Here is a 144,179-nt window from a genome sequence, read left to right as displayed (position 1 = left end):
CCCAAACAAGATAACTCAAACCACAGATGACTAAGATTGATATTCATGCATCTACTTATTTATCTCAGATAGAGATAGCCCCAGAAGTATAATGAAAAAAGATTTTTTTTTAAAAAAAAAGGAGGAAAAAAGTTAAGATAATTTTATTTTTCCAAAATATAACTGGATAAGATTAAAAAAATAACAACAGTGAGAAAATTTTCAGAGTAGAAACATATTTTGTGAAATAGATGTGACATGAGTGTTCGGATTAAAACTGTTCACCATGAACCTTGAAAGTTCATGAAGTAACATTAATATTAGATTTTTGGACAATAAAATTGTATCAGAACAGCAGAAATTTAAAAAAAAATTCCTTAAGAATCTGAGAAAGTGGGAAGTCAAAAAGCAAGAGAAAGACAAGAGAGAGCATGAGGGGTAGGAAGGGAGAGAGGAAAAGAGAAGGAGTAAAGCAGAAGGAAATGAAAAAGAGGGAAAAGAGAAGGTGGAAAAAGAAGTGAGAGAAAAATGGTTCATTTAACCAGAATCCAAATCTCCTTTACCATTATTGAAAGACATTAGGCAATATAAAAGAAAAAAGAATCAAGATACAGGTGTGTATTATTTTATTTATAAAGAACTGGTAGATAGCAGAAAAAAAGCTAGAAGAGAGAGCAGTGCTTATTTGACCTAGACAGGACTTAGGGGTAGAGAAGAACAAAGCAACAACAATAACAAAAAACTTTATATTTTACTTTTGTTTCCTATAAATTATTTGACTTCTAAAATTGGAAATACTAGATAAAAACCATGTATGGTATGGCAATTCTTAGTAGAAAGAGGAAAAGAAATGAAGTACCTACATGAAATAAATTCTGAACTGGGTGACAGAAAGCATCAGAGTAATTCAAGTATAAACACATGGATGTGATCACAGCAATTCTCAGAGAAAAACTTGCAAGCTTAGGAAAAATAGAAAGTAGAAAAGGACCATGTTAGGCATTTTTGTTCTCATAGATAAAGACCTTGAAGACAACAAGCAGGAGGTGTGTGATAGTGTCTGTGGGAAAAGTTGGCAGGGTGACGCACAGGGTTGATACATTATGACTTTCCTGAACCTCTCATTTTCTTTAGTTGTACAAAAGGCATTTTAATACATGCATGTTTAATACTAACATGTTTAATACTAAACATGTTAGTGCATGAGTGTAATGCATCTTGACCCATTTGTCTTCTTTTATTGTTCCTTGCAGTCTCTACCAACTTCACTCAATTTTATTAGCTCCATTTTTACATTAGATATTATATCTTCATTCTCTCACCATTTCTTCATTTATCTATGCACCTCCTCTTGCCATCAGTCCTCCATCCCAGCATCCCAGTTTCCTGGTATTCAATTTGTTAGATTGTAATTTAGTTGTTCAAAGGAGTTCCACCATTGGAATTCTCCTTTGCATATACTATGCATTAGTTAATATATCTGCATATTATATATATGCATATGTTTTCTGTATGCATATGTTTATTCATACATTAGATATTTCCACATATGAAAGAAAATACATGCCATTTGTAGAAAGATATTAATTTTAAAAAGGAAAAGAAATGAAACAAAAAGAAAAGGCGTTATCCCTGAAATGAGAACTATATCCACTGTCCTTTTCAGATCAAGACAATTGTTAAGGACTCAGCTTTGGGATGGTCATCACAATTTTATACGATTGCATTTGGAGGCAAAAGGCTCCCCCCCCCAAAAAAAAAAAAACACACACACAAAGGAAGAGGGAAACCTTAACAAGGAAGCCCTCTATCTTTCAATAGCATATTTGTGCTAAGCCCCTAAGACACTTCACATACACATACTACATTTTATATGTATGTCAAAGCAACAGAATTAAATATAGTTACACATATGCGTATGCCCCAAAAAGTTATCGATTTCTACAAGATGTCACAGCTTCACTCAGCATGTGCCAACCTAACAGAACTTTATGAGATTTCTAAGGTACTACTAGCAATGCAAAATTAAACTACACTAACATAATTCCAGAGTCACAGATCAGATAAGAGCAGTGTTTCACTTCTCCTTTCCTGGTACACATCACCTCCATAACACTGTGGGAGCTAAGTGTGAAATAGAGACAGAAGCTGAGCAAAGATAATTGGGAAGACTATTGTGAACAGATTAAAAAATGAGGGACTTGGGCCGGGAGTTTGGCCTAGTGGTAGAGTGCTTGCCTAGCATGCACGAAGACCTGGGTTCAATTCCTCGGTACCCCACATACATAGCAAAAAGCCGGAAGTGGTGCTGAGGCTCAAGTGGTAGAGTGCTATCCTTGAGAAAGTTCAAGGACAGTGCTCAAGCCCTGAGCTCAAGCCCAGGACTGGCAAAAAAAAAAAGAGAGAGGGACTTAAGTCTGAGAAGCACATTTTGTCTTCCTTGCCACATTTTATGTAGCCTTGTGCGGAAGGAATAGGTATTATTCTAGATTTTTTTTTTCCTTTCTAAAATTGGACCTGAAACATAAGAGGAAGTCATTTAAGAAATTAGACTGTAATTAACTTCTAACAAGTAGTGAATAATGGAATACTATGTCTCACAAATTACTTACTTGTCTTTCAATGGAAGTGTTTAAGAAGCATTCAATTGTCACAATACTTTGAGAGGATATTTTCCTATCAAAATAGGGGGAAAACCAATTGAAATCTAATGTCTGCATTAGTTTCAAATATTCTAGGGTTGGGCAAATGCCAATGCAGTCACCCAGTATGATTATTCAAGAAACGAACACTGTTTACTTTTATGTGTCAGGGAGCAAAACACATATTCTTCCCAACTCCCAAAATATTAAGTGGAAGAAATAAAAATTAAGCAAGTGATGGAATAAATGACTAGTTTTAGTTACTAAATTTAATGCTTATTACAAGCATTGGAAAAAAGAGAAAGTTATAACAACAAATCATTTATGATCCATTAAATTTGGAAGGTGAGGGAGGGATTTTAGGAAAGTGATGCTTGAGCTGAAATCCAAAGGCTGAGGTACTCACTTGGAAACTATTCTAGATTTAGAGTTGAGGTCCAGAATAGAGTCTTGGATAATAATTGCACATATTAAAATATGCATTCTCCCTTAGCACTTAGATTCCTTTCTGCCTTCTTGATTTGCTGGCTCATGTGCTATGAATGCTGGCCAAGAAGTGATGTTGTTTCCTTGATGAAAGTCTCCTTTGCTTACAGTTTATTTGATTAATTTGGGGCATTTTATATTATTTATTTATTTACTATGTATTTATTTTTGTCAGTCTAGGGGCTTTAACTCAGGACCTGGACACTGTCCTGGGACACTTTTTGCTCAAAGCTAGAGCTCTGCCACTTGAGCCATAGCACCACTTCCAGCTATTTCTGTGTATGTGGTACAGAGGACTCGAACCCAGAGCTTTGTGCATGCTAGGTGATCTCTCCATCACTAAGCCAAACTCCTGGCGGTAGCCCTTTATTTTGATAGAATGAGTTTTGTTGTTGTTGCATCCAACACTAGGACGTACTACTCAACATTTGTGGGCATCCAATCACTCAGATTCTAAGCTATATTGGTATAAATAAATAAAAATCTCTTCTCGCCCTTGACTTTAGTGCTCAAAATACTGTTGATTAAATTGAATGCTATTTGTAAAACCAGGAAGAGAATGGAAATTCACTCTAGAAGTGAATAAATCCACATTTCTGAATATATTTCAGAAATACATTATGAATTATTTTACATAAATGAAAGGTGAACTCGTTCAAAGAATCAAAGCATCTGACAATACAAAAGGAGCAGCCTGCACTTGCAAAGTGCTAGTGAATATTACTAGTATACTGTTGAGCTATGCTTTCAGTCCCCCACCCCTTTTTTGTCTTTTGTACCTGGTTCATAAATTCTCCTAGTTTCACACACATTATGAATGACATAATGTGATCATCATGATCATCATTATTGTTGCTATTATGAGGTTTTACAAAAGAGTTCAGAAGTCAAGTTAGAGGTACAATGCAACTTAGTCAATGTCTCCCCTTTCAATGTTCTCCATTGAGCTATTTTTGTTACACTGGATTTTGAAATAGTCTCACGTTGTGTTTGGGCCCAAACCTGGAATATAGTCTTTCTAATTGTATGCTTCTCACCATACTTGGGATTCCAAGCACAATGCCATTATACTCAGTAATTGGTTGAGATGAGTTTTCATGAAGTTTTTGCATGGGCTGGCCTTTAATGACCATCCACTCAATCTGAGCATCTTGAATAGTTAGGATTACAGGCATATAACACTGTGTTTGACTACATTCTGATATTTATTGGTGACTGTTCTAGTGTCTGTAAAAGTTTGGCTGACTATATAAAATCAGGCAGTAACTAGAGGGAAACCATTTGAGCCACTCAATATTTTGAAATTTCCAAGGAGTTTTCCAAGTAGAAAATTAACATTCACATGCTATTTAAGCAGATTTTTACACATAGCATGTAGATTCATCTGGCTCAGACTGCTTAATTTGACAATATCCAATTTAGTGGCTCAGAAAAATTGGCATGTTTTAGATCTTAGAAATATTCAGCTCTGATCCAAACTGGGCCTTTCTGTCTGTGAGATATACTATTAAATCTATAGTGTTAGGTAGTTTTGAATCAGTAAAGAAATATGGCATTATTATAGCATTTCACATAGACCAGTGTAGGATCATGCAATCAGAAAGAATCAATGATCCCTGTCATTCCAGTTTCATATTTGATCTCAGAGCAAGTGTAGCCTATAAATTCCATAAGACGTATTAGATAACAGATATCAGAAATCAAGAAACTAAATTTGATTAAAGCAACAAAAATGTTCTTGAGTGAGGTTATAGTTTTCATAGTGTGGTTTGGGGTGAGATGTTTAGTGGGTGGCTTTGGTTGAAGACCTGTGAATAGTAATGAGACTATGAATAAGTACATGATATTTTTCTAGTCCCCTTAACAATGAAATTGACAAATATATTTTCTATACAAGTTTTCTGACAAATACACAGTTGTCATACTACAACAGAATTATGTATTCATCAGTGAAAGTTTTTATATTCACTCACAAATCTTAGTTTTTATTCTACAAGGGGTTTTGGGGGGGTGGGGAGGAAGGGGTTGGCTATACAAACACTGCCTTAGAGAAGATAGTTTGTGAATAAAACAAAGATATTTTCATTTATCTTCAATAATATGAATAAGAAAAACATGTAACAAGGAAATTTAAAGACTCATTTATCTCTCTGCCATTCTATTGTTTCATTTTTGATATTGAAAATATACAATCACAAATGTTGCAAGGAAATTCTCCAGAACAAATCTTGGGATGGCAGAACAGTATATTTTGAATAATTAGGAAATAAAATTTGACAAAAATGATCAAAACAATTTTTAAATATTATAGATCTTGTACAACTTCTGGAAATGTTGCATATGTATTTGTGTATATTCATATATATACATGTATATCTACACATATATACACATACTCATGCTTACTTTTATTCTATATTCTAGATATGTACATTTAGTAAAGATTAAATATATTTTTTGCAAAGTGATCTTAATTCTTACTTACTGAGGACTTGCTATGTTTATGTGCCAGTTAAATTCTTTATGTTTACTATCTCATTTAACACAATAACATTATGAAATAAGTACTGATTCCTACTACAGATGATAAAATTTCTTCTTAGATAGGTAATCCAATTTAAGAAAAATTTTAAAAAAAATTAAAAAATTGGATTATTCCAATCCAATTGGATGACTCACTCCTAGCTCCTAAGGAGGCTGAGATCTGAGGATAAAGGTTCAAAGCCACCCTGGGCATTAAAGATCTTGAGTCTCTTATCTCTAATTAACCACTAGAAAGTGGGAAATGGGGCTGTTACTCAAGGGATAAGGCAGTAGCCTTGAGCTAAAGAGCTCAGGGACAGTTCCCAGGCCTAGAGTTTAAGCCCATCCCCCCCCCGAAGATATATATGTATACACATACAAACACACATACATGCACACACACACACACACACACACAGCTCGTAAATAAAGATATCCAATGAAGATATTTTCAAGCTTAGAGTCTAGATCTTAATTTAAAACTATACTGTTATATAAATAGGCAGCACAGTCAACTGAAAGCAAAATATTTAAGGTTGTTTTTGTCCAATTTCAAAAGCTAGTTTACTTTAGACATGATTTTCATTATCTTATAATCAATAATCAAGGCACTGGGTGTCCTGAACTTGTTGAGACATTGTTATAAATCAAACTGTCATTTACTCAAGAAATGTCCTATGTGAGATTAGTATGCTGAAAATTTGAGAGGTAATCTCTGACTTTCATGTTAAAATCACAGAACTGAATCTACAACTCCATTCTTCAATGTTCTGCTTCTGGTTAATATTAGATTAGTGAACAAAGTGGAAAGAGACTTGTGAGAGGATGAATTTAGAAGTAATAATCATGAGCATTGTCTTTAGGAACACTCATTTAACCAAAAGGAAGTATTCCAGCATGGAGATTTTCCTTTTCAACATTTCACTCCACTGAAGCTTTTATATTTTTCAGACTCATGATATAATTTCTTTCTTAAAGATTCTATGATCTGGATCTATCTGTTTACATGGACAATGTCAAGTGAAGACAACACTGAAAGGCAAAGGCAGCCATATCAAATAGCAAAGTAGACATAAGAGCAATTTTAAGTTTAGCGAAACTACATACTCAGTTTCTTCATTTCTTGAGTAGGTTTTTATTTTCCATAGGATTATTTTATAATTTTGTCTAATACATGTTTATCCAAATTTTTGACTGAAAGTGTGTTCATTTGTGTCTAATATTATTTAATAGTTATATTGTACAGATAAATTTGTTATTTGTTATTTACTCATTAACTTCAAATGCAAGTGTGCGTTGAAGGAATGCAGTATATTATTTTTGTTTTTATTTTTTTCTTGCTGGAAATTCTTTTCATTATGGAAATATGTGTAACAATATAATCAGAGCTCTGCCTGAGGTGACCTGTGAAAATGATTCACTACTCTCTAGACCCAGAAAACCCCACAAATCATGCAAGTCAAGAGGCTCAAATCTTCGTGCTTCGTGTTCACTTTAAGGACACCAGAGAAATAGCCCTGGCCATTGAGGGTATGCATATCTGAAAAGCTACAAAGTATCTGAAAGATGTAACTTTAAAGAAGCAATGTGTGCCCTTCCGGTGTTACAATGGTGGAGTTGGCAGGTGTGCCCAGGCCAAACAGTGGGGCTGGGCACACGGTTGGTGGCCCAAAAGAGTGCTGAGCTTCTGCTGCACATACTTATGAATGCAGAGAGTAGTGCTGAACTGAAGGCGTTAGATGTAGACAACCTGGTCATTGAACACATCCAGGTGAACAAAGCACCCAAGATGAGCCACCGAACTTACAGAGCCCATGGTAAGATTAACACATACATGAGCTCACCGTGCCACATTGAGATGATCCTTACTGAAAAGGAGCAAAGGGTTCCTAAACCAGAAGAGGAAGTTGCACAGAGGAAAAAGGTATCCCAAAAGAAACTGACAAAATAAAAACTTATGGCACCAGAATAAATTTAACATAAAATAAATGCATACAAATAGATGAAAAAAAGAATATAAAAAGAGTGGGAGGGAAATGGGGACCATGTCATAAGAAAGGGTATCAATATTGGTGAAGTTAGGTACCTTCTATCTGGTGAATATAATGTAACCCTTCTATTAATCACAATAAAAAAATTGCAAAAAAAGAATATGAAAAGAAAGATATGAGATAATCAACAAAACAAGGATTTGTTTTTTAAAAAAATAATTAACAAAATTGACAGACCTTTAGAAATCTTACCAAAAAAAAGAACACCCAAAATAAACAAAATCGCAGAAGAGAATGGAAATATCACCACAGAAATTGCCAAGATCCAGAGCATCATAAGGGAATACTTTCAAACCTTTATGCCAACAAATTTGAGAATCTAGAAGAGATGGATGGATTTCTAGCCAACATTACCATATCCAACCTGAACTAAGATGACCTAAACCAACTAAACAGACCTATTTCAAGTACTGAAATAGAAATGGCAATAAGAGACCTCCCATCCAAGAAAAGACCAAGACCTGATGGATTCATAACTGAACTCTATAAATTAAAAGAAGAAAAATGTGATACAATAAACATGTCCAAGAAGACTCAACATTTCAACAGACCAAAATAATATTTTTTTTCATTTTTATGACTATCTTTAAGAATTTACAAAGGAGTTGCTATTTCACAAATCTTTATTACTAGAATGCATCTTGGTCAATGACACCTGAAAATATATTTTGACTGTATTAATTTTTAAGTTCTTTAGGGAATGTAAAGCCCCTTTATGAATGAAGTTGCAGATATTAAGACTATTTTTTCAGCCAGACGAGATGGCTCATGCCTATAATCCTAGCTCTCAGGAGGCTGAGATCTAAGGATCATTGTCCAAAGCCAGTCTGGGCACAAAAGTCTATGAAACTCTTATCTTCAATTAACTACCCCAAAACAGGAAGTGCCACTGTTGCTCAAGGGGTAGAGTGCTAGCCTTGAAATGAAGAGATTGGGGTATGACTGACCAAAAAAAAGAATATTTTTCTCCTTTTTTTATCAGTCTGCAGTGTGGTTTTACATACGAAGATCAGGTTCATACTGTAGTGATTCTTTTGTTACTTTATTATTCCAGTGTCCGAACTAATGCTGGCTCCAAAAGAAAAAAAAATAAAAGTACTATGGCTATTTCCAGCAATAGTACATGTCTGTAACACAGCTTCTTCAGTGGGTAGACAGAAAGATTTTTAATCAAAATTTCTATAAATTTTTGATAGCTGCTTGTTTACTTTCTGCAGAACTGCAGCCTCTTCATGTTTGATGTCCGAGAAGCAAAAGCCTTTTTCTGTTGAGTTTGATTATAGAATGGTCCTCTCACAGGAAGCCCAGCTGGATGTATCCTGATTGTTGCCTTGGTCTCTTTCATGGAAGGAGAGAAAGAAGGAAGGAAAACACTTTGTGGAATTGGTAATTGTTTATAGCACTGGCACAGTCTCAAATGATATTCATTTTGTTACCATCACTTCCAACCCAAGCCTTCATTTTTTGCAGCAGATGAAAGATGAACAAAATGCAAATGCTTGGAATGAACACATTCTAATGTTTTGAATCCCAGCCATGGCTCTTTGTTGTTTAATGTTGCTTTCTGGATTTTTTTTTGTTGCTTTTGCTGCTACATTGGTGCTTAATTAGACTAATTTGTAATAATTTATTTGGTTGTAGTTCTTTACTACAGATTTGAATAATAAGCAGGTGATTATTAGAGAAAAAAGAAAAGTGCAAAAATTCAGGATTAGACTTGTTTCAATTACTACTAGTTTTAATGATTCTGATAACGTTTTCACTTTTTAAAGGTCACAAGGCTGATATTTTTCTGCACGTTTTTATGGGAAGAGAAGATTAATTCTTAAGGGATGTCACAGAGGAGCTCTTGCTTTAGGGTAACTTCGGAGTTTATTCCTGAAAAGGAGTGCAATTGGTGAAGAGAAAGTCAGTTTATATAGTGTCTGATGACAATTTCCAGGAAAGTTTGAGTAGCTGCATCACAGCTTTACTGTAAATCTACCAGAAGATATGTCCACCCACAGAAACCGTTACACTCTCTTTTCCTTACTGTCATCTATAAAATTGTCCTACAAGGATGAACTTGAGTAGGATGCTGGAAAAAAATAAGTCCAAAGTCTCCTCAAGTGGAAAACACTCTAATACTGCAGAACATTTAACTGCCCTCATTAGATAAACTGGTGAGGAAATAACGTGAGATGTGAGAGATGTCATCGTGGTGATTCAACTTTTGCAATAGTCTCTGATGATATGGGAATAGGTTTTTGTTAATATATTCTAATTTAGGTGATATTCTTAATAAAGCAATAATTTACATAATTATTAAATGCCTGAAAACATTAAAATGAGAAGCATGGTAATTTTATCTGTCTGCTTGCTTTTTTTTTTTTTAAGTTGGTCATGAGGTTGACCAACTTAAGAGGCCTGAGCTCTTTTGCTCAAGGCTAGTGCTCTATTACTTTGATCCATAGCACCACTTTCAGTATTCTAGTGGCTAATTAGAGATATGAGTCTTTTGGACTTTTCTGCCTGAGATGACTTCAGTCCATGATCCTCAGATCCTAAGCCTCCTGAATAGCTGTGATTACAGGCATGAGCCAACACTATTCAGCTGTTTGATTTTCTATTCATCTATCAAGCAAATACAAAGTAACAGTGCAAATAGAAATTATTTCCACTTCCATAAAACTTTCACCTTAAGATACACAGACTAACAATTTTTTTCCTGTGATAGTATAGTTTATGTTACAAAGACAAACCATTGGGATAGCTCTAAGATATTCACATAATCAAGAATTTCTTTTGATGGGAAGAGTTGTCTTCATCCTCGCATACTTTCTACTGATACATTATGATCCTATTAGGGCTTCTGAAATCAATTGGTTTTTTGACTAATGTTGGACCTTGAGGTAACAGTAGCATATGAAAGATTATACATGTGTTTAATTTTTCTTTGTTTCTATCTGAATATATTATTCAACCTTATCTTCAAATTTTGAGGTTCATTCTTTTGTTCAATCAAGTCTATTCAATATGCTTTACAATGAGTGTTTTCTTTTAAATCTGTTGAGTTTCTCCTTTCCTACACTTTCATTCATTTACTTATTTTTTTCCCAGTATAATGTCAATTTCTTTGCTGACTGTCTTATCCAGGTCCTGAATTGACAATTCAGTTTCTTACATATGTGTCTTTTTGAGGATATTGATCTCCTTCCTTCCTTCCTTCCTTCCTTCCTTCCTTCCTTCCTTCCTTCCTTCCTTCCTTCCTCTTGAGTAGCTAGAATTATAAGTGTGAATCACCCACACCTCAGTTGATTATAATTACTTTTAAAAGAAGATATTTGAATTCTTTTTCTGGCATTTCAGTCTGAAGTTTGTTGCTGAGTTTTCAGAACTTGAAAAAGTCATGTTGCCTTGCTTTTTCACACATCTTCTGTTTTTATCTTGTAATGTGTGTATCTGTTAGGAGAAATATCTCTTTTACGTTATTTTGCTTGAGTTTATTTCATTTTATGGAAATCTTCTTAGTAGGGGGCCTTCCCTTTGAATCACAATTCTCAGAGAATGAAAGAAGTTATAAAAACATCAGTAATAAAAACAATTCTCAAAAGGACTTCATATTTACATACTATGAAAAATAAGAGTGTGGAAAAATCAACTATATCTCTAAGAAAGCTAGAGAAAAAGAACTACAATACTAGCAGGATTAATTGGAGTTTAAATATTATTAAAGTTAAATATACTAATAAAATGAATGGGATAAAGGGAATAAAAGAAGAGAGAAGCAAAATAGAAAATAGAAGGAAAATAGAAGGGATTAGGTATAAGAATTAATAGTGAGGGCTGGTAGTTTGGCCTAGTGGTTAAAGTGCCTGCCAGGCGTGCATGAAGACCCGGGTTCGATTCCTCGGTACCACATACATAGAAAAAAGCCGGAAGTGGTGCTGAGGCTCAAGTGGTAGAGCTCTAGCCTTGAGAAAGTCCAAGGACAGTGCTCAGGCCCTGAGCTCAAGCCCAGGACTGGCAAAAAAAAAAAAAAAAAAGAATAGTGAATCCTAGCTACTCAAGAGGCTGAGATCTGAGGATCGCAGTTCAAAGCTAGCCCAAGTACTAAAGTCCATGAAACTCTTTATCTTCAATTAACCACTAGAAAGTGACACTGTGGCTTAAGGGGTTAGGGTGGTAGCCTTGAGCTGAAGAGCTCAGGGATAGTGCCCAGGCCCGTAGTTCAAGCCTCAAGACTGACAAAACTTAAAAAAAAATAAATAAATAAATAATAGTGAAGAAGACAGTAAGTACAGAGTAAGATAAATGAAATAAAATGTTTAAAATGTCACAAGTCAGTATTTTCTCCTTGCTGTGAAAAAGAACATTCCCTCCCAACCAGCTTGTCTTTTGTAGTTTACTCTGTGTGTATGGATTAGCTGTGGTTATCTCTGAAATCCAAAGTAGTTAGACCAGAAAGCACTCTTAGCAGGCTGAGCCCAGAACTGCTTTTCCTGCTAGGTTGAATTCCAGTGCCAGTGTTTTCCTCTATGAATGCTTCCAATGCAGGGAGTGCCTTAAACCTGCTCCACCAGACAAACACCCCAACCCCTGGGGCTGGCTGCTTCTGTAGATTAGAAGTATTCTCTCTGTGTCCCTATACATTTGGTATAGGAAACTCCAAAGCTGTAGCTGCTTTCTACCCAAGCTCTGGGCCTTTCCACCACCCTCACACTTCTGCCAGAATTCAAAGCCATCAGACCAAAGCAATCTGCATTGAGTGGGCAAAACAGGGGTCTCTAATCTTGTGGGCCCTGGGCCCACCTAATCTCTGATCTAGTACCCCCTAACAGAAAAAGCATCTAACAATGAGAAATAGATTGGTAGGAATATGGACAGTGAAAATGATGAGGTCAAGTAATCAATACAAATGATGTTTTAATTATATCCTACAGCATCCTCTAACGAAAATAAACTCATATCAAATAAAATAGCACTATTTTCTATTACTAGTTTTTTTTAAATGAGGTAAATTTTATTTTTTCCATTTACTTTTAAATTGACTCACACTAATTGTATAATCTTTCTTTCTATCTATCTATCTAGCTAGCTAGCTATCTATCTCTCTATCTAAATATGTATGTATACACAGATACTACAAACTTAAGTGATCAAATCCGGTTAATGTAACATTTCTTTGCTTTAGGAAACATCAAATTTCATGCACATAGACATTTATGAAACATTTAATAATTTGTAGAGAATTATTTTCACCATGCTGTGCTGACAGAGGTTGGTTGTGTAGATGCACACACACACACACACACACACACACACACACACACACACACAGTTAAGTGGAATGAGTAAGGTTTTGACTTAACTTTTGAAAATTTTGTAGATTTCTTGTTAAAAATTTTGATTATATTATATTTTATTTTTAATTGTATTTTATTGTTGGGGTGATATATAGAGGATTTACAGTTGTATTCGTTAGGTACTGGGTGCATTACTTCTTAAGCATTGATACCCCTTCCCATTTTTCCTCCCACTCTGCCTTCTACCCACTCCCTCCCAAAATCTTGTAGATTTCTGAGGAAACATTTGCAACTCAAGTCATCTAGTTTTGAATATCACATTTTTAGATGAATATAAAATCTAGAAAATGGGGGAAATCATGTTAACATTTTCTTTCTGAAAATGCTAAACAAGTACTTGGTTAAGTAAGTATAGTTCTATTTAGAATGACAAGTCTTCACAGATGATCATTCAGCATTATCAACTTACAAGTTATAGCCACGGTGCAGAACTTTATGGTTATTACATATTTATTTCAGCATAGAAATGATTTTGGACTTAAAGGAGTAAGAAGGCATTCAAGAGAGTTGGATGAAACAAGACTCACTTTGCAGATGTCATCACACAGTATAAAACACTAGGATACCAGAGTTAATTGCAAGAGATTAAAAATGATTTTCAGAACTTATTTATAAAGAAGAACATGGCTCCTATTTACTTTAAGAAGAAAATATGGCCTACAAAATACTCATGCTGAACAATATTTTGGCAAAATCTGTATGAAGCTTTGAATAGTGTGAAATGTGAAGTTTTGGAGACTTTTTGAATGATTCTGCCTATCTTATTTCTTTAGGAGTGCTACAATCTCTCCACTTACTGAGTAGACTTTGTAGTCAAGTTTTACAAAAAACATGTGTATCTTCTCCAGAAAGAGGGATTTTCTTTACTAGGATCAACTTTCTTATCTATGGCAATGTAAAAATTAAGGGGTGGAGAGCTTACTTGATATACACCAAGCTCTGAATTCACTTCCCAGCACCAGAAAGGAAAATAGCACCCTCCAAAGCTATCTTTTACCTAGAATGGTATTAAGCAAAATTGTAATCATAGTTAATATAAATGGTTTTATTCTACTTCCTTTTGAGACTTCTTCCATCTGCTTATGTACAATCCATATTTTGCTATAATTATTATAGAAAAATAATAAAAGCAATTACACTATGATAATAACAAGAACAAAGGTAGCATTAATAATAATCCAAATTCAAAGCAGCAGTAGATAACAAACTTAGTGTTCCCTTCAGGATAAAAAGCTTAATCTTAACAATTAGAAATTTTCCATTGGTCGCAAAATCTTAAGCAAGATAGTTCAGTAGAAAGTACAATCATCTTGAATTCATGAATGATCTAATAGCCAATAATAGTACCAAATTAGGCTAGTGTTTGACATATGGAAACTGTGAAAGAATGGGGAAAGAATGCCGTAAAAAATTCAATGTATACTCTACAAAATGGAAAGGGTAGCTTGGGAGGGATGGGTGAAAATGTTGAAAGATGAGACATGGATCAAGACACATTGTATGAATTCATCAAGACTGCTTTGGTGAATGGGAATTCTTTTGTAGAACTACTTAAAGATAATAAAAATACAAAAATAATGAATATATAAATGCCTAATTAAATGTGATCTAGTCATAACATATTAAATGCAACCTCTCTACTAGGATATTCTTTGTACATTGATTCATCTTCTTTTTTTTCTTTTCCTAATATTTATTAGCATAAAAATTAGAGGGAGGAGGTATGGAGAATAAAAATCACAAGGTAACGAAATAAGCAATATTTCAGGCTGCAAAACAAACCAAAAGATACAGCAATAGGGCTGGTGTCAGAGATCTTCCTATGTGCTGTCATTTCTAGGCACAAACTGAGAACTGATATTTTAGTTTCCTTAACCTCATGAGGTTAAAAATAAAGTTTGTATTTTCCCAAATGCTTAATAATCCAATACATTTTAATTAAATTCCTCTTATGAATCCTATAGTGCAAGCAATATAAACACTCTAAATGTTCAATGATGTTTTATTAAGTTATTACTAAATGCATGGGTGAGAAATCTGGTTTCTATCTAGGAAACTCCTATTTCATCACCCAAAATATGAACAGCACTGCAGACAAACAGGCACAACAGTGTAATCCTGGGTAAGAAGCTAAAAGTAAAAATATATTTATATATATGTGTGTGTGTACATACACAAAGCTTATGTGTCTTACACAATCAGGGAAATAGTGACTGTGGATACTACAAAGCTAATTTGTCCCTCTCAAATAGTTTATCTTACAGGTTATTTGTAAAGATACCACCATATTTATAGTAGAGATCTCTTTAAAAAATAATACTACATCTTCTTTTTATTCAGCCAAATAGTGTGGTTCTTTAGGAGCTACTCAGATTTTTGCTTTCCTAATCCTTTCCTGACAATTCAAGCTTTGACTTACCTCACCTTTCTTCTATATTTGATTGCACTTAATACATAAATATAATATTTGATGTATTTACCTCCTACTATAATTTCTTATTCAGGATAGGGCACTGGAATTCCTTGGAGAATTTTCCAAAAATATACATTGTTGGACCAATTTCCAGAGATTCCCAGAGATTTTAGATCCCGTGAGTACTAGCTGGCTCAAAAATATGTACATTTTGAGAAAGCCCTTCAGTAAATCTTATGTTAGTCTTTAGTCAAGATGATTATATGGTTCTCGTCTATGGTTTAGTGACTTATTTTTTCAGCAAGGTTGTGGTGTTGAGAATTTGGATTATACTTTTGTTTTTGCTTATGTGTTCTGTCAGTGAGAAGTGGCCACTACTGAAAAATACACTTCTGCTTATTGTTTTAAAGCAAGGTCTCTGAAAGTGGACCCATGATATACATTGCCAAGAGATTATAAGGGGGAGGAGAAAGACCCAAGAGTGAATTATTGACGTATTGCTATAGTTGTACTGTGTGCCACAAGTAAGCACAACTTAACACTTCCTGGAATAAATCACAAGTACTTATAATTTATGTTTCTGGAGTCAGTCAGTAGGATAGATTAGGCATCTCAGCTGATCCTTCCCAGGCTTCTTCATGTGTCTGAGAGGTCAGCTGACTGCTGTCTGGGCCCAGGTATGTTTATGCAGTTCAGCAGGTCACCCATGTGCCGTGAACTGAGTCTGTTTCATCTAACTTTGATCTTCCTGGGGCCAGCAGCCCCAAGTGACAGTGTTCTCACAGCAACCCCAGAGGGCAAGAAGACATCCCAAACCCAGGACTCCTTGGCAATCCTTTATTTGTGTTATATCAGGGGCCTACTTGGTAAAAACCCACTTGCAGATAGAGGCAAGTATTTCAGTATTTAAGGAGGTAAGTTCTGTACTTATAAGTACAGAAAAATGGCTAGGCTTGGGTATCATTTTCTCAAGCTACCACAGTAGAATTCTTTTTAATATATTTTTTCAAACAAGAACCTATTCTGATGCTTTTCAGAAGGTCAGTTCTTATTTTATGTAATCCTGGACAGGATTTGCTTGTTTGCTTTAAAACAAAACAAAACAAAACAAAACATTACCACTCTCTGAATGAACATAATGGTTAGTAAAAAATGTAACAAATATACAAGCATATTGTGGTCATTTCATTTGCCATTAAATAGAAAAATATCACTTTGTATGTCACATAATTTCCATCACTCAGATAATATGTCCTGCTTCATTAAACTAGGAGACTAAATGCAAGAAACAAAGTATTTGCTGCTCAATAAGATTAACTGTTACTTCAACAAGTTTTGAGGGATTGTCAGCTTAATATGCTTGAATTTAGGAAACTAAACCAATAACTGTGACTAGAAAAAATTGCTCTGGAAATGATTGAGCCTCTTGTTACCTGCAATTTGAGCATTGGTTCCATCTCTGGTGTTGCTTAGAGAATTATTGCTGAGGATAAATCTCTACAGAATACCATGGAATTCTAATTTAGGAATGTCAGGAAATCAGCTTGGGAAGAAAAGAGAATCAGTACAAAATTTCTCCATTTCTAGCAAAACCACATCATCCTTCAGTCTTGAAATTTTATTTCCTAAACAGTGGAGAAAAATCATATAGCATAATCAACTACCAGTGTATAGTATATATGATCAATATGAAAATAACACATACATTACTGAGATATTTTTGTTGTGGAGTACTGGAGGATTGAGCTCCCTAGCTGTTTGGGTTTTTTTGTTTGTTTGTTTGTTTGTTTTTTGCTAGGCAAGTGCTCTACGGTTTGAATAATTTGAATCACACACTCAAACCCTGTTACTATGGCATCTTTGTAAGTACTTGACTGGTTTGAGGTGTGAGACATGGATCAGTTATAAAAAATATTACATAAAATGATATAAGGAGGCCAGGAGTTTGGCCTAGTGGTATGCTAGTGGCCTAGCATGCACAAAGACCTGGGTTCAATTCCTCAGTACCACATAATAAAAAAAAATGCTGGAAGTGGTGCTGAGCATCAAGTGGTAGAGCTCTGGCCTTGAGAAATCCCAAGGACAGTGCTCAGGCCCTGAGCTCAAGCCCAGGACTGGCAAAAATAAAATGATATAAGGAAAAATTGCATTATTAACTTGCATTGTTCTTAGTTTGCTATTGGATTTAGGTAAATTGCTCAATATTCTAATTTCTGGAAGAAGACAATTTATGTAACTAAAGAGCAAAAGTCCTTGTATGTATAGTCAAGTAATAGATAAGATTACCAAGACAAAATCTTGTCTAACAAATATATAGTCATTCTTTGATATTCACGGGGGATTTGGTTTCCAAATCTGAAGATTCTCAGGCCCCTGATAGGTAAAGTATATTTGGATGTAACCTATACAATATATTTCAAGTATAGATAATACATTTATATAGCATATAAGATGAACTTTTATATATTTATACAAATATATTTATATCAATATATTGAAAGTATTTGGGTATTTATATAAACAAATGATATATTATACATATTATTTACATAATACAATATGGAATATTTAGTTGAAATACATAATATCTAAGACAATTCAATATATAATATGTATCATATATACAATATCTAACATTCCATTAGTCATTTTGGGGTATTATTTAAAGAATAATGAATAGAAAAAAATCCCATACATACATATTAAGCACAGATAAACTTTTTCTAAATGTTTTCAATTCATAATCAGTGAAATGTCCAAATATGGAGTATACAGAAATTTCACAGATGTGGAGGGATTATTTTACTGTTATTCATGTATATTGTATGCAAATTCTGTCTTGTTAGATTTATTCCTTTTTTAAAGCAAGACAGTATGTTTTGTTCAGTTTCTTTTCATAACAGAACTTTAACTTGTAGGAGAAATAAAATAAAAGATAAAGATAGCTTAGGGATGCACAGTAAGGTATGGGCTTACACAACCTGGCTAGTAGAGCTGAGTTATCACCTCACATTGAAACTGTGATTTTTTTTCAGTCATAACCACAGAATAAAAAAGGGAAGTTGAGATTTTTTGGTGCAAAAAGAATTTTTTTTTCTTTCTGAGACTTTCTAAATTGTTCAAGAAGGGGGAAACATCGAGAAACATGGTTAGGTCATTTTTCTTAGTGATGGAGATATCTCAAAGTATGTGTGATTACATGGGATCCAGAGAACAGGCCCATTTTCCTAACAAGTGAGAGATGAAAGCACACAGCAGCATCAAGGACCCTCTCTCTCTTGTGTACAAATGCACATTTGCATGCCCTCTTTGTCTCCAGGCAACACAACACTTGTGGAAGCAGGCTGCTGGGAAAGCCAGGTCCTCAGGACAGTGTGGGTGGAGACGGCTTTTCTTTTGCAAATGGAGGATTCTGTGAAATTAACATTGTGATTACTCTTTCAGTCGGAAGAAAAGATGGTTTAGAAACAATGTGGTTGCCTTATTGAGTCTGTGATAGGGTGCTCTAACTAGTTCCACTGGCAGCAAAGGAAGTATAATAACTTAGTCAAGATGGGCTAGACTTAGGACATCCTGCAATTAAGAGATGATAATGGAGTGGTTCTGCAGAGGCTAATGGGAGAAGCAGCTGACTCTGTCTTGGGTACAGCTCACATCCACCTGGAGGGAATAAAGATTATAACTAGACAATGAAATGAATTATTTCATAATACTTGTTTTTATGAAAGTCTGAATCTGGATGCCTTGTGAAAGCACAATCCCATAAATGTTTAATAGCCAAATGATATCTGGATGTCAAAGTCACTATCTAGTGGTTGTATTTTATTTACTTATTTTGAAAGTCATAAAATAACATGGGTACCTCCTCAGGCTTCTCCCATTGTCTGATCTGTAATTTAAACACAGTCACTCTCTCTGAGTACACATTGGAAGAGATAAAATAAAGATTCTCATAAGTAGAAGAGGAATCACAACTAGTAGTTTCTTTTAAGGATGTAGGTGTTTCCCCGCACATAGTAAGGTCACAGAAATTAAGTATGGATCATAATCAGATATTTAAGATGTATTGTGTAACCTGTTTTAAAAGGCCATTAACTTTGTTTTTTAAAGAAAATATTCTGGGGCCAGGAGTTTGGCGTAGTGGTAGAGTGCTTGCCTAGCATGCAGGAAGACCCAGGTTCAATTCCTTGGTATCCTCTTAATAGAAAAAAAGACAGAAGTGGTGATGTGGCTCAAATGGCTCTAGCCTTGTGAAAGCCTAAGGACAGTGTTCAGGCCATGAATTCAAAGCCCAGGACTAGCAATAAAAAATGTTCTGAACTTCAAATTGTTGTGCAAAGGGTTAACAAAATTAACATATTCATATAAGTGTTCAGTGTTTCTTGATCTGAATGACTTTCCATTACTCTCCCTCAACCCAAGATATTTTAAACTTCATTTTGCTGCTGCAGTGGGACAGGTACAAGGAAAACCTAGTGTTTTTCAGGATTTAAAAGATGTGTAGGACTGGAAATGTGGGTGAGTGGTAAAGTGCTTGTCCAGCATGCATGAGAAATCCTGGACTCAATTCCCCAGTACTGCATAAACAGAAAAAGCTGAAAGTGGCATGGTGGCTCAAGTGGTAGAGCAGTAGTCTTGAGTAAAAGAAGCTCAGGGACAAGCCCAGGACTGGCAAAACAAAACAAGAAGGAAAAAAAGCAGTATAACATTCCCTTAGGATGCAGAAACAAGAATGAAGTCAGTGCTGAAATCGCAAAAAGAGAAAGCAGCAAATGGATGGCCAAGACCAACATTTATACATTGACAGTTTGACACTGTATGACACAAGTTACCAGTGTATTCACAAACAAAAGGTAACAACATGTTTTTGAAGAGCCAGAATGGATAGCAAAATGTTTTGCTTACTTTGCATATCAAAAGGACAAGCCCTGAGAGACCAACTGAAAATGGCAGTGGTTCAGTGTGGAGCAGCACCACTTCTTCTTGCAGAACAGCATTGGGAAGGAATCCCCTTTCAATATCAATGGACTTAACTCTCCAATTAAACAGCATAGACCATCTAGTTGAATCAAAAAACAATATCCATCATTTTGCTATCTTCAAGAGACACATCTTGCCCAAAAAAAGAAACCGTTTTTTTTTTGAAAATGAGAGGTTGGAAAAAACTTTATCAAGGTAACGGCCCCCATAAACAGGCTAGAATTGCCATCCTCATATCAGAAAAAATGGACTTCAAACTAAAGACAAAGATGGTTATTACATACTAATAAAGGGATCTCTCCTCCAGGAAGACATAACCATCCTAAATCTCTACACACCTAATTGTGGAGCAGCAAACTTCATCAAGCAAACTTTACTTTCACTAAAACCACACATAGATCGAAACACAGTGATTGTTGGTGACTTTAACACACCACTTTCACCTATGGACAGATCAACCAGGCAAAAACTCAACAGAAGAACCTCAGAATTGAATAAATGTATAGACAAACTAGATCTAACAGACATCTGCAGATTATTTCACCAAGCAACATCATAATATACATTTTTTCAGCAGCACACGGGACATTTTCCAAAAGAGACCACATTTTAGGTCATAAAACAAACCTGTGCACTGAAATTATTCCCTGCATTCTCTCAGACAATAAGGGCATCAAATTGGAACTGAACACCCATCTTTACCAACGAAAACCCTGTAAATCAGGAGATTGAACAATACATTGTTGAATCACCAATGGGTCATCGAAGAGCTCAGAACAGAAATTCAACAGTTTATGAAATTTAACAAAAAGGAGCACACAAAATATCAGCTTCTTGGGACATAGTTAAGGCAATGCTCAGAAGAAAATTTATAGCTCTGAGTGCTTACATTACAAATTGGAGAAATTGCAAACCAACGATTTAATTTCCTACCTAATGCTCTTGGAAAAAGAACAACAAACCAACCCTAATCCCAGTAGAAGGAAGCAAATTATTAAAATCAAAGCAGAGGGGCTGAGAGTTTGGCATAGTGGTAAGAGTGCTTGTCTAGCATGCACGAAGACCAGGGTTCGATTCCTCAGCACTCCACATACATAGAAAAAGCCAGAAGTGGTGCTGTGGCTCAAGTGGTAGAGTGCTAGCCTTGAGAAAGCCCAAGGACAATACTCAGGCCCTGAGCTCAAGCCACAGGACTGGCAAAAAAAAATAAATAAAATCAAAACAGAACTAAATTAATTGGAGTCCAAAAAACTATAGAAAAAAATCAACAATACAAGGAGTTGGTTCTTTGAAAAAATTAACAAAATTGACCCCTAGCAAATCTTACCAAAGAAAGAAGGGAGCACACCCAAATAAACAAAATCACAGATGAAAATGGTAATATCACGAGAGAAACTATCAAAATCCAGAACATCATGAGGGAATACTTTTCAAACCTTTATACCAACAAATTTGAGAATATAGAAGAAATGGATGAATTTCTAGCCAATATTAACATAACCACACTGAACCAAAAGGACCTAATCCAACTAAACACATGTATTACAAGCATTGAAATAGAAATTGCAATAAGAGACCTTCCATCCCAGAAAAGCTTGGGGCCAGATGGATTCACAGCTGAATTCTATAAGGTCTTCAAAGCAGAGCTCACACCAATACTCCTCAAGCTCTTCAATGATATTGAAAATGAAGGCTCTTTGCCAAACTCATTCTATGAAGCTACTATAACCCACATCCCCAAACCAGACATAGATTCATCAAAGAAAGAGAACTATAGACCAATTTCTTAGATGAATATTGATACAAAACTTCTCAACAAAATACTGGCCAATGGACATCAGCAACTCATTAAAAAAAATTATACACTATAATCAAACAAGAGTCATAACAATGATGCAAGGCTGGTTCAACATATGCAAATCAATTATTATAATTGAACACACCAATAGGAACAAGGAGAAGAATCACATGATTGTCTCAATAGATACAGAAAAGGCATTTGACAAAATACAACACCCCTTTATGCTAAAAGCTCTGGAGAAATTAGGAATCCATGGAACATTCCTCAGTATAGTAAAGGCCATGTATGACAAACCCACAGCTACCATTATACTTAATGGCAAAAAGCTAAACTCATTTCCTCTAAAATCAGGAACAAGAGAAGGATTCCCACTCTCTCCACTTCTCTTTAACATACAATTAGAATTCCTAACCAGAGCAATAATGTAAGAAGCAAGTATAATGGGGATCCAAATAGGGAAAGGGGATGTGAAACTTTCCCTTTTTGTAGATGACATGATTCTGTATTAAAGTACCATATAGATTCCACTCCCAAGCTGCTTGAGCTGATTCAAAGCTTTGGCAAGGTAGCAGTTTATAAACTTAACCCTCAAAAATCAACTACCTTTCTGTATGCGAACAATGAGAGGAACAAGGCAACAATCAGGAAAGCAACTCCTTTTGCAATAGCCTCAAAGAAAATAAAGTACCTAGATATTAACTAAGAATGTAAATAACTTTTTGATGAAAACTTTGAAACCCTGAAAATGGAAACTAAATCAGAACTGAGGAAAGGGAAAAACCTCCCATGCTCCTGGATTGGAAGAATCAACATCGTGAAAATGGCATTCTTGCCAAGGGCTATCTATAAATTCAGTGCAATACCCATCAATATCCCAATGTCATTGTTTAAAGAAATAGAAGAGGCAATCCAAAATTTCATATGGAATAATAAAAGATTGCATATAGCAAAAACAATTCTTAGGAGAAAGAACAGGGCAGGAGGATTTTCAATACCAAACTCTAGACTCTATCACAAAGCTACAGTGACCAAAACAGCTTGGTACTGGTACAAGAACAGGTCTGAAGACCATTGGAATAGAACTGAGGACCCAGATATTAACCCACAGAACTATGGACACCTAATCTTTGATAAGGGAGCCAAAGAATAGAATGGAAGAAAGACAGCCTCTGCAACAAATGTTGCTGGCAGAACTGGTTAAGCACCTGCAGAAAACTAAAGTTGGATCTTGCTTTGTCACCCTCCACCAGGATTAACGCCAAATGGATCAAAAACTTTGAGGTAAAAGGAAATACACTGAAAACTTTACAAGAAAGAATAGGACATACACCAGGTGTTGTTGGCACAGGTCGAAACTTTCTTAATAAGGACCAAGAAGACATTCTTTCCAATTTTATGGTCAATCTATTAGTGTTTGACAAATATATGCTAAAACATCTCAAATAAGAATGAATTCTGGGCCGGAAGTTTGGCCTAGTGGTTAAAGTGCTTGCCTAGCATGCATGAAGACCCGGGTTTGATTCCTCGGTACCACATACATAGAAAAAAGCCAGAAGTGGTGCTGAGGCTCAAGTGGTAGAGCTATAGCCTTGAGAAAGTCCAAGGACAGTGCTCAGGCCCTGAGCTCAAGCCCAGGAGTGGCAAAAAAAAAATGAATTCTGTCAGTTTGTTGTTATAATTCATTTTGTTTTGTATTGTTTGTCAGATTGTAAAGTGTATAAAATACTAATTTTCATTTTAATGGGATCCATTTATTATTCTCTCTTCATGTATATTGGCATTTTGTCCTTAATTTTTTTTTTTTTTTGCCAGTCCTGGGCTTAAGCTCAGGGCCTGAGCACTGTCCTTGGATTTTTCTCAAGGCTAGAGCTCTACCACTTGAGCCTCAGCACCACTTCCGGCTTTTTCTAAGTATGTGGTACCAAGGAATCGAACCTAGGTCTTTGTGCATGCTAGGCAAGCACTCTACCAAACTCCCGGCCCCCGTCCTTAATTTATGTTATGCAAAATTATTTACTAACCAGCATCATCTTAATTTGTATAATCTTGACTTTTATTTCTATTCTTTTTTTCTAAATTTTTTTGCGTTGTGAGTTTCACATTATTTTAGATAACAAGTCTTATTTGAAAAAAAATAAGGACCAAAAAACACAACAAATCAGAGAAAGGCTGGATAAGTGGGACTGCATTAAACTGCAGAGCTTCTGTATGGCAAAGGACATAGTTAGCAAATTAACTAGAAAGACTACAGAGTGGGAGAAGATCTTCACTAACCGTACAACAGACAAAGGCCTCATATCTAACATATATCAACAGCTCAAAAAATTGAATCACTCCAAAACTATTCTCCAAAGAAACAACCATCCCATTAAAAGATGGGCCAAAGACTTAAAGACAGTCTTTTCTGAAGAAGAAATAAGAATGGCCTATAGACACATGAAGAAATGCTCAACATATCTGGCCATAAAAGAAATGCAAATCAAAACAACTCTAAGATTCCACCTCACTCCAGTTAGAATGGCCAGGATCAGGAAAACAAATAACAACAGGTGCTGGAGGGGATGTGAACATGAGGGATCACTACTACATTGCTGGTATAAGTGCAAACTCATTCAATCACTATGGAAAACAGTTTGGCAGATCCTCAAAAGACTAAACATAGAGTTCCCCTATGACCCAGCAATTCTAGTACTTGGCATTTACCCAATCATGCAGAAAGAAGGACATACTAAAGCCACTATCACAATAATATTTATTGCAGCACTGTTTACCATAGCAAAGTTATGGAACCATCCCAGATACTCCTCAGTTGATAAGTGGATCAACAAGATGTGGTATTTATATACAATGGAAATCTATGCTGCTATTAGAAAGAATGACATCACCCCATTTTTAAGGAAATGGAATGACTTAGATAAAATTATATTAAGTGAAGTAAGCCAGACTCAAAGGAACATAGGCTCAATGGTTTCCCTCATTTGTCATAATCAGTAGAAACCCTGGGTTTTCCTAGGAGAGATTTACAATAGAACAAAACCTAAATACATAAGACCATGTAGTATGATGCTAAATGAAAGGACCTCCAGGATATAGAAACAAAAGCCATATAACGAATGACTGTTGTCATTAGTGTACTATGTTATCTCTCATCTCTTTTGCTGTCTCTTGGTTATCTCATATTGTTGCATTATTTCACCTTGTTATCTGATATATTGGATATACACGTATTTGGTTATTTGAAATCTGATACAGAAGCGGGGAAAACCAGATAAGTGGTGGGGATTGGGGGAGGGAAATGGGGACCAAGACATGAGAAGGGGTATCAATATATGTGAAGTAATGCACCTTTTATCTAGTGAATATAATGTAACCCTTCTATTAATTACAATAAAAATATATGAAAAAAACAAAAAGACAAGTCCTTCATTTTTTTAAAATGGAAAATTGTGATTCCATACAGAATTAGTGGTGTTGTCAAGGTCATTTGTTTGTGTGATTTGTGCACTAAAATGTAATTTCCTTTTCAGTTAGAGTGAGACCCTTGTACTGTTGAGAATGTTCTTGTGATATGACAGGTTTTAATTGAACAGAACATTCTACGTGCTTACCCTCCATCTTTATATTTCTATGAGCTATTTCTCATCTGAAGGAAGCAGTTACCAATTATTCTATTCACCCTGAAGTGGTTTTAAAGTACACACTTAGCTGTCAAAAACAGACTAGTTTTCAGTCAGCATAGCATTTACTCAATGGAAATTTTCATTATGGAATACATATTTGTGCCTAGCCTTTTGGGGCTTCATTTGCTCATTCTTAGGGGAAAACAAGGTGAGGGGTGGGGGTGGGGTGGAGGGAAATGGGGACCAAGACATGAGAAAGGGTATCAATGTATGTGAAGTAATGCACATTCTATCTGGCAAATATAATGTAACCCTTCTATTAATTACAATAAAAACATATAAAAAAGAATGGAAAATTCTTTTGTAACTACACCAATTCAAGGGCTTGCCCATTTTGAGAGATCTTTTCAGCTATTTGAGCTATAGCTAACTGGTTCATAGTACATAAATAAGTTCTAAAACATGAAATATGCAGTGAACTATCCAAAAACTAAGGAGAACCAAAATATTTTGAATAATTTCTGATAGTATATAGAATTTAGTAAAAGTGAATGTCATTTTTTAAGTTAATAGTTTGATCTAAATATGAAGACTTCTTTTTGTTAGTCCTTCAAAAAATTGTTTTCAGAAATGTATAGACTCATTGGCATCAGACATAAGCTCCTTTCACCTCCATAGTTTTTCAGGGAAGGAGGAGGCTTAGAAGAGGGAGTGTTGTAAGTTGAGTTCTGTTCATGTTGCAGTTGTATTTCTTATTTCTTTGAAACTAGCCTAAAACCACATCCATCTTCTATTAAACAATTCTGAAGCATGTTCATAGTGTCTGTAGTAATGGAGAAGGGAGTTCTAAATTTTTGGACTATTAAGTGTGCTGAACCTTAGTTACTTGAGAAAATTGTGTGATGCAAAATTTCTTTTTGATTCATCACCCTTTATCCTTTTTTCCAGTCTTTAAATAGTTGTACAAAGGAGTTGCTATTTAATCAAACCATTTATGTGCACAATGTATCTTGACCTTTCCATCCTCTGATGATAGGAAAAGGTAGAGATTTCCTAATGGGCTGAGAAGTGTTGATTAATGTCTCAATATGTATAGATTACATATAAAATGCAGTTACTTATTTAGTATTAAAAATTAGAGTTCAGTTAAATGTCATGTATTTCAAAATAGCCAAAAGAATTGTGGATGCTTTTATCAGCTAGAAATGATAAAAATCTGAGTAGTGAATATTAATTAGCCTGTTTTGTTCATTTCATAATATGTACATATATAATTGAACTGCAATGTATTTCCTTCTTGGAATAGGAAGTTAGAAAATGATACAGGTGGCTACTCCCCTTTCTCCAAGTCTTTTGTGACCAACTTCTAATCCATTAATTTCTCTTGAGTGCATGCCTCATTAATATGTATAGAAAGCTCTATTTAAATATATTTCAGAATGACTTGTTTCCAGCCTAAAAGAGAAAACTTTTCTTTGGTCATAAGAGAACCTAATAGGCTCATAAAGGTAAAATTCTCTTAGGTGTGAAAAACCTAACACCAAATTTCTTTGGAAGTTTTTCAACCCTCCAATTTATCCATACTTTTTAAATTTCCTGAATTACTTTTAGGTTTTCCTCTTCTGTTACTGGTTCCTGATGAGGTTTTCTACTGTAGTTTTCTGCCCCCATTAAATTGTTGTAGTCTATATTCGTCTGTTTGCTTCTCCAAATATGGTGGTAGTTGTTTACCTTATTATCTCAGTTCTCTAAGAAATCTAACAAGTTTTGCATTTTAGTGTGATCAATTTTTTTTCTTGTTTTGTGGATGAGTTAGGATTTCCAAGATCCTTGTCTGTTAGATGAGAAATGAGAAGTGATACTATTACTATTTAATCACACAAGGCTTTGCTAGAGTTGAGAAAGCCTTAGGGAACTGTACACTGGCTCCAAAATGCTTCAGTCCAATTGTGATATGTTGCTTTCACTTGTAATTATTGGCCAAAGTAAGTCATGTCATTGTGCCCAGTTTTTAAAAGTCAAGGAAATGTAATGTTTCTGTGCTTGTGGAAGAATAGAAAAACTAGATTCATTATTGGGTATCATTACTGATGGATATTAGAACATTCTGCATAAGATAGCACTTCTGACTTCACCCACTACTCTGTCCTCTATCACATCATGTTTTCACTGGAGTATTTCTCAATATAACAACACAGTATATAATGAAGAAACCCATTATTCTGGAGGTCCTATTTGCTGTTTGTCTCTTCCCTCCTACTTCCACCAATGTGAACACCACGGGAGGCAACAGAGAGATCTCTGCTGTTGCCTTTTCATCTCTTCGATTCTAGACCTCAGTACATAGTTGAAGGATGGTTCAGGGAATTTTTATTGGTTGAAATTCTCAGAACTCTGACAAACAAACTCTCATTTCAACCTACTATGTCCACCAATTTTGGCTCAGAACCTGCTTCTGCAGCTGAGATGGAGTTACATAAACCTAGTGCAGAGATGTCAGAATGACTGCACACATCCTTTGCTACCAGCCAGCAGCTAATCTTTTGGAAGATTCCCCCCAGGACTGTGGAGCTATTTTAAGGCAAGGGCACACATAGCCTGAGGGAAATTGCGTTTGAAAATGAGTTTAGGCTTTCAACAATGCAGGCAAATAATGTCAAAAATCTGAAGGAAAAAAAACCCAGAAGCATTCAATTTAACTATTTTCACATTTCCTATTTATGTCTGTAATCAAGGTCATGCAATTCTTATTTCTCAATGAAAAGTAAAATGCTCAATCACTTCTTGCATATGAAATTGTAGATACATTGCTTGGAGAATTCTCCTTCTCAAGGAACAGACAGACCTGCCAAATTCAGGCAGTGGTTGAATTGTGTGTTTCCTGCTGGTGTATGTAGTTGAATCATCATTGTGCTGTTTTCGGTTTGTTGTCTTGACTGGGCTTAATGAGGGCATTCAGGCATGTAATGAAGAACAAAACAATCACACACACAATTCATTGAAGTCCAAAGATACGGTGATTTTATCAATTATATTAGGCAGAGAATAAATATGCAATTTATTTATTAAAAATACAGAAGCACTGGCGCATTGATACTCATATTAGCAGGCATATTTTGCAGAGCATTTGTCTTTCTACTTAATAAAGAAATGAGAACATAACAATTGTGTGTCACAGGTTTCTCTAGCATGAAATTTATACTAGGTAAGCTTAAAACATTTGATAGCCAAACACAGGTGTACCCATTCAAATGGTTATTATTATTATTTTGAACCACTACTAGCCTTGTCATAGGTCAAGAAGGTCTATGTTCATTTTATTATGGAAGGTAAATCCTGCATACTATCCAGGAGTTAATGGAAGTAAGTTAGTTGTGTTTTCTTCTTTCATTTAATAAACATTTGATGGAGAATCTCAGAGCCTGTTTATATATATATATATATTTCTTTATATCATTTGATTCTTAAATCTCAGTAATGTTAAGTCATTTCTTGACTTAATCCTTGGAAAGTGAAGTGACAAGTGGCCAGGTGTTTTTATTATAAACCCAAAGCTCTATTTCCTGTAGCAGCAATAGTAGTCTGGGCCTAAGTTTCTTTCTCATTTTAAACTAAGGTGAGCTATACTTTCTTTGCCAGCTTATGCAGGTCGTGTAGGGGTGACAATGGAAGAATTGAAATTTAAATACTCTCATCAGACAAAGCCATATATAGTTTTATGTTGCTTTAATCCAAAGACTTTCATCCTTAGATAAGAAGCATCCCTCTACTCTATTCAACCAAAAATATTCAATACAGACATTGTGAATGGAGCCATATCCATCATGTGTAAATATTTAGGAATATTTTCTAAAAAGTGGAATTGCCATTAAAATTAGCTCACCATTAGCTCTGATTTCCTCTTCTCCAGACACTGTTATCAAATTTGTTAATTTGATTCAATGCTGTTCTATTTTCTGTTCAATGATAAAGATATTCCTGTTATGCTTGATTTGGCTATGCTATTAAGATAGATAAGATTTCATGACAGTTGTTCAAAACAAATAGCTATTCTATACTATTAAATATATTCAGACTACTTTTTTATCATAAAGCATGATTTACAGTAATGTTTCTATAAAAAACCAGGATTTAGGTGCCATAGGGCCTTCTATGATATATGCTCAACTACACTATTTTAGATAGCAAAAGTAATAGTTATAGACAATATGTGAGAAGTGAGCATGTGCCAATAAAACCTTATTTACAGATTCTGAACTGTTAATTTCATGTCATGAAATCCACTAATTTTTTTCCTACCATTAAAAAATTATTTTTAGTACCTGACCATACAAAAATGTGGTGGGCCAGCTTTGTCTCCTGACTGAGTTAAACACTGACCTAAAATACAGGACAGTCATCCCTAGAGGATTATGTAAGATGAAAAAATCCTTCCAAAGAGGTTTTCCTTACAGTGTTATTTTTCAGAACTCTTGTCAGCCAAGAAAATCTTCGAGAGTAATGTTCTAAAGGTTGTGCAGCTCTCCTGATACAGGAAAAGTAGCAATACTCCCTTTTTAAGAAGTTGGAAACTATATCTTTATATTCAACAAAAGGAAATAAATTGGGCATAAAGTTTATAAAAATGTATGGCCCAAATTAACAACCTCACAGGCCTTAGTGTATTACTTCCTCCACATGGCACTCCATTAATATCTGTTGGATTGACAGGAATTTCCACAAAGTTCCTAATTTCTTGTTCATGAAGAAGAATGAACTGAACATACACTGTAAGCATCTATTTAGAAGTAAAGGGGTTAATGGAATGAACTTTGTAGTAGTCCTCTCAAACTGCCACTTGATGAAGGCTGATTAAAAAGGACTTAAATGACAGTGGGATTTTACAAAAGTGCGAGGCAGTAGGGCAAAATGTGTACAATGTTCAAATGATTAGCTATTATGAGCTTGATAACACCCATGTCTCAGCTAATCTAGGGCTATATGTTGGAAATCTACGAAGTCTGGTAAATTTGTTAAGATCTCTAATGTGTAATTTAAGCACAATGAAGCTGTTAATTATTGCTAGGTGCATATTTTGGAAGTTCATACACATTTTATACTTTCTTGCTTCACGGTCAATGCCATGGCATGGTAATACTTAACTAATCTACTGTATCTTTAGGATGTGTTACTTTTATTTGCACAACTAAAAATAAGTTTCTTATGTGCATAAGTAGGAGCAGTTCAGAGATTAGAGAAAAGGGATACAAAGTCAGGTTCTTGGGTTTAAAATTTTATTTTGGAATTTAGCTACTATGAAAGTTGGGCTACACTCAGTGGTGTATATAGATAGATATGATAGCATAATTATTGCTGGTTGGGTTACCTGAATATGAGAGTAAATGAGTCAATGTTCATAGGCATTTAGAATAGTTATAGGCCTATAATAGTAGGCACCGATAAGCTTTTGATTGTAGTTGCACAGTAGGCCTTCAGTAAATGCTAGGTGAAAATATACATTTGTATCCTATGATGCTATACATTTCTTCATTCCTGATGCTTCCATTGAATCCCACCTAAGTTATCCTCTTGAAATAATTATATTACTCTGCTTGGAAACAGAACACATATCTCAAAGTTATCATGTCCACACCACCTGTTTCTTTCTCACCCAAAATTATTCTTCCTTAGTGCTTTCCATTCAAGTATGAAAGGTAATTTTATTCTCTCTACTTTTCAGACTAAAACCCAAATTCAGTCTTGAAGTCATTATTGACCACTTCTAATCCACATTTGACAACCCTTCACTCTAATAGTTATCTAGTATATGATTAAATTCAACATTCCACCTTATCTACTAAAACTGTTAGCATGCTAGCAATGTAGTCATCTTTGGATTAACTGGAGCAAAGTCCTAACTGGACTCCCTACTATCTACCATCTCATATTCTCTAAACACTGAATTGCTGTGCCACAGCACCTGCGCGCTACCTAACATATGCCTATTATTCAGTAATGTAGGCAGTAGAATGTCTAATTGAAATACTGAACTTATAACCTTATGACAGACACACACAAAAAACTTCATTTAAATGATGTGTAATTCTAAACAGTTTCTGACTTTTAAAAATGGCCTAATAAATATTCCTTCAGTAGTGGGCACAGAATGAGAAGAAAGGACAGCATAATTTTGCGCAATACTTTAGACTATAAAATTTGGTAAGTTCCATGACTTTTTAAAAGCCATAAAGCCAAGAATAAAGCAGACAAATCAACCTACCAGCACATTTTATTGACTATACTTGAAAAAAATGTACCAGACTTGGAAAGTTTAATTTTATGAGCCCTGCATTAAACCAGAAAGGTTGATTTATGAGTCTGGTACTTGTCTCAGACAAGGTAGTTTTTATATTCACATCACATTAGTCAGGACATATTATTTTATGGAAAACAAAAGAATAAACACTCTCCTTAATTGCTATTTAACAGAGAGTTAAGGTAGAAAATGTTTTATGTCAAAGTATAAATTGCTGTTTTATTTCTTTTAATATGTACTATAGTCTAGAAATATTTTAAGTATTATAATACAAATTAAAAAGGCTGGCATATTGCTTTCAAACTATTTCTTCTTCTTCTTCTTCTTCTTCTTCTTCTTCTTCTTCTTCTTCTTCTTCTTCTTCTTTCTTCTCCTTCTCCTTCTCCTTCTCCTTCTCCTTCTCCTTCTCCTTCTCCTTCTCCTTCTCCTTCTCCTTCTCCTTCTCCTTCTCCTTCTCCTTCTCCTTCTCCTTCTCCTTCTCCTTCTCCTTCTTCTTCTTCTTCTTCTTCTTCTTCTTCTTCTTCTTCTTCTTCTTCTTCTTCTCCCACTCCTCCTCCTCCTCTGCCTCCTCCTCCTCTTCCTCCTCTTCTTCTGCCTCCTCCTCTTCCTTCTTTTTCTTCCTCTTCCTCTCTTTAATTATTCAGTGTCTTAGGACCATAATATTTTTATTAAACATGAAGTTCTTGTTTCTCATTTTTCTGAAGTGACTAGGACTACATTGTAGGATGGTCTGTGGACAATGGTAAAGAACAATACCCTTTTCTCTTTTTTTGATCAGAGAACAAGGATTGGGTAGTCACTAAATGTAGCCAAAGACCACTGGATCTGTATCTCTTTCTGGGACATTCATTATTCATTTCTCTTATTATTCCACAAGAGAAGGCCATAATTTCTATATCAAGAAAATCCTGGGGCTGGAAGCATAGCCTAGTGACAAAGTGTTCATTTAGCATGCATGAAGCCCTGTATTTGATTCTTCGGTACCACATATACAGAAAAAGCAAGAAGAAATAAAAATAAAATCCTCTTCATCTTTTGCTTTTACATAAGAGCCTATGAGTGAAATGGGAGAAAGAAAGAAGAAAAATGAGGGAGGGGCTAAGACAAAGAAAGAACGACACCCAGAAAATGAGCAGAGAAAATAGAAAAGGAGAAAAAGATTGAAGTGAATTTGTTCGATGTAGAGAAGAATAATTTTACCTTTATATGTGTATACATGTATATATTTCCATCCAATTATGTGTATATATAGTATGTGTGTATGCATGTGTGTGTGTGTTAGTCAGGAAAGACTAAGTGTTGTTAGAGGTGAAAATTTACAAATTGTTATGGTTCTGAGGAGAGTCTCCCAAAGGTCTAAGTGTTAAAGGTGCTTCCAAGGATAGGGCTACAGGCAGGTAAAATAACATGTTTTTAAAATTAAGAGTATAGTGTATTTTTTGCCAGTCCTGTGGCCTGGGACTTTCCTGGACACTTTTGCTCAAGGGTAGTGCTCTGCCACTTGAGCCACAGAACCACTTCTGGCCTTTTTATGTGTATGTGGTACCGAAGAATCGAACCCAGAGCTTCATGCCTCCTAGATGAGCACTCTACCACTAGGCTATGCTCCCAGTCATTATAGTGTATTTTTTAAAGGGAATTATGGAATTCTTTTCTTTTGCTTCCTGGTTAATGATGTGAGAACATTGCTCTGATATTCATTGTTGCTGTGTCATTTTGCCCTCATCAGAAGTCTACAGAATTGGAACCACTCAGACATAATTGATCACCTCTGAAGTAAACCTTTTATTTTAATTTAATTTAATTTGTTGTAAAGGTGGAGTCCACAGGAGTTACAGATTCATACCTAAGGAGAGCATTTCCTGAGGAACATAGTTGCCCCATTCCTCATTTTTCTCCCATTTTCCCTTTATCTTTATAAGTTGATTATGTCATGTGTTTTATTACAGCTGTGGAAAGTTGAGTGATATAATAGTCAAAATAGCCAAAACATACCAAAAAGACATGGAAGCCAGGGTGAAGATGTGTCCACTGGGCAGATTTAGGAAAAATCTAAATTATGATAGCAACAATTATAATTTATTATAAAAATATTCAAAACAGACATATAGAGAATAACTCTCTTCTTTTGTGAAAGTGTCACTCAATAAATGTACAAAGAATGGTGGGGGTTATAAAATCCTTAAAGGATGCTAAAATTGGTAGGTAAAATTTTAATGAGGACAAATATATCTGCATAAATCCTCAGTATCCCAGTCAAATCATTTATTACTTAGAAAGAAATAAATAGCTTTAAAACCAGCAGATATTTAAGTAAACATCATCATTTTTAAGACTACTAACATTAAATACTTACTGAAAAAACATAGAGACGTCATTAATCTTGCCAAATCCACTTGAATTAAATCATGAGTTAACATCTGGAAAATTCAAATCAAGGTTTGTTCTATGGAACAAGTGACCTGTAGTCTTCAAAACTGCCAGAATCATAAGGGATAAAGATAGAGGAAAGTAACCAGATCAAAGGAGATTGCAGAGACATGTCAAGTAATCTATGTTGGAATCTCAACTGAAGAAGAGAAAATAGCTATAAATGACATTGGAATACTGAAAACCATTGGATACAGACTATGGATTAGTGTCCTCAAACATTTGGCTGTCTCAGCAAACACCATGGGCCTAGAGGCGAAAACAACAGATACGTGTTTCTCATAGTACTGCAGGTAAGATCAGTCTGTCCTAGGACTTAGTTATTTTTGGTGGTACTGGGGATTGAACTCAGGTCCTCATACAAGGTTCTACTCCTGAACCATGCCTCCAGCCTGCAACTGATTTCAACTAAGGTGTTCCATTGGGTTTTGAACAGTTCCATCTTCTTGTGACCTTTTTTTTTGCTTGGTGAATTAAAGAGAGTAAAGGGAGAGAAAAAGGAAAAGGAAGAGAGCAGAAAAAGGGGAAGGAAAGCAAAGAAGAGGGAAAGGGAGAGAGATTGTGTATAATTATCAAGAAAACAATAGTCATCTTCAGAATGCTTAGACTGTTAACGGGAACAAATGAAGAGAGCTCAGAGAGCCACAGAAGCCTCAGTAAAGTGCAAAATCATATAATCCAGACAGACACTATGACCTCATAATTGCAAAATATGATCCCCATTTCATATGAATTTTCACGAAAGCATCATGAACCTTATAGAAATAAAGTTTCACCATTCAAATGCCTTTGATGTCAAACATTTCTAATGTAAAGCTTACTGTCACTTAAAAAAATTTCCACACTGTTCTTCTTAGGCATTCTCATTAAATAGCAGATGTTTTGTGTAAAAATTCATTTTTCTTGTTTAAACACAAATTTTAGATCATTGAAGACATTCTGTTATACTTGAGTATTGGTGATCAGAGACCCCAGACAAATGTCTGACCCCAGGCCAGACAAATGTGGAAACAACTAAGTCCATGTTACAAAGGTTGTGGCTGGGTGCTAGTGACTCATATTTAGCTCCTCAAGAGACTGTGATCCATAGAATCATAGTTCAAAGCCAGTCTGGCCAGAAAAATCTGTGATACTTCATCTCCAAAATAAACATCAAAAAACAGAGTATTCCCCCAATGACCTGATTGAGCCAAGAAAAAATTGGTTACATTGTATTTACTTATTTCATTGAAAAAAAATCTATTTTTCTCCTTTAAGGGTTCTTTACTGTTTTTCTTATTTTATTCTTTTTTTTTTTTTTTTTTTTTGCCAGTCCTAGGCTTGAGCACTGTCCCTGGATTTTCTCAAGACTAGGGCTCTACCACTTGAGCCACAGCACCACTTCTGGCTTTTTGCTATGTATGTGGTACCGAGAAATCGAACACTGGTCTTCGTGCATGCTAGGCAAGCACTCTACCACTAGGCCAAACCCCCGGCCCTCTTGTTTTATTCTTATTGGGCATGTGACTCGGATTTTTTGATTGAGCACTGTCCCTGAGTTCTTCTGCTCAAGGCTAGTTTTTTACTGCTTTGAACCACAGCTCCATTTCCACTTTTCTGGTGGTTAATTGGAGGCTCAGAGACTGTTTGGGGTGGCTTTGAACCAGGATCCTCAGATCTCAGCTTCCTGAGTAACCCAGGTTACCAGCATGAACCATCAGCACTCAGCTGAAGCTTTTTTAAGTGACAATAGGTGAAGAGATCAGATTATAGATATGCAAATAGTATGAAGATAAGCTATGATCTAATTTCCCACATTTATTGGAGCCTCTAGCCTCTGCTTTTCCCTTGGGAAATATGGGTGGAATTTGAAGCAATGCATAATGACTGAGGAGGTAACATGGATCAAAAGCGTGTTATCCATACACTGATATGTTGAAGTCCATTTGTACAAAAATTTTAAAAGAAATTTTAAAAAATTTCAAAAAAGAACACAAAATAGAGAAGAGACAGGCACAGTAACATCTAAACAAGGGGCTATCTTGCGTGCTGTTGCCATCTCATTGTGGTATCATAAGGAGCCAGAGTTGCCATGACAATAAGAAATCATAAACAAAGATGTTTTCTGGATGGCTAAAGAAAATGTGGCTTTTCTACTCACATGATTACTATACTTCCAACTTCATCACAGCATTTTTTAGCTAAAGACTTTCTCTCCCTTTATTATGAATTAAAAATTCCTCATTGAGATAGATTAAAGATAACCACTGTTTACTTCTTTTGTTTTTTTTATTACAGAATTTTATAATGCTAGAAATGTCATTGAAATAACCACTGGTTTATAGGATATGATATTACCTATTAAGTTCTAGAATCCCCTTTTTGTGTGGAGTTGCTAAGAATGCACGAGGGATAAATCGGCAGTGTGATATCTCAGGGTTATGACAAATCTGACAAGCTAAGCTATAGTGACCTTACCTCATGTGCTCACACAGCCAACTATGCCATCAGGGTTGTCAAAAGCTGATAAGGCAGATGAGGAATGACTCTCTCCAGACTCATGCTGATCCGCTATAACCTGAGTAGAAAATATAAATCTAGGACACCAAATATTGTGTAGCAAGTAAAATAATTTGATTTTGAAGGGTAATGGAGGACATGTACACTTTGCTTCTTATAATCCTTGTAATAAAGATTACATATTAGTATGTTGTGTAGTAAAAAATTAGATACATTTTTGCAATTGTATTGGGGGAAAAGAAAAGAAGTAAATAAAGTATGCCACTATTGAATTTGTTAATTGTTTATTAGCCAGCTCTGACTATTCTTCCTGTCAGTGACACCTACTCTAATATACAGTCTGACAAGTGTCGGGGTTTTTAGCACTCTTTGCCTCCTGACCAGCAGGAAGGGCAAAGAGAACACACCCCGACTAAGATGAGACCCAGAAAGGATAGGGCCGGCTGGCCGCCTTCACCAGCCCTCCCTTCTCCAGAGGGAAGACACAGACACGCCAGGGAGAATGTCACAGCAGACTCATTTAATGGGAAGATACCAGGGGCTAAAGTAAGAAGCAGGATTGTCTATTAACATAAAAGTAGATAGGACAGGGGAGGTAGGTGCAGTCAGAGAGGGTGGCTGGGCCAATCCATGGGTTCGAGGTAACCTTATTTTACATCACAAACCATAGCCAAACCTCCCAACCAGGAGACAGGCAGGTTGGATCCCCAAAACCAGGAAGTGAGCACTGTGCCATGAGGTAGGCCTTTTACCCTTGATGTGACGGTGCCCCACAGACAAGGAAAGCCCTGAAAGATATCAGACACCCTGATATCTTTGCAAAATTTTACTCTCAAGGATAATTCCTTAGAAGGGAGGTTTTGTGGTTAATGTGCAATTGAGGGCACATAAATGAATGTTGCTATCAGGCACATATGTACAAAGGGGTCTAACCATTTCTGAGGTGAAAATTGGATTTTGGTAGACTGGGGGTGTTGAAGGGGCAGAGTTTGATTGGAATTGAGACTAGAATGCAATGTTTAACAATGGTGAAATCCCAGTGGAAAGTGAGACTTCATTATGCTTAGGTAATGAACCTGGGTCCAAAGCTTATGACCCAAAGAGAGACATGGTGAACTGGAGACCTGTATTGTCCCAGTGCCTCTGATTGTGTAATAACATCCTAACAGGCAAAGCTCATGCATCTACAAATTCCATTTCTAAAATGATAAAGAAAAGTTGTAAAAAGAAGGAAAGATATTTGACTTTCGACATCTGAAAACACATGACCTTCACCTACCAAACTGTGCCTGCATGGAGGAAAGAATCCTCTGCCTCTGGGAATAGATACATTGTGGGGTGCATAATGTAGGGTTGGCTAGGCAGCACTGAGGACACATTCATGGAGGTGAGAAACCAGAAATAAAAAGTCTGGAAGTGAACTTCTTCAAACTCCTTGTTTGTTTCTTCTTTGATCCTGTCTACTCTCTACCTACCCCTTCATGATTGCTGTAAACTCATAGATACAGTAATTTGGCAGCATCTGTTCATCTGATTTGAATTCCATGGTCTCTAGGGGACATTCTGTGAGGCAATGAGCATAAAATGAGTTACAGAACCATTAGTAGCTTCAGAGATGGGGAGGAGTGTTTTACCTGAGGTGCTGGTTTAAGAATATCTTAACCTACTCCTGGCTTTCCTAATTACATGCTATCACTCTGGCAGATGGTAAAAGGATGTATATATTTTGCTGAATTACCAAAGCCAGAAATATTATATTCACGTAGATCAATAAGAATGGTACTCTTTGAAGAAAGTTAAAGTACCAAAGGAATCTGTAAACTTTATCCAAAACATGTTACACCTGAAAATTATTCTGAAAGTCTCTATGAATCTTTTAATTATGCTAAAAATTTAAATTATAAAGAGGAATTTTTAAAGGACTAGATGTCTAATTCAACTGTAATTTCCCATAATCAGGGCATTCAGCAAAATCCAGAAACATAAATAATTCTTAATGAGTTTTAGGAAAAAAACTTACTGTATAGTCATATAATTTGTCATCTAAATTAGCACACTCAAAAAGTATAAGGACCTTAAAAAAGAATTATAAGAGGGCATCCTCCACACATAAGACAACTAGAGGCATACTATTGGGCTCAATATTTATTCCCTCCATGGCAAGCGTGCAATTTATTCTGGAGTCATTGTTGCAAATCTTTCTTTTGATATGTGGAGAGGCCACCAAAGGGTCTGGTCTCTTGAAGCTGATTTGTTTTGCCCTTATAAGCTTCATCACTTAGCATGTAAGCATGTCTTAACATTTTCAGATCAGAAAGTTGAGGTCCAAGAAAGCTTTCTCTTTTTTTTTTTTTTTGCCAGTCCTGGGGTTTGAGCTCAGAGCCTCAGCACTGTCCTTGGGGTTCCTCTAGGCTTGGGCTCTACCACTTCAAGCTTTCTCTATGAGGTGGTACTGAGGAATCGAACCCAGGTCTTCATGCATGCTAGGAAAGCAATTTAACACTAGGTAAAGTTCGGCATCAGATAAATCTACCTAGTATATTTCTTTTGCTTCTTAGCAGTACCTTTCCTGTACTTTCTGGATTCTCAGGAATATTCCTTGTAATTTCCTTTATGCTAATTCCAACAGTAAAACTACTCTCTAGAATATAAAGAGTATGATTTTGTATCTCTAGGGCTTAGAGTTTATAAACCCTCAAGTCATGGTTCTCTTAATATTCTTAATATTTTATATCCAGTGATATTCAGCTATGAAGGTATAGTATTTCTTCATTGATAATATAGTTTAGAGAGAAGTCATTTTTACTCCTTGAATGATGCTTAATTTTTTTAGTATGCAACAAGAGAGATAAATGATTTTTTAATGTTTTTTGATGCTGCTAAACTGTATTTCTTTAGAAGTGAATACTAAGAATGAACTCTGGAGGCAAATTATCAGTAAAGGCACAAATAATTTTGTATAAGTACAATGACATATATACAGCAAGCTATTAAGACACTGAATGGAAAGAAATTCAAAACTTTTAGGAGGGCATTGAACATTGGGAGCATTATAGAGTATTAGTGGAGGGTAGTAGTGAAGGATTCTATGAGACTAAATGAAAAAATCTCTAGGATATGGAAGTAGGAGCTTTACTTTGTTTTTAATCTACTATGCTATTTCTCTTCTCTTTTTTCCCTTATGATTAATCTCATATTGTTACTGTATCTGACTTTGTTACCTGGTACATTGTATATATGTTTATTTGTTTATTTGAAATAGGAAAGGGAAGGGGGGAAGAAGATGATTGGGAGGGGTGGGGGAAGGAAATAGGGACAAAAACGTGAGAAGGGGTATCAATGTGTGTGAAGTAATGCATCTTCTATCTGGTGAATGTAACTGTAATCTCTCTATACATTACCCCCAAAATTAAAAAAAAAAAAAGATGTGTCAAAAAGCTAGAGTTTCTTTTGTATGCAGTTGACAGTAACTGGAAAATTTTAGTAGGAGAGAGAGGGACAGAGACAGAGAGAGTGAAAGATGGAGACAGAGAGAAAGAGACAGAAATATATATATATGTATATATATATATATATATATAGAGAGAGAGAGAGAGAGAGAGAGAAGGAGAGAAGGAGGGAAGGATAATATAATGTTTAAGAAGTTCTCAGACAAATACAAATAAAAATTCCATGGATATTCCTTCTCACTCCAGTCAGTGTGGTCATCATCAAGAGCACAACCACAAATTCTAGCCAGGATGTGAGGAAAAAAGAAACCTTTATATGCAGTTTGTAGGGATGTAAGTTAATGCCACCACTATGGAAATCAATACAGACAGGTCTTTTAAAAAACTAAAACTAAATTTTCCATCTGATCATTCTGTATCATTCCTATGCCCATATTCATAGGAATATCAGTAAACACACATTCAAGATGTCTGCACACTGAAGTTTCATAGCTGCACTATTTACATTAGCCAAAGTGTGGTTCATTTTTGTAGTTTGGGTGATGGAGCCAGAAGGAGTGAAGAAGGTGAATATGACTGAAGTATTTGTATATAAGTGAAAATAGAATGCGTTCTGATAACTGCATAGAGGAAGGAGAGGTAGGAGAAGGAAAGGGGACATAGGGATCATTTTGATAATAGTACATTATATGCATATGTGGGAAATATTACATGCAAGCCCCTTTATATTACTAATACAAGCTGGTAAAATTATGGGGGGGGGGGAAGAAAAGCTTTCTGGTGTCCTTGGAAAGATTCCACGGGCTAGTATGTACCACAATGCCTCACAAGGCAGAAAGACCAGCTAGAACATATGCAAAACTTGGAGAAGACGTCACAGTTCTGACATAATAACAGACTGAGCGGACTACCAAAGGATAGCTCATCAAGAGATTTGTTTAGAAAATTGAAAGCAGAATTTCACAAGTTTCAAATATGTAGTAAAATTATAGTGACTTAATTAAAAGATCTGTAGTACAAAAATAGAAATCATTAACAGATTTCTGGCTCTGGAAATAAGGATTGGTAGTATTCTAAACTAAAGTAAGGATTATTGGAGAAAGAGGAGTATTGTATGAACATGGACAGAAATGAGTCATATGAGTATATAAATGTCATGTGCTCGTGAGACATCATTCTCATGAAACTTAACAAGTATCAAGCCTCATGCTTTTCTTTAAATTCACCAGGAAGCTAAGATGCAGGAGATGAAACAAAATTGGGAAGACCTCCCAAAGTATTAGAGAACTAGAACTGAATCATAAGACTCCTAAATTTATTATAGGCTTTTATTCTCTTTGCATATTATTGATTTGATTTGCCAAAAGGCAAGTTTGTTGAGTTAATGCCCAAATTTTATTTCCTGGGAAAACTTCACCTGAGTATTATTGTTGTTATTGCTTTCTTGCCTAAGGTTATTGCTTTGAATTCTCACCACAATTGATAGCTATAAGAAAACGGTAAGTTTTGCATTTGAAGTATGGTTCCCTAAGGAAGATGACACATCTATGACAGCATAGATGCCTGAGAGGATTTCCTAAAGGCTTCAGTTATTGGCAGTCTTTATCCCCAGTCTGAGTTTTCACATTTCTTTAAAAAAAATTATTATCTGCAGGTTTGTTGGAACCCAGCACAGAAAGTAACAAAAGTGCTTGAGGTTTAGAACGATTCTTAAACTTCCCTGTCCATAGCACCTGTCTTCTGGTAGATAGGAGGGATGAAATAGAAGATGATTTTACAAATAGTCCTTGGTCAAAGCCACAGCCTGTATTTATTGTAAAAACACCATTTTACCTATTGTGGGTTTGGAAAACTTTTGTTCATCAGAAAGTGGAAGTTGTGCCTCTTCCTGTGGGCACTGATAATAAAAGACATTCTGTTCCTCACATGAAGGCAGATGTTTGGTGCAGTGAGCCAATGCTCAGATTGTTTTCAACCACATGTGAAATATTACTAATAAAACACTCTTAATTTTGAGAAATAAAACCCCCATAGTTATGATTGAAGCTTCAGCAGGTATCTTCTATAGGACTTCAATGGATGCTTTTCATGGATATTTCTATCCTGGTGTGTAAAATGTACTTATTTAAAGTTATAGAGGTTGAATGGAGTGTATTTAGTTGTTTTGTTTGAAGGTTATTAGAAAATAGTATCAGTTGGGGATATTATGTTGAATTTTACTCAACAGTCTATTATTGCAGTCCTATTTTTGTAAGTATGACAGTATATTGCAGACACTGAATGGATTTCTTATTTTGTGCTAGTTGGATTCTACAGATTTTAAGATGCTAGTTATGACTTTTGTATGATATGTCCTTTTCTCTGGATTATTGAATTACTATACAACCATGAAACACAGTATAGGCTTATTTGTGTAGGTGTATGACACTGTTTGGGTCTGCTTTGCTTTGCTGGCTAAAGCTAAGGCAAATCTAGATTCTCTGATTATGTTTATGCAGTCAGTAGTCTTCTTGGCTACCAAACACACACACACACACACACACACACACACACACACACACACACACACACAGCCACCTGAAGGCAAGTCTCTGCATTCAGGGATACCATCTAGACCTGTAACAAAGCCCACCAAATCGACACATTCAGATTATTCATCTCAGAATCACACTTTGCTGATTACAATGATGTTATTATGGTCTGTCACAGGGCCTGGTTGTTCCAACTACATCTGCACTGAGTGCTGTACTTGCCAAAATGTGAACTATTGACTCTGACCCCCTTGTTCACATGAAAGAAGGGGAGGAGAAAGTGGGTAGAAGTGCTGAGAACATCTGATTCCCATGGAAGTTTTTCTTGTTTTGTTGCTGGAGCACTCCAAGACAATTGCTACTCACTTGTTTTAAGAAATCCCAGCTGCAGGAGTTGCTGACCACAGAAGGGATGGTTGCCAAAGCATGCTGTTGGAGCACTACTGTGACCCAGAAATAGTTGCAAGTAAGTAGACATTTTGGTAGGTGGGGAGGGAGTGGGAAGAAAAGAAAAATGAAAGCTCCTGGAATCCTTTAAAATGAAAGGAAGTTTATCTATGACTATATCTACATAAACACTGTGGGTTTAGGGATCAAGTATATAATGTTATTCACTTTGTCTAGGCTTTGTTTTAGGTGGGTTAGGGAAACTTTTCATTTTGAATCAAATGACACCATTTCAATTGGTGACTCCATAATATATTATTTATTTTTACATGAAGTGTCTTTGTCAGTGCTAAGAATCAAACCCCAGCCTTGCACATGCTAGGTAAGCATGAGTCAAGTAGTTCAAAGAAGAGAAAGGTCAGCACCTAGAAGTCCTAGGATTGAAGTTGATAAGGAGCCCTTGATAAGAGGACTGGTGATAGAGAACCAGATGGGAACCCCAGGCTGGTGTTTAGGGCTAACTATGATAGATCAGTTGGGCAAGTAAGAGGTTGGTCATTCCATCTGATGGATTGAGAAGGCTAAGAATGAAAGTTTTGACATTTTCTTTAAGAATTTGGAACTTTCAAAAGGGTTATATCCTAGGGGAAAAGATAAACTAAATGTAAACAAATCCTCTTAATCCTTATGATTAAGGAGATCCAGATTGCATGTGTGCATAGGCATCTGGCAGGAATGAACAGAAGTACTTACAAATGGGAGAAAACATGGTCTTTTTCCATAGTTTATTCCTATATTATAAAGTGGTCTGGCAAATGATGAAAAAGTACATAGACATAAAGAGACAAAGTAATTTGAGTGAGAACGAATGTGACTATCAGATTTTGAGGTTTTCAGCTGTCAGTGTCACCAGTATAGACCAGTATAGACCGCTAGAATAACTATACTTGAAGTTGTTCAAAGAGAAATGAAATAATATGGTTCTGGCAAGAAACAAAATAAAACAAAACTGATAGAATAATTATAAAGTTCAAAATTTTGGTGTTGTAAATTTAAAGGAAATATGGAGGCTGAATTTAAGAACTGAGATTTAGCAACAGCTCAGGTACAAATAAAGGAGGAATTTATAAGATAAAATGAGAAAATGTAAGGAAGATTGAAGAAAGTAAACAAATGGATTGTAGGTATAATGAGAACTTAAAGCAAATGTAGCTGAAATCTAAAAGAAAAAAGAGAAAAATGGAAAAATAAATATTTGAAAAAGGCAGCTGAGAAATCTGAAAAGTGAGAAAAGACACCAACACACATCAATTAGCACTGGTGCAAAAACATTGTAGCATAAGTGGAAAGAAAGAAATCTAAAAACGTAACTGAAAAAATGTCAAAGAAAAACATGAGGATCAGCATTGTTGATGGTCGTGGTGGTGGTGATAAAAATGCGGTAAATGTTAATGAGTAAGAAAAAGTCTTAAAGCTGAACTTCTGAACAGAACCCATGAAGCCCAAGAGGAATGAGAGCTTTTAGTGTTGAAAAGGAGCAGCAATCCATCAATTACCACCAGAGGAAATGTTTAGCAAGAAAAGAGGAAGCAGAACCATTTTCATACAAGCGTAACTTAAAATCTTGTTTATCTGCAGGTCCATAACAACAGAAAAATATTAAAGAACACTTTTGTATTTTATGACAAGTTCTCATCATATAGTACATAAATTTCACATTTGACTTTGTCCTATTTCAATTTCCTGACAGATGAGACTACAGAAGTGTGATATCATACTTGGTAACAAGCATTCTTTAGGCAAAGACTATGTGAAAGCCGAAAGCTGTGCTACATACCTATGATTCAAGAAACCAACATTATTTATATAAAGAAAAGTGAATAAAATAATATTGTCTAGGAATCAGATAACAACATCAACAAAATTACTTTTTGAAAAGTTAAAGAATGAGTACAAGAAGAGTTAAGTATACCTTCCAAGATTATAGGAAGAATCAATAAAGTCATAAAAAGTACAAGAAATAAAGAATGAAAAAAATCAAAAATACCCTGGAAAATTACAGAACCTGTGAGATAACTTTTACATGGAAACATGAAATTAAGTGGCTAAATCAATTTTAAAAAGAAGCAAATAGGAGGGAGTCATTCAACCTGATTAAATAGTTATAGACTAGATCAAGACTAGTGTAGTTCCACGCAAAGGTATTTCAGGAAACCCTGAAATTGCTTCATACAAATACAAACAACCAACTTCTGATGATGGTGGGAAGGAAATTCAATGGCTGAAGGAAAATCTTGTCAACAAATTGTGCATGACCAACTAAAAATACCTAGCTGTCCTCCCACCATGGCAAAAATAAAAAGTTTAAACTGTACATAAAATTAACTGAAAATGATTCTGGAGCCCTAAAAACCTCACAAGAAATAATACAACAGAATCCTTCAGGTTTTGTACAGAGTTTATACTTGAGAACAAAAGATACAAAAAAAGAAAGAAAATGTCTATCTCAGCATCTATTTATCTATCTATCGTATCTATCAGCTCTCTATCACACCTTCAGTATTTTATATTTATTTTTCCGATAGGATATTGCACTCTTTGCCTGGACCAGAGTCAATCCTCAGTCTTCTTGCCTATTCCAACGTGTACAGAAGTACACCACCATGCTTTGCCTGTTCTTTGAGACTAGGTCTAGATAACTTTTCGTTCAATCTGTCTCTGATCTATTATCCTGATATATGTCTTCCAAGAAGCTAGCTATAAGCATAGCTACTATGTAAAAGTGTTCTTTTGATGTTAATAAGAAATAAAGTAGATTGAAGCAAAGCCTGATAAGAAGCAGAGTTAGTGATGTTTGTCAACCATTCTAGAAAACCACTGCAATGGAAATAAACTAAGAAAAAATAAACTAAAAATGTGTTAATAATGGAATAGAATCATTCACTAGACACACACATACAAACATACAAACACATTCATAAGAACGTAATTTATCAATGGGTAGTACTTTGTAATACATTTTTGTGAATTTCATAACAATTATTTCACTTTTTGTGAACTCATTCTGCACACATTAGTTTGTTGTATTCTTACCATGTCTGGTTGAGTGGGCTGACTATAGATCCTTCTGGAATCAGAATATATCCCATTGTTTAAGCTTGCTTATTTGTTCTTCCTTTTTATTTGTAGTCATGTCTGTATTTCATAAACATCTTTACTGGTTTCATGCTTTACTCTCCTAGTATCATAAAACTGTCCTTAAAACAGGCAGAAGCATTAAAATGTAGAAAGTAATTAGGTCTTTCTAGGGAGAAGACTGGAAGGTGAGTAGCCAGAGAAGGAACTATGGAGCATCTTTATAGCTATGGAAGTGGCCCTTTAGAACCGGGAGCTGGTGGCTCATGCTTGTAATTCTAGCTACTCAGGAGGCTGAGATCTGAGGTTCAAAGCCAGTCAGGGAACCAAAGCCCATGAGACTCTTATCTCCAATGAATCACCAGAAAACTGGAAGTGGCACTGTGGCTCAAGTGGTAGAGTGATAGCCTTGAGCTGAAGAGCTCAGGGACAGTGCCTAGGCTCCAGATAAGTGTTTCCCTTGGATAATGCCTTTTCCCCTGGATACTTCCATAACAGACTGTAATAGAGAAATGTTATTTAAAAAATAAATGCCAAAACAGGTTCCTTTGAGATTTAGATATATCTCATATTATGCTCATATTGTTTGAATGCTAATCACTGTCTGTCCGACTCAAGAGTCAAGAGGTTTACATGTATTGATAACCTTAACATAATAATAAATCAGACCATTTTATACACATACAAAAATTTATATTTCTTGAGGGAATTCTGATGTACATATTTATATTTGGACTTCGTAATTGTTCAGAATTTTCCATGAAGTGAGTGATCACTCCCATTTCCAGAAAAGGAAATTGAGGTTCATGGAGATCGTGTGCTTTCATACAAACACAGAACTATTTAATGGCAGAGCTGGATCTCAAACTCAGATTTGATTGTTTTGACCCTGCCATTCTGCTCCCTTCCTTGCTTTCCCGATTCTTGCACAGCACATCCACACTCAAGAAGAGTGCACACCTCACTCTCTTTGCCACCATGCTCATTAAATATGCACATCTTAGGGTTCCCCTTTTCTGGATCCCAGCTCATGTATGGAGGCTGGCCAGCTCATTACAAACTGCCTGCTGGGAATTTGTCCTCAGCAAACATATACATACACACACATATGTATACATATAAAATTATTTTTCTGTAACAGCATGTAGTCTCATGGCAAATTTATCACAAGCTGATTGTTGGGTTTGTTTGCCTCTCAATGTTAGTTGGAGCCAAAGTGATTAAACTGAATCCAAATCAGAATAGGGTCAGTGCCAAGCACAGCCCACAAAAAGCCCAACTTTGAAAATAAGACTGGCAGCCTCATCAATACTGAATATTCTGATAACATTTTGCTGTGGAAAGGCAACTAAAGGCTTCTGGAGAAAACAAATGAAAGCAAAGTGTTGATTTTACTCTCCTAATGAAAAAGGGCAGTCTTATTTGGATTCACATCATTGTCTAATTATCAATTTCTTTTCCACAAATGAAAAACAGAAGGACTGTATAAAGACAACAGCCAAGCAAAAACAAAAACAAAACAAAAAGCAGAGTAGAAATGAAGACAGAGTAGAAGGCACAGAGAAAAATTGCATACATATGGAATAAGGAACAAATAGCAGCCGGATACTTCTTCATATCTAGAAAGATTGAACTTACAAACATTTCTTTGGATTCAAAGGCCAGTGCCCATCATAAAAATACTGAGCTGTTTCTGAATGATGGTATTTCATCTACTATGGTAGCATGGCTTTGTGAAAACAATTTTTTTTGTCATGGGGCTTAATCTCTGGCATGGGTGCTATCCCTGACCTCTTGCTCAAGGCACTTGCTCTACCACTGTGAGTCACAACTCTGCTTCTAGTTTTTGTTTTGTTTTGGGTTTTTAAATAATGATTCTTTGGAGATCAAAGTATCACGGACTTTTCTGCCATGGCTAGCTTTGAACTGCTACTATGGCAGTTTAGATTTCATGTGAAAATTAGTCAGAAGAAAAGTGACATTATAAAATGTTTTGTGCTCGACACAGGTGGCTCATGCCTAGAATCCTAACTACTCAGGAGGCTTAGAACTGAGGACTAGAATTTAAAGCTAGCCTTGGCAGAAAACTCTGTGACACTTTGATTTCCAATGAACCATCCAAAACAAAGGCAGAAGCAGAGCTGTGGCTCTGAGTGGTAGAGCAGTCAGGATAATGCATAGAGGGGTCACAGTTACATTTGTCAAGTAGTAGGTGTATTACTTCTTGCACATTGAGACCCCTTCTCATGTTTTTGACCTATTTCCCTCCCCTTATCCCTCCCAATCATCTTGTTTTACATCTTTCCTACTTCAAATAAACAAACATATATATATATATATATATATATATATATATATATATAAACAAGTAACAAAGTCAGATACAGTAGTAACGTGAGATTAACCATAAGGGCAAAAAAGAAAGAGAAAAGAAATAACATAGTAGATTAAGAACAATAATCACACAGATAAAGCTCTTGTTTCCACATCCTAGACTTCCTTTCATTTAGTCTCATCCTATATGCCCTTATGTACCTAGGTTTTGAGCTATTGTAATCTTCTGCTAAGAGAGTCCTAGAAGTGTACTAATTATTACAAATGAGGGAAACCATCAACAGTGCGTTCTTAACCCCTCAACACTGCAGAGAGGACTATTGTCTTGGGAAGAGTTGAGCAGGTACCCTAGGTTATAGGAGTCACAGAACCACCTAATGTCTTCTAAGGCTACTGTGAATTTTGTAAATCCAGAAATTCAATATCTGGCTCATATCTTAACTTTCACTTAAGCATTGACTGAGAGGCTTTAGAGCCCTGGATAGCACCTGCTACACCCAGTAGTCGGAAAAAAACATAGATGTTCGAGGTGCAGTATATGAGATGAGAGAAAATGCACTACATAGAAGATTCTGGAAAAGTTCATAATCGTAGAGTGCAGCAGTAAAGAATGCACCTGGAATACCTTCTTTTGGCAGCAAGGCACAATCCGAAGGACAAAGAAAATCACTGAATCAAGGAGATGGTATGATAGAAATGAGGGGTTTGTCTTTGTTCTCTTCTTCCTCTCTCTCTAACTCTTCTCTCTTTGTCCTCCTTGTAATTGCCATTTGTACTGTATTGTTTTTTGGATTAATACTATGCAGAGGGGAGATCTTCAGTAATAGCTGTTAAGGATACATAATGTAAATCCATCCACTGTTAAGAAATCTGCATAAAATAGAATATTTTATTTTTTTACAATTATTGGAATTATTAGAAAACTGTGATGAATTAAGTGGCCACTAGTTTGGAGATAAACTTAGGAGAGGCATTTACCAATTGGCTTTAATGATAGAACAAGACTTTAGTAGATTTGTCAAGCAAGCAGGATCACAAGGATCACTGAATCCTGAAGAGTCTCTTCCCCATTCTGCAGTAGAACATGTATAACGCTTGTATTGATTTTTTTACCAAGCAAAATATTTTCAAAGTTTTTTTGTGGTAGCATGTGTTTATACTTCATTTATTACTAATAATAGTTCATTGCCCAGAGATGCCACATTTTATTTTATCTCTTAAAAATTATCAATACTTACATTACTTCAAATTTTAGAGTCAAATGAATATTGGTGCCATAACACTTAAATGCAAGTTTTTAATTTTGGATATATACTTTCCTTTCTCTTGGCTATGTGCTTAGTAGTCAAATTGATAAGTCATTCGTTGTTTCACTTCATAAGAAACTGCCTCCTTGTTCACCAATTTCTGAATTATTTTACATTTTCATTGGTAGTATATAAGGGTTTTAAATTTTTTACTTTTTCTGCAAACTATGTTCTGCAATTCTGACTGTAGTTATTTTATTAGATCTAATGCAATACCTAAGAATATATTTAAAATTCAATTTCTTAATTGTACACAACACAAGCATCTTTTTATGTGATTATTTTCCATTGTATAACATACTTTTTCCCATTTAAAATTTGGGTTACTTTTATTTTTATTATTAATCATAAATTTGTAATATTATTGTACAAAAGAGTTACCATTCAACATGTCAGTTTATAAGTGCAATGCATCTTGACTGATATGAGGCTTTTATATGCAACAGATACCAGTATCTTGACTGACATAAAGCTTGCTATGCTTTTTCACTTTGTGATTGTTGTTCATTGACAAGGTACAGTGGTACAAAAGTTTTTCATTTTTTCAATTTTTTGTGATGCTGAGTTTATCTATTATTCATTGTTCTTTATATTTTTGGTGCTATAACTTTACTTGCAAAGCAACTAAAGCTTGCAGAGCTTTAGTTCATTCTCTTCAAATGGTTGAGAACCTAGCTAACAAGTATGAGGCCTTGAGTCAAAACCTCACTATTACCATTATATGGCTTTTGTTTCTATACCCTGGAGGTCCTTTCATTTAGCATCATTCTATATGGCCTTATGTATCTAGGTTTTGTTGCTGATACTATTTCATTTATGAATAAGCCCCAGTATGCTTGCATATTAACAGATGTAAGGGTTGTTTGCAAGTTGTTTTTTTTTGCCTGGGCTCCACTCCTGGAAACTATGCTTAAGGAGAGGAGCTTTTCCTCTCCTCTCCTCTCCTCTCCTCTCCTCCCCTCTCCTCTCCTCCCCTCCCCTCTCATCCCCTCCCCTCCCCTCCCTTCTCCCTTCCCTCCCCTCTCATCCCCTTCCCTCCCCTCCCTTCTCCCTTCCCTCCTAGCCTCTCTTCTGCTCTTCTTTTTTTTCCCAATCCTAGACCTGAACTCAGGGCCTGAGCACTGTCTTTGGACTTCTCTCCAGGCTAGAGCTCTACCACTTGATCCACATAGCACTTCCAGCTTTTTTCTATGTATGTGGTACCAAGGAATCGAACCTGGGTCTTCGTGCATGCTAGGCAAGCACTCTACCACTAGGCCAAACTCCTGGCCTTGTCTGAAAGCTTTTGTGCTGGGAGTTGAACTATGAGCATTGTTATTCTTTTTTTTTTTTGGTGGAATATGCTTTCACAACTCTTGAGTAAATATCTACTGTAGGGTTGCAAGGACAAGCTTATGTTTGGTTGTGTGAGAAAATAGGTAGGCTCATTTTCCACAGCATTTTTCACTCCTTCCATCATGTGTGGAATTTGAGGTTGTTTTACATCCTTAACATTAGCCTTTTGTGTGTGTTTTAACATCTCATGATGGTTTCAATACTATATCCTAGGACCTAGTTACATTTACCTCCTTTTAATGGGCTGTTATCCATTGTAAAGCATCTGTATTATTTATTCATTCATTCATTTGACTTTTTTTTGGCATAGTGATGTATTACTTTCTTGTGGTATTGGAATTTTGACATAAATCCCTCTGCCTTTTCACTGGGCAGTCCATTTGTGATTTTGCCCAGGCCAACTGCAGTTCTCCTGTCCATGCCTATTGTCTCTGAGACCACAGGTGCTCAGCATGTGTTATTTATGCCAAATCAAACTTGGATTCATGCTTTCTCTCAGAAAAAAGAATACTCACGGATATCAAGAACCTGATGTGAAAGTTACAGAAAATAGCCCACTGTTCTCCTCAACCACATTCAACTTGTGATGGAAAAATGAATTTGCACTCTAGAGGGCCAGATAGGAAATATCTAGAGTTTGTGAGTCAGTCTGTTTTGCACAAAATTCACTCCGTTATTGTAGCCTGGAAGCAACAATACAACATATCTAATCAAATGGGTGTGGCTGTTTGTCAATGAAACTTTAACAGAAACAAACCGTAGGTTACACTTACCACATAGATTGCCATTTTCCCAACCTCATTTAGTTTATTAAGTAAAACACAACAAGTACTGAAAACATAGTTTACAGAACATTTGGTAACACATTCTTATCTCCTCTTGCTTAAAGACCCTGGGATTACTCTAATATGAAAACGTACTTGGCATCCTCCGAATTATCATTTATTTAGAAGGTAATTATATGTTGTGTCCAGCTATTGGTACTGATTTTTTTTAATGGCTGTGCATTCCTTCTAAGGACATGGTGTGCTTCATGGGACTGTTTATGAGCAAGCTTTGATTGCATCTGTTTATTTGTTTATCTCAATAGGCCTTCCAGCAGGTGGGGGAAATGTTGCCCAAGCTAGAGTTAGGCGAGGTAAAGCAACAGACTTGGCAAGTGGTTAAAGCTTTTCAACTCAGGGCACAGGAGAAGGGAGGGCACCTTTGCCCTTGCACCTGTGGCCTGTTGGCAATCTCATTCCTCCCACTGCTGGTTGTGTGCCAGCCCCAACAGGCAGAGAGCTCATGTTGAGATACTCAGCGAGTTGCTCTTCCCTAGCCTTTTCTGAAATCAGCTGTTCACAGAGGGCAGCATGGTGTGTGACCTGAACCAGCAAATTCTACTTAAAGCTAATAGGAATGGAGAATGGGGCGGGACCTGCATGCCTATCATGTATCAGCCAGTGGCTACATCCAAATGTAAGATGCACGTGCCTTGGATGGGGCCGTGGAGAGGGCAATATACATTCACATTTCTCATAAGCCCATCATCTTCTCTCTTCCCCATCTGAGTACTACAGTGTAACTCATTGTCCTTCTGAAGTCCACAGTCCGTTTCTGCCGCGATTCTCTGGGTCCTGTCGGCTCCACTGCTCACCGCACGACATCTAGAAAAACCTTTTGAAGATACATTGCTGATCGTGACTTGCATGATTAAAATGCATTTAAAAATATATTTACAGTGCTCCTAGATGATGGTCAAAACGATTCTTATTCTCAAGATTATTCATAGTCAGGCTCTGGTTCACCTTTGCAACCTCATCTGAGCCCAGTCTCCCAAGGCTCTGTATCCCAGTTACATTTGCATTTAGTTACTTGAATTATTTTCCATGCCATCTTGTACCTTGGGATCTTTATTTCTTCATGCACATAAATTATTCCCGGGACTATATTTCCATCCATCCTCACTGGATTCCTCACAGACTTCTGGAGTCTCTGAGTGGAACTATCCAAATATGGATGAACCATCTGAATGGATGTGGGAAGGATTTATTGATTATGAGGTCCACAAGTGACATAAATGATTCTTAAAGGCATTTAACAACTCTATACTTTTTTCCATGACTAGTTAATTTAACTACCCTCCGATGAAATGCAAAGACAGCATAATTCTCATTACATGTATATGAAGAAAAGGATATATACACTTATAATTGAAAAATAGTATTGATCTTCTGTTCATAGTGATACTGGAGTGTTTAGATCTCAGGCTTGAACTCCTGGAGTTCCACATATCTAGTCTGGACACTCACCTCTCCATGCAAATAAAGAGACTTGATAAAGAGCAGGCAAAAGATATGTATTGCTTCACAGGGGTATGCCATGAGAAGACAACACTTTGGCTAATCTCAACAATCTTTGGTCTATAAAAAAATGTACTTTAGATTTTGTAGACAAAGAAATCTGGGTGGGAGGAGAGAGGTATGCATGAAGATTAAACAGTCGTAGATGTGGCCTGGTTGCTATTGTCCCAGTCATTGTCTCTGGAGAAGGTCTGGAGATATATTTATTGATCAAGGCAAGTGAGATAAAGTCACTTGGGGGAAAGTTTTATCTTTTGACACAAGATTGTAAGAAGAAAACGTTGTTGTCCTTTGCCACAGATTACAAATAGGCATTGCCTATCTGAGGGCAGTTTGCCTTGTATCATGAAATACTGGTAGTCCTGTCTGTCTTACAGGAAAAATGATTGCCACATGACCAGAGAAAGAAATAGCTCATACACACATACAAAGTAGTGGACAAATGCCCAGCTTTCACACTCTTCCTATCTAATTGTGTACCAAAAAAGTCACATTTTTTACAATAAAAAAACCTATTGTTAAGCACCTCTATAGTAGTTTTGATTTTTTGTCAAAATAATAAGAGTACTATGATATATCTAAATCTGTTCTATGACAGGTTATATTTTCCAGAGTCTCAACTTGTTCTAACAATTACTGTAAGTACAAAGTGTTGCTTATTAATTTTAGTCACTGTTGAGTTTGGCAGTACTCTGGGAACTAAAAGAGGTTTAATTATTTTAATTACGAAGAGACATATATCTAGTCTTATGAAATATCACTTGAGGAGTGGTAAATCACTAGAGTTGCCAATAGCAATAACTTTCAAAATTTTGCAATTTGGGAAATTTCTCTAATGAATTGAACTGAAAAAAAACTCTGCTTTCCTGTAACACAGCACATACTTTAATACATTTATTATAATGTGTACTATATAATATGCTGCAGTATATAGTCTCAGTTTATGTAATTCATTTCTTGTCATGATAATTAGCATTGTAATTAGAAATATGAGACAAGGACAATTCCATGAGTATCTATGATTTTTAATGAGATTTTTGTAACCTCAAAATGTATGTGATAGTATAACAATACATTTCTGTAATTTAAAAATCTGACAATACTTTAAAAATATGATTATAACAACTTCCAATGACAATGAAATTTACAAGACAATAGAAACGTCAAGATATGGTGGAGAATAATAATGTTTCATTTGTTTTGGCTTTTGAAGCACTAAAATGTTACTATAGGAAATAAGAGGTTTATCTTTTGTGATTGTTGTTCTTAATGTACCATGTGAAGTTTTATCTTTTCTCTTTTTTTCACTTATGGTTTATCTCATGCTGTTACTGTATCAGACTTTGGTGCCTGGTATATTGTATATACATTTATTTGAAATAGGGAAGGAAAAGAAAAAAACCAAGACGATTGGGAGGGAGTAGGAGGAGGGAAAGTGGGAGAAAAGTATTGGGACGAGTATCAATGTTCAAGAAGTAGTGTATTCATTACCTGATGAATATAACTGTACATATGTGTGTGTGTATGTGTGTGTGTGTATATACACACAAAACTTGTGTCTCAAGATCTTGAATTTATTTATATGTGAATGTGTATACACACGTCTCGAGAACTTGAAAGAAATTCTTACCTCCAAGTATTTAATTTAATATGCTTCTAGGACTTTGACTGTACAATTATGAAGGATAGAAAGCATTTGGTTTTAGTTTGCAGGTTTCATTTCAATGTATGGCTTTTTCATTTTTTTGCCATTTCCCTCTATAAACTAATTTACCATTTATAAGAGATATCCTTCTCCTCTTAGGATAGGGAAACTTGAGAATCTGAGTGTGATTTCTAAATGTTCTTTCTGAATTTTAAAGTGCAAAAATTTAGCTTGGGGAGTGGTGGAAAATGCCTGTAATAGTAGCTACTCAGAGGGATGAGATCTGAGGATTGCAGTTCAAAGTCAGTCTGTCATAAAAATCCATAAAAGCTTCATCTCCAATTTATCGCCATAAAGGAAGAAATTGAACTGTGGTACAAAAGGCAGAGTGTTATCCTTGAGTGAAAAGTTCAGGACAGTCTTCAGACCCTCCTTTAAGCCTAGAACTAATACATACACACACATACACTCATGCATGCACATGCATGTGTGCACACATATACATACAAACAAATCTAAGTAGGTGCAAAAGAAGCAGGAATGGCATCCTAGTTTTTCAAAGGTCTTCAAGGACCAAACAAATGTACTAAGTTCTCCTAAGTACTACGTCAAAGTGCTCTTCTTTGGTAATTATAATAAAAGAGTAGAAAATCCAAGCTTTGCTAACATTCAAGACTTACCTTCAACATTATGAGATTGATGTCTAAATTGCTAAACTCCATAGTCAAGCTATTTGATCAACCTCTCAAATGTTGTGGTTTTGTAAAAGAGGCAGAGGATCTAAATATATTCTGAAGAGTCAGAGAAAGTATACTGACCATTTACATTGTGAATTAGGAGCTAGAACTTATACAACTCTTCCATATATATATATATGCTGATTAAATTACTAAATAAATATTTAGAGATTACCAGGTTTATTTCTACCACTATATTAGACACAAAATATAGTAAAGACAAAATCATTTGCATTTATTTTAATTCTAGCACATAGAGGCAACCAGTAAAGAAAATAATTTATATAAAGTATGCCAGAAAAAGGGAACTACTATGAAAAATACTAAGCAAAGAAAGGAGGATGGAAAGTGCTTACTATGGAAAATAATTTTTTTATGAACCAGGTAAAGAATCTCTTTGCATTAAAAGAGGAATTTTATTCACATTGATAAATAGTTCAAAATTTACAGGGGAAACAAAAACTCAAGAACAACAACATAATTCTTTTGGTCACTTATGAAGCTTGAACTCAGTGCCTAGTTCTGTCCTTGAGCTCATTCATTCAAGGCTAGTTCTCGACCACTTTGAGCTAAGTGCTACTTCAGGCTCTCTGATGGTTTAACTGGAAATAAGAGGATCATGGACTTTCTTACTTGGGCTGGCTTTGAATCATGGTTCTGAGATCCAGCCTCCTGAATAGCTAGGATTACAGGTTTGAGCCACCAGAGCCCAGTTAGCAGCAAGATCTTGAAAATCAAAACAACTCTGAGATTACACCTCACTCCAGTTAGATTGGCCATTATCAAGTAATCTAACAACAGATGCTATGAGGAATGTGGCCAGGAGGGATCAGTACTACACTGTTGGTAGGAGTGTAAACTCATTCAACCATTATGGAAAGCAGTATGGCAGTTCCTCAAAAGACATGGAGCTCATCTATGACCGAGCAATTCTACTACTTGGCATTTGCCCTATCATCCAGAAACAAGGACATACTAAAGCCACTAGCACAGTCATGTTCATCGCAGCACTATTTACCATAGCGAAGATATAGAACCAACCCAGATGCCCCTCAGTAGATGATTGGATCAACAAGATGTGGTATTTATATACAATGGAATTCTATGCTGTCATCAGAAAGAATGACATCACCCCATTTGTAAGGAAATGGAAAGCTTTGGAAAAAATCATATTAAGTGAAGTAAGCCAGACACAAAGGAACATAGGCTTAATGGTTTCCCTCATTTGTCATAATCAGAAGAAACCTTGGGCTCTCCTAGCAGAGATTTACAATGGAGCAAAACCTAGATACATAAGGCCATATAGGGTGAGGCTAAATGAAAGGATCTCCAGGATATGGAAACAAGAGTCATATAATGAGTGATTGTTGTACTTAATGTACTATGTTATCTCTCATCTCTTTTGCTGTCCCTTGGTTATCTCATATTGTTACAGTATCTTACCTTGTTATCTGATATATTGTATGTATGCTTATTTGTTTATTTGAAATAGGATAGGGAAGGGGGGAACCAGATGAGGGGAGGGGGTGGGGCAAGGGAAATGGGGACAAAAATATGAGAAGGGGTAGCAATAGCAATGTTTGTGAAGTAATGCGCCTTCTATCTGGTGAATATAATGTAATCCTATTAATTGTAATAAAATATATTAAAAAAACAAAGAAGAGCAAATAAAGCACTCAGAGTCACCATCTGTAAAAAAAAAAAAGAATAGCAAGCTTTATATGACTCTGTAATGAAAGGTGGCAATACCCACTTGTACTCAAAGGATGGATGAAATTCAAACAAACAATAAGGAATTTGAATTTGTGTACGTAGTAGGGCATTGATGGTTCATGCTTGTAATCCTACTTACTGAGGAGGCTGAGATCTGAGGATCACAGTTCAAAGCCAACTGTGGAATGAAAGTTCATGAGATTTTTATCTGCAATTTATCACCAAAAAGCCAGAAGTGGTGCTGGGGTTCAACTGATGGGAGCAGTAGCTTTGAGTAAGAAAACTCAAGGATACCATTCCAGGCTTTTAATTTCAAATCCCAGAACACATTTTTGGGTGCATGTGTGTGCACACACACACATACACACACATTAGTCTACAGGTATATGAAAATTTCGTTCATGATGAAAGTAGCTCTTCACATATGGCTCAAAAATATTTTCTTTCATATTCATTTTTAATTTTAAAAATGTGGATTTCAATATGACCTTTTTGCTACATGATGTAATAGATTTTAATTACATTTACTACCCATGTACTATCTGGTCCTGTCTTCTTTCCCTCCTGCTACTAGTTCAATTTCATTTGTTCATTTGTTTATTTTTTTTGTGACCTGGCCTAGATGCTACAGGTAAGAAAATTATGATAGCTGGCTTTGAATCTGGCTGAACACATAAATAAAATGTGGTATGTATATATACAATGAATTATTTTTCAGCCATAAAGAAGGGTAAATAATATTTTGTCATTTGCAGGAAATTAAATGGAAATGGAGAGAATCACATTTACAAAAATTAAGCCAGATGTACACCAAGGTTGGCTGATTCCTTTGTATGGCTTTATTAAACATGGAAATGTATACTGACTTACTTGCCTTCAGATACACACCCAAGAGAAATAAAAAAGGGTCATACAACAGCTCCTTTTGTTGTTGTTGTTGAGGCACCTCTGTACTGATTTTCAGTGGGGTGCTCAAATGTACATTCCCATAACACTGTTTTTCTCTCCCACTCCTTTCCTCCTCACTAGCATTCTTGCTGGAGTGATATGGAATCTCACTGCTGTTTTGATTTGTACTTCCCTTATACCTAGGGATATTGAACCTTTCTTCATCTATTTATTGTGTATGTATACTTTTTTAAATAACCAATTTATCTGCCCATTCATTGGCTGGATTTTTTTTTGTTTGTTTGTTTTTTTTTTTTTTTTTTTTTTTTGGTCAGTCCTGGGCCTTAACCTCAAGAAGTCAGGGCCTGAGCACTGTCCTTGGGCTTTTTTCCTCAAGGCTAGCATTCTACCACTTGAACCACTGCACCACTTCTGGCTTTTTTTTTATGTATATGGTACTGAGGAATGAAACCTGGGTCTTCCTGCATGCTAGGCAAGCACTCTACCACTAGACAAAACTCCCAGCCCAATTTTTGTTTTTTTTGAATTCCTTATGCATTCAGTATAGCAATCCTTTGACAGACAAGTAGCTTGCAAACATTTTCTTGACTTTTTTAGTTTGTTTTCTTTTGTCATTCAGGTTCATATTTAGTTAGCATGGGAGCAACTTTTTTCCCTTCATTTTTTAAGCTTTCAGTGGTTGATTACTTGCCAAGGGCTGTGGAAGGACAACACATACAAGATAGCAGCATCTAGCAGAAGTAAAGAGAAAGTCTAAGAGAAGTACTTATGACCTTGTAAATCTGGAGAAACTTGGCTTACTAGAGATTATTTGGTGGACATATATGTATATATTTACATATTTGCTTTAATTTATATGATGATTTGATTTAACTTAACATAATTGAAGTCTTATTAAATTGTTTAGTTTTTATTCTAAGTAGCATTAATTTATTTGGTAATTACTGTATGTTTTATTTTATTTTATTGTGGCTGTTTTTTTGATTTCCAGTTCAGGTAACAGCTATTTTGTGAACAATAGAAGCCAAACATGCAACTGCATTGCATTCAGCATAATTTCAATTATGCAAATCGCACAGAGAAGAAAAATAATGCATGACACTATAAATAAGATACCATTAACTCAGAAGGAGAGAAGGGATTGCCAACCATCGCAGCAGGGGTATACAAATGTCTTCTGTGGGGATAGTAATATTTTACTTCTGACATATCCACTTTGTATGTTTACTTTGTCATAATTATAACAGCTGCATGTGTATAACACACCCTAGCTTACATATTCAGATAAGTTTAATACTCAAGTATAAAGAAGCCCAACATCTGATTCCTGTTTTTGCATTTCTTTTAATGAGTGTTTAATTATGTACTAAGTATTTAGAAGTAATTGATTGTCAGAGGAGGCTCAGTAAAATGATGGCATTTCCCATGACATCTGTTTTGAAGGTTAAATTTGAAATGAGCTTAGCATCATAAGTTCAAAAATACTGAGTCTATGAAGGATTTCGATGTTATTCTATTATTTATGCGATTGCACTGCTTTTCAACTTCTTTTAATCAATACTTTCATGAAATGATTGACACAAGGACCTAAAAAACTTCATATAAATGAAATTGATGATTCTTTTCTGGCTGCAATAGAGGATATCATTCTTCTTTTATAATGCTAAATGTCCATCAATGGCAGGGATATTTATGCTTTGGAATACAGCAGTTGGGACTGTTGCAAGCTCAGAATATTCTTCTCATCTTACAAAGGTTATGTCCAGGACACACAGCTCTTTTCAAGGCATGTATCTCAGAGGACTTTGTAAGGCAATTTCTAAATGAAATTACTTTATAGTATATCCTATGAAGCCTTAATGAAATGCCAATCATCATTTAAGACCATATCATCTTTATTATATAATTATCTAATACAAGATTATTTTATTTATCAATTATCATAATTTTAATTATGAAGATAGAGCAGAGTTATTTTAACTTCTTTTGCAGATGTGAATTTTCCAGGATAAAATTATCCTTCATAGCATTTGATTCCTGGTAGAGTGTTTTTGCTAGCTGGAATTAATTTTCTTCTGTTACAACCTACTTTTGTAAAATTATACTATTTAATATAAACATCATGCATCCTGGAAACAATGACCAAACATGGTAATTACTGACTGACCCATAGCTGGAATGGCAGAACTGTACTTTCTACCATGTATCATTATCTCTGGAAGTCTCTGTGTTTTTCAAAATTAGTATGTTGGTTAATTTTTTCATATACTGTCATTTGAAAATACTTGGGTCTAATGAACAAGGTAAAGGTGGAGGTCAAACAGACAACAAAAATTTTCCTATCAGTATAACCTTCAAATATTAAAATTTTAACATGCTATTATCACATTAAGTTTAAACAGAATACATTCAAAGGAGGTCAAGGTCACCATCAAAACGAGAATACATTATCTCTTAGAAGGTCATGTATGAATCTAGTGTACAGATTAGAGTGAAATTTGAAGTAAGGCAAGGCGAGGACCCCGGTGTTTTTTGACATTGGGTTCTGAACTCTTTCCTCTAACGTGCAGGCAACACGGGGGCTTTACTTAGTCTCTGTTCACAGTTAATAGAATCCTAACCAGTGATAACCTATGATTCAGGACAGCAGCCTGAATGGTGGATAATGACAACTCCATGGCTTCAGCTGCCATGACTGGTTTCCTGCACTCGAGCACACTTGAGGAAACTGTCTTCTTGGCTTGTACTACATTCGTAGTTGGGTACATCCATCCTGAAGTCTTACCGTAACAGTAGCGGCTGTTAATTGGACATGTTTATTTCCTGTTAAGCACACTGTCAAAGTCATTTTGCCTTGTTTAATGTTGAAAGGGATAACACTGATCAAGATTTATTGTATGCATAGACTGCTTTGTTAAAAGGCAACTCCTTTGCACAACTACATAAAGATTTTTTAAAAGTCTTTGAAGATATTATCCTATTTTGCATATTAAGAAATGAAAAATAAATTAGTTAAGGAAGTTGACAAAAGTTCCACAGAAAATAAGTGGTTGAGCTGGAGTTTGACCTAGAACCCCAGTCTCTAATCACCTAGCACTGTCGCCCCTCTTGTTTTCTTCCTTGCATTTGTATGTCATAGCCAGACAGAGCCTCTTACATAGAGGTATCATATTTCCCCTTTCCTTTATGCATCTAGCACTTGACTTAAAGACAAAAACAACTGCTGCTCAGTCAGTGACTGAGAAAACTGAATTTTGAAGAGATATTGCAGCTCTCTACTTACAAAAATCTGCTTGCTTATCCTTTACTAGCTATAGTATATGGTTGATAAAAATTCTCAAATCCAGGAAACACTTTGTGAATCATGTCACTGGCTAGAACTTAGCACAATGTCTCATAAGCACCAAGTAAAAGCTATCCTATTTCCTATTCAACATCAGTAAATTTCATGGAGGCCTCTAGATGAACAGAGTTCCCGGCTTCTTCCTCATTCACACATTTACAATTTGGGCAATAAGAAAAGACACCCCAAACAGGTAAAATGTGTCAACACACAGGGTGCTCTCTGAGTCTTGTTTTGGGCCTAGGAAACAAGTCATTTCATAGGAGGAGACACACAGTAACTTCCCAGAGACCCTAAACACTCAGACTGGCATGGCTGAGAAGTAGTTATTTAAACAATCCAGGATTACATAAGTTCTGAGTGATTGTGCTACATTCTATTGATGGCTTTTCCACTTGTATGCCTTCCAAACGAGTGCTACTTAGAAAAGACATTCAAGAGTACTTATGTTGTAGAAATACCTGTCTTCACAGTGGGATGTAATAGAACCTGTGAACTGCACCTTAATCCATTTCACCTCCTTTTCTCTTGGTTGCATGAAACCATGCCCACTGGAGGAGTCTTTCAAGTCTTTCCTTTTCATCCCCTCCCTTTATGCTCCTCAAACTCTAGTAATCTTCCTTTCAGTGCCCTTCCCCTTTGAACTGTCTCACTAACTCAAAAGAGAGTATGTGCTCCACACTCAACCTTGTAGAATTATGCTTGGGTAAATAGGAGTTTATATTCTCCATAGACACAGCTCTTACGGCATACTAATGAGAAAGCGTTAATGGGATCTGGGAGAGAAATTCATTGGATTATCATTCCAAGATATTTCAATCTCTATGCTTTATTGATCTGTGGATTTTCCCATCCCAGTGGAATCTGGCTAACTCCCAAGTCTATGAAATCAAGTGATTTGTTACCAAGTTCAACTCTGTGGGATTTTTCTACAAAACATGAATTCATATCTTCACTCACTTCAACACATACCTACACACACAGAGTTGTCTTTTTCTCAAGGCAAGAAAGAAGCCTGGTCTGCATATTAGTAACTACATTAGACTACATATTATTTGCCTCAGGTAAGCATTAACCCCCAAACCTCCCATACATCCCCCCAAAGAGTATGGAAAATGCAATGATGAAAGAGGTGCTTTATGATTTGCATGATATTTTAGGAAGGATCCATATTTGAAATTAGGTTTGGAGTCTGCCTCTCTTTGCATCTGTCAAGGAGCTCTGAAATGAGAGTCCCCTCAGAGCAATCCTGGAAGGTTCCAGGCTGCCTCCAGAGAGGACCTTACCATAATCTTGAACCAGGAAGCCTCTTTCTGTTTCTATTGAGTGATCACACAGCAATCTTTCAATTGGAAGCAGCACTCTGACAGCCAGAGAAATGAGTTCTTTAGTGTTTGGAGAGGATTAGGATGGGGAACTGCTACAATTTGAATACAGCTCATTTCTTCCAACCTTGTGCTGAAATTGAATCTCCACTATGAGATATTGAGAAGGGAGAATTTAAAGAGGTGACTAGAAGCCAGGCACTGGTGGCTCACACATGTAACCTAGCCACTCAGGACAATGGGAGCTGAGGATTAGGTTTCAAAGCCAGCCCAGGCAGGAAAGTCTATGAGATAATTATCTCCAATGAATTGCCAGCAATAAACAGACTAATGAATAAACACCAGAAACGGAGCTGTGACCTAAGTAGTAGAGCATTAGCCATGAGCAAAACAAACTCAGGGACAGTGTCCAAGCCCTAACTTCAAGTCCCCAGTCAGAAAAACAAAGAATTGACCAAGACTCTGTTGTCATGGAGAGTGGAATCCATGTCTGTGATTAGTAGGTTATGGGTTTCTTTTGGGTGTGAGTGTGCTGTATAAGCCAGTTTGGCTAGGTTTGCTATGTTCTCCTTGTTTCTTTTTATGTGATGCCAAGTACCATTCTCACAATTCTGCTACTAAGAAATCCGTCACCAAATGAGTTCTTCAGTCTTTGACAGAATCACATGACAAAATAAACTTCTTCACTCTTTTTCCAGTCTATCGTAGCATGGTATAGCAACGAAAACTTAATGAGGATATATAATTGGATATCCAGTTCACCCAAGGGTCTGAGCCCAGATTACCCAACCTTGATTAAGTCATAGCTACTGTATTTATTTAAACATAAACTAGAACAAGACAGGAGCATATATGACCTATACCATCTACTATAGAAATTTGTGATTATTATAGCTTAGCTCATAAAAAATATACTGTCTCTCCTGTTGATCACGGTATATTACTTTGTCACTAACTCCTTTTCTTAGTTTGTTGCTCTTTTTGGCACCGAAGAGCCTTAAGTAGTAGCAATGATGACTTAAAGTTCAATTAGATTCTTCTTGTACATCCTCAAATTTCCTAACAGGTCCTGCTCTGTGCTATACTTTTTTTTAAAAATTTTGTGATATACTTTTAAGTCTTCCTTGCTGCTTAGTAAATGAGCAGAGGATTCCCAGATATAGAATATCTGTCTTCAGAACTTCAAGAAGCCTATCCAGTTTTTCTATTTGTTCCTTAATGGTAAGAAAAAAAGTGTGAAATATTTTGTCTTTTATTTTAGAGCAAATATCCTGGCTTGAACCAGGTTACTAGATCTAAAATGTTGCTAACATGTAAGACTCTGAATCTTTATAGTTTATTGTCTACAGTACAATGTGCATGCCTTCGCAAAGTTTCGTGTTTACTCTGCAACCTCTTGCTCATCCTACACAACTGCATGGTTTTTGTGATGTAGGTAAACTAGTGATATTCGTCACAACTCTAGATCACTTCATATTGTGAGATGACAGTGTGGGGGAAAGTCACTATGCCTGGGACAAGATCATAAATCTTGTGACTGCAAGTTGTCTTCTTGATAGGGATAGGTAAAGAGCATTTTCCAGGTTAATGTGCTAGGGATCATGTTAATCTCCTTTAATAAATACATCATGAAAGCTATAACTTAGAACCTTATTTAAATGAGTTTACGATAGGCCTCTAGTAGAACTCCTGTTAAAGGAGCATACTAGTAGATTAAATTAGGACCTCAAAGATGTCAACAAAATGTTCCACGATGTGACCTTCTATTGACTGGAGCAGCAAAGGAGATAATTGCAGATCTCTTTACTTGACCTTCCCATGACAATAGTACAGTCCTTTGGACCAAAAAGAAACAAGATAGTGATAAGGTCAACTGCCTACACACCCAGTATGTTATCCAATTGTACATTCTGGGGCTGGAATGAGGTCACTACTGTGAACTGTGCCTAATTCAAGTCCCGTCCATTGCTTGGCTCCTAAAAGCTTTCATTTTCACAGCAGAAAAAGGATCTTCCTATTTCCCATCTTCAGGTATGACAGTAAGCTAAGAATCTCTGTACAGATGCCTTTCAAAGATGCCTTTCCCCTTAGTGAATGCTTTCACAAATAAGTAGTCATAGAAAACTTTGGAGATCTTGTGACGATTTAGACTGGTTCTATTTAAAGACTAAATTTCTCTGTCAATGTGTTTTGGGTCTCACATGGCATTTAGAAAATGGATAAGGAATCAGGACATTTTCTTGCTTTTTGCTCACCATTACTTAATCTCCCTTGAATGTTCCAGCAGTCCCTTTGTTGACTGCCCACTCATCTTGCTTTGAGAAATGAATTGTTCTCATCTCATATGTCTCAGAGTCCCTGGATAATACTTGAACCTCCCTGTTCATTATGGTAATTATGTTCACCTTTGATGATGGTTAGTCCTTAACATTTGACCTCTATTATTTTATGTTTTATAACACAGTAGTTCCCAAACTCTGCTATATGTTCTATGGGTTAGAATAATTTAGCAAAGTTTTTTTTTTAATATGGGTCCTAGGGGCTTGAACTCAGGGCCTGGGCACTGTTCAAGTGTGTTCATGGCTGGCACTCTTTTACTTGAGCTACAATTCCACTTCTGGTATTTTTGGTAGTTTTTAGTAGAGATAAGAGTCTCAAAGACTAGGCTGGCTTTCTAAGATTTTTTAAGAATTCTGATATCCCATTTGCAGCCTATACCAAATAAATCAGAACTTTTAGGGTATGACTATAGGAATTGATCATTTTAAAGACTTCCGGTTATGACATTGCTTATAAATTCTTGCTGTAATCCATTTTGCTGTCTTGGAGATTAATTTGATAATGGCGTTTCTCCAATCATCCCCAAGGAATTTGTTCATGATTCTGATATTCTGCTTGCAAGTATATTTCTTGGCTCTTTGGTAAATGAGATATCCTCCAGGATATCATGTCTACTCATCATGTCCATTTCTAAGTTACTTGATCACAGTTCTACAATCTACAAAGCCTTTCTATAGTTTCTGTTTTCCATAATGTGAGCCATCACCATCTTCAAGCTTCTAAGAGGTACACAGTAGCAAGTTAGATTGTTCTGTGTTTTTTTTAATGTATGTTAAAACCCATAATACAAGAGGAGAGTACTCCAATAGTGGTAAACACCTTCATTCCAATTTAAGAGCCTCATTCTTATACTACCCTGGCCTAACACCTTTAAATGTAACATTTCTTCCTTACTAGGCCCAGAATATTTCAAGCTTTGTTTTACTGGAAGATGATCTATGCTATTGGTCTAGTGATAAGTAGGGGAGAAATGAGTAGATCATAATGTCAGAGGAAAACTTTGGAAGGGTGTTCTTGGTAGAGCAGAGATCTGTGTATTGTCTTCAGTTGAAAGGAAAGTGTGAGCTTTTCAGAGAGAGAAATTGCTTCTACACATCAAAAAGGATCTGAAGACTTGGATTTCATGCTTATGATATGTATTAATTCAGACATTCTTAGTTCAATACATGAAGCCCATCTCGTTTTAATCATTGCTCCTACCTTGCACCAGCAGATGCCGGTCCAATAGAGGATGTACTAATGAGAACTACTATGCTGAATAATTAAATCCTTGAACAAAGGCTAATATTTTTGCACCCTTTAGGAGATCACAGTATTCACACATTGCCAAAAGGCCTTTTGATATTTAAAGGAATTTAAATGGTACCGATGATCAATCATGTTCAGATTTTTCTTATGTCTTTACAATGTATAGATGGAATTCAGCAAAAGGTTCCTATTTCATTGTACTGATAGCTACCACTTTTTAAAAAGCATTTTTAAAATATTTTATTTCATTATCAGGGTGATGTATAGAGGAGTTACAGTTACATTCATAAGGTAGTATGTACATAATGTCTTGAACATTGTTACCCCTTCCCGTGTTTTTCTTCCATTTTCCCTCCCTGAATCCCTTCACAAGTTGTAAAGTTCATTTCCAACATATTGTCCTGTGAATATCACTGTTACACTGGTTCATCATTTGTCCCTTGCCTCATCATCTTGTTTTTCCTCTTCCCTTCCCTGATTTAAATAAACAAATAAATGTATATACAATATATCAGGTATCAAAGTCAGATATAGAAACAACAGGATAAACCACAAGAGAAAAAAAGAAAAGAGAAAAAAAGAGTAAAGAATAACTTCACATAATACATTAAAAACACCTACCACAAAGATAAACCTCTTGTATCCCTTTCATTTCACTTAGCCCCATCTTAATATGGCCATATGCACATAGCTTTTGAGCTATTGTGATCCTCTGCTAGGAAAATCCTGGATGCATACCAATTGTTACAAATGAGGGAAACCATGGAGTCTATGTTCCTTTGGGACTGGCTTACTTCACTTAATATGATTTTTTTTTCTGAATCCATTTCCTTACACATGGGGTATGCACCTGTGAGGTGGGGCCACCAACACGTTCCCTTTGAAAGGCATCCCTTCCCAGATCACCAGTTAAAACAGTCAAGCCATCCGTATTCTGTTTGTCCTATGATGGGTTCCCGCTGCCTGTCATTACTGGATAAAGCTTCAAAATCTAATTTTAGGGGTCGCTTCCTTGCAATACACAGCATCAAGCTCCTTAATGAGTTTCCTGACTTAGGGAGAATTGGGTTTGTTTGGGAGGTTTATTGCAGTGATCTTAGCAACAACACATATGAGTAAAGGAAGCAGCATTTGGCAGAAGATAAAGAAAAAAGAGTTGGAATAATGGCCCTCTCACTGCTTACATGACCTTGGCTGGAGCTCTAGGACCCTCCTGAACTGAGGCATGGGATTAAATCACTCCTGTACTGGCATTCAAAGTTAGGATTCCCCCAAGGGGTTATCTAGGGATGCTATGGATCATTCTAGGGAGGGTTTCAACTCATTTCTCAACTTATAACATTCCTAGGAAAGGAATGAATGAGTTTCCTCAAACGGAGGTATTTTCCACTATACCATGACCATTGCTGGGCTCTTACTAAGTTGATCAAGTCTACAGTAATTTTTAAGGCTAAAGGAACCCTTCTAGTGATAGCTCCTTTACACAGTAGCTTCTGAATTAAGCAAATGTTCATAGCAATGTATGGATTCCTTTTTTAGAATCCAAGCCACTTTTTTCCTTTCAGTACATTCTAATTATATAGTACTATAGTATGTTGTCTACCACAAGTAACAAGTGAGCAGAGGGAAGGTTAACATAATTTTATATTTGTCTTTCCTTTTTCTGTTCATTTTTCTCCTGCTATTGCTGGTTCTTCTGCCGTTTCTCATTTAGAAAATGAAGATCCTTCTAAATTATCTAAGCAGGAAACAGGTTCAGAAACAACCATCTCCCTTTTCCAAAAAATCATTGTGTTCTCTAGAGGAATTAATATAAAATAAACAAGTAAACAGAAAGCTGGATGATTTCAGGCTCCAGCATATTGTTAAGGGCTCACTGGGGACAAATCACAGCATTCATACTTTGCTCTTTTTCTTTATTCTCTCCATCTCTGCTATTTCTGAAAATAGAAAACTTGGGGCCCAATTTGAAACTCTCCATTGAAATGTGCTTAAGTATCATTTTAAATACAAAAATGTTTGCAGAAGAATGACAATATTAGCAAGTGTTCCTTTCTGTAAGGAACTGATTCTGATAGTGGTTGTGACAGTTGGCTGGAGGGCCTGCACTGAGAGAATGGATCTTGGCTGGGAGGGAAGACTTGCTTGTTAGCACGTTTTTTATGGCTGAGAACAGGAAAAGGTTCACTGCAGAGACTGGATGACTCTGTCTCTGGCAGAAGTTGGAACCTGAGGTGACAGATGGACAGTGAAAAATTGCAGGATGTGGTAGCTGTGCTGTATAACTATCATGTCAAAAATTTAACTCCAAGTTTTCTTTCTTACCCCTCATTGAGAGCTTTAAATATACGATAGTCCCATGCGCTAGACTGTGTATGGGTTCCTTGGGAAAGGTCAATAGAAGGTCAAGGGAAACAGCAAAGCAAATTCATCAGTTGGAGGAGATGAGCTCATAAGAAAAATTTGGAACAAGTGGAAATCAAAATACTCAGAAACTGCAAAAAATAAAATGCTTGAGCACTGGATAGAGAACATGCAGAAACATGCCTAAGTCAATTTTCTTGGTGTACTAAAGGAAATTAAACATGGAAGACTTGAAAATGCAAATTATATATGTAAGTTTTATCTTTAAGCATTGAATTTTCAGCATTAAAAGGTTACATTTTTATTCTGAAGCTCACATTTGCCCATTTGTTTTCTCTAGAAAAGATTTTTTGAACACTGTGGCTTCCAAACTCCATGAAGAACAGATTATTGCTCTGGGATGGTGAGTGGGAAAGTTGATTTGACATTTGCAGTGCATTACCCCAGTAGAGTAAGACTCTTTATATCCATGTGTTCAAATCCATCTGTCCTGTTTCATGCTGTGTAGGTGCACCTTACTGAGAGGCAGTCCAGGTAAACAGTGCAAGTTCTGGAACCCAACAGCCTGAGTCCTTTTTGTCTCCTCCATTTACAGATTTTGCAATCTTGAGCATACTACTCAGCCTCCTTACAGCTGCTGAGAAGACAGATAAACAATAAATATAAAGCACTCTGGAAAATATGTGATATACTCTAATGGTTAACGTATTGCCACCACAAAAAAAGATGTTTAAAGAAAATATTACTTGAGAAGGTAAAAGCAAAATCAATTGTGCAGTTCTAAGAAGCATTTTCTTTTTTTCTTTTTCTTTTTTTTTGCCAGTCCTGGGCTTGAGCTCAGGGCCTGAGCACTGTCCTTGGACTTTCTCAAGGCTAGAGCTCTACCACTTGAGCCTCTGCACCACTTACGGCTTTTTTCTATGTATGTAGTACCAAGGAATCGAACCCGGGTCTTCATGCATGCTAGGCAAGCACTTTAACCACTAGGCCAAACTCCCGGCCCCTAAGAAGCATTTTCTATTTCCTTGAAAACTGAAGTTGTATATGTAGCTAGACTTACCAACATGTTAAATGGATGGGGAGAGCCCCGAAACTGAGAATTGCATCTCGCCACAACTCTCAATGTTTTATTTCATAGATTAAAATGTATCTGACAAACGGACCCTCAGCTTAATTTTAATTATGTTCTAAAATCTATGTTCCAGTGATTGTATACAGCGATTCCCTTCTTAAATACTTGTTGGTTAAACATGACATTTGAAATATGATGTAAAAGCCAATGTTAATAAATTCTTTAATAAAAAAGGAAAGATTGGGCCCTGATTTCCATAGAAAGACCATTGCTCTTGTGACTAAAAAAGTAGTTCAGCTTTCACCTGTTTGGTTTGGATCTTGTAAGAATGTGCAGAGAAATTACATTATGTATTACGACATTACCAGTGCTAGATCTATCAAGGAAAGTAAGGTTTTCCTTACATAACAAGAAGACTACATTACCAAACACTATTTCTGTGTTGGTGAGCAATATCTATCAGCAGACCAAATTCAAGACAATCTAAATAGAGAGAATTGACTATAAAATCATGGGTATTATGAAAAGACCAGAATTCAATTACTGTTCTGTATTCTAATTCAGTATGCTTGCACATGACTACCTGTCATTTCATTCAGAAACGATTTAGAAACAGCTTAGCAGTGACATTTAAGTGAAAAAGTCAAAGGTATGTGGAAAAATTGCTATGCATGTGCAACAAAGAGCTACTATCATGCATAAATAGCACTTATAAATTATACAGAATAAAAAACAGAAAGGAAAATCTGCAAAATGGATAATTAACAAAGAAGCAATACCTATAAACTATATAGCTTATTTCAGTAATGGTTCAAGATGAAAATTTGAATTTTTCTCTACAAATTAATACCCTGAATGTAAATGAAAGTGATATCGTACTCAGTTAACAAGAAATAAACCAAAAAATATCCAAAATGCTGCTGGAGATAAAATTATTACATCTTTACAGAAAAACAGTTTGGTCAAAAGTATGGATTCCTGCACTGCATGTAACTCAGGAATTCTATTTCTAGGAATTCATCCTAGAGAAATAAGCAAAGCTCATTACATAAGGCTGAACATTGCAGCATTGTTTAATTAAACATTGGAAATAACTCAGCTCCACATCACTGGGTGATTAGACAAATGTGTTACGTTGCATTTACTCAAATTTAAAGAATATGTTAGAGATGAGATAGGGATGGTGATATCATGAAAAAAATATTAGTTTACAAAGTCATACAAACAACATTAATCCATTTTACCTAAAATATACATTAATGTACAGGAAAAATTTTAAATACAGAAAAATTTAAATACTGCTTCTTTTCATTTATTTTTCCTTTTATTATGTTCTTTAGGCAACTGTACAAAAGAGTTGTCATTTAGCAAAAGTTTATGAATACAACCTATCTGGACCAATATTATCCCTGATAAAATAAGATAAAATAAAATAAGGTAGACTCAGATAAAAATCAAGGTTCCTGGAATCCTGGTTAATATTTAAGATCTACGCAGTGTAGAATCAGTTATGCTCATTTTTTAGTTACATATCACCATTTAAAATCCTTTTAGTATTTTAACTTTCCTTACTAAATTTAAATATAGTAATATAATTTTCTCTGGAAAAGACTTTATGTTCATCAGCAAGCAAATAAATAATAATTTCATGAAAGTAATGTTATTGGACAATAAAAATGTTTACCTATGCATATAAAATACTGTTTCTGTATTCAACTGGGTAATTTTTTGATAGTATGATTATGGGTATCTTTATTGCCTCTTGTTTAAATTGAATAAAATTCATGAATTATTTAATAGAATAAGTAAATCTTTTGTTTTGATCAATATAACTAAAAAATAATCATCCAACTACCCAATGCTGGTCAATCAAACTTCACATTACTTGTATAAAGAGAGGGCCAAGAGCAGTGATTACAATCAAGATTCAGGCTCCAAGCTCCCTGTATTGAATACAGTACACTGTAGAGTACAACACCAATACAGAAGGAAGATAGTCACTTTTATTTGGAGATCTATTCTGGCTTCACCAATGAAGAAACTGCCTCTTGAGTCTGCAGAAACACTTTCCTGGCCTCTTCACTAACAGCCTCTGGGTCATGTTTTTCTCTGCAATTCCTAAGGAAAAACTTACAATTCTTCTCTGGGATGGAACTCCTATGTAATAAGAGAATACAAATTACTTCCTGCTGCAATTTTAATCCTCTCAGCATGACCATTAGTTTTAGTCTTGCTGGAGTCTAGTGTCATCCATGTTTGACCTAACTTGCCCTAAGTCCTGAGCTCAGGGACCACAGATGCTGAAGAATTCTGCACAGATTTCTGTTTCTTATTTATGGTGTCCACACATAGGAAAGCAGGCCACTTTAAATAAGGGTTAAAAAAATACAGATGGAAAGTTTTGTTTAAGTGATTAGACAAAATGATTATCATTCTATTTATTTGAGAAAACAAAACTGACTTAAGAGTTAGTTTTATGATGCAGAAGTCCTTAATATACCCATTTTGTAGTTGGGGAGTTGGCCAAACTAAACAAGTTCACATGAAAGGAATAAATTCAGTACTTCTCAGGAAAACTATTTACTGCAAAAATATTGTGTTTACTTAAATGTTGAAGAAGATGCCTTAACTATAAAATAATTGTATTTGGTTATTTGAAATTGGATAGGGAAGGGGCGAAAACAAGATGAGGGATGGAGGTGGGGGGGAGGGAAAAGGGGACCAAGACATGATAAAGGGTATCAATGTATGTGAATTAATGCACCTTCTATCTGGCAAATACAGTGTAACCCTTCTATTAATTAGAATAAAAAATATATGAAAAAAACAAAAAAAATTTCCATGTTCTAGGTTTTCATGAAATAAAAGTTTGATCTGTATCCAAAAAAAAAGATTTTAATAGAGAGTGGCCTTAAAAATAGCATGGCCTTGAAAATGTTCCTCCAATTTTATTCAATTTTTTTAAATACTGATTATTATTTGCAGTAAGAGGAATTTCTTGCTGCCCCATTATAAAAATAAAATTTTAGATGTAACCAAATTGCCATATTTGTGCAAAATTTTTCTGTAGCCTGAAGTAAATTATAGCAAACTTAAAAATCAATTGTTAGGTATAAACAACTCATTTAATTCCAATTATTCTTAGCAACAACTAGCTTCCCTAATGGCCAAATTTCTTTTAACTAATCCAAACATTTGGTATGAAATTCTGAAGGAATACTACTTTAAATGTAAATGATCATCCATGATTATTTGGAATATAAAAGAGGTACTAATCTGTGTTAAAAGGACAGCCCAGAAAAACAAGACTATTTTTATCTCAATAATATGCCAATGGGTGCAGAAGAGTTGGAATGCAATGTTTATTTATGTTTAATATAAAAATCGTGCTTGGGACTGGGAGTTTGGCCTAGTGGTAGAGTGCTTGTTTAGCATGCATGAATACCCGGGCTCAATTCCTCGGTACTACATACATTAAAAAAAAAAAGCCAGGAGTGGTGCTGAGGCTCAAGTGGTAGAGCTCTAGCCTTAAGAAAGTCCAAAGAAAGGGCTCAGCCCTAAGCTCAAGCCCAGGACTGGCAAAAAAAAATGTGCTTAAAGGCTGAGTGTGGTGTGTCTGCTAATATTCACAGCTATTTGAGAAGAACAGGTAAGAGATCTCGTTTGAGGCCAGCCTTAAACACACACACACACACACACACACACACACACACACACACACACTCACAATGGCAAGGTCCTATTCCTGGACATAGTACTGGTGGTACTAATGCTCATTCCTATAGTCCTAGATACTTAGGGCTCATCAAAAAAAAATTCAGCCAAGTTAGCTCCTGAATAAAAATATATAATTCTATCCGAAAAAATATCCGAGGTTAAAAGAGCTGGAGAAGCATAGCTCATGCAGTAGAACTCAGAGCAAACACTAGCTATCTTGTACTGCCAAAAACAAATCCTGTTTGAGCCAGCTGTATTTTTCCATCTGAAAACCAATATGTACATACTCTTAAAAGAAGTCTCTATTAAATGGGGATAGGTCATTGGATAATAACTTATTTTCTACATTGTTTAGAAAAGTATTACTTTTTGTTCCACTTCATTGATTTAACAATGACTACAAACATGTGAGACTGGACTAGCTCCGTGAAATGTATGAATTTGATTTTTTTCTCTTGTGTATAATTTTTAAAGTAACCTTGATCAGCTTTGTTGAATTTTGCTCTGACTTCTGATCATCTGGGATTTGTTTGCTTGTAGCACATGCAGCCTTTTGTTTGAAGATAAAGTTTCAGAAAGATTTATGAGACACACATTTGGGTTTCCAGACTGGATTATTTTAATAGGAATAGACAAATTGTTTTTTTCTATAAAACTGATGGAAAAGAGAGAAGGTTAGGGTCAGTAGAAAATAGTTTGGATTTTCCTGATGCATATAATTCTTTCGGAGTGATTACTAAGTTCTGAAGAGGTCCAATTGCAGAGTAGCTTACTTCCTGATCAGAACACATTTCCATTAGCTACATGATTAGCAGGATATTTTGCCTCTTTCTCAGTTGTGAATCTGAAGAAATTGTGTTAAAACAGCCCAGGGATAAGATTACCAGTCAACTGTTGGTTTCTTAGCAAGATATCACCATTTCCAAGTTGTATAATGTCTGGACTGCCACCCTTGTGCAAACTGGGCAGACTAAAAATACCCTGCAAATTTGTAACAAACTCAGAGAACCTGTGTCATTAAATGGAGTTCTTCTAGGTCAGTCCATACCCTAATGGGCTGTATGAAGCAGAATGAGCTCAGGGTGGAAGTCATGCCCACTTATTTTCAAAATACATTAGCTACCTAGATGATAAGCACATTTGCAAACCACCACACAGCAACTGCTAAGTGGAGTTGGTGCTCCCGTGACTGGTGCCTAATGATGTGAGGCCATGTTGGTGGAACAGAAGATTAGGTTATTGCTATTAACTTTGGGTAAGTATCCTATGCTTACAAAGCAAATGCATGGCTTTTCTTGTGTGTAATTGCAAAGCAGTAGCAATTTACTTGCTTCTGTGTGCACAGATAGACTACTTTACCTTAAATTCCCTATTTAATGAAGGGTCTGGTGTTTTTCTCTTGGTCCTTTGCTTGTGTCTCTCCAGGGATTTCATTTGAAACAAGCATATTTTGTTAAGTATCCACCATATACAGAATCCATGGGAAGATTTCTAGGCAAGTTATGGTATCTGTTTGAGAGGGAATCTACAATTGAGACAATGAGAAACCAGACAGTGGTGAACCCCCAAACTTCTCAATTTCTGTGATACACCTGGAGGACTCTGAGGACCCAGTGTATCTCCATATGCATTGCTGTTGTTTATTACAGTGAGAAGCTACAAAGTAAAATCAGCAAAAGCAAAAGATGGGTGCAACAAAAGTCAAAGCCAGACATAAGTTTGTCTGAATCCTTTTATGTTGGGTGGTTTGAGATCCTCCTAATTCCTCTAGTGGTAGAGGAATTGTAAAAGGGATTATACTGGAGACAGGTCTAATAGGCACCTTGGTTACAGACCGCCAGAAACTGGTGTTCAGTCATAGCCACTGTCTGAACAAATTAGGTTCAGTTCTTAGCTGTTCTTATCTGCTAGGAAGGATGAGAACTCTCCTGAAGTTCATTTTCATGTACCCGTGGAGCTATGCTTACCTCAAGGTATCCTAATGATAGTAATTTGGGCCCAGCTATAGTACCTGTTTCCTACACACAAATGAATAAAGAAAAGAAGCATAAATTTAAATAAAAGTTAAATATGTGAGGTAAAAACGGACTTAAGGAGAGCCATGGAGATCAGTGTAAGAGAATAATGAGTCTAAAAATAGGCACATGGAAGGCACAATGAAGAAAATCCATGATAATTAGGAGACCCAGTCAAGTTGATATTCCCATTATGAGAATTCCAGAATGATTAGGAAGAGAATACTTTAAAAAGTACAAAAATTTTACAGTCAGAAATAATAACTATTTAAAGTCAGGGTTGAGGCACTAATTGCAAAGATAAATAAATGGGAGAACTTTTGGAGGTTTTAGAAATGTACTCAATATTTTATTGTGGTGGATATAATAAGCACACATGTATAAAATTACAGATACAATCTCATACAGAGAAATTACAGTAAACAATTAAGTTCAATAATTTGTGTCTAGTTTTCAATATACTTCCTATTATGCAACTTTGTTTTATATAAATATTTATTTATTTATTTATTTATTTATTGGCCTGTCCTGGGCTTGAGCTCAGGCTTGAGCACTGTCTTTCAGCTTTCCTGGAGGCTGGAGCTCTATCACTTTAGCCACAACACCACTTCCACCTTTTTATGTTATGTGGTACCGAGGAATTGAACCAGGGTCTTCGTGCATGCTAGGAAAGCATTCTACCAGTTGGCCAAACTCCTGGCCCCATAAATATTTATTATAAATAAAACATCATTTCCTACTATGAAAATGTAAAGGTTATCACATTATAGCTTCTTGGAAATGTATAAATTGGTTACATGGGCCCTTAAGTACTTGAAAGCTCAAAGGAGCATCCTCTGTGACCACTGCAGGAGTGGTAGAAAGGACTTGAGTTGAGAAAATGAATCTGAGTTCTATTCTGAAGAATGCGAAAGACTCAGAAAGGCAAGGTATATAAAAGAAGAAGTCATTCTCCATCTTTCTCCAAATAAGTCTCCACACTTCAAAAAGATTGTTCCATTCACTTCTCACGGATTTGGGGCTGTCCTTCTTCTTCTGACAGCCTACAATTTCTCCCCATGTCCTTGAGATTTCAGTCCAAACCCCTTGACATGATAATGAACAGTATTGATAATCCAAGTCACCAACATCTGGAGTCCCATTTTCTGTGGTGCTTTCCTTCACTTTCTCAATGATTATTTTTCCCAGTCTGCAGTGATGCCTGGGTTCTGATCAGAGCAGCTGTGTTCCAGTCTTCAACCTGCAGAGCTTAAGAAGGTAGACAGGCAGGAATACCAAGTTAGAATTTTTACTGGGGAGTGAGACAGATTTTCTGGGTAGGAATTCAGGACAATCAAAAGACACAATGAATCATACCAAGTTGGACTTCTAGGGAGGACTCTGATTCAGAAGTTTGTTTGACAAGTTGTAGTATTTATACACAATGGAATTCTATTTGGTCATCAGAAAGAATGACATCACCCCATTTGTAAGGAAATGAGAAGACTTAGAAAAAAAATTATATTAAAACCTAGATATATAAGGCCATATAGGATGAGGCTAAATGAAATGATCTCCAGGATTTAGAAACAAAAGCCATATAACGAGTGATTGTTGTCCTTAATGAACTGTTATCTCTTATCTCTTTTGCTGTCCCTTGGTTATCTCATATTGTTACAGTATTTCACCTTGTTATCTGATATATTGTATATATGCTTATTTGGTTATTTGAAATAGGATAGAGAAAAGGAGAAAACAAGATGAGAGATGGGGGTGTGGGGGGAGGGAAATGTGGACCAAAACATGAGAAAGGGTATCAATATTTGTGAAATAATGCGCCTTCTATCTGTTGAATATGATGTAACCCTTCTAATAATTACAATAAAAATATGAAAAAAAGAAAAAATCAACGGGGGTGGGTGGTGGGGGGGGGAGGGTAATGGGTACCAAGACATGTGAAAGGGTATCAATGTATGTGAATTAATGCACCTTCTATCTGGCAAATATCATGTAACCCTTTTATTAATTACAATAAAAAATATTAAAAAAGAAAAAATCATATTAAGTGAAGTAAGCCAGACCCAAAGGAACATAGGCTCAATGGTTTCCCTCATTTGTCATAATCAGTAGAAACCTTGGGCTCTCCTAGCAGAGGTTTACAATAGCTGAAAACCTAGATACAAAAGGTCATATAGGATGACTCTAAATGAAAAGATCTCCAGGATATGGATAAAATAGCCACATAATGTGTGATTGTTGTTCTTAATGTACAATGTTATTTCTCATCTCTTTTGCTGTTCTTTGGTTATTTCATATTGTTACAATATCTTACCTTGTTATCTGATATATTATATATATATTTATTTGTTTATTTGAAATAGGATAGGAGGGGGGAAAGAAAATGAGGGGAGGGGAGGGGCAAGGGAAATGGGGACAAAAATATGAGAAGGAGTAGCAATAGCAATGTTTGTGAAGTAATGCACCTTCTATCTGGCGAATATGTAAGCCTTCTATTAATTACAATAAAAATATACATTAAAAAAGAAGTTTATTGGAGACGACCTGTAATAAAATAAGAACACTAGCCCAGCACTGACGGCTCACACCTGTCATCCTAGATACTCAGGAGGCTGAGATCTGAGAATCTTGTTTCAAAGTCAGCCTAGGCACAAAATCTGTGAGACTCATATCTCCAATTCACCACCAGAAAAACAGAAGTGGTGCTGTGGTTCAAGTGTAGAGGACTATCCATGAGCTGAAGAGCTCAGGGCCCAGGCACATTGTTCAAGCTTCATGACTGACAAAAATAAGAAGAAGAAGAAGGAGAAGAAGAAGAAGAAGAAGAAGAAGAAGAAGAAGAAGAAGAAGAAGAAGAAGAAGAAGAAGAAGAAGAAGAAAAAGAAAACTAAAGAAAATAAGAACACTTTGTGAGCTTTGATGTACTTCAGAGTGTTCTAGTTCAGGTCAATAGAGCAGAGCATAAGGCAGTACAGTACACAGGCTGGGAGGACAGGCTTTAAGATTCTAAACTCTTCTCATTCAATGGCTATTTTACTCCAGGCAGGTAATTAGTCTTGAAAAACTTAAGGTAATTCAATGCAACAATGCTTTAAACACTTAACACACAAAGCACAAGACTGGAATAAATCTTATTACTACATGTGAAGAGGTGGAATTTTGAAGCAAGTCTTGACTTCTTTTACCGTAGAAGGTACATTTGGAAGGTAAGAGTCTTCAAGCCTGGCTGTGAATAGTAGAAGACTGTAGGACTCAGATGAGTTAAAGGTTATATTTAGGTCTTATAAAGCTAGAAACATTACCTTACTCCTCTGGACTTCAGTCTTCTTACACATAAATCTAGATTTGATGCTGAATTACAAACCTTCCAGCTCTAACATGTTATTAATCTATAAAATGGAATGAATTGCTGAATTATGATAGAAGTACTCTTTCATTTTATATGATCTCAGAAAAGAATGATACCCTCAGATGATCTGACATTTTCCAGCTCTAACTTGCCTCATTAATTTAGGATTGGAGCAATAACAAATGGGATTGACAGTGAGATTGAAACTGAAATTAGCACATAAATTTTACAGAAATCTATTAATTTGTAATAGTAATCTCATAGTTATTCACAAAGCTTGGGATAACCATTTTCTCAAGGGAAGTTTATACAGTAGTTGCAGGAACATTTAACAAGTTCTAAACAGGTTATTTTTAATAAGGAGAGATATTTTTGGAATGATACCAGCAAGATTGAGCTTCCTTTCTTACCTTTCACAGCAACAGAGTGCATATTCTTAAGTACATATTGTGTATTTTCCTAGATAATTGTGCATGAGGCCCAAAAGACTAGCCTTCACAGATTTAAATAGTTTGAAACTTACTATCTTTCTTGATCACAGAGATACAACTAGAAATTTATACGAGAGAAAGAGGATAATTCATAAACATGTGGAGATCACATAACCCATTCATGAGCAACTTATGTATTTCAGATGAAATCAATATGCAAATTTAAAAATATCTTGAAACAAATCCAATGGAAACACATTGTACTCAAGTCTATGAGAGGCAACAAATGAGTGCCAACAGGAAAACTTACAGCAATAAAAGCCTAGCTAAAGGCTCAGCACTCAGCCTTATGAATTAGAAACTGAAAGTAAAGAACAAATGAAGTCCCATGATAGTAGGAAAAAGGAAATAACCAAGATTAGAGCTGAGATACATGAAACAGAGAACTGGAGGAAATAATAGAAAAGATAAGCAAAATGAAGAATTGGCTTTCTGAAAATATAAACAAAAGCAACCAAAACAAGATGGGAGAAAACTAAAAAAAAAAAAACAACAAAAATGAAACTGAAGACATTACAACTGATTCCACAGAACTACAAACTCTCATAAAATGCTGCTATGAACTTTATAGGCTAAGTTAGATAATCTGAAAAAAGTGCTCAAACCTATAAATTATGAAAATCTAAATGCTAGAATACTAAAAAGCAAAAATAGAAAAATATGAAGAGATTAGTCATAGGTTAAATGACTGAGTCAATCAATAATCAAGTTTATTTCATCAAAGGAAAGCCTAGAATGATTTCACTGCTGAATTCACAAAGTATCTGAAAAATCATTACCAATTTTTCAATTAAAAAATGGAAAATGAGAAAACACTTGAAAATTGCCTACTATAACCAGTCTATCAAAGCCAGACAATGAGTGCATATTGTTGAGCACACTTTTACTATAAGTTATTCTACAGGCTGAGGTGGGAAGACCACTTAGTTCCATGAGTGCAGATCAGCAAGGCCACATGATGAAACCCAATCTCAAAAAGAAAATGATCAAAGCAAAACCAATCAATCTATAGACAGGAAGCCATAGACTTTTAGGAAAAAAAATAAAGAAAAACTTTCTGATAATGGATTTCTCAGTTACTTTTTGGATATGACACCAAAAGTACAGCCATGAAAACCAAAAATAAGAAAACAAAATTACATAAAGCTACATTTTTCTGTGGCAAAGGAAATTACCAACCAATTTATGAGAAGGGAAAGAATAGTTAGAAATATATTTGAATTACTTCTCTGATAAAAGGTTAAGATCTAAAACATATAAGGAACTTATACAATTTATTAGCATGCCAACCAATCACCTGATAAAAATGATTCTGAATGGACATTGTTTTAAAAAATACACAGACAACAGATGTAAAGACATGCTCACCATCACCAATCAGCTAAATTCAAATAAAAAGCACAATGACATATTCTCTTTCATCTATCTGTTAGAGTGATTGTTATCAAAAAACAGAAAAATAGCCAGTATTAATGAGGATGACAAGGAAAACATTATACATTGTCTGTGGGAATGAGCCAGTCCCAAAATACAATTCACATATGATTTCACTTGCCCTTGGAGGGTAACAGAGTTGAACTCAGAGCAACAAAGGTCGCCAAGAGCTTTGAGATAGGGTCAAGGCTACAAAAGTTATGAAATAATAAATTTTGCAGCTTTAACATATAGAATGGTAATTATAGTTACTGTTATGCAGAATTCTTGCAATTAGATCTTAAGTAGATACCAAATAGATATCAAATACATACCCCCCTACACACACCTGTTACCCCTTCCTATGTTTTTCTTCTACTTTCCCTACCCCTAACCCCTCCCAATCATTTTGTTTTTTATACTTCCCTTCCATTTCAAATAAACAAATACAATATACCAAGTACCAAAGTTAGATACAGTAACAACAGGGTATAAACCATAGGGGGAAAATGAGAAAAAGAAATAACTTCACACAGTAAATTAAAAACAACAGCAATAAAGATAAACCTCTTGTTTCCATATCCTAGAGTTCATTTCGCTTAGCCTCATCCTATGTGGCTATATGCACATAGCTTTAAAGCTAGCATGATCCTCTGCTAGGAAAATCCTAGATGTATAACTAATTATTACAAATAAGAGAAACCATCGAGCTTATGTTTCTTTGGGTTTGGCTTACTTCACTTGATATGATTTTTTCAAATCTTTTCATGTCTTATGAACGGGACGATGTCATTCTTTCTGATGGCAGCATAGAATTCCATTGTATATAAATATTTGTGTTTTTTTCAATGTACTGTGTGAAGTTCTTTTTTTTAGATTTTTCCTCCCTATGATAAGTCATATGTCTGTATGTGATTTTGGTACCTGGCGTTTTATATATATATATATATATATATATATATATATGTTTATTTGAATTAGGAAAGGAAAGGGAAACAACTAAATGGGAGTGGCAAGACAAAGGACAAAGAGTGAACCAATGTAACAGCAATATTCACAAGACATTATGTTGGAAATGAACTTTACAACTTTGGGGAGGGGAGGAAAAATGGGAGAAAAGTATGGGAGGGATAACAATGTTTGACCACTACATTACATATCTAATTGCAACCTCTCTGTACATCACCTTGACAATAAAATTACATTTTAAAAATAAAATAAAAAGCAAGCTGTATAAGTTAACTTCATTAAAATAATCAGACTGAAACTCAAACACACCACAGTTTTTTCATAGGGGTAAATGAATATATCTATCACTGACATCACTTTGGCTCTATGATATTTAGCGTTGTTTCCTCCCAAGGCAAGTGTTCTTCTCTTGCAAAGCCTATCTCTACTTTTGTGTGTGATGACTTTCTGGAAAGAGCATGAAGTTGTTAGTGACATCCCAGAATTTAGGTGTCACACAACCCCATGGCTCACTGGTGCTGACTTTTCTTTGATAAGATACGCTCCATTAAATACCATTCTGGAGGCTGCTCAAATTGGTTCTCTAATTCATTACCCTCAGGCTTCCCTGGTTCCTCTCACTAAGGACCCTTTCAATCTAGGACGGATGCCATTCAGGTAGACTGAACTTTCCAAACTGAGATTTTGTTTAATTTACTTGGGTTTTGAAAAGCTAATGCTTCATTTTGATTCATTATTATTTCTTGTTTACCAGTCTGAAAGCGCTTCAGGAATAGACTGTTCTCCCAATTTTTCCTTCACAAAAGAAATAACATTTATTTTTACAGTCTGTTTTAAAGGAGCTCAAAATGACATTTTCTATCAAAGCAATTCTATGGAAATCACAGTAGGAGAAGACTAAGAAAATGTCTCAATAAAGTAAACTGTTTCTGTAATAGATACATTTCTAGCTTTTGAGTTCACAGATCACTAGGTTTGCAATCATGACTTCTTACCGGAGGAAGAGAATGTACTTTTTTTTTAACAACCATGGAAAATAATTATACACATTTTTCAATATCACTGAAGTGATATTTCTGCCTCTCAGAATATAGTCTCATGCCATTCAATTAACACATCTACCCACCAGTTTCACCACATCCTTCAATAATACATGTGTGACATACTGTAATAATCATATATGTGCCTCACAATCTAGCCATATGTGAATTTAAGATGTTTGGTGGCTTTAGGCCTGTAGATGTCTATCATTCACTGATTTAACAATTGGAAAATAACCAATCTTATGGAATGCATTGTATAGATGAGAAGGAAGGGTTATGCAAGTGTTGCATGTAAGCAGTAACAAATATTACAAGTGCCATGAAGGTGTATTGTTGTTCCAACCTCTGATGTATGAAAGAGATATGAAAGTGGGCCAGCGAGTACTTTTCGGAAGTAAAGAGCAAGGTAGGTATAAATGCAAGGCAGGAAGGACCTGTTCGACATAGCTTTAGGATGGAGGGGGAAATGTGCAGAACCCTGGAGAGGAAAGGAGTATTTCGTGTTTAAGGCACAGGCAATTTGGATCACAAAGCAGTGATAACAAAGAGAAATAGCAGTGGCGCGTGAGTGGAGAAATCTCGAGTGACAAGACTAGGGCTCGGAAGTCAATTGGGAATCTGAGAAGCCACTGCAGACCCAGTCAAGGTGAGTTTCCTGGGCAGAACCCAAGCAGCAGTCCACAACTGATAGAGGAACAGAACCAAGAGGAAGTATTCAGAACTACAAAAGGGTTTTTTATTAAATTGTTTTACTCAGTCAGAGGCTGGATAGTCCCATAGTGACTATCAGAAAGCTAGAAAGACAGGAAAACCAGTAGCTGCTCAAGCTACAGATGTGGAAGCCTCAGAATGAGAAGGACCCCATGATTCAGGCTGATAACAAAGACCTAGAAACTCCCCCCACCACACACACACACATCCAGGAGTGTCTTTTGTGCCAGAAGCTGAAGAAACTGGAGTGTCCTGTCCACAGGTAGCAGCCACGAATATGGGCACTGAAGAAGAATCCAGGTTGCAAACATATGTGAGCTTTTTACTCGTTCTGGACCCCGGTCTTGTGGAGGGTGCTACACGTACTCAGGACCAGTTTTCTCTCCTTGGTTGCTTGACAACCTGCCAATGGTCTCTGGAAGCACATTGATAGACAAACCTACCAATATTCTAGCTGTCTCTCAACCCAGTTATATTGACCACTGATACTAGCCATTATACCAGATTCCAAGTTTCAACCCGTGTTCAGAGATGCTGGTTTAGGCCAGACTGAGCCACAAACCGTTTTAGTGTTCCAGACATTTTCCCAAAAGTGATGCGCTCAGTTAAATGTGCACAAGCACAGATCTGAGGGTTGAAAATGACATTTAAGCTTCCATGTGAGCAATACTTGGATGGATTGATTATAGATAGTGGAAGCAGACAGAACCCTCAGGCTGATGTGACCTCTTCCCCATGTAGGGAATGATGACTTCGCTTAAATGCTGAGGGACATAATGAAAACAGTCCCTAATGGATCTGTCAGGAAGCCATTACCCCTTGTCTCTATGCATGCAGTGCTGCTGTTGAAAAGTCTTTATTAGATTCATGTTTCCACGACATACTACAATGTGCTTGGAGGAGGTTTTAAATTTTTGAAATTTGTTTAACTGGTCCTTATTTATCCTATTTATCTGCCTTTGTGCAGCCAGAGGTCTGATGTATATTTCTTTAACTCTATGAAATTCTTGTTCATTACTTTTCAACTTTTCTTCCCTTTATATTTTCTCTTCTTTTAGACTCTTACTAAATAATGTAAGGCTGTCACTTCTAATCTCTTTCTCTGTGAATTTATCATGTTACATTTGTATAATATATGCACACAAAATGTTTATATAAATGAACATTTAAGGTGTATATTTGACTATGTGTATACATATACATGCATGTGTATATTTATTTTTAATATTCCCTTCAGGGCCCCCATCATTTTCCCTATCTCAACACAGTGGGGGGAGTTCTTCAACTTAACTATGTACTTACACACTCATGGTTCAGTGTTTAATCTTCTTCCTTTTAACCTCATCAGTTTTCTGTTTGAGTAATGATATGTTTTGCCCTAATCCATCCTAAAAAAATTAAAACCTTCTCCTAAACTATTTGTTATTATATCATGTTTCCTACATTTTCCCTTGTCTCTCTGGGAGTAATATGCTAATTTAAATATCTATCCTTCACTATCTATTGGTTAGTTTCTATGTTATTTAGTGTAGTGTGGCTTTTCCTCCTCTGGCTTCAGTGAGTTGAGTGATAATCTCCCTATGGAGAAGAAAAAAGAAGAGCATTTGTTTGTTCCTAAAATCATTTTGAAGATGCGAAGGAAGTACACACTTCATAACTCACAGTACCATAATCTCCATTTGCTATGTCTCCATTTTCCCCCACTCTCCCACTTTAATCTCCCAAGCAGTCTAGTCACCAGAATTTTCCCTTTCATTCCTGCCATGTCCGGAAAATCTCCTGTCAGTAGGAGTTAGGACTTGTGAATGTCACTCATCAGTCTACCTTACCAGAAAAATGGACATGATACACAACTTTGGATCTTGAGCCAGTAGTACAGGCTTAACTTGTGTAAGGAAAAAAGCATAACTAGAATGCCCATCCCTGTTCAGACCCAGAGATCAAGGGATCCAGAGCACAATTTGCTACCAACTGATTTCTTGGTTATTTATTGACTTTCAGACCCATTCTTCTCTTTTTACCTGCTCTAGAATTTCCACTGTTAGATGAATTAAGAAAATAGCTATGACCAGCATTTCCAGCTTTATTAAATTCTAGAAATTTAAAATCTATCTTTATCTGTTATCAAGGTTTTCTACCAATGTACACAAAAGAATAATTTGTCTGTAACTTTCAACTCTTTCATTATTTTTCTGAGTCATTTCTACATACATTCTCCCAAATGGCTTCACTTTTAGAACAATGCATTCCTAGTGATACCATAAGAAGGTCCAGACAACATTAAATTGAATTTCTTAGAAAATAAGAATGTTGTTATTTTTTATTTGAGATTTTCTTGTTTTACCCTCATATAACTCTATACTGACATTATTTGAATAAATGCTTATTAGCTTAACTGAGTAAAATAATATAGCATCACATAGAAATATATTTACATTATGAATGTACATACAATAATATTTGTCCAATAAATCACCATTTTCCTTTCTATGAATTTTATTTTTATTTTTTAAAATACTTATTTCATGGAAAGACTTAGAAAAGATCATATTAAGTGAAGTAAGCCAGACTCAAAGGAACTTAGGCTCAATGGTTTCCCTCATTTGTCATAATCAGTAGAAACCTTGGTCTCTCCTAGCAGAGATTTGCAATAGAGCAAAACCTTGATACAAAAGGCCATATAGTATGACGCTGAATGAAAGGATCTCTAGGATATAGAAACAAAAGCCATATAATGAATGATTGTTTTCCTTAAGGTACTATGTTATCTCTCATCTCTTTTGTTGTCCCTTGGTTATCTCATATTGTTACAGTATCTCACTTTGTTACCTGATATATCGGATATATTTGTATTTGATTATTTGAAATTGGATAGAGAAGGGGGGAAACAAGATGAGGGGTGGGGGTTGGGGGGAGGGAAATGGGGACCAAGACAGGTGGAAGGGAATCAATGTATGTGAATTAATGCACCGCCTATCTGGCAAATATCATGTAACCCTTCTATCAGTTACAATAAAAAATATATGAAAAAAATTAAATACTTATTTCAATAGTCAAATGTTTACAAAGATATTAGATAACCTTTCACTTTTAACAGGAGTTTAAATCATATGTATTTATTAAGATCTGATTTAATTTGTTTTACTTTGTCCATATACTTCTTTTTCTTTTCTTTTTTCTTTTTTTAGAACTGGAGTTCAAACCAAGGACATTGCACTTGCCAGGCAAGCGCTTTGCCACTGAACTACATCCCAGCCCTTAGCATATATTTTCTTGGTTTTTATTTGTATTTTGTTCTCATTTTGTTTTCTGTATTTTATGTGACTATTTTGTTTTTTTCTAGTGAGTCAGCTTTTTAACATTGTGAATTACCTTAAAGATAAAAACTCCAACATCAGTAAATGACTATATCATTATTCTTTTTGCACTACAAATATCAAGTATTTTCACCTATTTTCATTGATTATTTTTGAGATAGAGTCTTACTTCCTGCTCAGGAGCCTTCTCTTTATGCTTCCACTTGTAGCTTGGATGAAAAATGTATGCCACAATTTCTAAGTTAAGGTCTCATGGATTGACTGACCAGGACTGATCATGGATTCTTGATTCTCCTGATCTCAGTTTTTTAAGTAGTTAGAATGACAAGAATGAGCCACTGATGTCGGAAAGCCACAATAGTTCTGTGATGAAGATAGCAACTTTATCTATTTTCAAATTGCTTTGGAGAGCACAAGAAGGTATTAGAATTGGGGGCTTGGAGTGTGGCCTCATGGTAGAGTGCCTGCATAACATACATGAAGCCCTAGGTTCAATTCCTTGATACCTCATACACAGAAAAAGCCAGGAGTGGTGATGTTGCTCAAGTGGTAGAGCACTATCCTTGAGAAAGCCCAAGGACAGTGCGCAGGCCCTGAGTTCAAGCCCCAGGACTGGCAACAAAGAGGAAGCATTAAAAAGTATTAAAGTTGATGAAATACAATTGGAAAACCATTAGTGGCATTATTTATAATCCATAAATACAGTATATATATATATATATTATAAGAAAAGCCATGAGAATAATCCCTATATCATGCATTTATAAAATGCTTCTATTCATTAGGATGCAAAAAATGAATAAGTATAATCAGCTTGTAACATATTCTTTCATCTGTCGATTTTTATCTTGAATTTGTGTCTGGATATAGTTTTTCAGAGGAGAAATTTGGCATCCTACTTTTACAATCCTTATAACATTCTTTCTCCTTTCCTCTTCCTTTGGATTAGGTAAATGAAACATTTTTTTTCTGAACTAGACAAAATTATATCCTGACTAACCCATAGTAAATTGATAATAAAACAAGTTAAAATGTATTTAAGGCTGGATTCAAGTGGCCTACACAGGTGGCTGATAGCTGAGGATCGTGGTTCATAGGCAGCCAGGCAGCAAAGTGTGTAAGACTCAAGTAACTACCTAATAAGCTGGAAGTGGAGCTATGCCTCAAGTGCTAGAGTGCCAGCTTTGAGCACAACAGCTCAGCAGTTGTGCCCAGGCCCTGAGTTCAAGCCCCAGGACCAATAGAAAAAAATGCATTTACTATACCTAGCCTACTGAATACAATAACTGAGTAAAACAGTATATCATAAAGTTTCAGTTGTCTAAGATTGTTTTCATATGGTTAGCTGAGAGCAATGCCTTATCTCTGAAGAATACTATTAAAAAAACTATTTTTTGGTTTCTACTGAAAGATGATCACTTTTTACACTATCATGGCACTTATAAATCAGAACTTGAACCATTGTAAATTGGTGTTGTAGGTATCATAAATCATTGTGCTATACTGAAGCCAGAAGATTGAAAAACATCAATTTGTTCATTTCTTCCTCGGTTTTCCTTTGGAAGAATAGATTTAATCATTCTTTTTAGATAAAAATGATCCAACAAAATTTAATTCTTATAGAGAATTATATTTTGTCATTAGTTATGGAGAATATAATTTCATCATTAATTATAAATATTTGCAATTTTGATATTTCTAACAAAAGAGTCTTGTTTTAGTTTTGTGTGGCTGCTGTTAACATATTACCATCGCACTCAGTTTAAACAACCAGAAATTTATTGATGTCAGGTTCTGTCAGCATAACTGGGTTGAAATGGAGGTGTGAGCACCTCCATGTTTTCTCCTGGAGTTGCTCTGAGAATTTCTGCTTCTTGACTCTCTGAGCTACTGGGTGGAGTTACTTACCCTGATGTTGACCTTCAAGGTCACATTGCCTTCCTCATTTCCTGTGAATCTAACCTCCTGGTCCCTTTTATAATTATTTGAAGTCTACTCTCATAACCTGAAACAACCCATCAACATGCTTCCCATAACAACTTCTACAATGACAAGTTTCCAAATAAGATAACATTTAAAGATTCCAGAGATTAAAACATTTGATCTCTGGAGATATTAGTTATCCCACTACCATGTGTGTGGGAGTAACATTTACTGTGGAAAAATATGGACTAATTCTCTGTGCTGCAATCATCTTCAAAAACTGAAAATAATTTGATGAAATACATTTTTCATGACATAGAGATGGAAACTAAATTCCCCAAAGGTTGTATAGTTGAAGACTTTATGAAAATAAAGTAAATGGAAAAGTTTTATTTCTCAATGTCAGAAAACAAATAAATGTAAATGAAAATTATTGAACCAAAGAGTTCAAAATAATGCTGAAAATTAATCTCAAACTATTGAAGCAGCAGGTTTCTATGACTATCTTTCAAGTAATTATCTGAAACATGAAAAGGATCATTTATATAGTCCATCCATGCCCAAAGAATAAATCTTTGTGAACATTTGTTTTGCATTTCACAAATAACCTAAATAAATATCTTGGCTAACATTGTCAAGGATGAATTATTTATTATCTGTGATATCATTAGTTCTAAGCAGCTTCCTTACAAGAAAAGGTATCCAACCTCCAGTTAAACATTAATGCAATGATAATATGACAGAAAAATACACTAACTAAAACTATATGTTTTCAAATGATACAATTGGAAATGCAATTCAATGAAATCTGTTGTTGAATGATGGTATATGATTATATTGGTTAGTTAAAACAAATGAATTATTAGAATGTGTTATGTGTTCTCAATTCAATGAAACCTGTTGTTGAATGATGGTGGATGATTGTATTGGTTAGTTAAAACAAATGAATTAGTAGAATGTGTTATGTGTTCTGCATTATCTACTTTGGTTATCCTATTTACCTTGGCTCTGTGTGCTTTTGAGTTTGTGATTTTTTTGCTCAGGTCTGAGACAGGATGTTTTTAAAAAAATCAAGTTCAATTGCTGGCTCTTTAGGAGAAATTTTAGGTTGTTTTGTCTTTCTCATTGTTTCTCCAGGCCTGTTATTACATGGATCTTGAGATTCCCACTGCTCAAGAGATAGATAGGTACCTCAAAGTCACCTGGGAAAAATGGATATTCTTGATTGGTGGGTGGCTTCCATATAAGCTATAATACAAAACCTCACATTCATTCTGAATCTATTCTTTATAAGTATAGGTAGGAACTTCTATTTTTAGAAAATTTAATTTATTGTTATTGTAGAGGGTATATACAGAGAGATTATAATTACATGAGCACATTTCCTTCATACAGCGTCTTCTGTTTCTTCCATCTCTCCCATTCCCAACCTCTCATCTCCACCTTTCATCACATCTTTTAGTGTGTATATTATTTTGTGTAACTATGAAGAGGTACATAGGCAGTACATCTTTGTGATTCTCTCCTAGAAGTATTCTCTTTTTGTCTCACTATATGTGCGTAGCTAGAATACTATATTGTTACAGCTCAGTGAATTTTAGAACTAACATCCAAATATCAGAGAACATGTGCTGTTTGTCTCTCTGAGCTTAGCTCACCTCGCTTAACATGACTTGTCCATTCCCCTGCAAATGACATTATTTTATTCTTTCTAATGGTTGTGTAACATTCTGTTGTATCACTTTTTCTTTGTGCTGGTCCTGGGGCTTGAACTCAGGGCTTGGGTGCTGTCCCTGAGGCTCTTTATGTTCAAGACTTAATGCTCTACCACCTGAGACACAGAGCCACTTCTGTCTTTTCTGAGTACTTTACTGGAGATAAGAAACTCACAGGGACTTTTCTGCCCTGGCTGGCTTCAAATTGTGATCCTCAGATTTCAGCCTTCTGAGTAGGTAATCTTACAGATGTGAGCCACTAGCACCCAGCAGTATCACATTGTTTTTGGATCCACTTACCTATTGTGGGGCACTGGGCCAACTCTTATTTTAAGGCACAGCTTCCCATATGGGAACAGAGGAGGAAAGACCCTGAGAATGATGTGTGGGACTCCCCTCCCCCCACCACTTTTAGCTGAGCAACACTGATCTGTGCTTTCTCTTTTTGATTTTGCTTTTGCCAGTCCTGTGCCTTGAACTCAGGGCCTGAGCACTGTCCTTGGGCTTTCTCAAAGCTAATGCTCTACCACTTGAGCCATAGCACCACTTTCGGCTTTTTTATGTATGTATGTGGTACCGAAGAATTGGACTTGAGTCTTTGTGCTATTCAAGCACTCTACCACTAGGCCAAAGTTCTGGCCCCTGTGCTTTCTCTTTTTATGTGTCTAGAATTCATGCTATCTCCTCTGAATGTTTGTGTTTTGCTAAATTCCTATTGATATTTGAGTCCACAAAATGGTGGTGTTAGAGACTGGCATTTTGGTCGGTAAATTGGTCCTCAGGACAGAATCCTCATGAAATAAATTGGTGTTCATGTAAGGAGATATCCAGGCACCTTATATTACTCCTCACAGAAGGACTCTCAAGAGATACCAAATGTGCTGACACCTTTATCTTGGGTCTAAAGAACTGTGACAAAAAAAATTTCTTTTACACAAAAGCTACCAGTTTAAATGTTTTGTATAGCTGCCTGAGAAGATGAAAACAAATCAGTTTCATAAATACACCTAAATACAAGAGAACTTGACTGTTACCACAAGATGAAGAAATGTGTCTGTGAATAACTAGTAGTCCTTCATACATTTCTCCATCTAAAAAATATCCAGGAAAGGATAAAATTTTCATTTTCAATGAAGCAAACAAAAGAAATGGTCACACCCTTCACAGAGTAAATTTGATGTAATAATTTGTCCCATCAGTAACCATGCACAAAACAATATTAGCAAGGATAGAAAGAATTCATACACTATTATAAGATCTAACACTTCGCAAAACAAGATGTACTACATACAGTCTAAATCTCATACTCAAATGATTCAATTTTGGATGAAGAATGACCTAGTGAAGAAGGCAATGGATAAGTAGAAAATAGTCCATTTGGCACAACATTAGGGAATGACAGCTGTAGCAAAGCCCTGTTGATCGGCCAGTTATATTGTTACACTACAACTCAGAAGGAATCAAAGTAAATTAAGCAAATATTAAAGAAAAAAGGAGAAAAAATAAAAAAGGTAATTCAGTAATATACTGTAAGAATAAAACAGCAGTTACATGCAGAGAAAGAGTTCAATGAAGTATTTCTCACTGTTCTAAAATAAAGGATAGATACCACAATCGCTTTTTTTATTGTAATTAATAGAAGGGTTACATGATATTTGCCGGGTAGAAGGTGCATTAATTCACATACATTGATACCCTTTCACATGTCTTGGTACCCATTACCCTCCCCCCCATCCACCACCCACCCCCCGTCTTGGTTTTCCCCCCTTCCCTATCAAATTTCAAATAACCAAATACAAATAAATTCAATATATCAGATAACAAAGTGAGATACTATAACAATATGAGATACCCAAGGGACAGCAAAGGAGATGAGACATAACATAGTACATTAAGGACAACAATCATTCGTTATATGGCTTTTGTTTCAATATCCTGGAAGTCCTTTCAATTAGCTTCATACTATATGGCCTATGTATCAAGGTTTTGCTCTATTGCAGATCTCTGCTAGTAGAGCCCAAGGTTTCTACTGATTATGACGAATGAGGGAAACCATTGAGCCTAAGTTCCTTTGAGTCTGGCTTACTTCACTTAATATGATTTTTTCTAAGTCTTTCCATTTCCTAACAAATGGGGCGATGTCATTCTTTCTGACAGCAGCATAGAATTCCATTGTGTACAAATACCACAACTTGTTGATCCACTCATCAACTGAGGGACATCTAGGTTGGTTCCATATCTTTGCTATGGTGAATAGTGCTGCAATGAACATTGTTGTGCTAGTGGATTTAGTATGCCCTAGTTTCTGGATGGTTGGTAAATGCCAAGTAGTGGAATTGCTGGGTCATAGGGGAGTTCTATGTTTAGCCTTTTGAGGCACTGCCATACTGCTTTCCATAGTGGTTGAACGAGTTTGCACTCCCACCAACAGTGTAGTAGTGATCCCTTCTGGCCACATCCCCTCCAGCATCTGTTGTTATTCGTTTTCCTGATCCTGGCCATTCTAAGTGGAGTGAGGTGGAATCTTAGAGTTGTTTTGATTTGCTTTTCTTTTATGACCAGAGATGTTGAGCATTTCTTCATGTGTCTATAGGCCATTTTTGTTTCTTCTTCAGAGAAGACTCTCTTTAAGACTTTGGCCCATTTTTTAATGGGATGGTTGTTACTTTGGAGATTAGTTTTGGAGTGATTCAGTTTTTTGAGCTGTTGATATATTTTAGATATGAGGCCTTTGTCCGTTGTTTGGTTGGTGAAGATCTTCTCCCACTCTGTAGGCTTCCTGATTAGTTTACTAGCTATGTCCTTTGCCATACAAATGCTCTGCAGTTTAATGCAGTCCCACTTATCCAGCCTTTCTCTGATTTGTTGTGATTCTTGGTCCTTATTAAGAAAGTTTCGACCTGTGCCAAGGAGGCCTTGTGTATCTCCTATTCCTTCTTGTAAAGTTTTCAGTGTGTCAGCTTTTACCTCCAGGTCTTTGATCCATTTGGAGTTAATCCTATTGCAGGGTGACAAAGAAGGATCCAACTTTAGTTTTCTGCATCTAAAGAGCAGGTGAAGCTGGGTGGCTGTGGCTTATACACTTAGCTACTTAGGAGGCTAAGAGTGGGAGGATTTCAGTTTGAGTACAGCCAAGGAAGAAAAGTTTGAGATCCCCCCTTCTCAACTAATACAGAGTCTCATTTGAATTTACAGAAAGTGAGATTTGGAAGAACAATATTTCAGGTCACTTCAGACATAAAAGTCCAGGATATTACCTTTCTGAAGAGATTCTGAGTATGGTTTTGTATTCCTGCCATCACAGCCTTGAAGGAATGTAAAATTAATGAATTGTAGTCCAGGCTCCATCCTGAGCAGAAAGCAAGATCTTATCTCAAAAATAACCAGTAGGAAAGGAAAAAATAGATATGGAGGCATGGCTCAGAGGTAGATAACTTGCCTAGCATGCATGAAGTTTTGAGTTAAAAACCCTAGCACTACTAAATAATTAACAAAAAAAACAAATAAAAGATCAGATTAAGAAATTTAGAGGAAGAGAGTATATTATATTAGAAAAATGTGAGAATGAATTGGTTAAATTTAGAAATGAAAAATATGATTAAATCATATAAAATAGTGCTGATATGAAATTGCATTTAAAATAATAAAGCCAGACAATAATAAGCCTGACAATGGTGACTGTTAATGCTATGGAAATATTGAGTGAGTGGTTCTCTCTAGATGCTAAGATTACAATCAATTAAAATTTTTTCTCATCTGTGTATGTTACTCAATTTTATAAATTAATAGAAAATGTTTTATGTATCAATTTATATCATTGGATACCTTGAGAGAAATGGCTAAGGAGTGTTTGATTTGCTCCTTTCTTTGCACATAAAAACTTACTAAGGTAAATTAGGTAATTTATCTGGCTCCCTGATGTCCTGTATGTATGCTTTTTATTTTTTACAGGTGAAGCAAAAATTACATAACAAATAGACCTACTGGAAGTCTGAACATACAGTTTCCATTCTCTTTGGCTTTTTTAAAGAAAAAAGAAAGAAAGAAATGTTTTAGCTGATGTGAATAAGCTAGGAAATTTTCCTGGCTGTGCAGAGCCAAAAATTTTATAAAAATCTCACCAGGCCTCCCTATTTGTTCTCCTTTTCACTTAAAAAGAGTGGTGGTTAGCATTATTATTTGCTAACTAGATTACAGTCTATTTTCTTTGTGACTGTTCTCCAGCATTTGCTTTTCCTTTTTTCCTTAATTTCACCTGATGATTTCTATTTTTCTTTCTTTCTTTTTTGTCAAATGCTAGTAACTCATTCATTCAATTTCTGTGTGGAGATGAATAGCTGCATAGTAATCTTAAAGCCACAGGAAAAATGTCAAAGGTGTTTCTTAATCTCCTTCCCAAATGATTATTACAGCTGAGAAATAAATCAAGGGCAGCAAATCACCTCTGTCACTCAAGAATTTATTGTCCACTTAGGTCTAAGAAAAATCTAGCTCAGTGGGGATTATTTTTTTTATTTTAAATGTAGAAGATTTAGAGGAAACACAAAAGAAAAGTGCTCAATTATTATAAGAATATTGCAATCTGGCTTTGTTTACAAAACTAAAACTGGTCATTGGAAACTGAAATATGGAGGCTAAAGGGAGGAACAATGCACCAACAATACTCACAGACAATATATTGGAAATGAACTTTACAACTTGAGGGGGGCAACTGGGGGAGAAAGGAAAATGGGAGAAAAACAAAGAATTTTCAACGAACAATGTACTCTTACAATATAACTGTAACCCTTCTGTACATCACAGTGACAACAAAATTTTTTTGCAAAAAAACCAATAAAAATTACCAAAAAAAGAGAAGAAAGGAAGAAAGAAAGGATGGAAGAAAGAAAAAGGAAGGAAAAATGTTTAAAATTACATTATGTAATAGCAGAAATAAAATGCTTAATAAAAAAATATATAGCTACAGAGAAAGCCAAATAGATTCTATTCAGAATTTCTTATGCTGGAGGATGCTGAATGTTATGTATACATTTACTTATTTTTATGGCATTTTATAGAGTCAGATAGGCACACTTAACAAGGGCCTAGTCTCACCCATAACTGAAATGTAAGAATATCATGAGGATTTATAAATTCTCATAATAGCATTTTCCTAAGGTTATTTATGTAATATGACCTATGCTTAAATACAAACATAAACATGAGATGAACTGTCATTTCAACATTTGGAAACACCTAATTCTAATTCTCTGCTTAATTATCTTTTCCCCACGAAACATAATATACCTCATAGTTCTTCAGATCTTCTTACCCCTATGGTTTGCCTCAGCCATTGTTGTCCAGTTCTCCACCAGCTCTAATTAGTTAACCACAAACATGACCTTACAAAGCCTCCTTTGGTCTTATACCACTATCATTCTCTACCAATAGGTTAGCCTCACAAAGAGATGTGGGACATCTGTGGGAATTCCGGCCATGTGCTGTGGAATGCTGACCTCCATGAATCACATTTGATTAACAAAGTTAGGATCTAAAGCAGCAAGATATTGACCTTTCTCCCTTCTGATTCACCTAGTAAAGTCACTTGCAGTGGTGTCCAATAAAAATGGCCCATTGCTATTGGCTTATCAAAAATTATATTTTAACCAAAGTATTTGCAATTGACTCATTTCATCAGGTTCTATATTCAGAAAAATCCATATTAAAATAGGAGTGTCAGGACAACACTTGAAAAAATCATTTAGGATTTGGGAATAGGCAGCAAGAATCAATTATTGGTGATAGGTGTGGTAGATGTAACTTTTGTCCTGTAATAATGCAGTGACCAAGAATTTTGCTTGAGCTTGAGTACAGTCACCTACAGGAAGGGGATCAATAAGGTTCCATCATGACCATGGCAGTTAGATTGACTTGAGACAAATCCACATAAATTGTAGCATTGGTTATTAGTGTTATTTAATCTGGAAATCTTGAAAACTGAAAATTAGAAACTTTGGTTTTCAGCATTAATACAAGGTATACTGTAAAGCCAGAAGCCTTCCATGATAAGAGAAATCCTTTTTCCTATGTCTTTAGGGACACATTATATTTACAAGCATACATATGTGTGATTTAAATATAAAAGTAGAAGAACCACATGCACATACACAAGAATTAGTGCAGTAGCTCAGAACTCACCTCTGTAAAGCCAGGATGCATATATATATATATATATAATCAGAACCCTTAATCCTTAGATGGTGATATGTAGATGAATGAGGTAGAGCTTCTTTAATTCCCCAATCCCTCTGTATTCTCTGAGCTCAAATGAAAAGCCCTTTGGTCTTTTTCATAAATGATACTTGCCCCGCAAGACTACCCTTGTCCTTTCAAAGATCTGTTCCTTATACTCCAAATTTACTTTCATGGAATTCATTTTTGTGATTCAGTCTACTTACCTACTTACCATGCAAAGTCTAACTATTCTGTTGGCAAAAGGGCTTCTGTGAACCCTTTGTGTTGAAAAACTCAAAGTCACAAGGCAGGACAAAAGGCTGAACTGTGAGATGTAAATGTCCTGTGTTGCTAGCACCATGTGGGTTGCAGAGGAGAAACATTTTGGAAGATATTAAACCAGAAATTGATTTATAGAAAATTAATTTAAATCTTCCCATTTAACTCTGTGTGAAATGTAATCATTTCCACGTATTTGACACTCTGGAAACAGTAACATCCTACTAATAAATTATACAACTGAAGGATATGTTCCTCATTTACATCTTAAAGTATCCTATGTTAATGATTTGTACTTCTATGTTCTCTATAAAATATATGAAATAATTATCATGAAGAAGCAACCAAAGGATATGTGGTCACAATTGTTAAGACAGGATCATAAAAGTGCGGCTGGACATAACATGCTTTATATCTTCTAGTATTTTGTTATTCTTTGTCAGTCAGTGGTAAGTGATCTATGCTGGTGTCTTTTTAAATTTCAATACTTTACAATAGTGATGTGACACAGTTTGCTGGAATATTAATTTAAGAAACATAAGCTTCTGTTGTGAAATCATGTGGGATTGGATAATAGATGGGCAACTAAGGATACAATGTCTAAAACTGAAGAGAGAAATTGTCAAAATGTACAGGAGCCATATCTGAAACCAATTACATTACATGAGATGATAAATTCTCTCTTTCCTTAGAGATTTATGAGTTGGTATTTTCCATCCCTCAGTGCAGAAAGAAACTTAGGTACAGATGCTTCATTATCACCATGAACACAATGGCAGACAGCTTTCTGTTTGCTGATACAACAGCCTTATCCAGTTATTTGCAATATTGTTCATACTATTATGAATGAATCTTACTTATTATTTTAACATTTCTTGTCACTATATCAGGCAAAACTTTTCTTATTCTTGGTAGTTTATTATCCAAGATTTGGAATTCTTATAGCCTCTTATATTTCCTTATCATTTCACAAATGGACAGATAAAAGGGTACCAAGACAACTGGCAAACAGTAAAACAATAAAAAGCATGTTGGTAAATGTTAAGTATTATTTTTCTTGCTTTTATCAGAAACATGAAACTTCATGAGGAAGGCTCTGTACTTTCTTTTGTTTTCCAAGTTCTATCACTAGCAGCTAATATGCAGACACTATGACTGACTGAGGAAATGTTCTCCATTGGAACAAATGTGTCATCAAAATGGAATCCTAGAATACAAGCATACACATATGTACACACATGTGTTTGTGTATGCATGTTTTGCACATATGCACATACATATTTGTACAGGCATCTGTGCACACGTACATTCAAGACAAAGTTGTTTAGATCTAGGTTGTATGTAGCAGCCATAATACTAAAATATCTCCCAAACTCCACTTGATCTCAAGAGGGAGGCGATTGATGGGAAAAGAATATATGCACTAGATAGGATCTTGAAATACTGATCTTACATTTAACACCTAATTTCTTTAAAATTACCTATAAAAACATTTATACTAGATTGATAAATGTATAATAAAGATAGAAAAACATTTGAGATAAGTAGAAGTCACTAATGAATCAAGGATACATGGACTCAAAATGAAATAAAGCTGCCTTTCTTGGTAACTATGCAGATGACAGGAATATGTTTCCACGGAAAGAGAAACTGATTGGTTAGAAATGTAAACTGACAGTAACTAGGGAAGTGTGAACTCAACTCATTCTTATTTTATTAAAAATAATTCCTGTGATGCCAGACAACACTGGTTCATGCCTGTAATCCCAGGTACTCAGGAAGATGAAATCAGGGATGCAGTTCAAAGCCAGCCCACTGGAGCATTACAGATCCATTCCTGAGATGACTTCATTTCCCAAGAACTTGGACGTGTGCATAACTTGTTCATTACTACATGATGGGAACCCTAAAGTTCCAAAACAGCAGGATACTTTGGAGGGTTTTCCTCCAATTAATGATTTTCCTCCAGTTTTAATGTTTTATTCTGTTGAACATGAGCAAGAATAATAATGCCCATTTATTTAAAAAATGGCCATTTCACTAGTTATTCAAATGTTCTTTCAGTCCAGTTACTCATAACTTTTCATGTAATTTTTTTTGGTGGGTCATGGGGCTTGAACTTGGCCTGGATGGTGTCCCTAAACTCCTCAGCTCAGGGCTACCGCCCTACCCTTGAGCCAAACCCCACTTCCCGTGCTGGCTTTGAGCCTTGATCCTCAGATCTCAGCCTCCTGAGTAGCTAGGATTACAGGTGTGAGCCACCGCACTGGCTTTCATGTAATTATTGAGTTAACAAATCAATTGTATATAATCAGTCTGTCTTTATGTAGGAGATTTGTCTTTCGTGTGTCAAATGATGTATTCTTCATTACTTACTCTTGCTTATGTACTACAGAGTTTTAAATAGTATTAAAGAAACTGATAGGTTCCCTTGGAACTCTCTTTTCTTTCAGCATGAAAATTGTTTGCAGTTATCATGGTGAAGGTCATGGTATCTTTTTGAAAATAACAAGAGTGCTTTTTTATTAATAAGATGACTGGGCATTATAAAGTGAACTTTTGATTTTGGTTTTATTCTCTTGCAATGCTGAGCTGTAACCAACTGTAACCCAGTGGTACTTGCATGATAAACCAGGGATCTAGAACAACAGTTATATCTCCAGCGCTATCCAGTGGCTTTTCTAATCACATTTTGTATGGTTTAGTTTTGTGAACAGTGTTTCCACATCTTATCCCCACCCCCCACATGACAGTACTAGTACATTAGGACCATGGGATTCTAATGGCTCTCAAGCACTACTTATAGGGTTGGCTGTTTCCAGCGTACAGACTCTTAACATTTCTGCCTACAGCTTTCACAGTTTCTCAACATTTGAAAGATTAGAAACTGGTAGGCAGCCAAAGGGAGTGACTCAGTAAATGGTTGGAACTACTTATTTCTAGAAATCATAAAAGCCATGTGAGATGTGACAGTGTTGCAAATATGGATGGGTTGTGGAGGCTTAAGGGCTGGTATTAGCAGTGTCTTCTAAAGCTATCTTTTGGCACCTATGTCCCTGTGAAGCCAGGACACCATCTGGCACTCAGGCAAGGTGCCATTTTAACAGATGAAACCAAATGAATTAGGCTATGAGACTATGTTCTCCATTCAATCCTGGTTCCAGAAAGGGTTTCCCATAGAAATAGTTTCCATTTCATGTTTACTTTCTCAATAAAATGAGACATTAGCTATATATTGATTTCCTTTATTTTCTTTTAGTGATTAAAAAAATACTAAAAAGTTTTTCCCTTGAGAGCTGTACGCTGCAAAACAGTTGGTGCCAAAACTTACACATGCTGCAGAGCTTTGATAAACTTTTCATTTTTTAAAAACAATGACTCTTAAAATAGTATACAGCTACCTAATTTTTATAGCTCTAATTTCATACATGTATGAAAGCCTTTGGCCATAATTTAGAACAAAGCAAGTTGAGTCACATTTCCCCTTTCGGTACCCTGAGTATACTTGAAATGAGACAGAGAAAACTACCAATTATTTGCTATTTGGAAAGATTTTTGAGCACTTCATTAAGGTGGTGTGTTATAATTCAGGAAGTAAATTATACAATTCTTATACTTGATCAATTTGCTAGTTTGATGGGCGATTAGAACACATTCTTAAAATGACATTGCTTCTCTTCTTTTAAAATATTTCAAACTTTCTTCTCCTATTATAATCATACTAATTAAAAATAAAACACTTAAAACCAAGAATGCAGAAGAAAACAGCCACCATAGCCTTATCACACACACAAGAAATATTACTACTAATGAAACTGGAATTTTAGACCCCAGGCCATAAGAAAAGAGTGTAAGAGAGACCTATTATCTCTACCTCCTAAGTAGCTGGGATTACAGACATTCACCATCAAATTTGGAACAATAGATTGCATTATTATTTATTCTGTATCTGTTTTATATCTAAATGTATAATGGTTTCAATGCCAACTTTAAGATTCATTTATTTTATGGTTTTGGGTAAGCATTCTACTACCAAACTATATTCCCACTCTTTCCCCCAAAGACATAATTCTTGATTAAAATTACAAAACAGTATTTAGTATAGTATTGTTTAAGAAAATAAATAACATATTGGCATATATATTATGATAAATTCTCCAAATAACTAGACTTAGGATTTATGTGGAAATTTTGCTGTAGCTGCTAAATATATGAGCTTTGAGAAAAATCATATAATTGACTAAAATTGATTTTCTCATTCTGTACTTAAGAATAACTCTTTTTTTTGTTTAAGATAGAATAGCAGAGTTCAAATAAGCTCTTAATTATAATGGACCATATATGCTTCGTATTTTATTATTTTTTGCCAGTCCCAGGCTTGAGCTCAAGTCCTGAGCACTGTCCTTGGACTTTTTCAAGGCTAGAGCTCTACCACTTGAGGCTCAGCACCATTTCTGGCATTTTTCTATGTATGTGGTACCGAGGAATTGAACCTGGGTCTTCGTGCATGCTAGGCAAGCATTCTACCACTAAGCCAAACTCTGGCCCATCATATTTTATTTTTAAAATATTGTTTTAACTTAATTGACATGTAAAACAATATTGTACACTTTGCTGAATGTCTGGTGATGTTTTGATATAATATATAATGTTTAAATCTGATCAATAAGTTCATATCTTCTGCAACCATTTTCTTGCCATTATTGCCTATTAATCAGGTTTTTTTTACTACATACATACATATGTGTAAATAATATGGACAATGCAGTTGCATTCTATAATATTGAGCAATATTAATGAGAAAAATTGAGTAAAGCTGCAAATTTCTGAACACAATATGGATTTTTTTACAAGTGGATTTGTTTCTAAGCCCCTCATATATTTAAGTCAGGTGAATTTATTACTATTCATTAAGAAAAAATGATCTTTCACCATAACACTTGCATAGTATCAGTTACAAAACTCAGGCCCAGGCAGAATTTCAGAATTACACTGATCAATATACCTAATGGCTGTTTTGCTCAATATCAATTCCTTGAAAACTACGTTACTAATCAATTTTAAAACCTGTCAGCTCATAAAATTGGAAACATTCTATCTTCTTAATCATTGTTTAGATAAATATTAGAAATTTTCATATTTATGTCATAGTAAATTTAATATTATCCTTACATACACAATATATCAATATATTATATATTTATTATGTATGCTATCTATATTATATGTGTGCATAATAGCATACTTTTCAGTATTGTTTGACTGAATGAAATCTTATAACAGTAGGACTTTAAATTCTGGCATATTATTATTCCCTATTTTTACCTATCTTCCTATCTATTTACCAATCATCTATATATTCTATCTGTCTATCTAGTGGAACCAAGGATGGAATCCAGAGCCTCACATGTGCCAGGCAAGTGCTCTACTACATTAGCTACGCCTCCAGTCCTTTCGCATTTTAGTTTGATTTTTAAACACACAATTTACCTGTTTTACCTTCCTGACTAGCTACAATTACATTCATATTCCTGGAATATTTATTTTTAGTGAGCACATAAAATGTATTAAGCAAAGCTTAACCAAATTAGTCATAGATCTCTATTTGAAAAACTGATTTCAATGATACTTAAATGTACAAGGCTCTGTTGATTTCTACTTTTGAAACGAAGGAAATTGATTTAGTTCTTGATATTCTGTGTTGATTTTTGCATGCAGGCCCACTACAATGGAAACTGGACCAAGGTGAGAAGTGTTGTTATAAGTTAGTAAACTTCTTAAAAACAATCAAAATCATTTTAATGAGCGGTGAATGTTAAAAGAGAACACAAATCTCAACGTCCTTTAGGTTATAACCAGGAGACCTTAATGCTCTCTAGATACAGTTAAAGAATTTGTGAATTTAAAGGACTCCATGTAAGAGATGCACATACATCCCCACTTGGCATACTCATCCTTGTGCTGCCAGACTCAGACTAAGTAGGGCTTTCTGAGTGAAGGCACATAGCATCATAATCATAAGTATCTTAAAACATATAATTAAATCAAAAAGTATACATTGGTTTGGCCTCTAATACAACTTGACTGTATTCTTATAAGCAAGAAGACTAGGACATATAAAGAGAGAGAATCCAGAGACATATGCAGGTACACACAAAAAGGAACTTGTGAAACCAAAGAGCAAATATGGCATCTTCAGGTATGAAGACAAGTCTCAGAATTACACTAACCTGCAGATACCTTGATCTCAGTCTGGCAGAGGAAATGTGAACAAAAAGCCTTTAACTGGTGTGTCTCCAGCACTTCGTTGTAAAAACCAGAGCAAACAGATAGCCATCGAGTGCAAGTTCTCTGGAAGAACTCTAGGTAAGGATTAGAAGGCAGGATGGTACTTCATGTAAATGCCTAAAAACAAAACATATTTTAGAAAGAAATGTTTAATTCTGTGTAGGTGAAATGAAAATAAGTCTGACTGGATACCCAGGGGGCTCATGGAAGAGGAGGGAAGTGAGTGATTGCATAGAGTGGGTCATGAGATAGCAGATCCTTATTCAAAGGGACCTGAATCATCATGTCCATAACAGCCAGTCAGAGAGAAAGCTGAGAAAATCACCAGAAGAAAGGCCAAACCCAGTACAAGCTTCAAAGGACATGCATATACATAAAACTCCGTGATGGAAGACTTGCGTGAATTCCAAGCTCTTAGATTTAAAATTTGCAGAAAACAGGAAGTGGCACTGTGGCTCAAGGAATAAGGTGGTAGCCTTGAGCTGAAGTGTTCAGGGAAAGTGTCCAGTTCCAGAGTTCAAGTCCCACGACCGACAAAAAAAAATTGTAGAAAACAATTGGCATAGAAGTTACATGTTTATTCATTTACCAATTCCTAAGAGTCTTATAGTCTGAATATCTGACATTCTGAAGTTTAAAGCTGAAATTAGTTCAAAATCGTCATTGTGCTTAGTGACCTTGGTCATCACATAATCTTACAAAACTTTGAACATTGTATAATTACCTTTTAAATAGCATCACCATGCAAATACTAGAATCTCCATCATCTAGAAAATGAAATTTGTAACAAATTATTTGGAAAAAGTCTGTGAGTAGAAAGACTAAAATAGAAGTCATACATGGACCAATCCATGAAGAAGGATCCTGTAAAAGGATTCAGTTCATTGTTATAAATGTCCAGCTGGTCTCTAAGTCCATTTTAGGAGAATGTCATGTGTTCCAGCAGCAGCAGAGATGCTTAGAAATGGCAACTGGTAGGGGTCAGGAGTTTAGCCTAGTGGTAGTAGTGCTTGTCTACCATGCACAAAGACCCAGGTTCCATTCCTCAGTATCACATACATAGAAAAAAGCCAGAAGTGGTGCTGTAGCTCAAGTGGTAGAGCTCTAGCCTTGAGAAATCCCAAGGAGAGTGCCCAGGCCCTCAGTTCAAGGTCCAATATTGGTAAAAAAAAATGGCAACTGGTTTCAAAGATCTCTCTTGAGTTCAGAGAAGGATAGCACTATGTCAGAGCCACAAGGCTGTAAATTGCTGTTGAAATAATGAGCTATTTTACCTTAGCTACATACCCTCTGTGTTACCACAAGTAATGAGAATTGTGTGTTTACAGCCATGGATTAGAAGCAGTAAAGATCATCAGCATCAAGATAGCTGTGGCCGTAACTTGGTTGAAAAATGATTCAGGAATCTTAGCCTGTTCTGGTGATACCCACTTGATGCTTTCAAGAAATCTAAAAATCTAAAATTATTGAGTATTTACTACATGCCCAGGCCTGTGATAGATAAGTTCTTCATGGGTATTGTCTGATTTCATCTTTGAATAAGAAATTGGATCATCTGTTAGAAAATAGGGAAGGGGGAAAACAAGATGAGGGGAGAGGTGAGGGGAGGGAAATGGGGACCAAGACATGAGAAAGGGTATCAATGTATGTGAAATAATGCATCTTCTATCTGGTGAATATAATGTAACCCTTCTATTAATTACAATAAAGAATATATGGAGGAAAAAAAGAACAACAGAAAACCATTATGTTCACAAAACAGAGAAAGAGAGAAAGAGAGAGGGAGAGAGAGGGAGAGAGAGAGAGAGGGAGAGAGAGAGAGAGAGGGAGAGAGAGAGAGAGAGAGAGAGAGAGAGAGAGAGAGAGAGAGAGAGAGAGAGAGAGAGAGAGAGAGAGAGAGAGAGAGAGAGGAGAGAGAGAGAGAGGAGCTGTGGGACTTTCTCAAGGTCGAATACTGCGGTTGGTGGAAGCAGTATGGAGAGATGATAGAAAAACAAAAAATGCAGACATATGAGGAGGTGAATTTATTAACTTGAGTAACAGCAGATGGGCATAGATAACTGTAGAGTAAAAAGAGTAAAAAGTGGTGGTTCTTTCTTAAATTACATTTTATTTATTTTATTTTTGTACCCTTAATTTTTTTAAATTACAACTTATTGAATGATGTGGACATTTTTTGTTCATTTATGTGTTGTAAAGAATTGAACCCAGGAGCTTATGAGTCCTAGGCAAGCACTGTACCACTAAGCCATAACCCTAGTCATTTATTATTATTATTATTATTATTATTATTATTATTTGCCAGTTCTGGGGCCTGACTCCATCCATTCTTACCTATTTGGAGATAAATTATGTAAATCGCGCCTGCATCAGTGCCTTTTTTCTTAATGTTTCCACTGGCTTGAATAATCTGTTGCTCCTTTCCCCTGAAGTATACCTTTGCTTACCTCCTGCAAAATCTGATGCAAATAATAGTTTCTCCAAGATCTTGTATGACTTTGTTTCTTTTTTAATATTACCTTAAAATATTATATTATATGATATTGGGTTATATTTGTAACTTTCTATCCCTCCTCAAATGATTGAAGGCTCCATGAGGACAAGAAGTTCACCTGTTGCATTCATTGTCATTCCGCTAACAGTAAACATATGGCAGACCTTTGGTAAATATTTGCTAAATGAATGTACTAATCAGTAAGTATCTGTTATATGATTGTAAACTTCTGTTCAGCAGATGGTTCTTCATGCGAAGGTACTTAAGTCTAAGTAAGATTTAGCACATAGCAGACGTTAGATCTTGGAACAATGTTTTACGTTATATACAGGAAGACATAACCAGTGTCCCAGCCTTACCTTCCCCCATCAAACAAGTTTAATTACTTTCACTTCACAGGTTATTGTGAAGTTATTAAAGTTATTTCTAGTGGTCCACTTGTGATTTAAAATTATAGATCCTATTTAATGACAATATTTGTCAAGATCTGATGAAAAGTCATTCACATAAGTTTATATCTACTTTCATTCTCTGTTCTATATTCCTGGGGGGGGGGGGGGAGGAGGGTGTGCTCAAGCTATGCTCTACCACAGCTCCCTGTCTGGTTTTGGGCTGCTTAATTGAAATTAAGAGTCACAAAGACTTTCCTACCCTGGCTGCCTTCAAACTGATCCATAGTTCTCAGCCTCCTGAGTACCTAGGCTTACACATATGGGGCATTAGTGCATTGCTACCACTCAGTTTTAAAGGGTTGTGTTATATGGTCACTCATTCTCACAAATGAGCTGTGTATTCTCAGAAAGGCTCTGTCTAGTACCCACATAAGCAAGGATTACCAGGATAATAAAGACTTCAAAAGATTCCTGATTTATGAATATTTCAAATGTTTATACAGCACAAGATTGGGAATCCTTAACATTTCCCATTAACCATGATCTGCCTTGTCACTGTGTTCTGGAGAAGAAAAAGAACCGCCTTCCTTTCTTTCTACCTTCTGTTGTTCTGAATCTGTGGTCTATGGGCTAAGAGATAGATTAAGCAGGAACAAAATAGTTTACTGGCTTCATCACTGTACAGACATTCAGAGATCGCCAGTGGCTAATTCAAAGGGGTTGTTTACATTTGGATTTTATATGCTATCTTGATCTAGGATAATATAAAGTGAGTTGAGTAAAAGGAAATGGAGTTCTGTAGATTCCAAAGTTGGTAAATGTTAGTGAGGTTGATAAGGAAATATGTGGTCGATACACTTCTGTTTGTTATGGAGACTCATTTCATGCTTATTTCTATGACAAAGTTTCTTCTCTTCCTCCTGGTACAGAGGAAGGGAGGGTGGTGATAGTTGACAAAGGTAAGTTTTTCTTACATTTATAAAGGAAACTTTATTTGCTACAGAAATGGGAGAATGGAAAGTTTTTACTGTGCTTCCTATTTCTCAATTGTGCCTCTGGGTGGAAAGGTTAATTTTGACAATATAGTGTATTTGGCAGTGCATATTCTGATCCCATTCAGATTCTTACCCCATGCTGAGATAGCAAGGATTGTTTTCCTTCTCTGTGGCTATGAATATACCAGGTAGATGAAAGACCTGTCATTCTATAAGCAAGCAGGCAGGTTCCTTAGCACTATACAAGGTAGAAGTCAGTCAAAGGAGCTGCCAAGACTTTAGACAGGAGTACTTGTTTTGACTTCCAAGTACTGCTTGGGTACTATATACAAGTTTCTGGCCTATTATCAATAATATTCTTGGGCAAATATGATAATGTCAAGAGGAATTTGAAAAATATATGTGTGGGTAAAAACTTTGCATTGGAAATACAATCACAATTTAATATATATATATATGCATGTGCACACATATATATATATATATATGTATGTATCTTACCCAGCGTGTGACATTGTGTGACACTGTAGTGAATTACTCTTCAACAAAATTGGCATGGGCAGCTAGCAGTCTAATTTGAAATATTTTGAGCAATGGAACTCTCTTGGAATCTATCCCACATGCCAATAAATCTCTTGATCTCAAGAAAACATTTCCTGATATTCAGAAACTTTTCCTTTGTTCGTCTTGGCTTTCACCAAAAGATACATGAGTCTTTCCTAGACCTCTTGATGTACATGTAACCTTCATATCCTAGGTGTTGGCAAGTTAGAAATAAGCACAGTCCTGGGAACTCTACTTTAAATCATTATTCCATAGACTTTACTTTCATACAGTTTTGAGGATTTCTCTGCATTGAATGGAAGTTTTCTACACAGTTCCATCCTCCTTTGTCATTGTACCAAAGTCAATACAGCATTGTTCTTAATGCGTGCTACTGCTACAAGAAGGTTAAAACTTCATATGAACCCAGAGTAATTGCGTAACCTGTGGTAATTACCCTTTTCCTATTAACCAGTTTATTCTTAAAGCTGAACATTCTTGAAGAGAAATTCTCAATCTGATATAGATATTATCAGATTTTTCAGCCCTGAGAAATCATCCATTTTCCTACAGTTTGTTTCTTGAGCATGAACTATATAATATGTCCCAGGAAAATATTTGTTTTCTGAGGTTAAACTTTAGCAAATTTTTATAATTGAATTGCACTTCTAGAGTTATAATACCTATTAGCTTATTAAATGAGTTGAGAAAGACTACCAAATATAAATCTGTTTTACTTGGCTTACCCCACATATCATCAAGAATATTTGATCACCATTTTTGTTAAATCTAATAATATTTAAAATGACTGATGATTATGAAACACAATGTGCTTAGATGACACTGTTTTTATTCTAGTAAACATGTAGAAGTGTTGTTCTGAACTATAAACTTTGGTTGATTTATTTATTGCCAATAGACTTGTTTTAGATCAGGACACCTTAAGCTTTTTCTGTGAAGAGATTTTTTGGATTCTTCAGAGCATATAGTTTCTGTTGAATCTACTCAGCTCTGATGATTGTAGTATAAAATTAGCCAAGGACACTGTATATAGACCAATATATACAACTGTGATTCAGTAAAACTTAATTTGTAAATTTAGGGTAATAACTCAGATTGAACCTTAATGTTTGAGTAGTGTAAAAACCACCCTAGTAAATAATTTAATCTAAAACATGGAAAACATATATAGGGGATTTTTTTCTAATGGGAAATATCTCTGATATTTGGTCTGTAGCCAGGATTGGTCTATTATTTTCCAAAGATGATGGAAGTTTAAGTGATTGTCTAGAATCAGCTCATAGTAGCCACACCAAGGTGAAGTCATGTCCTCAACGAAGCCCCAGAATATACCAACCACTGAGAGCACAGGAGCAAAGCATACTGTGAATACCCATTTTCCTTGATTATTTTTTGCCAGTCCTGGGCTAGGGCTCAGGGTCTGAGCACTGTCCTTGGGTTTTCTCAAGGTTAGAGCTCTACCACTTGAGCCACAGCACCACGTCTGGCTTTTTTCTATGTATGTGGGACCTAGGAGTTGAACCCAGGGCTTCATGCATGCTAAGCAAGCACTCTACCACTAGGCCAAACTCCCAACACTTTTGTTTAATTCTCTTCAAATGTGCATCAAGAGTTTTTCTGTAAAAGCAGAAGCACTTTACCACTGTAGTCCAAACTCCTTTTCAATGGTTAGGAAAGACTAGGAAGTGGTTAAAACAGAGTCTGTAATAAATTCTTGAAAACATCAAATCTAGGGTTAAGACAAGCCCTATTGCAGAATTAACAGTCCCCATTATGCATACGGGACCACCCATCAGCGAATCATCCAACAATAATAATCTCTGAAAAAGGACACCACAAAAATGCGGATGCAGAATTTCATGGAGAATTTCTGGCAGGCCCTTGTTGCTCATGTTTAAAGAATTGATTGTCCTTTAGATATTAGCCTTATTCTGGCAAGGTTTCTGTTTATCTATGTTTTTATCCTCGTGACTACTTTTGTTAACCCTTTCCAAGCATTTGTTAAACCACAATATCAAAGACATGAAATTAAAAGGGTATAAAAGGGCTCCCAATTAATGGCATGATAGGATTGCAGTGACAGAAGCAATTTCAAAATTCCTATTCTAGATTAACTTAAAAGACCAATGAAGCATTTTTTTCAAGATATCGGATGATCAGTGACCAATCGTGAGAACCATTTTCTTGAGTTAGATAAAACTTGAGTTAAATAGAGTCTTGGAGTTAATGTTCTAAGTTTGGTAAAGGTTCATTGTCAGGCTTCTGGTGGAGCCTGCGCTTCTGGTGGAGCCTGCGTTCTCTCCTTCACATGGATGACATGTACACATTCCATGGTAGGGGGCAGTGTTTTTCTAACTGTGAGGACATTTGCTTTTATGCTGCTGTAAATATTGTGCCTATAAAACAATTAAGGTTGACATCCAAGGATGCATTTCTTCTTTACTTGAAAGTTTATTTTGGCAAGATCCAAACTGGAAAAGAGAAGGGACTTATCTCTACGGATCTGCAACATGAGTGATGTACATGATGAAGAGACAGTATTGCTGAAGACGTGTGAAGAGTTGTTTGCTTGCTAGGTGGTAAGGCAGAAGTAAGAACCAAATGGTTATTCTAAAGCCTCTCTAAAACAGGTTCCAACTAATGTGAATTAGAGGTCCAGAATAGGGGAAAATGGCCTTCTCTTCACCTTCTCTTCAACACTGGTCACAAAGTTCAAGGAATTAGCACAGAAACAGTGTAATTTGAGGATTTTGTAGGTCTTGACAATTCAAGGAGATGGCACACAGGCAGAAAAGCTACTGTTTTTGAGAGGTGTTAGATGCTGTAACTTGTTCTCTACACTGAACTGGAGGCATTTACCATGGAAGAAATATCTGTTTTTCCCTTATCTTAGTCTCATGAATGAGGCATCTTTAATGAAAAGGCAAAGTAACAAGAAAAGAAAAACACTTAATATGTTTTACATGACACAGAGCCTTCAGCAATAAAGACCCAGATACACAGCCTCTTTGTACTTAGGTTTAATGAAGAGTACAGTCATGGACTAATACCACCATAAGACAGGAGTGTGGATAAGCAAATCTTCTCCATTGAGAATCACTGCTAAATCTTTAGAGATATGGGTATTCTTATTTTTACTGGGATAGGGGGAGAAGGAAAACACTTGAATGCAAGTTTATGACCTGTTTTTGGGAAAATACACTGGAGAAGATCTGAGAGACTAACTCTCCTTCAGAGGAGGATAAAGGCACTGTTTTCTCAAGGGATTGGATGGGATCGTTTAAGATGCCCTTCCAAGCAGCAGCATCTACACTATGGATTTTTTTCCCCTGAGACTTGGGAGAGAGAGAGATTCCTAAAGGAGAAGCAAAGGACTTCAGGAGAAGAAAGCACTAACCATTATACAGCTGTGCTCCTGGTGATGAAGCGCAGGTAACAGAGACATTTCTATCAATGGGTTTTCATTTTATTAGTAGGCTACAGAAGCATGGGGAAGTTTTGGCTGGGTTTTACAACATTAAGGGGTAAACTTGCCAACAGAAAGATAACTTCAGGTTTTTATTTCATATATTGCAGTTTAAAAGTCTAAACTCTGATGTTCCTTTCACTGTATATGTTCTAAGATATATTTTAAGGTAACAACCTACCCAAACATTGTATTAAAAGCAACACAGGGACCACAGACACAGATCAGAGGAGGATGGCAGCAGTTTCAGTGTGAGTCTTTCTGAGCTCTCGCCAATATACAACTTTTGGCATTGTAGGGAAAAGTTCATACCCAAAGACGATCCTAAGTAACTTTAGCACCACAGAGCTCTCAATTAGAGAGGAGAAAGGCAGAAAACCGGTGAAAGAAGACAGCATGGAGCAGCACCAGCTGCTTGGTGCGGCCGGGAACCTGAGCAGACAGCGCTTCTTGGCAGCACAGACCTGCTGGCTCCAGACAGAGCAGGCAGAGCCTGTGCGAGCCCAGAGCCGTCACCTGGCCATGGCGCAGACCTGCCAGCTCCAAGGAACCAGAGAATTCAGCAATTTGTTAGTACCCCTGAGAAGTGGGAATGGCATTGGGAAGGAACCCCCTCCCACACCAGCTGAGAACAGTGCCATCTTGACTACTGGCAGACCCTGCCAAATCAACTGGACCCTGAGAAGTGGTGCTGGCAGCGCCATCATTCAAAAGGGCAAAAGATTTCCCAGAGGGGAATCTTAGCCAGAAGTCTGCCCCCGGTGCTGGTGGAAGTACATCTCCTGCGCCTGGTCACATCCTTGGTAAACAAAACCGCTGGTGATTCTTTCAGTTTATTTTTCCCAATCAAGCAATCAGATCTGAATATCCGCAAAGCCAAATCACAAGAGAAAAAGACTTTCTGAGGTGTTTGCATCCCAAATTTAGTTGCAACACAAGTTTCCTATCCTGACCCGCCCCCCCAAAAAACTGAAGAATACCCCCCTTTTTTTCTTTTCTTTTTGTTGTTCTTTTTATTTTTTTTCTTCTGCCCTTTTTCATTTGCATTTTTATATGTTCTTATTTTTTCTTTGCCATCTTACCTACACCTTTTTTTTAATGTCATGATTCTTTCCTTTTTTTCTTTTCCCACATTCCTTCTATCATTGTGGTCATTCCTAGAAACATAGTGACAGCACTGGGTACAAACAGGATATAAATGATATCCATATTGATACAGTCACCTGCTTTTTAACCTGTTGGTTCTTACCCCTAGTATTTCTCGTCTAAGAACTCACAATAGTGTGGAATCTCCCCCACCCCACCTTTTTCCTTTTTTTTTGTAGTTGTTTTTTAGTTTAGTTTTGTTTATTTTTAAAATGTTTATCATTGAACTCTCCTATATATACCTCCCTCTTTTCTCTATATATTCTTCTTAGTACTCTTCTTATTTTCATAAGTTTTATCTTATTTTTTCTAAACTTTGTACCCAACTATACTACCTGTCTATCACCTTAGGTCAGTTATCCTTACGGTATCCCTTTTCTTCATTACTATATTAATCTTATACTCCTACATTACTCTTTTCTTACCTCCCCTCCTGTCTTTCATACTATTTTTCTATCTCTGGCCCTCTGTTCATCCTTCAACTCTTCCAATGCATAGACCTACAGTTGATAATTGTTGAGCAATACTGTATATCTAGGTGTTCAATTATACTGTAAGTCCAGATGGACTTAAATACAATAGAGATTGAATTGAGGGGCTTATTGTTTTGGTCATAAGTCGGTGATTAGTGGTGGTATCAGATTTGTCGGTAAGTGCACAAAAAGAGAGAGTGATAATACCAATCTAAAATTGTGAACATCTGTTATCTGGCCAGCTAAAGAGGTCTAGATTGATTATATCTTAAAAACTATAATCTTGTTTAGTATTAATCTTGCTCCAGTTTTCAAATGGGCAGAACAAGAAAATCAAGAAAAATGTCAAATCAAGGAATAGCATCTCCCACCCAATATAAACAGGCAATGGAGCAGTCAATGGCAAAACTAGAGGAGAGTCCTCTAAGTGCTATATGCATGCAATTGGTAAACATGATTAACGAAAAGTTTGAAAACATACAGAAAGAGATACGGGAGGAAGCCATACCTAAACGTGATGAAACCATAAACAAGGTTATATGTGAAAAAGAAGAAGCCATAATGGAGGCTATGATAAAGGTTTTTCAAAGAAAAATGGACGAATTCATAGAATCCACAAACAAAAAGCTGACCAAACTCCAACAAATGTCCAAAGAGAATAAAGCTGCTGAGCTAACCACTCAAATGGAAATCAAGGAGTTAAAGAAATCCATACACAAACTAAAACAAGACATGCAAGGCATCAAAAATGAGCAAATAGAAGGGAGGGAGATGAAGAATGAACTAGAAAGCTTTGATAGCATCTTAGACAATGCAGAAGAGAGAATTCCAGGGTGGAAGATAATTTAGTTATTATAGAGAAAGAACAGAAAATGAGTCAAACCAAATCTAGGAAATATGAGAAAACTCTTCAGGAGGGGGCTAGGAGTTTGGCCTAGTGGTAGAGTGCTTGTCTAGCATGCACGAAGACCCGGGTTCGATTCCTTGGTACCACATACTTAGAAAAAGCCAGAAGTAGTGCTGAGGCTCAAGTGGTAGAGTTCTAGCCTTGAGAAAAATCCAAGGACAGTGCTCAGACCCTGAGCTTAAGCCAAGGACTGGCAAAAAACAAACAAACAAACAAAACAACTCTTCAGGAGGTCTGAGATACAATTAGGAAGCCTAATTTAAGGCTTAATTGGTATTGAGGAGGGTCTGGAGAAAGAGGTCAATGGTATTGGAAATATACTTCAGGGAATCATCTCAGAGAACTTCCCAAATAACTGGAAGGGCAGGCCCATACAGATACAAGAAACTTTTAAAACCACTAAAAGACCCGACAAGAAATGTACATTATAGGCCCAACAGAATCAATAAAGACCAAAGAAAGGATCCTAAAAGCAGCCAGGGAAAAGAGAATAATCCCCTACAAGGGAAAACCAGTCAGAATAACCCCAGATTTCTCAACAGAGACAATGCAAGCAAAAAGAGATTGGAAGGATATATGTCATGACCTTAAAACAAATAACTACCAACCAAGAATACTGTATCCAGCTAGGCTCTCATTCATAACTGAGGGCACAATGAAAACATTCCATTCCAAGGAAACGTTGCAACATTATGTAGCAACCAAACAAGCATTACAAAAAATTCTCAAAGAAGTTCTGCACATTGAAAACCAACAAAAATGTAATACTGACAAAGAAATGACATCTAAAACTGATACGATGTAAGTACCACAAGAACTGTCAAGACACAGGCCCTAATGAATGCTTTTAAAAATGGCAGGAACTAGTAAATATTTTTCAATCCTAACCCTCAATATCAATGGACTTAACTCTCCAATTAGACTCTCTAGTTGGATCCAAAAGCAAGATCCATTATTCTGCTATCTTCAAGAGACACATCTTGCCCCCCCAAACAAACATTTTTTTAAAAGTGAGAGTTTGGAATAAAGTTTATCAAGCTAACAGCCCCCATAAACAGGCTGGAGTTGCCATCCTCATATCAGACTTCAAACAAAAATTAGTGAGAAAAGACAAAGGTGGTTATTACATACTAATAAAGGGATCTCTCCTCCAGGAGGACATAACCATTCTAAATATCTACACTACTAATCCCAGAGCACAGAACTTCATCAAGCAAACTTTACTATCACTAAAACCGTACATAGATCAAAACACAGTGATTGTTGGTGAATTTAGCACACCACTCTCACCTATGGACAGATCAACAAGGAAAAAACTCAGCAGAGAAACCTCAGAATTGAAAAACTGTATAGACCAACTAGATTTAACAGACATCAGCAGATTATTTCACTCAACAACAACACAGTACACATTTTTTTTTTCAGCAGCACATGGAACATTTTCGTAGGGCATAAAACAAACCTGTGCGGATTCACAAACACTGAAATTATTCCCTGCATTCTCTCAGACTACAAGGGCATCAAATTTGAACTTAACACCAATCTCTACCAATGAAAACCCTGTTACTAATGGAGACTGAACAACACATTGTTGAATCACTAATGGGTCATCGACGAGATCAGAACAGAAATCCAACAGTTTATGAAATTTAACAAAAGGAGCACACAAAATACCAGCTCCTTTGGGACACAACAAAGGCAGTACTCAGAGGAAAATATATAGCTCTGAGTGCCTACAGAAAGAAATTGGAAAAATCGCAAACCAACAATTTAATATGTTACCTTAAACTCCTTGAAAAAGAATAACAAACCAAGCCCAATTTCAGTACAAGGAAGCAAATTATTAAAATCAAAGCAGAATTAAATGAATTGGAGTCCAAAAAATTATAGAAAGAATCAAGAAAACAAGGAGTTGGTTCTTTGAAAAAATTAACAAAATTGACAGACCATTAGCAAATCTTACCAAAAAAGAAGGGAGCACAATCAAATAAACAAAATCACAGATGAGAATCGTAATATCTCAACAGAAATTACCAAGTTCCAGAACATCATGAGGGAATGTTTTTCAAACCTTTATGCCAACAAATTTGAGAATCTAGAAGAAATGGATGAATTTTTAGCCAATATTAACATACCCACATTGAACCAAGAAGAACTAACCCAACTAAACAGGCCTATTTCAAGCACTGAAATAGAAATGGCAATAAGAGAACTTCCACCTAAGAAAAGCCCAGAGCCAGATGGATTCACAGCTAAATTCTATAAGGCCTTCTAAGTAGAGCTCACACCAATACTCCTGAAGCTCTTCAACGAAATTGAAAATGAAGGCTCTTTGCCAAACTCATTCTACGAAGCCACTATAACCCTCATCCCCAAACCAGACAGACATTCATCAAAGAAAGAGAACTATAGACCCATTTCTTTGATGAATATTGATGCAAAATTTCTCAAAAAACACATGATTGTCTCAATAGTTGCAGAAAAGGCATTTGACAAGATCCAACACCCCATTATGCTAAAAGCTCTGGAGAAACTAGGAATCCATGGAACATTCCTCATTATAATAAAGGCTGTGTATGTCAAACCCACAGTTAGCATTATACTTAATGGCGACAAGCTAAAGCCATTCCCCCTAAAATCAGGAAGGAGACAACAATGCCACTCTCTCCACTCCTATTTAACATAATATTAAAATTCCTACCCAGAGCAATCAGGCAAAAAGAAAGCATAAAGAGGATCCAGATAGGAAAAGAGGAAGTGAAACTTTCCCTCTTTGCAGATGACATGATTCTGTGCATAAAGAACCCTACAGACTCCACTCCGAGGCTGCTTGAGCGGATTCAAAACTTTGGAAGAGTAGCAGGGTATAAAATTAACCCTGAAAAATCAATGGCCTTCCTATATGCCAACAGTGAGAGGAAGGGGGCAGCAATCAAGAAAGCAACTCCTTTTGCAATAGCCTTAAAGAAAATAAAGTACCTAGGAATTAACTTAACTAAGAATGTAAAGGACCTTTTTGATGGAAACTTTAAAACCCTGAAAAAGGAAATTAAAGCAGAACTGAGGAAATGGAAAAACCTCCCATGCTCCTGGATTGGAAGAATCAATATCGTAAAAATGACAATCTTGCCAAGGGCTATCTACAAATTCAATGCAATACCCATCAATATCCCAATGTCATTCTTTAAAGAAATAGAAGAGGCTATCCAAAATTTCATATGGAATAATAAAAGACCCCGTATAGCAAAAACACTTCTTAACAGAAAGAACAGCGCAGGAGGAATTTCAATACCAAACTTTAGATTCTATTACAGAGCTATAATTATCAAAACAGCTTGGTACTGGCACAAGAACAGGCCTGAAGACCAATTGAATAAAACTGAGGACCCAGATATTAACCCACAGACCTATAGCCACCTAATCTTTGATAAGGGAGCCAAGAAAAATAGAATGGAAGAAAGACAGCCTCTTCAATAAATGGTGCTGGCAGAACTGGTTAAGCACCTGCAGAAAACTAAAATTGGATCCTTCTTTGTCACCCTGCAATAGGATTAACTCCAAATGGATCAAAGACCTGGAGGTAAAAACAGATACACTGAAAACTTTACAAGAAGGAATAGGAGATACACTAGGCCTCCTTGGCACAGGTCAAAACTTTCTTGATAAGGACCAAGAATCACAACAAATCAGAGAAAGGCTGGATAAGTGGGACTACACTAAACTGCAGAGCTTCTGTATGGCAAAGGACATAGCTAGCAAATTAACTAGAATGCCTACAGAGTGGGAGAAAATATGCACTAACCATACAACAGACAAAGGCCTCATATCTAAAATATATCAACAGTTCAAAAATTGAATCACTCCAAAACTAATCTCCAAAGAAACAACCATCCCATTAAAAGATGGGCCAAAGACTTAGAGTCTTCTCTGAAGAAGAAATAAAAATGGCCTATAGACACATGAAGAAATACTCAACATCTCTGGTCATAAAAGAAATGGAAATCAAAAGAACTCTAAGATTCCACCTCACTCCAGTTAGAATGGCCAGGATCAGGAAAACTAATAACAACAGATGCTGGAGGGGATGTGGCCAGGAGGGATCACTACTACACTGTTGGTGGGAGTGAAAACTCATTCAACCACTATGGAAAGCAGTGTGGCAGTGCCTCAAAAGGCTAAACATAGAACTCCCCTATGACCCAGCAATTCCACTACTTGGCATTTACCCAACCACCCAGAAACCAGGACATACTAAATCCACTAGCACAACAATGTTCATTGCAGCACTATTTACAATAGCAAAGATATGGAACCATTCCAGATGCCCCTCAGTTGATGATTGGATCAACAAGATGTGATATTTATACACAATGCTGCTTACATAAATAACAATATTGCTCCATTTGTAGGGAAATGGAAAGACTTAGAAAAAAATCATATTAAGAGGAGTAAGCCAGACTCAAGGAACATAGGCTCAATGGTTTCCCTCATTTGTCATAATCAGTAGAAACCTTGGGCTCTCCTAGCAGAGATTCACAATAGAACAAAATCTAGATACAAAGGCCATATAGTATGTCGCTAAATGTAAAGACCTCCAGGATATTGAAACAAAAACCATATAATGAGTGATTGTTGTCCTCAATGTACTATGTTATCTCTCATCTCTGTTGCATTCCCTTGGTTATCTCATATTGTGTCAATATTTTACCTTGTTATCTCATATATTTTGTATTTGCTTAATTGGTTATTTGCAATAAGAGAGGTAAGGGGGGAAATCAAGATGAGCAGGGGGGAGGAGGGGAGGGAAATGGGGACCATGACATGAGAAAAGTTCATTATTGGTGATATAATGTACCATCTATCTGGTGAATATAATGTAACCCCTTTATTAATTACAATTAAACACAAAAAATAAAAACAACACAGTTTGAATATGTAGTGTATATCACACGAACAAATTAAAATGCAAGAAATGATTGCCTTGGGAGTGTCACCTAATGGTAGAGTTTTTCCCTAGCACGTAGGATGCCCTGGGTTCAATTCCTTGGGACCACGTAACCAGAAAAGGGAAGAAGAAGAGGAAGAAGAAGAAGAAGAAGAAGAAGAAGAAGAAGAAGAAGAAGAAGAAGAAGAAGAAGAAGAAGAAGAAGAAATACTATTATTTAAAGAACAGTTTTGGTAAATAAATAATATTGTATATATTGAATTTAACTGCAAAGATAGGGTTTATTTTAAGGTAAAAATTTAAATGGATCTTTATTAAACACTTGCAAAAATTAAATAATCATGCCTTCCCCAGCTGATGGATCTGCATGTTCAGTGGACTCGTTGCATGTCCTCTTGCTTTCCCCATTCATTCAGTTCCCCCACCTTAACATCGCTCTTACTCTTAAGTTTTCTCATCCCCGATGAAGTACTTCAAGATCATTACCATTGTTGGTCTTTCTTTCTGAGAAGATAATTTTTACAGCTGAATTTCTCTTTTTCTACTTATATTTGCAGTTCATACTGATTCTAATACACCTCCTGAGATGTCAAACTTCTACAGTTGCATGCAATCTGAAAGTTCCAGTCTGAGTCCTTACCATGTGACCTTTGAGAGATTCAATCCCAAGTGTAGTCTTGTATCAACTTGGATTCATGTGCACATTGCAAGCTCAGTTTTCAAAGGAGGAAGCCTTGGGTGTGCCTGCAACACTACCATAGTTCCCATGTTCACAGAAACTCTGACTTGCCTAAGCCATCAACCCTGACAGTAACCCAAATGCCATGCATTCCAAGGCCTGTCATCATTCCTTAGCTTTGGATTGTGCAATTTCTGCCTAAGACTGGCCTCATCCATCTGCCTCGGCCAACAACAAGCTATTCATCATCCTGTGAACAGACACCTACCTTGCTCAATGCTTCTCTACTTCTGCTTGTACTGTCACTTGATCATATCCAGATTTTGTTGTACTTGCAAGCTGCCATTCCAGTTCTTCTGGGAGCATTTTCCTAAAACACCACCCATAAAGACCCAACCCTCCTGGAGTCACACTGTACCTCCTGGGCATTACAATGTTGTCTTTTTCACCACTACTTTTCTTTATTTTTCCCTCTTACTCTTTTCTGTAACTTTCATTATATGTTACAATTGACTCAGTTAATTTGTTTGGTTTTGTTTAAAGTTGGCTCACATTTTGCTCTCTTTAGCATTTGGAAAGTCCCCTAAAAATCGAGTTCTATAGTATGAATCTGACCACAAGCTCAGGGTTAGTGAATATAATATAAAAAACGGCCACTGTACTTCACACAACCAGGCAGAAGAAAACAATTCCAGATGTATCTCTTATAAAATTGTTTGAGTTCTCAGAATTGACTGCCATTTTAATATCATATGATGCAAATGGAACAAATTTATTTGATCCAAATCCAGGAATTAATTCCTCCAGCAGACAATGTGCCAAGTATGTCATTGCTGACTTGCAGAATTTAAACATGGGCCCTAATAAATTTGGCTTTCCAGTTTTCTTTTAATCATGGGCACATTGCTTAACTTTTTCCAACCATAATTGTCTCTGACTCTTTCTCTCTGTTTGGTAAGAAATTAAATGATACTGCAAATCAATGGGCTTTAAAAACAGAGTCTTTCAAATGGAAATACTTTGAGTTCATTTTTCAAACACACCAGGCTTTTACATGAAAAAAATAAATGTTTAAAAATGAGTAAAATTCAAGAAAATATTTTGGGAGATAAAGAGCTTGTTTTTTTCATCTTTGCCTTTTCTCAGTATTCTGTTACATTTTATTCTCAATGTATTTACTATAATTCATGTATAATGATGCTATTTATAATGTTATTTTTCTCTAATTTCAAGAAAACAACAATTCACTGCTATTATCATTCCCCCTTGTGTTTTAAAAATGTGTAAGTTAGCCAGGTACTAGTGGCTCATGCCTGTAATCCTAGCTACTCAGGAGGCTGAGATCTGAAGATCACAGTTCAAAGTCATCTCAGGAAGGAAAGTCCATGAAACTCTTATTGCCAATTAACTTCCCAACTGTTGGAAGCAGATCTGTGGCTTAAGTGGTAGAGCACTAGCTTTGAACGAAAATGTTCAAGGACAATGCTTAGGCCCTGAATTCAAACCCTGGGACTGACACAAAATACCCAAAACAACAATAATAACAATAAATTTTTAAAAATGTGTATGGTATAGTCAGTGATGCAGTATCATTAGTATAATGAATAAATAAAATTATAGCAAGCGAACATAATAGAAAGCAATGTAGCATTAAGAATCCATAAATGCCACCTCTGCAAGCAGCCTGATTACTTTCAAATCTACAATGAGGAACAAAAGGAGGAAGACATAAAAGATGACATGATATATGATTTCATTTACATAACACAAAATGAAGTCCACTTTACCCATGAGGTTGGAAGCATTTTTCCCGAGGAAGGAGGAAGTCCTGGGAGGAGTCATAACAAATGCATCTAGGGTACTGGTACTGTTGTGCTTTTTGGTTTGGATGCTGTCTTCACATATACAGTGGGTTACAGACATTCACAGAGTACTTCTCGTACATATGCTTCTTTGAGAAGTTTTTTTCTCTTGATTCCCAAGATTATGTTGACCATCACTGGCTTTAAAGGCATTTTATACTTGTGGGCAGCCAGCCAGCTCTTCCTCTCTAGAGTCTCAAAATCAGTTCTGGCCTCCCTTCTTATCTGCAGAACCCAGGGACATGGCCTATCTATTTTGAAAGCATTCCATAGATTTTATTCTCACCATCCTCCAGGGGAGTTTATTTTGTCCTTTATGGCTTTTAATTCCCATCTGCTGATTGTTTATTGGTGATTTAATTATCTATTTGTTATTTTATTTATATCACATTTTTGCTGATCTTTTTAAAATGAATTCTTTTCCTGTGGTTGTCTTGATTTTGTGAGGAGCCTCCTCTTGTCTTGTTTTTATTGTGTTTTTTTTTCTTTTTCTTTAGTTTGTTACTTTTCCATTTGTAGCTATTTCCCTGGCAATCAAGAATGACCTGGTGACCTGCATCCTGAATGGCTCTGTAAGGCACCGGGTGTGGTCCATTCAGCAGCAGCTGGAGACTCCCTTCCTCATCTGACTGGAACATGAAGTGCTATTTTTGCATGTCCGTGCTTCTCCTTACCACAAATGGAGCCAGGACCTGTGGTGAAACTCATTGAAAGGCTGCACAGCATTATGTTCATGGCCTGCATGCATTGAGTTCTTCAGTGCTTTGCCCAGTCACTGTGTTTTCTGATCACATCCCAGATCTATCTTACTCTATTCAGAATACTTCAAAACACAACAGTATCTCCACACTTAATCGTCTTCTTACATCTCAAGACAAAATTATATTTCCTCATAATATGTAAAAGGATAGGCCTATATATGTAATATAAAAATATTATATCAATATATGTTTGAAGAAGGGATTCTTTATGAAAATAAATATCAATATTTCAAACAGACACAGAAAAATGGTTTAAAGGTGCTTAGAATAGTTGCAGGATTATGGATGCCCTCAAGATTCAATGACACTAAAACTAATGGTTGAGTCTCTGATGGAAAGCAGTGTTTGTATAGTTCCAGGATTTTCCTGAAAAGAGAAAAATGCAATTGTATTACAGTAATGTTGACTGATGTCACATAAGTCACATGAACAGTGAGAGGGGAGTCTCCTGATGTCATCTGCTGAGGACAGGAGTACCACTTACATAACATTGTCAGCATAAACTCATCATGCTTGGAGCATACTTATCAAAAATATTTGGATAAAAATCAAATTAAGAGTCTATTTTCAAAATGTATTATAAAAGATGGAGGAGACTGAATAGTTCAGAAAAAAACTGTGATCTTTAAGTGCTTAATAAGATCTTTAAGTGCTCAAGGTAATATTGAGATAATTTGAAAAATTGAATATGGATTCAACATTAAATAACAATCTTTAGGAGATATCAAATGTCTTGGGTTTGATATTGTATTGTAATTTTATTAAAGTATATGCTTGTTCTTTTTTTTTTGCCAGTCCTGGGCTTGAGCTCAGGGCCTGAGCACTGTCCTTGGGCTTTTTCAAGGCTAGAGCTCTACCACTTGAGCCACAGCACCACTTCCAGGTTTTTTCTATGTATGTGGTACCGAGGAATCAAACCCGGGTCTTTGTGCATGCTAGGCAAGCACTCTACCACTAGGCCAAACTCCCAGCCCTATGTTTGTTCTTTTTAACATTTTATTTTATTATCAAGGTCATGTAGAGAGGTGTTGCAGTTACATTCACAAGGAAGTGAGTACACTATTTCTTGAACATTGTTATATTCTTTTTCTTAAGAATTATTTTCAAAATACTCTTAGGAAATCATCATGATGCCTGCAACTTATTTTGAAATGATTCAACAATAGGATGGCTAGAGAAATAGAACACAGAGGAAATAGTCCAAATATGGCACAACTGGAATAATTTATGAAGTCAAATGAAGGTATAAAAGAGCTCCTTAGACTATTCTTTCAATACTTTTTCTCAGCACATTTTGTGTTGTGTGCGTGCGTGCGTGCGTGCGTGTGTGTGTGTGTGTGTGTGTGTGTGTGTGTGTGCTGGTCCTGGGCCTAATCACAGGGCCTAAATGCTGTCTCTGAGCTTTTTATCTCAAGCCTAGAACTATACCCTTTGAGCCACAGCTCCACATCCAGTGGGGGTTTTTTTGGTAGGGGGGCGAGTGGCTAATTGGAGTAGGAATCTCATAGCCTTTCTTGCTTGAGCTGGCTTCCAACTATAGTCTTCAGATCTCAGCCTCCTGAGTAGCTAGGATTATAGGCATGAGCCACTGGTGCCCAGCCCAGATTGGTATGATTTCAAACTAAAACTACAAAAGCAAATGTCCTACAGTCTACTGAAATTTTTGTTAGTTGTAAATAGGCATAAATTAAGGTATTTCTTCAGTATATTAAAAGCTCTCTGCTTCCCAATGATTATAATTCTTAATGCCTGAAGGCCAGGCAACACTTTTCATTTAACCTCGATGAATGATCCCTAAAATTTCCCCAAATGTCTGATGTTCTTCCCTGATTCACGTCTTAATCTTGATTGTCTTGTCTTTCACTGAACATCATTATAAGTTACTTTTCTGGAGGGTCCATAGCATGATGTTTGACTTTTGTTCAGGTTTGACCTTATGGGATTATATCTAGGCTTCTCCTGACCTGTTCCCTGTTCCTCCCAACTCTCATCTCTTATGAGTCCTCTAGCACTGTCCACCATCTTTCTCTCCATGCTTCTGGAGGCTCAGGACACTCTCTTTCACCTGCTGCACTTTTCTGTATTTCATGTCTTCCAAGGGAGAATATTGTTTTAAATCTGTGTCTGTTTGTGTGTGTGTATGTGTGTGTGAGTGTGAGTGTGTGTGTGTGTGTGAGAGAGAGAGAGAGAGAGAGAGAGAGAGAGAGAGAGAGAGAGAGAGAGAGAGAGAGAGAGAGGGAGGGAGGCAGAGTATGGTTATGGGACTTGAACTCTGGGCCTGGGCGCTGTTCCTAAGCTCTTCAGCTCAAGGCTACCACCCTACCCTGGGCCTGGGTGCTGTCCCTGAGCTCTTCATCTCATAACTACTGCCCTACCCCTGGAGCCATAGCCCCACTTCCTATTCTCTAGTATTAACTGGAGATAAGAGTCTCTCGGACATTTTCAGTGACGAAGCTGGCTTTGAACCTCAATCCTCAGATCTCAGCCTCCTGAGTCGCTAGGATTACAAGCATGAGCCACCACACCCAGCAATCTTGTATAATTCTGCTACCCACCTTCTTTCCTTTCCCAGGGTGCCTCTAACTTCAACTCCATCTTCAGTTGTACGTGTAACCTTTCTTCTTAACTTCATTTGATGCTCCATATTAGAAGCTCCCTAGTCAGCACCTATGTCAGGTGGAATCAAGTTTATTGTTATTTTTGCCAGCAAAGTATAAAATATAAAGCATTATTTCTATGTGTTTTTGGATTTTAAAAATGACTACCTTTAAGTAGTTGTACAAAGGATTTGCCATTTAACAAAATGAATACATACCCTTTTCAACATTCTTAATATCATTTGACCAAAAAGGAATAGGTTCACGTTCATCTTACAATCTATGGATAATACATTATATGTGCGTATATGTGTTCTGCGCACATACATATGCATATACATATACTTCTATCAGACTCCTAACATACAATTGTTTTTCCCCTATTAATATGTTTTACTTTTTCAATTAAATTTTATTGTAAATGTGATGTACAGAGGGGTTGTTACAGTTCCATAAGTAAGATAATGAGTATATTTCTTTTCAAGCAATGTTACCCCCTCTCTCATTTTCCCCCATCTTCCCTCCCCCTACTTCCCTCCCCCAAGTTGCAAAGTTTATTTCCACACATTATCTAATAAGTATCCCTGTTTCATTGATTTCCCCCTCTCTCCCACCATTTCTGTGGTTCCCCTTCCATTCTCTAAATCAAATAAACTTATAAACAAGACAAAGAGTACCCAAGTCAGAAAGAGGAACCACAGGAAATAAACCAGAGGAGGACAACAATGGTAGACAAAGAAAATAACTACAAAAAGCACATTTTTGTTTTTGCTTTTTTTATTAAAGAATTGGGTATCAATGTTTGTGAAGTAATGCACCTTCTATCTGGTGAATATAATGTAACCCTTTTATTAATTACAATAAAAATATAAGAAAAAAGGACAACTACAGAGAGGGGGTGGGGGAGGGGGGAATGGGGACAAAACCATGAGAAGGGGTAGCAATGATTGTTAAGTAACATACCTTCTATCTGGCGAGTATAATGTAACCCTTCTATTAATTACAATAAAAAATAAAAAAAATCAAAAGAAAGAATTTATTAACATTGATTTTTACATCATATGTCAGATGATGTATTTAACAAACAAGTATTCAAGAAGGGAATCTCTGTATACAATCACTGGCACTTAGATTTTAGAACACAATTAAAATTAGGCTGAGGGTTTGAATGTCATAGATACATATTAATCTATGTAGTAAAATATTATGTCTACAGAGTCTTAAATTTTTATGTCTATGTAGTTGTGTTTATATTTCCAATACCATGTCCATAGCATTGGGTATGCAAATATTGAGTCCTTGTTCTTGTTTGGATCTAATCGCCACATATTAAGGATACCATGTGCCTTTTGTTCCTTTGGTCTTACTTGTCTCACTCAACATGATTCACTCTAGATTCATCCACTTCCCTGCGAATGTCATTATTTAATCTTGTCTATTGGTTATGTAGAATTCCATTGTTCATATATATACCACATTTTTGTATGGAATGTCATTATTTAATCTTGTCTATTGGTTATGTAGAATTCCATTGTTCATATATATACCACATTTTTGTATCCATTCATCTGCAGTAGAACATTTGGATTGTTTTAATCACTTGGCTATTGTGAATAATGCAGAGAGGAACATAGCTGAGCAGGTGTCCTTATCATATCCTGGGTTGTGTTTTTGTTTTTGTTTTTTTAAAGAAAAGAATGAGAAACAAAACAACCACAAAAATCCCTTGTATTTCCATATTGTGGAGATCATTTTGCTTAGCATCATTTTATGTGGTCATATGTACATAGCTATTGGGCTTTTGAGAATCTCTGCTAGGACGCTCCTAGGCTTACACTAATTATCTTTTTAAATGTGAATAGCCCTTGTTTTCCTCCCTTCATATCAAAGCAAATAGAACTTAGCAAGAATAATGAAGTGTAGCTACCTATTGTAATTTTATTTCTGAAAGAATCTTATTAACAGGAGGTAATGATATTTGAGGAGGGTGCTCTGGTATCTGAGCTTGGTCTTATGGAATGGTTTCTCTTTCTCTGACCGTGGTGGGAAAGCTTGGCAAAGGCTACGTCTGAGGTAGCTGTGAAGAGCTGAAAGAAGTTTTACTTATCGGCATGAAGCAAGTAATCTATGACCAATAAAATTATTCTTTCAGAAATGCCTGCTTCCCGTTCCTAAAGAAGCTGCACTGTAGTGGCAGCATTTAGTGTCTAGTGTGAAGACAATCTTAAGGGGTTTTCCTATCTTCTCCTAGGCCAATTTGCCTTACTTCCTTCATACTTCCCAGCATGAATCTCTAGACTCAGCTGATTGTATGAGCTCTTTTCTTCAATTTTGTTCCAAGTTGCTGAATTAAGTGTGTACCCTTTGTTTAATGCAGGTGTTATAAAATTTTCAATTAGGATGTTCTCAGATACATGTAAGGCAACATCTAACATCAGGTGCATAAATCAGCTAGAATTTCAGTTCTAGTTTGCAGGTCTAAAGGCTCATTCTCTAAATTGGTATGGCAAAGTATTTTTTTGAAATATTGTCTGTAATACTGCAGAATTTGTGGACCACTCATCCATAAGTAAATCTCCAGTATACTCAGAAGAACAGTGCTCTGTAGCCAAAATTTTAAACTGCTGCATTCTTTGACACCTCCTGGTTTACTGAATGAACTGAATTTGGGGCATAAGCCATTGAGACTTCTTTGCAGTTGTTGAAAAAATAAGAGCAAAATCACTCATTTCCTTTGCCTCTGGGTAAACTTGGAGCTATTCTGTAGCTACACATTCTTCTGTGAGAAGATAAAGTTGTTTCCTGGTGGACATGTTTGTGTTTGGCAGGCTTACCTTGATTTTTGACACTGACCTTTGTGAGGTCGGATTTTTTTCTAGTACAGAAAATGAATCATTATTCTGCTTTTTAAGTGTTTTCAATTCTTTGATCAAGGAGCCATGTGTACTCTTCTCTCTATATAAGTGTATGAGTAGGTGTTTCTGGCACAAATATTTTTTGACATTCTGGTAACCTGCAGAATTGGAAAAACTGCTTGTGAAAGCAGTGCATTGTGGTGCTCTGAAGAATACCCTATTCAGATCGGCATGGCACCATCTGTGTATATGTTTAAATGTGGGTGCCTTGAAAAGCTTTGTCCAAGGAGAAAGCATGGCTTCCTACTTTCTTCTCACTGCAGGGATGTGGGGGTGTTTTTCCTCTGACCTTGCCTTGGCCCTTTGAGGGGCTGAATTGTGGAGGAGGCAAGCTCCATCTAGTTGTAGAACCCCTGGGAATAACAGCATACTGCTTCACAGAAAAAAAATGCAAATCCCAGCTGTCAAAGCAAAAGTTCCAAATTAAAGTGGACAGGCTCTTCTTCCTTTGCATCGAAATAAGTCAGAGTAAATATCAAAAGGCAGGAAGAGTGCCTATGTTGTCATTAGTGAGAATATTTCTTTTTCTTTCTTTTTTTTAAAGAATTTATCTTGTCATTTTTATTTCTTTCAGATGTGATGAGGGTCATAGAAAAGTAAAAAGAAAAATTGAATATTATTCTGGAAACAGTCCCAAGTTTTAAATTACCTTTACATAGTTGTACAAAAGGGTTTCAATTGAAGGTGTCAGTTTATGAGTGCAGTGTTTCTCAATCAATGTCATGCCTTTAATCATTCTCTCCCACCTCTCACAACCTCACCCATCCCTTCAAAATTCCTACTTTCATTTTCACATATATTAAATATTATGTCTGCATTCTCTCATTATTTTCTTCATTCATCTCCATTTTACTCTCCTCCAACCTAGACTTTTCAAGTTCCAGCTTCCTGCTATTCATTTTTGTGAGATAACAAGTCCTTGGAATAATTAATTCCCAGTCTAAAAAAGTAAATGTTTCTCTTTTTAGTATTAGCCTTTGAATACTAAATATATTTTAAAGATATTTATATATCATAGTCAAATCTGTCAAAGAAACGTAATTAAGTTCTCATTTTAAAATAACATATTCTTGGTCATCAATGAAGTTTGATTATAATTAATAATATTTTACATCTGCTTTGAACTGTGTAGCAGACAGAACAGGTAAGATAGATTGTTAATATGAACATCTATCTATCTATCTATCTATCTATCTATCTATCTATCTATTATCTACCATCAGAAGATATTTAATATTAACCACTTCCCTGAGAATAAATTCAGGAAAGAAAATCGTTGTTGCACTGTGGACGAATCCACATTTGACTTTTCATAATTAAAGGCTTTCAGAATTATTCTAAACTCCGTTTATATTGTAATGACAACACAGACTCTTTCTCCTCTAGGTGACTTCTGGTGTCTTTCTGACACACCACATTGTATCATTGTCCCCAGCTGTCTAGTTGTGGAATCATAGGTGTGGCTACTGATATTGTCCAGAATCACACACACACACACACACAAAAAAAAATAGACAAGGAAGCTTCAGAGATAAACTATTTAAATAACTGTGACTATTTAAATTTTAAAGCACATTTTCTTTTCCAAATATTAGTAGCAATATGCCTTGAAAAGGAATATTTCTAATGCTGTCTTCATATTGAAATAAACATAATCACAAGAAAGGAAGAATCAGAATGTGGAGTCAAAGGTACATAGAATAAATGATCCAAAAAGTCACAGCCAGGAAGCAGAGGTAGGGTTTAAGCAAGGAACATTCCTCATATCCAGGAAGAACTGTCTTGCAAAATTTTATGGAAATTACTAAAATATGAAGTTGGGCATAGTTGTTCATTGCTGTAAGCCTTGAACTTTGGAGATATTAGTTTGGGCTGCATAGTTAGAATTGGTTTCAGAAACAAAAGAAAGAAAGAAAGAAAGAAAGAAAGAAAGAAAGAAAGAAAGAAAGAAAGAAAGAAAGAAAGAAAGAAAGAAAGGAAGGAGGAAGGAAGGAAGGAAGGAAGGAAGGAAGGAAGGAAGGAAGGAAGGAAGGAAGGAAGGAAGGAAGGAAGGAAGGAAGGAAGGAAGAAGGAAGGAAGGAAGGAAAGAAAGAAAGAAAGGAAGAAAGAAAGAAAGAAAGAAAGAAAGAAAGAAAGAAAGAAAGAAAGAAAGAAAAGAAAGAAAAGAAAGAAAGAAAGAGGGGGGGAGGAAGGGAGAGAAAGGAAGAAAGAAATAAAGAAACAACAAAAGAAGAAAGAGCCTGTGCAGTGGCTCACACCTGTTATCCTTGCTTCTCTGGATGCTGAGATCTGAGGATCAAGGTTCAAAGCCAGCCTGGGCTCCAAAGAGCTGAGACTCTTATCTCCAATAAACTACTAGAAAACTGGAAGTAGGGCTTGGCTCAAGGGTAGGGCTGTAACATTGAGCTGAAGAGCTCAGGGATAATGCCAAGGCTGAATTCAAGCCCCATGACCCAGCAATAGAAGGAGGAGGGGGAGGAGGAGGAAGTGGAGAAGGAGGACGAGGAGGAGGAGGAGGACAAGGGCGAGGAGGAGGACGAGGACGAGGACAAGGACGAGGAGGACGAGGAGGAGAAAGAAAAGAAGGAGAAAGAAAAAGTTATTGAAAGTTTTCATATTTGTTATCACCAGTGACTCCTGGGTACATTCCATCTTCTTCTTTCTTAATAGGGTTAGGATTTCTGTTCTGCTTCCTGTTCAGTAGAAACTTGGGCTACCTCCTCTAAACCTCCAAAGCTGTTTCTTCATCTGAAAAAAAGGAAGACACTGAAATTTGAATCACTGAACATCATGATCACTTTCACACAGTTTTTGAGCTTCCTTTTTAAAACACATGATGTTTATAGAATCCTAGACATTTTACCTGAAGTACATGTTGGAAGTGTTTTATTCCTCTGTTTCTTTATTCAGTAAGGATGGACACTGGCTTTTCCATAGTCACGCTGTTCGATCTAGAGCCTAGGTCTCTCTCATTCTCAACATTTGGCCAACATGTAGATTCACTGAAACTTCCTGCAGTGAGCAACTGGTATGGCCTATTTTTCTGCATTCCTTTGACACTGCAAGACTGAAATTGTTCCACCTAGCTCAGCAAAATGCAGCAAAGCATATAAATAACCAAGAAACCATATTTTGGGGTTTAAACACTAGTATGAAAGAACCACCTCGCCATTTCTTGAAGACTCTTCATGCCCAAATGATGGACACTTTATGCCATAAAAGGAGGGAATGAGATCAGCCATTCAAGAAATAGCCACCACATCTCTATTCTGCTATTAGAGAAATGAACATAACTTTCATTTTAAAGGTTTCCTCACCAGAGTAAGAAGGCCAAAAAAAGAAGCTTATTAAGGAATGTAGCACTGCCTGTCAGTTGTATTTAAAAGGTGCATAATGACTTGAAGCCACACATGTACTTGAACTGCAAGATGTTTTAGTCATGCAATAGCAAGATTGTACTCCCATTTGGGTGTGACCAACTAAGCTGTAACATTTGCATTTCTTAAGTTGTGAGTAATTTAGTTAACATGACTCATTACCTCTGGGGCTGAGCACATTGCCCAGAATAAAATCAATGCTATTGCAAGTTCCTAGAGAATGCAGTCCCTGTCGCCTCCTCTTGATATTTATTTCTTTTCAGTACTTAGCACAATGTTCAGAAAACCAAGGAAACACTGAGATAAATGACATCTTGACACTTGTGTCCAATCTGTTTATTGGTGTGTAGAACCCGTTTAGTTATTCATTTCATTTTCATTGAAGCCCATTCTAATTCTGAAATGGACTGAGAAGCTTATACAGAAGTACTCACTTAGTGGATTTTTTTGGATTGGGATTCTAATTATTTCCTTGAACTAGTAACATTTTTAAGTAGTAATGGACTAGACCGATGCATTTGTACCTCTACTCTCAAAGTAGAGCAAGTCACATTGAACCAGGAAGAGTAATGGCACAGGAGGCTCAGAATGGGTTGTACAATTTTAGTTAAGGTTACAGGATATAAGTTGGGAGGGTATTATGATATCCTTGTGCTCTGAAATCTCATTAGTATACCTTATGACAAATGTCTGCCCTCAGATGAAGATGAGGTACCTTGGTCCTTGAGTTCCAACTTGTGGTAAGATGTGAACAGACAGATCCAGTGGAAGTATTGCCAAGTATAGCATTATAAGCTGGTTTTAGTGATCATGAAAGAATTCCAAAATATTTTTATCCTTTTCTGAATTTAACTTACCTCAATAAAGTTTGAAAAAGAAAAATATTCATAGCTCATAATTAGATCTATCTGATAAATGGTGGATGCATAATAACTACCAGTTCCCTTTGCTCTTCTTAAATGGATAGTTGAATAATTTGAGAAAGGCTTAACAGGTTTTCAGAGGTACCCAATGCAATTTAGTTTTTACATTATTCTGCTTTATCGTCTTTTTTTTTTTACTCCATTTCACCATTAGTTTGTATTTATAGTTTAGAATGCTTGCAAATAGTCTTTCATTCAGCAAAATTTTGCTTTCATAGTACAATTCAGATCCATTCATAGTAGGTGTTGTCTCAGTACATTAACACTCCTGGTCTACAGGACATAAACATGATGGCTATTTTGCCTGGGAACTGGGTCCATATGTGTTGCATCAAATGTTGAAATGTTGTAGGACCAAGAGACCTTTAGGACTGATTACTGGATAATAGAGTAGAAGATAATAGTGAATGTAGACCCTATCCAAAGTCTAGAGTTTCATTAAGTATCTCAAAATCATATATGTTTACATTTTTAAGGTTAGTTCCTCTAACATTTTAAATTAAAATTATCATGCTAGATGAATCCTGAAATGTAATTAACGTTCTTGTGAACATGAATGCTTGAGAAATAGTGCCTACATCATATTGACACATGCAAGGCTCCATTTGTTAATTTTCTAAATTATAGAGTTGCCTCCTTATGTCTAGTAAAGCATTGGGATCTATATGAAAACTCTTCATATTCTTGGGATATGGCAGAAAAACAACAAGAATTTATGTGACAAATGTGGGACATTTTCCTTGCATTTCATATTTGTTTAACTGTTTTGGAGAAAAAGGAAGAGTTGTACAATATTACTGTAAATTTGTTTAGACTCAAATTGTAATGGAACAGACTATGGTTATTTGAAATCGAATAGGGAAGGGTTGAAAGCAAGATGAGGAGTGGGGGTGGGGGGAGGGAAATGGGGACCAAGACATGAGAAAGGGTATCAATGTATGTGAAGTAATGCACTTTCTTATCTGGTGAATATAATGTAACCCTTCTATTAATTACAATAAAATATATGGAAAAAAGAATAACAAAAAAGACTCATATGACTTCAATAAGTGTGTCCCCAAATAATACTAAGTTTTTTGGACTTTCAGGTAGAAAGTTTGTAGCTCCTCAGCCTTTTATTAAGGATAGCATCAGATGAAGAAAAATGTTTTATAGAACTAACTGAAGGATGAGGAGAAATAATAAAAGCTATTTTTGAAATGTGTAGTAAATTCTTTGTTCCTAAAACACAGACAATTTCTGCACTGCTTACTTATTTGAATGACAAATATGACCTAATAAAATCAGGAATTGACTATTTATTTATTTTTACCTTTTAGAGTATGACTGGGAGATAGTGAGATTCACACTAGTTTCCTTTGCTGCATCTGTGACATTTTCCAAATACACCAAAGCTTCTACAGATGACTAAAAATGTTCCAAGTTAAACACAAAATTCCTCACCTCCAGACTTGAAGCCCTCTATTACAGTCCTCAGTTTTGAAATGTGTTAAATACAAATACGGTGTCCTGTCATTTTATTTTTTTTTCAGCATCCGTCATCCAACACAAGTTAGAAGTTGGAATTGCACACGCATAATGGCTTTTCCCACACCATTCTAGTCTTGGGTTTCATTATTGTCTCATAGGCTCCCTTTATTCTAATGGTGGAGAACCACTAGAAGCATCTCAAACATAGCACCTGCTTTCATGTCTCCTTTTCAGCACATATTTTTTTCTCTACCTGAGCATCTTTCTCACTGAGAAGATAGGAAGATTGCCTTCTTTTGAAGGTTATTTTGGTAGTATCATTTAACCAAATCTTTTAGCAATAGTTCCTGCTATTTAGTTCCCTTGGTGCCATAGAAATGAGTGTTCCATAGAAACACATGAACTGTATTTTCTCAGTTTATTAATGATGTACTGTATGAGTCTTCAAGGTATTGGTACATGAAATTCATCTTTTTTTTGCCTTTCACAGTGAGCCAAAAGATGGTCACTTAATCATTGCTCAAAATATTGATTTAATCAAAATTCAAACATGCTAGGTTACTTTAAATCCACATGTAGAAGGAAATAAAATTTCATGCTGTGAAATATCTTAGGTGGAGCAAGAAAGGTGGGCATATCTGTAATCTAACTGCTTGGGTGTTACAGCAGAAAGATATGAAGTTCAAGACCAGCCAGGACCCAAAAGGAGACACGGTATCAATGAAAGAAAGAGAGATTTTAATTACATATTTTACACAGTAAATTCATGGTTTTGTTTACTTTGTCTTTTTGAGTCTATTTAGCCTGTATAAAAAGATCCATACCTCATTACATCTTCAGAAAGATAAATAACACTTTCAAAAATATCCAGTACACTGTCCACAATTGTCAATAAGTATTAGTTCTACCCTTCTGCTTCTGAATAGTTTGGTTTTATTTGTTTAATCCCCAGTTGAGCAGAAGGCCAAGTCAAATGGAAACTATGTCCTGAGCTCTCTATGCTAGTTGTCATTAGGGCCGAAGTCAAAGGTATGTGCTTGTTGCGACAGAGCTGGGATTGCAGGTCACAAAGCTAAGAGTTCTTCATGATATGCAGGAACATCCCTATCCATACTTCCCATATCTCCCCTAGCCTGGCTCAGATCCCAGTGCTCACAAGATAGGGAGGACAGTTAAGCCTTTCGAAGCCTGTCCTATTTCAACTGTGTCAGCATAAAAGTAGCTTTACACACAGCTGGCTGGGTAACTGTGAGACACTGGAAAATGTCTTCATCCCACATTTCCAAGCCCACTTCCACCCTTGGGGACAAGACAATCAGTCCAAATGAACTGACATTCATCTCCACTATGTGGGAGTTCCAAGTCTCTCAGAAGCTGAAGGTTCTCCAAACTCAGGCACTAATTTTCCTTATGGATTCTTGTAAGCTGGGATTTTTGCTCTTTCAGTTTCAAACAAACTTCACTTTTCTAAAGGGTATAGAAGTTCCTATGGGTTATACTTTGCTTAATGTATTTAGAATTTTTGGGTGAGACCTGCGCACAACTGGAACCATTATAAAATGGAATGTTCTGTACTCGGGCTCTTCATGAGAAAGCTAAACACTGTACATCTAGTGAAAAGTAATTTGTTGAGAGTTTTTGGAGATACTGAGATTTTGATTTAAGGTAGTAACTAAGGATGTTGGCACAAATGAAGATTCTGAAGAATCTAGATGAAGTATAAACTGTCAAAGAACTTGCTGAGCTGACATTTAGCAAGAGTAGGTAAAGGTATAGGAAACAGTGAGATGATCAAGAAAGGTGTACTGACTTGCTACTTGCTCTCTAGCAATTTTATCTACTTCATTCTGTTTCTCCTGCTTCAATTTGTTATATACATTTTTTTTACCAAAATTTGAATAATTTTGCATTCTTTAGTTCTAGTGAGGTTTTATTATTAGAAATATAGAAATCAGTTTGCTCTCCCACTAACAGTGTAGTAGTGATCCCTCTTAGCCATATCCGCACCAACATCTGTTGTTATTAGATTTCTTGATCATGGCCATTCTAACTGGAATGAGGTGGAACCTTAGAGTTGTTTGATTTGCATTTCTTTTAATCAATATGCACTATTTGCAGAGTGTTTGCATTGGCAAAAATCAAATAGTGTGATAAGGATTGTAGATTATCTGATTTATTGGATATATTTGTATTTGGTTATTTGAAATTGGATAGGGAAGGGGGGAAATCCAAGATGGGGGGGTAGGGAGGAGGATAATGGGGACCAAGACATGGGAAAGGGTATCAATGTATGTGAATTAATGCACCTTCTATCTGGCAAATATCATGTAACCCTTTTATTAATTACAATAAAAATATTTTAAAAAAAGTTATACAAAAAAAGTAAAGGAGATGTGATCACTGACTTGTGTTTGATGCTTGCAGCTTTCTACTTATATACCTGAAGTGAACTTTATTGTGCTCATGCAGTAGATAATAACACAGGACTGAACATATTTATTTTAATCTGAATTTCACCTTACATATTGGCTTCCAAGTCAGATTCTTGTCTGTATAAATGATATCAATCATACAAATCTTAAAAAGAAATGGCATATGAATAGTAGTTGCATGTCTCCATCATATGGAAATTTCCTTCTTCAAATGAAAAGCCATCTAATCACTTTATATACTTAGACTTTGGAAAGATTATTTCCATTTGATGAAAATAGCCCAGAACAAGAGCTTCATTAGAGCTCTTTTAGATAGACAATTCAGGTGGTACATAGCCATTGGCTGTTCTAATAATTGTTAGTCATTATAATCTTTTAATAGCATGGTTTCAAGTTTAATGGGCAAAGTACTAGATAGAAAAATAATGCCTTTCTTTGTGGATTTTTCTTCCCCACAAGTTTTAAAGAAAGGAAAAAGGGAGCAAAATCTAGTCATAACAACCATATAATAATTCTGCTGTGCACAAATGGAAGAAGTTAACATGTTTTCACACACACACACACACACACACACACACACACACACGCATATATATTTCAGGTAACAAAGATGTTAGGAAAACTTGCTCAAACTGTGTTAGGATGATATTTCCTTCCTATGTATGAAGAAAGCAGTAAACTTAGGAAGGTATATGCTTTGATCTGGCTTACTGAAAAATTAAATTGCAGAAGTTACCAAGCATAATATCTGGTTCTGAGGATTAAACATGGAAGATTATATGGACTTCTACATTTTCTTTGATGAGTCAGGGAAATTGTTCTTAACTGAAATATGATGGTTAACATATGGGTAATCCTCAAAAACTTTAAAACCAAATCACAGTATTATCTAGCAATCTCACTTCTGAATAGATCTCCAATGACATGAAATCAATATGCAAGAGGGAGAGTTGTACATTCGTGTTGATGGCAGTTCTATTCACAATTCTTAAAGGATAATTAACATGATTATTCATCAAATAATACATAGGGTAAAAAAAATCCTTAGTTCATAGGTACCAAAGAATAAAGCATAGCTTTAACCAGTACAATTCTGTCATTTGCAACAATGAAGTAACTAGAGATCATTATGCAACATGAAATAAGTTAGGCTTAGAAAGTTAGATACCACAAAAATCTCACTTACATGTGTAATCTACAATAGTTGATCTTGCTGACATTGAAAGAATGATCATCACCACAGGCTGAGGAAAGTCGGCGGGCAAAGAAATAGAACTGATGCTTAATGGATACGGTTGACGTTACAAGTTACATCAAGAAGTTCTGATGTGGATGAATATGGATAATAAAAACTCATGATAGGGGGGAGGAAATGGGGACCAAGACATGAGAAAGGGTATCAATGTATGTGAATTAATGCACCTTCTATCTGGCGAATATAATGTAACCCTTCTATTAATTACAATAAAAATATATGAAAAAAACTTAGGATATATTTCAAAGTACTAGAAGAAAGAATGATAAATGTTTTTGCCATAAAGAAATGATCAGTGATTTGGAGGATGTAAGGGGAAAGAAAGGGGGGACCAAAACATGGGAAGGGATATCAGTGTTCAAGAAGTAATGCACCCACTACCTGACCAATGTCACTGTAACCCCTCTACACATTACCCTGACAATAAAATACAATAAAAAAGAAATAAATGTTTGAGGAAACATATATATTTTAAGAGCTCTTACAAATGTATAAAATAATAACACATTTTAGGCATTTGTGTACCTGAACATGATGTCTATTTTCACTACAGACAACCACAGCTCAAATGTAAGATAAATCAAGTTCTGTTCACCACAATGATGTGGTGATCATTGTGTAGATACTTAGTTGATACTATTTTATTGTTTGAGCAATCTTTCCCTCATAAAACTTGGAATGTAGTTAAAAGGTAAGTGAATAAAAGAATATAATGAACATATACCATTGCATAATAGGCCATGGTTTCAATTACTTGAGGTCAAACCATGGTACATAACTTAAATTTTTTTCTAAAGTATCAGTTTTAAATAGTGTCCCTGCTCTGAATAGCGGGGTAAAGATCTCACACTATCTTATGCTGTTCTTTTGAGGTTGTGAATCACCCATTTGCTAGCACATTCTCACTGTCTATGCTGATTTCCTGCTAGGAATTTAGTAGCTGTCTCAGTTATTGGATTGATTGTTGAAGAATCAAGGTTCTATGTTCAAATACATATTTTACTAAATAATGGCTCCAGAATAAAAAGCATCTCTTGAAAGGAGGCACCAGAGCATAAAACATAGAACTGATTAATTTTAGGGCCAGGAAGTTGGCCTAGTGGTAGAGTGCTTGCCTAGCATGCATGAAGACTCAAGTTCGATTCCTCATACATAGAAAAAGCCAGAAATCGTGCTGTGGCTCAAGTGACAGAGTGCTAGCCTTGAGAAAAAAGCTCAAGGATGGTGCTCAGGCCCTGAGTTCAAGCCCAGGACTGACAAAAAAAACCCTGATTAATTCTAGTGCTACATGGCATCATAAGGCAGTGTGTTACTAAGCTCTGCATTGCTGTGACAAAATACTTGAGATAAATAAAATGATGAAATGATAGCCCCCTCTGGTGAGGGAAGAAATCACAGTGGCAGAGGTGGCTACATATAATGCAGATCAGAAAGTAAAATATCAAGCTGGTTTTTATAGTAAACTCTTTTCTATAAAGCCTATGAAAAACATAATATATAAGTGGATTGATCCATTCATGAACTAAGAGCCCTCAGTCCTATCGAGTCCACCTGTGAACACTACTGCATTTGGGACCACACTGTCAATAAATGAAGTTTTGTGTGATATTTGGCATCTAAACTTTAACAGGAACATAGGAGAAGCATAGAATATAGTTGCAGTAATATCTGCTATTTTTGGTATCAAATGATTGTCTTGAGAAATTACTTCATGAGGAAGAGTAGTGGCTAATGTATTCTGAGACTAAGATGACCCTGGAGTCATTTATTTGGAAGTTGATTGAAATATCTCCATCTTCTACCTCCAAATGAGCACTCTGGGAATCACATTGTGCCAGCCACCCTCCTATTTTTATTATGACATAAACCATATGTCTTTGCTTAGAAGGGAAAGGATTACAAAACACAGATGATGTATTCACACTCTGTCTATATGTAAGCAATTATCACTTACCACTTGAGAAGATCCCAATTTACAAAGCATTCATTTAAATAGTTCCTGGTACCAAAAGCATCCTATTGCATGTCTGTGTGGTTCTAATCGACACAATAAGTTGCCAAGAGACAAAGTCTAAATTAAATGACGTAAAATTGAGTGACTTCAACTTTGAAGTTTCAAGTACCCTTTTCAGAATCATAGAATGACAAGTACTAGAAATGGGATGGGTTCTATTACTTTGAAAGTATTAGCTAAAGTATGAATAAGAATGAGGAGATGGAAGAGGAGGAGGAGGAGGAGAAGGAGGAGAAGGAGGAGAGGAAGAGGAGGAGGAGAAGAAGGAGGAGAAGGAGGAAGAGGAGGAGGAGGAGGGACAAGAAGAAGGAAGGAGAAGAAGAAGAAGAAGAAGAAGAAGAAGAAGAAGAAGAAGAAGAAGAAGGAGGAGGAGGAGGAGGAGGAGGAGGAGGAGGAGGAGGAGGAGGAGGAGGAGGAGGAGGAGGAGGAGGAGGAGGAGCGGAAGGAGAGGAAGGAGAAGAAGAAGAAGGAGAAAAAGAAGAGAATTTTGATCAAATCACATATACAGCCTTCACTGAGTTTTCTCTGTCATGATTTCACTATTACAGGAATGTAAACATGTTTAAAAGTAAAGATTTGATTTGACAGGTAACCTCTTATTGGACACGATGTATTTAGTAGTCCCTATTGTAAAAATGCTTTTCCAAGTTATAGGTAGTTAATAAAATTTTGGTTCTAGGAAGCATAAAGTTTTCTGAAGAAGTCACAGCAGAAACAGACCACCGTCAACATGGTGGATGATCCCATCCAACAGAAAGGTAGAATGAGATCATTTCTCAAAGTTCACACTAATGACTTCAATTGCAGATGTTATGACTAAAAACTGTTGGAGTTATGGTAACTCCTCATCTAAATGCCGTATTTTGAAATTAGCACCTTATTCAGTGGTGATTTTTATATAATTGTTGAGACATGCTTTGGGATGAGACTCGCGGAAACTCTAGGGAGTTGATTATCAAAAGCACTAATCTGTACCACTGCCTCTGATCACTCTGGATCCCTAAGTGAAAGCACACATATAGTTTGTGAGCATTTAAGTTTATAAACATATCTCACTGTTGCTTGAATAATAGATTGTTTGGAATCAGAACTATCTTCTAAAATTTTGGACAGGGAAAATATTTAACATAGAGAATGGTCTTTTCTTATAAAAAAAACCTCTGGTCTCTGGAGTTTAGGAAAAGCCTATCAATAATGGAATCAGCGGACAAAAATCTTCTCCATCATTGTATTCCCAGTAATCCACAAGGTATCCCCATAAGGAAACTTTCTGATTACCATTGGTCCCAATGTTATGCTTTCAAGAAGAAGTGGTGGGAAAGGGATGCCACACAGGGAATTGCAGATAATTGTCTTGAAAGCAAGATAAAAAAAGAATAAAAAACTCAAGAAATAGCATGAATAAGATGCTTGATGCAATAATTTAAAATAAAAAACTAAGGCTAGAACCCCATTTTGGATAAAACACCAATATTTAAACAAAGGCAGACCTTGAGTCTTCAATTGCATGAATTGATCTCATTTGCCTCAACATTGAGTCTGGCTTTAGTGTGTGCTATCTTGCTTTAAATTCTGATATGTGGTTTATCATGGGTTCTTTCTATGAATTTTGAAATATTACAAATATTTATTTTGATTACTGAGTTTTTTGGTGTTTCCTTGAACTTTTCATTGATAAATGTTTCCACATAGACCAGGTAGTGATTAATATAGTGCCAGACCCAGAAAAAAAATGTTCATAAAATAGTTGTAAGTAAAGGATTGTGGAGTAAATTAATTAATTTAATGAATTATTTCAATCTCTTGAAAGCATCTTCTGTTGCTCTTTTTAACTCCCTATCAATAAACTTCTCACTGGAATGGACACAAACACAATATGTATTCCAGACTCCTTATTTTAAGAAAGTAATTTTTCGATGTTTTATGGTATTATAACACTTTTTAGAAACTTAATTTTTCCATCGTTTACATCATCTCCTTATAATAACAGGAGAATGAAGACACACATGGAAATTTCTCCTCACAACATAATGATACTTTCACATGGCTCTGTTTATTCTCAGAATAATAATCTCTTTAGTTAGGGCATGTGGATGCTGTCAGCTGACTGTTGCTAGAACACGTAGCTCATCAAATGCACGTAAAAGAGTATCAAGGTAATGTACAGTTAGGAAGACAGCATGTAAGAAATTCAGGAGCTCACAGAGAGAGATAAAGGAATTGGGACAGTCACTCCATGCAACTTGTGCATATGCAGCAGAACCATATATATGTACATGCCTGTGTTTGTGCCTGTGTATGTGTATTCACTCCAGTTAGAATCCACAGGAGTACAAACCTTACTTTTAGAAATGAGCTATTTTTCCCTTCAGGTCTATTAGTCAACCATTAGTCAACCTCAAGTCTATTAGTCTTGATAAGTGCTTGATTCTCAGATCTGCTTCCTTATGAAGTGAGGAGCAATAAGCTGGGGGAAAAAACACCCTCTGTGCTTTTCTCCAGGACACTAGAACTGTGTTGTGTCCACTGCAAATTGAGTACTTAGAAATTGAGGAGAAAGCAGTGTGGCTTGAAATTCAAATTGTCAGATTCTTACTTGGTGCCTCTGGGTTCAGTTCAAGAACACAAGAGGAGCCCTTTCTAAATTCCAAGCTGTGGTTCTGAATGCTTTATGCCTAGCCTTGCAAATTCTCTCAGGGTGAGATTCCCATAAGGCAATTCAAGGAACTAGATGGGTCTCTGTCTTTACTGTTATTGGCAACATCTACTCTCCTGTTCTCCATAGCTTCTGTGAAAATGGATTCGAACAGCTCCTGTATTTTGTCTTCTCCTGATTTCTTTTCCTGTCCTTTGCAAGTGTATCTCATCATCTAGGTGACAAAAGCAATAAAATGTTGAGAAAATTAGAAGAAGATGCAAAGACCCTGTGCAGAGCCCCTAATGACATACCTATGCAGGAAATAACATTGATGTAATAAAGCAAGGTGGTATGTTCCTTTTTCTATCATTTCAAGTCACATATTTGGGTTGAGGCAAGAGTATAGGCATGAATGGTACTTTCTGCTATAGATAAGGGAACAGAAGAATTTTTTATGCACAGATGGGAAAGTACTTGTATAGAAAACAACAATAAAACAACAAACCTAAGCTAGCCACCAGTGGGTCATGCCTATGATCCTAGTTGATGGGGCTGAGACCTGAGGATTATGGTTCAGTGCCAGCTCAAGCAGGAAAGTCTATGAGACAATTGTCTCCAATAAACTGCCACAAAACTGAATGTGCTGCTATGGCTTAAAGTGGTAGAGAGCTAGCCTTGAGCAGAAAAAACTCAGGAACAGTGTCCAGGCCTAGTTTTGTAACTGACTGCACACACACACACACACACACACACACACACACACACACACACATGTGCGAATGCACATACACATCAAAAAACAAAACAAAACAAACTAAGCAAATTACCTATATATTCATATCCAATTTAATGATGAAAAGCCATTGAGATTCAAACATGCATGCAAGTTCTTCTAAAATTATTTTGTAGAACAAATACGATCAGAATTAATGTGGTGAGATACAATTTCCTGTTTTTCTCCAGTTGTGCTTCTGCTGTTATGGATCACAGCAAAAACAGATTATGTTATACACCCTAGCGATTGAAGGGCAATTCCTCATTCTCTGCACATCTTTGTCTGAAGGAATAATGTCACTTGTTAAACTCAGAGGCATATCTAGGAAACCAATTTAAAAGCATAAGCCTTCTGACGTTTTGATTTGGAACTTCTCACTGGTAACCCTGAAACTATGAGGTTTTTAATAAGTTACATTTAATGTTTACTTGGAATTTGAAACCAGTCTCCTTCTCCTCCTCCTCTTTTTTCTCCTCCTCTTCTTCGTCTTTCTTCCTTTTTCTCCTCCTTCTTCTCCTTTTCCTTTTCTCCTTCCCTTCTCCTTTCTCATTCTTCTTCTTCTTTCCCTCACTTATTGGCATATACATCTTGGCACTTTTGCTGTTCCTTTTCTCCAAATCCTCTGAGAAACTGAGTACTTATCTTCCCAAAACACAAAATGTCAGGACTGTTTACTGAATGACATGTTAGAGATTAGGTACTTGGCAAATTAGTTTCTTTTAACTCTTGAATGTGATAAGCTTCTGTTATTAAATAGCACTCTATAGACTAAATTTATTTAGGTATACATAAGAATACCCTATGTGTTAAATCATTCAGCAATGTAAGTCAGTCAGCAAAAAATAGACTTCTATTCTGTTAATAACAAAAGGTCTCTGGAGTTAGTGCTAGAATATATAACTAGTCCACATTGAAATATTTTCTTCTCAAAAACTTCCAAAATTACTAGATAATTTTTGGCAATTACTCAGACAATTTGTCTATGTAATGAAACCTACGTAAAATAGTTTTTGCCTATTTTTGGAGTGACAGAAACACGGAAAGGTATAACCCAGTATCAGTATTCCTTCAAATCT

Source organism: Megascapheus bottae, chromosome 12, assembly GCF_031878675.1.
Source record: "Megascapheus bottae isolate mThoBot1 chromosome 12, mThoBot2.hap1, whole genome shotgun sequence".
Taxonomy (NCBI): Eukaryota; Metazoa; Chordata; class Mammalia; order Rodentia; family Geomyidae; genus Megascapheus; species Megascapheus bottae.
This window is presented reverse-complemented; position numbering follows the sequence as displayed.